Below are 142,254 nucleotides of genomic sequence, written 5' to 3' on the forward strand. Positions count from 1 at the left end.
AAGTGTGGACTAAAAATATGTTGTTCGACAACTAGACAAAAGGTATGTTGGCTTAAGAATATTCCCATCAGAAATTTATTGATAATTTGATACTATTTAATTCTTAAGAGTAGTAACGAGTTGATTGTTAAATTAGCAAATTACAACTTACATACAAATGCCTTGAACAACAATCATACATAAACAGATGAACTTATGAGTTTGATCTCTATACTATATTGACATCAAATACATGGGTTTCCAAACATTTTTGTGTCATGAATTGTTATATATACTCACTTTTTTAAGATAGAGAATGAAACTTAGAGTAACTAAGTCTATCATTCAATGTAATGCAAAATCGAAATGAATGAGTTAGTTTATTGGAATTTAATTTTGATGTACTCTAAAGTATTTTTATGCATGTTTTTAATTACGTAATGTCACGTCAGTAATAATAATTATTTTTTTACATTTACTCAGGATAAATAATCATCTAAAAAAACATATATGATTAAAAGTACATCAAAATTAAACTTTAGTTTATTGTTGGAAAAAAATGAATAAAAGAAAATTTTTTATATATAATAAAACAATGATATATACAATACATGGAAATCAGCATCATGGGGGTGCTTACATTGTCAGTATTTCTGAAAGTCAAAACTAGCTTTAGCTCCAAATGTGAATCCAGCAAGGACATGCTTTCTTTGTGTTCTTTTTTCATCAATGTCATGACTTGCATGCTCACATTTTATGGGGCTTACTACCCTTAGACCTTAGTCTCGTGAACCAACAGGGTCCCAACCGTACCCTTTTTTGATGTTCATTTTGTCCATACCAACAACAAAGGAACAAATTTCCAAATAAATCATACACAAACTAGCAGCTTCCTCTGTATCTAACCTTTTATCCACCCCTTCCAAATTACTACCTTCTTTCCAAGCTGTATTTTGGTGGGAAAAACAAACTACATTTACTGCATTTTAGTTTGCAGTTGACTTGTTTTTGCATGATAGGCATAAATAATGTCATAGTCATCATAATTGCCTTTATTGTAGACAGCAAAGAATGAACAAAGAATAGAGATAAAGTAACAAAAGAAAGAGATAGATAAGAGCATACTTTAGTTGTTTATATATAGACTCTAACTACTTATAATTTGGAAGGCATCACAATATTCACCAGTTAGACTATACTCATAGATAAGAGTCTTTTTCTTGAGAGAACAAACATTAGAATTATGTCTTGGTTTCTTGTGATATTGTTACTTAGTCAAATATGTGGTTGTTGTCTTTCTGAGGCTGGCCATGACAAGAAACCTTCCTCAGCTGTTGTGGTTGGCACTGTTTATTGTGACACATGTTTTCAACAGGATTTCTCCATGGGTAGCCATTTCATTTCAGGTCCATCTCCAACTTCTTTATTATTATTTGGGTTAGGGGTGGAGGACTTCAAAATTGATAATTGATTTTAATTATGATTTGTTTTTCAATAAACACCCAAATTGGCTGGAATTTCAGATTGGACACTTTAGTTTGTAATCTGTTGGATAGATTGGTGGTCCCTTCATCATTTTAAAGTGGAGTAATTTGTCTTAAAGTGATATTTTCTGAAACCTAATTGGCTTAAAAATTGCTAGGGATTTTTTATCCGACACGCATATTAAAAATTTGATTGAAAGCGACGAAAGAACTAATTTGTTCGACAAGAGTAATTCGAGAATTTTTAGAGAATAAAAATTTGTTGGAGACCGAAATGTCTGATCTGAAATTTCTTGGAGACTAATTCTGATATTTACTCTTGGTTTTTACTTACTAGAGGTAATTCTTGCCTTTAGACATTAGAATTTTGGGAAAAGCAAAATTTAAATCATTATACACCAAAATCAGTTCTAACTAAAGGTTGTATTATTTTCAAATCTTCTCTATTATAAAGCTAATGTTATATAATGTCTTATATTCTTGTGTGCAGGTGCATCAGTTGCTGTAGAATGCAAAGATGGGATCACAGAACCAAAATTCAGGAAAGAAGTGAAGACAAATGATGCTGGAGAATTCAGAGTTGAACTACCTTTCTCAGTGAGCAAACATGTGAGAAGGATCAAAGGGTGCAGTGTGAAACTTGTAAGTAGCAGTGAGCCTTATTGTGCTGTGGCCTCAGCAGCAACTTCATCTTCGATACGTCTCAAATCAAGGAAGCAAGGATTACACATATTCTCTGCTGGTTTCTTCTCATTCAAGCCTCTTAAACTACCAAACCTATGCAACCAAAAACCAAGTCTTCAAAACACAAACAAAAACGTTCTTGGTTCTGTCAAAGAATTCTTTCTTCCTCCAAATATTGACCCTTCATTTCCATCTCCATCTCAAGATCCAAACACACCTGGTTCTTTTCTTCCTATTCTTCCTCCCCTCCCTACACTACCTAAGCTTCCTCCATTGCCACCCTTGCCGCCTCTTCCGGGAATATCAACACCAAGGCCAGATAAGACTAAAACTTCTAGAAATGTTGAGTCTTTAGATCAGAAATTGGCTGCACCAGAAGACTTTATTTTACCTCCTAACCCACTTCTACCACCTCCTACTGATTCCAACCCATTTCAACCACCACCATTGATCCCCAACCCGTTTCCTAACCCGTTGCAGCCACCGGCTGCCCCACGTTTCCCCACCCCATTTCAACCTCCACAGTCACCATTCTTTTCACCGCCACCAGTGCCAGGGTTTACTACTCCATCACCCTTTCCTTTCTTTCCATTGCCCCCTTCACCTAGCATCCCTGGCGCACCACCTGCTTCATCTACAAAGGATGCATCTCCTTAATTGGACATATATATAGCAGCTCAGCTACTCATGCAATCATGCAAAATTTCTTTATAAATAACTCCTTCCACATGATCTCTCCTCATTTTAATTTCGATATGGACAATGGTTATATGAATAATATATATATTGATAAGTATTATTGGAAAAGATTAATGGACAGATCAATAAATTTATGAATATGGTAATGTCAGAGGTATAATATTGTAAATTATTATGATGTGTACAATATTGCACATTAACAGATATGCACGTTGCAGTGTTTGAGCTGCTTCTTTGGACTGAGTGTCTTATTTGAAGCAAGGTTAATAAGAAGAAATCTCTGAAGTATGAGACAAATTAACTTCTATTCCAGTTTAGAAGCTCAAAGTCTCAAACAGATATGGTTTTCAACATAAAATTTTGTGATATCTTCACAGAAAAATTGAACCAACTTGTGTCAAAATCAAAACAAACACAACTCCACTTCCGTTCTTTTCCTACCCCAAAACACTGTCCTTAAATTATTACTAATAAAGCAAGTTAACCATGCTCCAATCTAAAGTCTTGCAACCAAGTAACATGTAACAAGTATTTTGTACTTGTATCTAAATTCATTCTTGCCTCACTTTATTTATACAAAAAATGTCCAACCTGTAAAAAAATAATTTAAATTAAACCGATTCATATAATCAAATTAGAATCAGCAACATGGTTGTTTCCTAAAAAGAAATGGTAGAGAGCACTAGGAAAGCAGAGAGACATATATAACTGAATTTTCTGCCGAAAATTTGAGAATCTATTGCCAAAAGGAATCTAAATAAATAAAAAAATAACTATTACACTTGTTATTAAAATAAATCTGAACTTGTTGCATGCATTTTATTAAGATAAATATGACAGAAAAACAAATTACATTTTTTTCTTTGACAACCCTCTCAATATTCTTTTGTCATCCTATTTTACCAACAATTTAAATTCTTCTATTACAGCAAATTCACAGGATCCACACTAAGCAGAACTCCATAGTTACAAAACGCTCAATTTCCTTTCATGAATCAATAATGTACTTCACTGGAAAATGGTAATCTTAGCATAATTTCTTCTTAACAACTCAGATAAGGAGGCATCTTCTTTGGTATCTTCCACTTGTTCTTAGTTTTCAATGTTCATAGCCTTTGAGGTTCTAAAGGGTCTTCCTAGTGCAATTAAAATTGATTTCAAAAAATGAAAAAAAAAAAAAAAAAAAAAACTATTTGGATTCAAATAATTAAATTTTGTTGTGGTATATATTGTATCACTATTGGTCTTTAAATTTTGAATCAAATTCAATCTCATTATAATTTTGATTGAACTATTTAAAATTTTGAGTGTCATAAAGTTTTAAAATAAAAATGTTATCAATGTTTCTCCTTTTTGAATTCTGATATATTATAGAGAGAGAATAGATATGTATCAGTGTGGTGCTGTACTGGTTGATATATAAAGGAACATAAACTATGACCAAAACAACAATTTATTTATGCCAACAATTCATCACAAGCTTATGAGAACTCTGAAATAAAATTTATCACTAGGATATCTAGTAACCTATTTACCACACCAGATTAGCTTATTCAAGGAAATAGCACTGCAATACAACTTAAACTTTTTTTTTCCTTCAATAAAAGAAAATATATTATAATAAAAAACATAGCTACTTGGAACTTGGAAGTGACAACAAGGACTCAGTAAACATAACTAGAATTGGATCATTATCACAAGGATTTAGTACACACCTTCCCCATGCTTGGTTGTTGCTGAGTTTCATTAGCTCTCTGTTATTGCCTCTTCTGCATACAACTTCATCACCACTGTCAGCAAAACACAAAGGAATCACACCTCTATAAAGAGGAAGAACAATATTAAGTTTAGTCCATGATGATTCCACTTTATATTCTTTCATCACCCATATCTCTGGCGCTGTGTTATTCATTATCCACATTCCAAAGCATCCTCCACCTCCCATGAGGCTTAACTCACAATTCCTAGTATCTTGTGGGTACGGTAAGGGAAACATTGATAGAGTTTTCGTCGCGATATCAAAGGCAACAATTACAAAACTATGCTCATCATCACTGCCAGTATGAATCGCCAACCAATGAATAGCTTCATTGTAAACCAATCCTAATTGACGATGAAGAGGAAAACAAGGGAAAAAGCGATCACCACCCTCAATTTCTTTCCATGAATTGGTTCTAAGAGAGAAAAACTTCCACCAGGGTTTCAGCATAGCCTTAATGGATCCAATGACTATTAAATAGTCATCAGTGGAATTTTCATACCCGACACCACCACAAAAGAAAGACGAACATGGAAAATCCAAATTCCAGAAATCGAGATCTGGATATGCCACTGCTGTATAAAAATCAGTTACCGGGTTCCAAAGAATCAGCATTGTGTCATTCTTCAACAGAATGAAGCCTCTGCATGAACCGATAATCCTAGTGCTTTCATGCTTACAAATTGCATGAAGATGAACCCTATAATCATGATGAATTGATGTTCCTGCTATTTTTACACGATAAGCGTTAGAATAATCACCGGATAAATCACGGGACAAATATAAGAGCTTATTATTAATATTGTTGGTAAGATCGAAATGCGATTTTGCAAAGTGGGAATCAGATAACAGAGAGAGCCATTGCTTAGAGACGCATTTGAATCGAAAAACGGACTTCACTGGTAACCTTAACAAAATTCCTCTTAACAATTCCGTTGGGAGATCCATAGGAGAAAGCTGCTGCTTCTTTAAAGTGTCCATTTATGGTTTGTTTCTGAAATGCAAATGAATATATACAGTCATACATACATATAGATAAAGAAGACCAATGAGCCCTTAAATAGACATCAAATCTGTTGTGGATTAAATCAACAAGGAGCTGAAGTTTAATTAGATTTTGTTTAGACAATTCAAATTACCTATTTTTTTATTTAAAAAAATTAATTTTTATGTTTACAAATAATTTTACAATTTTACGCCTTTATCCAATTATGTAACGATACATCGGTAAAAATAACACAAATTCTTTTTCGTGTGAGAGAAAGACGTGTATCACAGGATGGTGTGAGAAGAGAAGTGTTTTACGTTGCTATGGATTACACAAATCGGTGCTTCTGATTTTTTTGTATTGTTTTGTTTTTTTTAAACAAACAATCACAAATCGGACAGTCCGATTTGTGGTTTAGAAAATAAAAAAAAATTAATGTTAAAATCGGACCCTCCAATTTTTATTTTCAAAAATAAAAAATTTAAAAATACAAATCAGACCTTTCGATTTATCATCACCTTTTCCATACAAAGAACTCGCATGGTTCGAGTTCTTCACACTAAAACTGAGCAAAAGTTGTCCCACACATTAGTGTAGCACCCCAGGAACTCATAATCATGCACAACACAGACAAAGTTTCCATAACAAAAAATTGAGCCAAAAAATAACTAATTGATATTGTCAATTTGTCACGAATATAATTATACGACCATATAAAATATTTTACACTGTCAATATATTAAAATTAAACTCTTTTAAAAATTGATATAATTTTATTTTATACATGGATATAGGTTATCTTTTTGGTGACAATGGATATTTGTTATTTATTAATTATCATCTATTTCTATAGATATAGATAATATGTCATAATTCAAATTACAACCATTTAAATGATTTTGTATACAAATAGAAAATCCAATTTGGATGATTGTGAAAAGGTTTAACAACAAAAATGGTATTTTATGGAATTGGTAACAACATTAATTTTCTTTTTTTATTAATTTATATGTTATTTTTAACAACATTTTATAAATATTAAATATGTTGTTTTTTCTGTTCTATTAACTTCATAGTTTATTTCGTAATAAGGTAAATTTAAATTTTATTTTTTATCTAAAAAATTAAATTAATTATTAATCTAATCTGAAACACTAAAATAAATTGAATAAAGTTGGACTAAATTGGAATCTTGCACCAAAACGGCAAAACAGGAGTTACAAGTCTAAAACCAATATATAGAAATTAAACTTATTTTTTATATATAGATTTCTTTTAATAATACAAATAATTTTAATATTTTAAGGTAATAAATTATATTAACATCATAAAAGTATGAGTAAAATATTGAGAATAATAGACAAATGTACATATAAAAAAATTATATAATAGACAAAATTATGCATAAATTATTTAATGAATTAAGTATATATATGAATTCTATATTTTATGGGTTACATCTATCATTTCGTCGATAAAAATGTGTCTCTATCAGTAGAATTGTACATATGTCACGTTTTCTTCCACTCTAACATTGTGTAACCAGTAATGTGACTATTTAGGGTGTGTTTGGCAAACGCGTTACAAGAGAAGAAGCACGTTTAGCCTTCTTGAAAGCTTCAATTTTTGGTTTGGCAAATTTTTGATTCATGAACGCATAAATGATTTTGCTTTCAAAACCATGGTTTTTAAGAAGCTACAATTTTAAGCTTCTGCGTTTCACCAACGGGCTTCTAGATATCAATACTCCATCTTTATTTACCTTTTACCAACTTTATCCTTTATGCATGTTATTATATTATTTATGGAATTCTTATTATTTTTGTTTACATTAACTCTCTTTTTTTATTATTTATTTATTTTATTTTTTATTAATTATTTATTTGATATTATATACTTTTATAATTGTAATTTTTTGTATTATTTTTATTATTTTTTTATAATATAATTTATTGATCTATTAGGTAAAATAAATTAAACAAAAAATTAATTGTAAATAATAATAATAATAATAATAATAATAATAAATTATAGCATACTAAAAAAGAGTACTAAGAGTATTAAAAATATATTATATAAAAAATATCATAAATTTTTTTTTATTTATTTCAATTACTACCAAGATAAATATTTAATTTTTTTTATTATTCTTAGTACTCTCTAAAATTTATATTTTGTTAGTTTTAATTAAAAATATATTTTGCCAATTTTTATATATTATTTTTATTTTAGTGTATAAATATTAATTTTATTATAGAATTAATTAATAAGATCTATTCAATTATCTAAATTAAAATGATAAGATAATATACAAAAATTATTTAAGTTGGTGTCTATTTTAGTAATTTTTTATCTAAAAGTGATTTTGAGTAGTATAATTCAAACAACATTTATTTTACTATAATTCATTTTGATGCAAAGATTGCCAAACATAAATCAAACACAAACTTACTTTTCATCAAAATCAAGTTTACAAAATCAATTTTATTCAAACTCCCGTTTGTAAACTATAATCCAAACACACACTTAGTGATTAAATGAATATTTGTTTGATATTTTTAAATTAAAATTGAGATTAAGATTTTTTTTTTTATTTTCATCCTCCCTCCCTCATTCCATAACAAAAAATTGGAAAAAAAAATTGTGGAACCCTAATGAAGAATAAATAGTTACAACTCAACAAAAGAAGAAACTCATATTCAGAGACGGATCTACTCTTACGGATATGGGGCAAGCACCCCACTATAATTTGAAATTTTATTGAGTAGTATATAATAATAATAATAATAATAATAATAATAATAATAATAATAATATTTATTTGCCTCCACCAAATTATTAAATTTGACTCCACAATAATTTTTTATTCAATTTTCGACACTTGATAGTCAATTTGAGTATTTCATATTAGATGTCCATTATAATAATGATCAATTTTTAAATTTAAATAAGATTTGTGTTCTTTCTTAGAAATCGACTCGAAAGCATATTATCTATCCATTTGTGTTTCTTCTTTTGAAATTAGCTTTAGTTTTTTATAACTATACTAATTGAATGAACATCAAGAGCTAATTGTATAAAAGTTGAGTTTTAAATGACTGTTCAACGACATATACAAAAAAAAAAAAGACATTTTGATTATATTGTCAAGGTTTCAAAATATGAAATATAAAAAATTAAATTTTAAATTATATATTATTATTTAAATTACTATTTTAGTATTTTAATTTGTAATTAGATATTTTAAAATCTAATCATATTTTACAATAACAAAATATAATTATAACAATAATTATACTACGTATATATAAAATAATCACTTGTACAGATTAAATCTTAAAATACAAATTTTGAAATGTAAAATACACATTAAAAATAAGTGAAATAATATATGTATTTATACACAAATCTATAGTAGATAATTTGATAGCTAATTTTTTATGTAATTTTAATATTTTTATTATAAAAATTATTATCATGTTATATATATTTTGCCCCACTATCAAAATTTTCTGGATCCGTCACTGCTCATATTCCTTAGTTGTATCAGTGTTTTTGGTGGCTCTTCTTTGTTACTTAGGAACAAAAATAATTTAAGTACAACAATAATAAGTGTTTGCATGACTTGATGCAGTGATACTAAAGTTTAGAACGGAATAAAATCCTAGAAAATTATTTCTTTCACATCTACTATGAGATGTATGTTGTGGCATTGCATTGTTGCTAAAATTTATTTTTGTTCTATGATTTGTCTTTTTCCTTTGCTCCTTCTCTAAATTGTGCAGAAGATTGAACATGTAAATCCTGCTAAAATCGGTATATAATTAGTCAATAAATCGAATTTTCAATAGGAAAATTAAATATGCAAAACTAATATCAAAATAGGATAGAGTTCGACAAAACGAGAATTTTGATATCACTTTAAAAAAATTTGGCCCAAAATTAAACCGAATGGGCCGAGCCAGTTGAACCGGGCCCAACCAGCCCAGTATATAAATGAGCTAAAGCTCATTTTCTGCCTTAGAACACAACAGAAGCAGCGTAAATGCATGGAGAAGAAGAGAATGAATTCCAAAACCTAGCTTGATCTTCTTTCTTTGGTAACTTTTGATCTGGAGCTCCGATTGACGAGCCGTTTGCGGCCACGCGTCGGGCTCGTTGAGTTCTTCAATTCTATTCAAATAAAACAGTAAGTGAATCTCTTTTTCCTAGCTCCATTTCTGCTGGTATATGAATTTCGGGTTTAAGGTTTGAGAAACTCAATTCCTTGATGATTTTCATGTTTTAGGGGTCCACTAGACTTGATTTCTTGTGGGTATTGCCCAAGGATCAGTGGGTAAAGGTAAGAGATCTTAAACCCTAATAAAATTTCTGAATTTAGGAATTTGGGTATTGAATTGTTATGTTTGGATGTGTTAATTGTGGTTTAGGTAGTGTGTATGTGAATGTTGATGCTTGTTGGAGGCTTGTTGGTGATCAAGCTTGGTTTGGGGCTGTTTGATTGAGCTTGGAGGGGCTGTAATTTTGAGTTGTGAGGCTGCCTTGGGTGAATTAAGTGATCGGCCAAGGTATGGTTTAAGTTTCGCACGTTTAATATTTACGGTGTTGTGAAAACTTAGGTTAGAGGAACCATAGAATAAGTTGGATTGTTTGTTGTATTTAATGATTAGCCTTGTAATATTGTTAGAATAGATTTGTTAGTGAATTTATATATTAGAATTATGAGGTGTGAAAGTTATTAATGGTGTGCTCTTATATTTATTTATGATGGATTAGAATTAGTGTTTGTTAATAAGGATGTAGAGTTGTGTTGTGGTGGTATTGTATATGCTGTAACTAATTATGTAATGATCGGAATTGCATGAGACCAAGTTTGGGATATAAACTTGGGAATATAAGGAACTAAACTGGAAAATTTGGGACCTTTTTGTTAAATATACAATTTATGGCAAATTTTTAAAGTTAGGTTGTTAAATCTGTCCAGCAGCAGAAAAGATCAAACAGGGCAGCAATTTGTTTGTCTTGCTGCGACTTCTACGATTTGAGTTTTGGAGCAAAACCAATTTTTTTATAAAATTTGATTAACTTGCTTTATTTCTCTAAAATTTCAGAATTTTAAGAGTTGAGGATTGGGAGCTGTGAATTTTTGAATATTGGTGGTCAAAACTGAAAAGAAACAGATTTCAGCAAGCTATGCATCAACTTCCAATGCTTGTACTCTTAGAATTAAATAGAAATTGGGTTGCAACCAAGACACACTTGTTTCTGGATGAGCTAGGAGTTTTCAAATCAAAATTTAGCTTAATTGGAGTTTTGTAATAAAAGTTATTCCAATTGAAAGGTACTAAGCTTGTTGATTTTTAAAACAGATTTTGTCTCATTTTTACTTAACTTCCAGGTAATGTAACTTTTTTATTAAAAATGGTATTGACTCAGAACCAATTGAGAAAGAAACCTGGATGAGTAAAGTTTAACTACATTAATTTTTAAAATCATTGGATTTAACTTGGATTTTATATTGAATTTTGAATATCACATGCTGCTGCTGTTTTTCTGGTTTTATGCACTGCAGAGCAGTCACAGTTTTTTCTTTATTCCTGAGGCTAGAAAAATTAGAAAATTGTGATATTTAGTTTGTTAGAAAGCTTATTTCAATATGAACGCCTGGACATAAAGTTTGTACAATTCCGAGTTCATTTGCTATATTAGAAACAGAAAAGAAAATAGTGTCGAGGATGTCTTAGTGATAGTCATGAGTTCGAGAAGTTAAAGTTCAATCCTCGTGTGATGTGATTGATTTAATGTTAGAGTTGGGTTGATTTTAAGATTATTCGATATTAAGAAGGATGAGAAGAGTTTGATAAAAAGTTTGGTCAGGACCCGGAAAGGGTAATCAAGATGAATTATAAGGGAATGACGATGAAAAATGTGAAAGGGAGGTTGTTAATAAAAGGAGTTAATATGCCATGGCTTGATGAATGATTAAATAATGATTATGACTATGAAATGGCTTATGAATAATGTTATCTGAGATACGAGTTCTCTGGGTAAGAGCCGTGGCTCGCCATCACGTGTTCCAGGTTGAATCTCGATACTCTGTTGACCCTACGTCGTAAGGGTGACCGGGCACGTATAAATTTCCGGGTATGGATAGCCCCCATTGAGTGATTTTATGAAATATGAATGTGAACTCTATGCATAGACTCTTGGGGATGCGCGACGGGGGACAGTCTAAGGTTTTCGGACTTGTCGGGTTGGCTGGATAACCGACAGATGGGCCCCATCAGCCATAGGACAGGCATGCATCATATGCATTTGTTTGTATTGATTGCTATGCATTTTCTGGGTATGCCTAATTGATATATATTACCCGCTATTTGTTATACTTGCTATTTGTACTATTTGATCATTACTTGTGCGTGAACTTGTTTGGTTGCTTGTTTCTGTTGCATTCTGAATGATGAAAGGATGGAGGAAACGGAGGAAATGGTTTGGTGTTAGGTTAAGCTTGAACTTGAGCAAGTTAGGCAGATTTAGAATACCTACCCCTGTTTATGACTTCTGCTTAGTACTTAAGTTGGATAATTGAATAACGGAGTTCTAGGATTGCCTATGGCATTCTCAGGACCGTATTTCTTATGCGCGTGGCACTTTTACCATGCTGAGAACCTCCGGTTCTCATTCCATATTGTATTGTTGTTTTTCAGATGTAGGTCGAGAGGCTCCTCGCTAGACGTCTGGATCTTGGGAAGCGAAGTAGTCCTTGGGTGTATTTTGGTTTTTGGTTGTATATATGTATATATTTGTTTAGCTTACTCTCCAAGTAACTTGTGTATGCTGCTCCTCTTAGAGGTTGAGGGAGAGATAGGAGTTTATTTTGGTATTTTGATATATTTTGGGGATACCTATGTGTGTTCATATATATATATATATATATATCCTCTGGCCAGCCTTAGCTTCGCATGCTAAGTCAGGGGCTAGTTATGCTGTTTCCTTGGCTTTCCTTTATTCTTTTGCTTAACTTTATCATGTTCCTATTAAGTTTCTTAGCACGCAAGTAATCCTTTCCTGAGCGTTGCGCTTTTTGTTTTGCGATATTTGTTTTACCCATTTTTTCAAGGCTCCTAGTTAAGTATCTTTTCTTTATTATTATACATATATTACTATTTTTAAAGGTCGTAATACCTTACTATCTCAGTCTTATGACTTAAGCATAAGATTAAGTATAGTAGGGTGTTACAGAACATAAATATAAAAGTTTTATATGTGCCATTGAAATTGGAGATAGTGAAAGAAATTTGGAAGTTTTCTAAAGGAATAAAGAAGTTTCATGAAAGGATTCATGTCCCAAAAAGTAGAATTTAAAGAAGGATGAAAATATATGCGAAGAAATTATTATCCACAATTACTCAGATTATTAAAGAACTAAAGTGTGTTAGAAAAATAATACAAAAAAATTGCGTAGAATTAGAAATTTATGTCTTGTTATTGCTTATGATAATTGTTCAAAAATAAAATTTAAAATTAGGTTACTTTTTTTGTTAGGATTTTACAATTTCTAGTCATAGAATTTCTGGTCATGGAAGGAGAGAAGAAGGATGAAGGTAAAGGAGTTTTAATATCAACTTTAATTTAAATATATTAATTAAATATCCATCTAAAGTACTAAATAGTCATGTCACTCATCATATAGTGTTAAGGTGGAAGAAAACGTAACACTTATGCAATTCTACTAACGGCAACACATTTTCATTGATAAAATGGTAGATGTGACTAAGAATTTATGTGTACACTTTACTCATTAAATAATTTGTATATAATTTTATCTATCATGTGATATTTTATATGCACATTTGTTCATTATTTTAAAGTATTGTTTTAGTTTTTAATATTTTTGTTAAATTTTATTTCATGTTTAAGGTTTTAAAAGTCTTATTTCTTTTTCTAATTGTTATATTTTGTTTTACTTTTTATTTTAGTCTTTTAGTCAAAAATTTTTTTTTTAAAATACCTTTTTTTATCATATTTTTTTAGATAATAAAAAAAAATCATAATTATAATGATCATGAAAATGATTGTAATGATTTAAGAGGAGTTAAGCCCCACTTTGATTCCTGAAATTTGCGAGTTGCACTAAATTAGTCCTCGAGATTTCAATTACACTAAATTAGTCTCTCAGATTCGAAAAAATGTACCATGTTAGTCCTTCTCCCAATTTCCGTCACCGGAGCACTGACGCCGTCAGTGACGTGGCCAGTTCTTGCCACGCTGGACCCAAAAACGGTTAAATGACATGGCAATAAATTTGATTAGTTCCAATTTAGTCCTTTTCCCCTTTTATAACCAAGATTTCTGCCCTAACTTCTTCCTATTCTTCTTCTACCCACTTTTCCTGGTTCTTCGTCTTCTTCCTCGCTGTGCAGCTTTCCGGATTTAGGATCATGAGTGCAAGTGGGAGCCAGAGTTCCATGCGGTCAAACAGAAGGATCTCCAGAGGAACCAGTAGAGCATCGAGTATTCCAGAGTGGTGTGGGTGTGGCTGCCGCCCTGTTCTCCGGTGGTCCACAACAGAGACTAACCCTAACAAGCCATTCTTTGGGTGTCCTAACTACAATGTCAGTGGAAAGAGGTTGTGTGGTTTGTTTGTCTGGGCTGACATTGGAGAAGAAGACATCGGTGGAAGGGTCACTACTACCGAGAATGTTGATGAACTGAGGGTCAATTTGGCTTGGAGAATTAGAAAGTTAGAAGCTGAAGTTAGGACCCATAAATTGTACATGTTATTGTTGGCTCTGTTTATAATGTTTGTTGCTGTTTTCATGTTGGTATTTAAGGTTTGAGGATGATTATGTTTTAATGTGATTAGGGTTATTGTAAAGTAGACAAAAGAAAAAGTGTCATTATGAATTGTTTGAACTTGGTAGTCTTGCTATAAATATAAACCAAGAACTCTGTTTTTGTCATCCAACAAAATGATGGAAATTTTTTTTTTTAAAAAGAACCTGTTGGTAGCATAATTAAAGGTAGAACAATTTGTCATTAGAATAATAAGATGCTAACATAACAATGAGTTTCTAGCATGAGTATTAACAAGCAAAACAGCTGCCATATCAGTGACACCTCCCCAACCAAATTAAAAGCTAGTTCTTAATTCAAAATACACCAATAACAAGGATAGATAGTGCCATCAACCTTACAATGTTTCCAAATATAACAATTGGTCTACTGTCATATACTGAAGCCAAAAAACAAGAGTATAATTCACAAAAATATTCCTAATTCAACTACATCTTCATTTCTTCTTTTTTGGGGGCTTGAAGCCGGGTGTTGGGACAAATTTCAAGAAGTTGGCCAGTCTGAAAGATGTGGCTGAGCTTGCTCCTTGCAGTGGATCCATGGTGACCAGTCCTGATGGTGGTGAGGACTTCCTTCTGGTCTGCAACTTGGATGGCCTTGGAGGTGGTGCCTATTCCAATAAAATAATATCCAAAATGAGGCTGATTGTGCACAATAAGTTGAAATGTAGTCTAATAGAGTAAATGATTTACCTCTTGAGACTTCTGTGCATCTGAGAAGTTGGGTTGAGAAATGTCGATCTCAACTTCTTGGACATCAACGGGCTGGGGTGCAGGATCTGGAGGAGATTGACTTGGCAGTGTGACAGTATTTGGATCAACAGTTGATCCTGATGCTGCATTTCCTTGTGGACTGGATTTAGTCTTAGCAGCAGCAGCAGCAACAACAACAACAGCTGCTCTCTTCTTTGGACAACTTCTTTTTGTGTGCCCCTTCTGTAGGCAATATCTGCAAGTAAAGGGCTTCAGTTGCCTCTTTAAGACTCCAATAGACTTAGATTTTTTGCTTCCTCCACTGCCTTCATCTGCATCCTTTCTTCTTTTCTTTGTGAGTGGTCCGGTTTTTTTCTTGGCCTTTGGTGCTTGTGGTCTGTTGGACTCAGATTTCTCCCAAAGATGTTGTCCAGGTAAGGGATTTATGTAATAGGCATACTTGTCTCTGTATGCGTCCATGTGAGCCATTTATGACAGAAATCTTTAGATTTTCTGTTCACCCTTGCAAGAGCCGCACAAGCATGCACACAAGACATTCCTGAGGAAAACAACAAACAAAGATATCATTAAAGTATTCAAATATTCCGAAGAAAACATATGTGAATCCTAGCTAATTACCTGTTAACATCCAGAACTGATATATGCATAGCCGCTTGCCTAAGTTCACCACCATGTTTGTTGGATACCCATGCACTTCAAACTTCTCATACTCTTCATCTCTCTTAATTCATCATCAGAATTCAGAGCTCTTAAACCACTGTCTAAACTCCTCTTAGGAACATGCCACCAACATTCTTCTATTTTATCATATCCTAGTTCTTTATAATAATTCCTCACCCAGAGTACATCCAAAGTATCTCGATCAATGTCACCAACACAAGCCTTCTTATCAGGGGAATAAATAGTTATCCCATTCTCATCTTTCTGAAACTTTCTCCCATGGTGGAACATAATATCTAACTGCACATCCATCTGCATGGTTCAAAAGAATTTATTTTCATCAACAGTAACTTTAAAACAATTTTCATCAATAACATTCATAAAAGCCATAGAAAATATCATAAAAAAACATGATCACTCATACGAAGGTGCTGATTCTTCCACCATTGGAACAGAGCATAAAAAGAAACCCTTAAACACAGTCCCACAAAATATCAAAACAAAATCCTAACACAAAATTATCTTTAAAACTTGTAAACTGACAATATACAAAACACTTAACCATGATCAACAGACATCACAACATTCCATTAAATTTGAAAAAAAAAATTTTGATCCTCACTAACCTCAGTGACGATACAGAAGATCCCTGTAGTGACAAACGAACTTTTCCGACAACTGCACAGCGAACGTCGTGTTCCAATAGTCTCAAGAAATCCTATTGCAGCCACCTGTTGCTATTTTGGGTCACCCATGGAAGAGAAACCTTTTTTTTCCTCTGCGTCACTCATGGAGAAGTAGAAGATGAAGAGTAGAAACAAAAAATGGTGCCTAACGTTTTATTTCCCATCACATACAAATGATGTCGTTTAAAGGGGAGTTTAGCGTCAAATTAGAAACGACGTCGTTTCATTCTGTCCATCGTGGTAAGAACTGGCCACGTCACTAACGGCGTCAGTGCTCCGGTGACGGAAATTGGGAGAAGGACTACATGGTGCATTTTTTCGAATCTGGGGACTAATTTAGTGCAATTGGGATCTTGAGGACTAAATCAGTGCAACTCGCTTATCTCAAGGACCAAAGTGGGGCTTAACTCGATTTAAGAGTGAACTAATAAAATAATAAAAAAAATAATAATAAAGAGAAAAAGTATTTTTTTAAAAGAAATTAAATGTTGACTAAAAGATTAAGAATTTTTTTGGATGTTATTAAGTTGTTAAAGTTTTTTTAATATGTTTGATAAAATTTTAATAGTAAAAATAAAAATATTTAAAAATAAAAAATTATTTTTTTAGAAACTATAATTTATATTTTCTTAAAAGATTTTTTTACTTTAAATAAGATTTTTTAATATAATAAATAAATAAATAATACTTTTATGTCATTGTATTAAATATAATTATTAGATAAATATTTTTATATAAAATAATTAATTATAAAATTATTTTATTTTTTTAAAAAAATCTTTAAAAAAACCACTTAAAAAAATCCCGTAAAAATTCTCTAAACAAAGCTTAAAATAGAATGAAATAAAATATTTAAATATAATAAAATATTAAGAACAAAATTAAAACTTAATTTTTTAAAAAATTAACGACTAAAACAGTGCTTTAGTCAAGGTACTAAGAATGTTGTTTGGACATTTTTTTATTTCTAATTTCTAATAATAAATTAATATAAACCAAGAGTTATACTTATATATAAAATAAAATTTATCGATATTTCAAAAAATATCTAAACTCTTTCTCAGTTTCAGTTTCACTCACAAACCGAAGCTGCTTTCCCTCCATCTACCGCCTTCGCCGTGCTTCGGTCGCCGCCGCCGTTGGGAGCCTCTAGCGTCTCGCTTGTGACCCTCACCTTTCCTTCATTGCTTCCTCAAACTACACACTTTCACTTGTTTGGTAACGATTTTTTTTTTTTGGCATCTTCAGTTTCACTATGTGATTTCATTTTCCAGTTTTGGAGCTTCTTCTTCACTATATAATCTTCGATTTTAGAGTTGTTTGTTTTCCTCTATTGTTCTGTGTAATTTGAGTTATGGCTAATGAACACTTTGTGTTTTTGGATTATGGTTTGTCGTTTATGGTTAGTAATTACTAATATTACTTCTCAGTTTGTTATGAAATTTGTTAATTCAGCACTTAATTTTGAGTTGGATTTTACGATAACTCGTCCTAACAAACTTGGTAATATGAACTATGAAGCGGAGAGATTAAAACCCACTCATAAGGCAGTAACCAAAGCTTCAAGCTATTAATCGTTGGAATCTGAAATCTGCAACGAGAAGCATGCAAGTGATGAAACTCAGTAGCCTCAGCTCATGTAACCCTAGTTTGTAGTTTCTTGTGTCCTTGCTCTTTAATTATAATACCTTTCTTAGGGAAAATTTATCAATTTTAGTATTAACATTTGTTGAGTAAAAGTATGAGATGAGTCGTTATGGAAATGAAAATGGATCATGCAGTAAACCCTTTTCATTTCCTCGGTTAAAAGTTTTGGTAGAGCTTACTAGGTGTTTTTAGAATTTGTGATTTTCCTTGTTGGATTTCTAGTTGATGTAAAAGCGTTTAACATTTGAGTTGTTTTTTGTTTTTCTTGTTAATTTGACTAGCAGATATCCTATAGCATTGGATGCTTGCATAACTATACAACCACAGGACTTCATCTACTTTTCCAGCAAAATTGCAGAAGCTTTGAAGAACCTGTTCTCTCAAAATATTGTCTGATGTGGGTTCTTCAGAGTTCCCAAATTGGTAGGCAAGCTACATTTCAAAGTCACCTCTGCTACCCTGCCCTTGCCTCTTCAAGGCTGCGAGTGTCTTTTGTTGCACTGAACCGTTCGGCCAACCCTGAAAAAGACATCAAGAGCAGTAACAACCAGTTGATACAATCTTTATGCAGAGGGGGAAACCTTAAGCAAGCTATTCAGGTACTGTCTAGTGAGCTCAATCCAACTCAGCAGACATATGAGCTCTTAATCTATTCTTGTGCGCAGCAGAGCTCACTCTCCAATGGTCTTGAGGTTCATCGCCATCTTGCTAATAGTGTTTTCAGCCAAGACCCATTTTTAGCCACTAAACTTATCAATATGTACAATGAGTTAGGGTATGTTGATCATGCCCGCAAGGTATTCAATGAAACCCAGGAAAAAACCATATATGTCTGGAATGCACTCTTCCGGGCACTTGCAATGGTGGGTTGTGGCGAGGAGCTGTTAGATTTATATGGTCAAATGAACTGGATGGGGATGGCCTCAGATAGGTTCACATATACGTATGTCCTTAAGGCTTGTGTTGTTTCGGATTTGACACTATGTCCTCTCCAAAAGGGTAAAGAGATTCATGCTCATATTCTGCGACATGGTTTTGACACAAATATTCATGTTATGACAACACTGTTGGATGTATATGCTAAATTTGGCTGTGTATCATATGCGAGTTTTGTGTTTGGTGCAATGCCTCTTAAGAACTTTGTCTCGTGGAGTGCAATGATTGCATGTTATGCGAAGAATGAAATGCCCATGAAAGCGTTGGAGCTGTTTCAGAAAATGATGCTTGAGGCAAGCAATTCAGTTCCCAATTCAGTTACAATGGTTAGTGTGCTTCAAGCATGTTCAGGTCTTTCTGCATTGCAATTAGGAAAGTTGATTCATGCATATATACTTAGAAGAGGCCTTGATTCTATACTCCCAGTTCTTAGTGCCCTTATAACAATGTATGGAAGATGTGGTGAGATTGAATTGGGGCAACGAGTGTTTGATAATATGAAGAAGCGCGATGTTGTTTCGTGGAACTCTTTGATTTCTATTTATGGTATTCATGGTTTTGGAAAGAAAGCAATCCAAATTTTTGAAAATATGATCCACCAAGGAGTTACACCAAGTTACATATCGTTTATTACTGTTTTGGGTGCTTGCAGTCATGCTGGCCTTGTTGAGGAAGGAAAGATGTTGTTTGAATCTATGCATAGAAAGTACAGGATACATCCAGGCATGGAGCATTATGCTTGTATGGTGGATCTTCTTGGTCGAGCTAACAGGTTAGATGAAGCCATTAAAGTAATAGAAGATATGCGATTAGAGCCTGGACCCACAGTCTGGGGTTCGCTTCTTGGAGCTTGTAGGATTCATTGTAACGTCGAACTTGCAGAGAGAGCAAGCTCTAAGCTTTTTGAGTTGGAGCCTACTAACGCTGGCAATTATGTGCTTTTAGCGGATGTCTATGCAGGAGCTCAGATGTGGAACGAAGTAAAGAATGTGAGGAAGCTATTGGAAACTCGCAGCCTGCAAAAGATTCCTGGTTGCAGTTGGACTGAAGTCAAAAGGAAAATATATTCATTTAACTCTGTTGACGAGTGTAATCCGCAAATAGAAGAGCTCCGAGCATTTCTAATTAAGTTGTCAACCGAGATGAAAGAGAGGGGTTATGTCCCACAAACAGATGTAGTTCTTTATGACCTTGATGAAGAAGAGAAGGAAAGAATTCTATTGGGACACAGTGAAAAGCTTGCTGTGGCTTTTGGGCTCATTAACACTGCAAAAGGCGAAACCATAAGGATCACGAAAAACCTGAGATTATGCGAAGACTGTCATGCTGTTACAAAGTTCATTTCCAAGTTTGCTAATAGAGAGATTCTTGTTAGAGATGTGAACCGCTTCCACCATTTTAGAGATGGAGTTTGTTCCTGTGCTGACTATTGGTAGTAGTTCATTTGAGGAACACTGATGTTAAAATTGCTCAAGTTAACTATAGTAAGAGAGGTTAAAATGATGCTATGGTTTCAAACACATGAAAGGACTCTTCTGTTTGTCCAATCAAAACTGAACACTTCTATAGATAGTGACCGGATTTCTTTTTATCTTATATCAAATTACTAATTACTAATTGCATACAAAGCTTACAAGTTTCATAGTTGTGATTGTAGAAGAAGAAAGGTACATTATTGCCTTAGGTTATAGAACTGTGTTTTAATGGATTCATTTTGGCCATTGAGATGCTTTGGTGTTTTAATGGCCTCGTCATATATAAAGGTTTTCATGTGCTTCATATTTTTTTCCTCCCAGAATATATCCACTTTTATTGGATAGTTGTCAAGAATGAAGACATGGGTTAATAATTAGTGATTAGTCTAGTAGTATAATCTTTTTGTAAAGAAACATGCTTAGAAAATGAGACATAGAACGGCAAGTTTAAATTATTTAATACAAGATATAATTCTCAAATAATATAGATATAAGATTAATAATTTAACTATGGATTTAACATAAAAACGTGCAATTTCTTTCGAGCTAAAAACAAAACAACAATGTTATTTTAGAAAAAAATAAAAATAAAACGACATTATTTGCACACGAGAAGAAGTTGATATTTGCCTTGAACATTAATCCTTTACTATCAATTCACGTTATAATTTTCGTTTATTTCTCATTACTTTCTCCGGTACTATTTCCAAAAGTTGTAGACAACAATTTTAAAACATTTTAACACAAAAATAAGAAAAAAGAAAGAAAATATTAGGTGTACATTAAAATCAATAAATATAAAATATATATTAAAAATAAGTTAAATAATACAAATATTTATATATAAATATATAATAACTGATTTCAGTAATTTTAACTTTGGATTTTTGAAAACCGAAAAGTCCTAAAACCCCAAATAGTGGAAGTCCTTACTCCATAGTCCATATATAAGCTTACAAAGTACAAACAAAACAAACAGAAAGTGGAGGGAAAAAACAGATTGAAACAAATTTATCTGGAAGGCAAAGCAAAGCGTAAATGAAATTATGAAAATATGAAAGTGATACATTTTTCACATGATCATCAAATCGCAATTCCTTTATACAAGATTATCACGCATAAGAGCATCATGCTGCTGCTGCTTCTCCGTTTGTTCCTCCCAACAACCATGCCTTGGCGCCTTCGATTCACATTCCTTCGCCAGCACCCTCCAACGAACCATCCAAGACGGCGACACCGATGCCGGCAAGCGCCTCCACTGCCACGCTCTCAAGCGAGGCCCGTGTTTGGACTTATTCGCTCAGAACATTCTACTAAACTCTTATGTGCAATCTGATTCACTGGACGATGCCTTGAAACTGTTCGATGAAATGCCGCTTAGAAACACCATCTCTTATATCACCTTGGCACAGGGCTTCTCCCGCTCCCAGCAGTTCCACCATGCTCTTCACTTGATTCGCAGGTAAAGTTTGAATCTTTCAGGGGTTCTTGCTTCTCTTGATTGTTCTCTTATCTGTATGCTTTTTTTTTTTTTTTGTTCCAGCACAGGTTGTTTAGAGAAGGACATGAGCTAAACCAGTTTGTTTTTACTACTATTCTTAAGTTGCTTGTGAGCATGGATTGGACTCCTATGTGCTGCAGTGTCCATGCGTGTGTTTATAAGCTTGGACATCACACTGATGCGTTTGTTGGGACCGCCCTTATTGATGCCTACTCTGTTTGTGGAAATGTTGAGGTTGCTCGTCAAGTTTTTGATGGCATTTGTTGTAAGGACATGGTATCGTGGACTGGGATGATCTCTTGCTATGCTGAGAATCACTTCTACGAGGATTCGTTGCAGCTTTTTTGTCAGATGAGGAGTATGGGGTACAATCCAAACAATTTCACCATTTCAGGTGCTCTCAAGTCCTGTCTTGGTCTGGAAGCTTATGATGTGGGGAAAAGTGTTCATGGAAGTGCTTTAAAAACTTGCTATGATCGGGATATTTATGTTGGTACTGCATTGCTTGAATTGTATGCTAAGTCAGGAGAGATTGTTGAAGCACAGCGATTTTTTGAAGAAATGCCAAAAAATGATCTTATTCCATGGAGTCTGATGATAGCGCGGTATGCTCAGAGCGACAAAAGTTGGGAAGCTTTGGAGTTATTTCGTCGTATGAGGCAAGCATCTGTTGTCCCTAACAATTTTACATTCGCCAGTGTGCTCCAAGCTTGTGCCTCTTTGGTCCTGCTCAATATGGGAAAGCAAATCCATTCTTATGTACTGAAAGTTGGTCTTCTCTTGAATGTGTTTGTCTCAAATTCCCTCATGGATGTTTATGCCAAGTGTGGTCAAATTGAGAACTCGATAAAGTTATTTGTGGAATCGCCAGAGCACAATGATGTTACATGGAACACCATAATTGTTGGTTATGTTCAATCCGGGGAGGCAGAGAAAGCAATGAATATATTTATACGCATGCTTGAATATGATGTGCAGCCAACTGAAGTGACATACTCAAGTGTTCTCCGTGCCTGTGCTAGTTTAGCAGCACTAGAGCCAGGGCTACAGGTTCACTCCTTAATTATCAAAACCACATATAACAAGGATACTGTAGTTGCAAATTCTTTGATAGATATGTATGCAAAATGCGGAAGAATTACTGATGCTCGAGTGATATTTGATAAGATGAATAAACAAGATGAAGTGTCATGGAATGCTATGATCTGTGGATATTCCATGCATGGCTTGGGTGTGGAGGCTCTAAATTTATTTGACATGATGCAGCAGTCCAATTCAAAACCTAATAAATTAACCTTTGTTGGTGTGCTCTCTGCATGTAGCAATGCAGGATTGTTAGAAAGGGGCCAAGCTCTCTTTAAGTCCATGTTAAAGGACTACGGCATTGAGCCGTGTATAGAACATTATACTTGCATGGTTTGGCTTCTTGGAAGATTAGGCCAATTTGATGAAGCAGCGAAGCTCATCGGAGAAATTCCGTATGATCCTAGTGTTATGGTGTGGCGTGCACTGCTTGGTGCATGTGTTATTCATAAGAATATTGATCTCGGAAGTGTCTGTGCCCAGCGCGTACTTGAGATGGAGCCCGATGATGATGCCACCCATGTGCTGCTGTCAAACATGTATGCCACTGCAAAGAGATGGGACAAAGTTGCTTCGGTTAGGAAATGTATGCAAAAGAGAAGAGTGAAGAAGGAACCAGGCTTAAGCTGGGTTGAGAACCAAGGTGTGGTACATTATTTTACTGTGGGGGATACTTCTCATCCAGAGAATAAAGTAATATATGAAATGCTTGAATGGTTAAAGAAGAAAACCAGGGAAGCAGGATATATTCCTGATTGCAATGCTGTTTTGCTTGATGTGGAGGATGCCGAAAAGGAACGTCTATTGTGGGTGCATAGCGAAAGACTAGCACTGGCGTATGGTCTGCTTCGAATTCCACCGGCGAGTTCTGTACGTATCATTAAGAATCTCCGGATATGCACAGATTGTCATACTGTCATAAAGGTCATATCAAAATTTGTGCAGAGAGAAATTGTTGTTAGAGATATAAACCGGTTTCATCATTTTCGGAATGGGATTTGCTCATGTGGTGATTACTGGTAATTGTTGAAGTAAAATAGGTAATTAGGTATTGCTTCTTTTGGTAACTGTATTATTGTGAATCATCTCCCAGAATAGTTAGGTAATTACACTTTCTCTTACATGTATTTGCCTATTTTCATCTCGATTTGAAAAGTATACACTTCAATTCTTCAAATATGATTTCTTATAATGATTGTTGTAGAAGAAAACAAGACTAATAAGTACAGATTTTGACTTTGGAACAAAAAGTTATAATAGTCTTGTAACATTTAACTAGCTCTTCAAAAGAGTAATAAATTTGAGTTTATAATTTTTTGCTCTCATTGAACATTTTTTTAACCTAAACCTTTAATTTGGCACCGTTTTTATCAGCTTCGGTGCTTGTATCATATTGAATTTTCCTACTTAAACAATAATAAGCTTGGATGTTTCACAAAAAGAAAAAAGAAAATTGTTAAGAATATGTTTAGATTTTGTTTTTTATTTTTATTTTTTAAAAATAATTTTTATTTTTCAATTTTTTATATTTAATTTTTTTAAAAGATACTTTATTTCTAAATGTTGAAAATAATAAAAATATGTTTAGATGATCTATTTTTAAAATGTATTTTTTAATATTTTAAAATATAAAATTATATTTTTACTAAATGTACGTTTTTAATTATTTAATTTTTTTATTAAGTTAACAATTTATTTTTATATAATATCAAATATAAAATATATTTGTTGAATTTATAGTCAATTTAATTCTAAAATTTATAGTTCTAAAATTTAGGATTGAACAAATATATTTATTAAATTTTTTTATTTAGTACTGAATACTACTACTTGAATTAAAAAAGTTATGATAAATAAAAGTTAACGATTTATTTTTATATTATTAAACTACTCTTTCAATTTAACTCGTGACAACAGTAAAAAAATCTCACAAACTACAAATTTAACCCAACAAAATATACAAATTCAATTTTAATTTAGTCTTTATAATTATTTTATCTTTATCTCATTTTTATTTGTTTTTATTTTTTATAGATCAATATCCTATATATATTTAATTTTACCTTTATAATTCACAATTTCAATCGATCAAGAATCAATTAAATTTCTTCGTCTTTTCTTTTCTTTCCTTATTCTTTCACAATTTTATTATTCTTTTCTTTCCTCCATTCTTTTCACCCCTATTTTCCTCCTCCTCCCGCCCTTGCTCCCCAAACCCTAAATCTCTAAACCCAATTTCTGAATCGATAGATTGATCGATTAATCGAACGGTCCTGCTTGAGCGTTTTTTGATCGGAAGACGCGAAGATGGTTCTCGCACAGCTCGGGGGGAGCATCTCGCGTGCTCTCCAGCAGATGAGCAATGCGACGGTGATCGACGAGAAGGTTCTGAAAGAGTGCCTCAACGAGATCACGCGAGCTCTTGTCCAGGCCGATGTTCAATTCAAGCTGGTGTGCGACATGCAGACCAACATCAAGAAGATTGTCAACCTCGAAGATCTCGCCGCTGGTCACGACAAGCGCAAAATCATCCAACAAGCTGTGTTTAAAGAACTATGTAAAATTCTGGATGCTGGGAAGCCTTCTTTCACTCCAAAAAAGGGGAAGCCAAGTGTCGTCATGTTTGTTGGTTTACAAGGATCTGGAAAAACCACAACTTGTACAAAGTATGCGTATTATCATCAGAAGAAGGGCTGGAAGCCAGCACTTGTATGTGCAGATACATTCAGAGCTGGTGCATTTGATCAATTGAAGCAAAATGCCACTAAAGCTAAGATCCCTTTCTATGGAAGTTACATGGAGTCAGATCCTGTGAAAATTGCTGTGGACGGTGTAGAAAGATTCAAAAAAGAAAACTGTGATCTCATAATCGTTGATACCAGTGGACGGCACAAACAAGAAGCTGCTCTTTTTGAAGAAATGCGTCAAGTTTCAGAAGCAACGAAACCAGATCTTGTCATATTTGTTATGGATAGCAGTATTGGTCAGGCTGCTTTTGATCAGGCTCAAGCGTTTAAGCAGAGTGTTGCAGTTGGAGCTGTAATTGTTACTAAAATGGATGGCCATGCAAAGGGTGGTGGTGCTCTTAGTGCTGTTGCGGCAACAAAGAGTCCTGTCATATTCATTGGAACGGGAGAACACATGGATGAGTTTGAAGTTTTTGATGTTAAACCTTTTGTAAGCCGACTGTTAGGCATGGGTGATTGGTCTGGGTTTATGGACAAAATTCATGAAGTCGTTCCTATGGATCAACAGCCAGAACTGCTTCAAAAGCTGTCTGAAGGAAACTTCACCTTGAGGATTATGTATGAGCAGTTCCAACGCATACTTAAAATGGGCCCTATCAGCCAGGTGTTTTCCATGCTTCCAGAATTTAGTGCTGAATTAATGCCAAAAGGCCGTGAGAAAGAAAGCCAGGCAAAAATTAAGCGTAACATGACAATGATGGACTCAATGACAAATGAAGAGTTGGACAGTTCAAACCCAAAGATCATGAATGAATCTCGGATAATGCGAATTGCTCGGGGCTCTGGTCGTCAAGTAAGGGAAGTAATGGAGATGTTGGAAGGATACAAGCGTCTTGCAAAAATCTGGAGCAAAATGAAAGGGCTTAAATTCCCAAAGAAGGGTGACATGAGTGCCCTATCTCGAAATATGAATGCCCAACAAATGGGCAAAGTCCTCCCTCCTCAGACGCTGCAGCAAATAGGTGGCATGGGCGGGCTACAGAGGTTGATGAAGCAGATGGGATCTGCAAAAGACATGATGGGAATGTTTGGTGGTGGCAATTAGTTTAATGAACCTGGCCTTATGCTCTGTTTAGTGGATTTCTGAATGTGGATTGAAATTAAATTGTTAGATTTTGTGTTGTTAAAACTCTTCTGCTGCTCTTTTTAATTTCTGAGGAAGTGGTGAAGTGGAGAAGAAGGAATAACAGTGGTCGTCGTCTGGTGGCCGTCCTGCTCGCCGTTGTCTACTCGCTGTCGCGCTCAACTGCTCAGATCGAAGGTCGGTGCACATTGCTAGTGCTTGTTCTTCTTTTTTTTGTGCTCTGTTCAGAAGTGAGAACGAAGGGTTTAGGATTTTACTACTGTTAATGCTATTGTTGAATGATTAACTCTGCTGCTACTGCTGGGTTGTACTCTGTTTGGTTGTTTTTTTTATGCTGTATTGGAAAAAAATTATGCTTAAACTTTAATAATTCTTTGTTAATTTATGTTAAAATTTTGATCAATCTGCTGTCTGCTGAAAATGTTACTAATCTTTGTTAAAATTATGGTGAGGTGTGAGCTTTTATTTGTTCAATGTAATCACTTTGTTAAAATGATACTAAAGCATGAGCTTTTATCTGAATGATCGAGTCTTCTCTATTGTATTGAACTGAATTTATTTATTAAATTTTTTAGTTAAATTTCACTAAGTTGTATCTTGTTTTGAACTGATTAAAATGAATGATGGAATTTTTATTGTTGAATTTTTGTTGTTAAATCTTGTTTCCATTGAAAAAAAAAACTAAAAGGAGAAGAAAGCTTCCACAAACTATAGAATATTAAGTTAATTCCCACAAAAAAACATAAGCAAATGTCATGAGTTATGCAAAATATATAGACTGTTAATAACCAGTAGCATAAACAACTTACATGAATTCCATGTATTGAAGTTTATTAATGATCATGTTTCACAGCAATAGCATAAGCAAATGTCAATGCTTCTACAAATTATAAACTGTTAATATCTATTTTTGTATAATTGTTCTCTCTGTTTTAGATGTTGAGTATTGCTAATTTCCAAAATGTCAGTGCTCAACCCCCTGCATATTTGGTCTATGTTCACTTATCTTTTCAATCATTTGGTTGCCAAAGAATCAAGGAGTTTTAATTTTTATTTGTTTTTTTAATGAGCTTCAAGTCAATAAAATTATTGAATGTCACCTCTATGATGTATTGCACATAAGATGCTTTTCCATTAAAATTTAGCCTTATATAAAGGACATATATATTTGGTAACAATTGTAATCGAGAACTTTCAACTGGTACTTTCTCATGTTTTTAGAGTTTTGCATATTTTTAATGGAGCTTTCTTCAGTGGGGAAAGAATAATCTGGACCTTGAAGGACCAGGTTATAAATTTAAATAATAAAAAATGCATGGGTTGGTTCACAAATAAAGCAGAATAACGGTTGAGAGGAATTTGAAAAAAGTTTAGAATTTCTTATTACAAGAAAGCACCAACGGCGCGTCATGGTGGAGGAGATCTGCACGGTGTCATCGCTGCGTCGTCTTCTCCGGCAAGTTCTGCCGCTTGTTCTGCTTTTGCTCCGGCGGATGTGAAGCACTCGGAGCACAGTTTGGGCGTGGACTCAGTGCCGCTGGCTGAGGAGATCTGAGAGAAGAGCAAAACAGAGAGATTCAGAGAGGAGAGAGAGCTCGCCTCGCCGTCGTCGTTGCCGTCGCCACCGCAGTTCATCGCCTCTCCAGATCTGGTCGCAACGCCCAAGCCTCTGAGGATGTTCCATTACGACCTCCTCGACGAGACGCAGAACAAGCTCGATTACATCCTCTCTCTCTCACTGTCGAGAACTTCCTCGAGTGCCGTCTCCATATTCTCGTCTTCAAGTCCGGCATGGCCAAGTCCATCTATCAGTGCATATTAGGTCTTTTTACATCTTTTCACATTTTTCCTCAATTTAGGGTTTTTAAATTCTTAATTTTTTATCACTCATGTTTCTTTGTTTTTTTGTGCTTACTTTAAAGTTTAGAATCTAATTTCTTAAATATTCAAGTAGCTCAAAATTATAGTCTGATCTCTTTGTTGGTTTCTAGGCTTTTGATAAATTATTTAATTATGTATCTAGCTTGGTTCAAATGATTGTAGATGAAGGATGATTTCAAGAAGTGACACAAATTTTACTCTGAGCAGCATTTTCACAGGCCACAGAGGAGGTTCATTGAACTGGAGGCTCTGGAGAAAATCATACGGGAAAGAATAGGTTTGTTATTTGCTTTGGACATCTAAATTAAAGCAATATAGTTTTACTAAAGATACTGAATTAGACATGCTTTGGACATCTCACATGTTTATTCAGATTGAGAATTGCTAGTGAAAATGAAATCAGTAAACCTTGTCCCCAACCTGATTTATTCAGATTAGAGCATTCATTCAAGTCTTGTGTGTTGTGTTTTGATTCTTCCATATTCAATAACCTCTCTGATTTGAACCTGGTAATTGTGAAAAAGGGTGACAATGATTTATCAGGCCTGATAAACATTGAAAAGGGTTACGATTCTCGAGCAGTGTGTTCAGGATGGCAGAACTCTTAGCTACGAACTCTTGATCTAGCTGTAAAATGCGATTCAAATGTTATAAGATAGTAAGACACTATGTTTTTTCTGGGTTGAGTTTTGGGATCTTTGTGAAAATGAACCGTGTTTGCAGGTATCATTTTGGATGTCTGAGAAAGGATACTCTACCCATTATGCAACTTGAAGAGGTATTGCTTCTGTTGGTAGTGAAGTTTCGTTGTTGATTATCTGTGTTTTATTTGGATTACACTGAGTTCTTGGACTTTCTTTCCTTATTAGATTAAAGCTGTTGTTTCTGCGCTATAGAACACACAAGGCTTGAACTGGCCTAGTTCTTTCGAGCAACAAAGACAGAGAACAGGAGACCTAGACTTGCTTGATTGGCTTAAAGCCATGTTTGGTTTCCAGGCATGTATTTTGACCAACACGCAATGCTAGAGGAGAATGATTTATTATTCATTACATTTTTTTTTTTTTTTGTATAATCTGCTTAAATTTTTATTGCATATGGTAAATTTGTGTGCAGAGGGACAACGTCAGGAATCAGAGAGAGCATTTGATTCTGCTTCTTGCTAATTCTCATATAAGGCTACACCCTAAACCTGAGCCTCTAAACATGGCACGTACCTGTCTTGCATTTGGCTTTGGCCTATAGTTTTTATTCTGCTGTTTCTTTCTATTAATTTATTTTTATTTTTATTTGTATTTTATTTTATTTGAATGAATTGCAGCTTGATGATCGTGCTGTTGATGAAGTGATGAAAAAGCTTTTTAAGAATTATAAAAAATGGTGCAAATTCTTGGGACGAAAACATAGTTTACGGTGAGGCATAACAGTATATGCATCAGTGAACACTTGTGCTTCTTTTATTAGCTCATAAAATTTAATGGTCACTTTTATAATGTTCTCTTATATAGACTTCCTCAAGGTCAGCAAGAGGTGCAACAGAGGAAGTTGCTTTATATGGGCTTGTACCTTCTCATCTGGGGTGAGGCGTCTAATGTTTGCTTCATGCCTGAGTGCCTATGCTACATATTTCACAACGTGAGTGTACAAATTAATCTGCGCATGGTTCATTTTGTTTGTGCTTGAATCTCATGTAAATGTGCTATATTCTTGCTTGGATATATTCCACAAAAAAAAATTTTCGATGGCTGTTCGATGTATGAAAGAGGCAGTTTCTATCTGTGAAGTGGGGTGTAAGTGGAGGCTACTACTGAAATCCTTAGCTGCCATTTTTCAGTACTTGAAATTTAATGGAGATATGGAGGAGACAGAGGATTCGATAAGGTTACTCAGCAGCAAGATTATTGTCTCCCTGAATCAAATGTGCCTGCAATTGATGTGCTGGGAGGCGATTCACATAAACAAATTGGTGAAATTTCAGAGCCAGAGGAAGATGGGAACACAAACAACCCTGACTTCAAGCCCGAAGGTGTTGGGGTGTTCGAGGTCATCTTAATTGAGCTAGTCACAATACTGCAGGTCCGATGTCACGACGAAGCTTGAAGCTGATCAATCTTGCTATTTTTTTTTAATTAATCAGACTAGTATTTTGTGGATTATGTTGGTATATAAATTTTTAGGAATTCCGTTATCTGATGTACTCATTCTATTCAAACAAGACACTATGATTTTTGAAGCACTATTACTATTAAGGGTGAGTTTGGCAAACACGTTGAGATGTTTGGCAACTTTACTTTTTTTTTTTCTCTGAACTGTAGATATAATTTTGTATCCTAAAAGCGCGTTCACTTGACGCAAGAAATTGTAGCTTTTGCACACTTGACGTGTGTTTAGGTTTGTTGTTGATCATTATTGGTTTTAATAATTTTCTCCCTAATTTTTTTTTATCATTTTTAATACTTTCTTTTATATTTTGATTTTTTATTAAATTTTTTATTATAATTTTGTTATAATATGAATTATTGATTTTATTAAAAATGACAAAATAAATAAAAATTTGATCATACATAATAATAGAGTCATAAGTAATAAAATGTTATCGTCCAAAATAATACTAAATAAAAAAATACTGAAAATATTAAAACAATTATAGAATATTTTTTGTTTGATATTGTAAAATTTATCATTGTAATTTTTGTGTATTGTTTATTATTCTAATTTTTTTTTATAATATGTATTGTTGTTCCTATTAAAAATGATAAATTAAATCACTTGGGATTTATTATAAACTCTTTTTCATTTGCTTCGTCAAGTTTTTTCAGAAAAAAAAAATCATATTTCAATATGAAAGAAGAAATTGTATAGGAAAATATGTGTTTGATTAAAATATGTAGTGTTTGATCATTAAAATATGGGTAGTAATTAATATGGATTTGTATTACATTGTTTTAAGGCCATGTTAAAAGAAAAAATAGCTGATCCAAAAAAATAATCAATTTTTTCAAAAACGGTTTTTAAATAATTGGTCTAACCAAACCATATTGAACCAGGTTGCAAATTCATTAAATTTTGACCCTTAAATGGAGCTCAGTACCGCGACGGATTAGTCCTTGACCTGCCGCGGATACCGTGGGAAACCAAACATAGAATTTTTAACACTTGTTGTACGGATGCAATCCTAACCATTGAATTAGCATCTTTTTACTTGGTCTATCAAGGTCTGGAAAATACTTTTCCCACCAAAGACAAAGCCATTTTTAATAAGCTTACTTGTATAAAGTACCTTATAATTTATTTATTATTTTATTTTAAAACGATTTTTTTAATTAAACTACGATTAAACCGGTTGAACCAATAAATTAATAAATCAGTGATTAGAACGGTTTGATAACTGGTTCAGTTCTCAGAACTTTGGTTTATATTGTAAAAAAATACGAAACTCCATTAAATGATTTTCTAAGTGTTATGTTAGAAAGTTTATTTTTGTCAAACATTTATTACTTTTTGTCTCCAATAGCCTACTGTTGATATTATTAGGAATAGCAGGTGATTAACCTAAATTATTTTCAAACATCTATTTTCTTTCCAATGGCTGACTCTTGATACTATTAGGAATTTCAATGGGATGCAATAATAATGCAACTACCATGATTAAATTAAAATAAAATTAGAAAAATTACTTTAGCGCGACTATAAATTAAATTATCCGTATTTCCTTAATTTGCTCGAGAAATAGATAAATGCAATGTGAAAAAGAAAGTACTTACTCTAAATTTTGGATTTAATTAACATTTGATAGATGTTAAAGTTACTGTATAATTTTTTTTTATAGGAAAAATATAATTAAATAAAAAATATTAAGTAAACAAATTATTTTTATAATTAAGTTTAATTAGAGTATTTCTTTTTCTTTTTATGCATTTTTTCTTCAATTAATTTTTATTATTTTAATAGCTATTAGATCAATTTGGTTAAATTTGTTTACTAAAATAATTTGTCATGTAACATCATCGCAATTAAATTTTGGTGGAAACTCAGATGCAGTCGACTTCACGTGAAGTTGATACTTGAGAGTCATAGTCAAATTATTTAACGACTTTCAGTATGAACTTCACGTGAAGTCAACTTCACTTGAGTTTTTACCTTAAATTTTTAATGTATTTATTATGTATTTAGTTGTAAAAAATAGCACTATGCATAAATATTTCATATTTTTTGGGGAATAATGTAAAAGAGAGGGGAAAAAAAAAATAAGGAAGAGAATCACCCATTTCTGAGAATGTAATGCTCCCTTGGGGGCAAAGCAATCCCCAGTAAATTTTCCTGAACACACTCGACGACTCCATCACTCACTTCACTTTCTCCTTCACCGCCTACACCTCGCTATATATAAAGGCCTTAAACCCTCTCTCTCCTTCTTTCGACCCTTGAAACACTCTACACACTCTTAGTCTCTATTACAAATAATCAATCAATCATTTCACACACTACAATTCTTCATTTTCTCTCTGGATTGAAGTGCTGACGTGGCTATGGCGGAGAGCCTCAAACACCTTGCCAAGGCTCTCTTCTCCGATCAATCGCAGCAGCTGCCGTCGATTTCCGGCGAGTCGCTCCTCCAGAAGCTCCGGTCCGATGACACGATCAGGTCAGGGCTCACCGCTTTCTACTCCGTCCTCCGCCGTGGCGTCGAGCCTACAGGCGGCGCCTCCTCCTCCTTGCGCTTTCAATCGTGGAACGCCTCGCAGATTCAGGCGATTTGTTCGTTCGCATGCACGATCGCTTCCGCCTCTCGATCTTTGTCAGGTACACTCTTTAGTTACTTCGATCTCTTTATTCCTTTTCGCTGTAGTAACATCGGTAGTTGCCTCTTTCGGTTTTAGAGTTTGTTGCCAGTTTCGCTTTTATAGTAGTTAGCTGAGCTTGTAGTGGAGCTTGCGTTTGTTTTTGTGTGTGTGTGTGTGTGAGAGAGAGAGAGAGAGAGAGAGAGAGAGAGATTCTCTTTGCTGTAGCTTCAATATGCTGCTTTCGAATTCGCAAAATAGTGAAAGTTGTTCGAGATGATTCATTCTTCTATCTATTTTCTTTTTGTTGCTATCTTATGTGGTATAGTGGAGGAAGCGGAAGGGATACTGGTTGCGATTGTGCAGCAGTCAGTGGAGTTCGCCGTGTGCTATTTAGAGAAATCTGGATTGGATGACGATGATAACGAGTTAGGACTTGTTCAGGTACGTATGGCTTTACTTTGCAAATGTAGCTTTCAGCTGATGTTCCGGGGTCTGCAAGTTTTGATGAAATTAGTGTTTATTAGATTTCAAGTTAATTGCCAGCAAGAATGGCTGAACTAATTTAAGCGTTTTTACGTCAGCCTCCCCACCCCCTCCTTTTTCTCGCTGTTGTAGAATTCTGTTTCATTAATTCTCCTTTATTGGTTATTTGACGATTTATTACATAATTATCTAATGACTTAGCAAAATTGTGATTTTGGAGATGCACTCTCAATATATTATGAAAGCTTTTGCATTTTAAAAACCTAATAGATTCAACTAAGTGTTTCCAATACAAATTAGAAAATAAAATATAGACAGAAGAGATTGGATGCTGCAACACAAGGGAGAGCCTACCCCTCAAAACTGATTGCATGTGCATTTTAGAATTGGATTGCATAGATGGGGCACCCAATGCTTTACCATTTGTTTTGTTTTGTTTTTCCTTTTTTCGGGGGATACTAATGAAGGGGATTCCTCTGTTTTTGGTTAGAGTTTTGCCGCCATCTTGTCATTGGTATTCGCTTTATATTTACAATTTACTGTTCAACCCCCCCCCCCCCCCCCAAAAAAAAAAAAAAAAAAAACTTGGCAGTCAGTTTAAAAGGAAACAGGTAAGATAAGTTAACAATTATGAAATTCATAGGTAAATAATTTTAAAAATGGAAAAAATAAATTTCCACCAAAAAGCATTGATTTAATAATTTGAACTGCTTACTTACAGGCAACATGATCGATTTTGGACATATTCCATCTGTATATTTAATATTTCTGACATTTCCTATACCAATGCACAATCTCTAGTTTCCATTTAGAACAACGAACGCTATGCTGTAGCTTAAATTGATGGGACTTAGTGTCTTAACATGTGCTCTATTTTACTAGACTGATGGTTTCTTTTTGTGCTTCTCATTTTGTGTAACATTTGCAGAACATAATGCATCTTTTAGAGATAGCTTTGGTTGATGAGATGAATATCTTAGCGGACGCATCACAACCAGCAAGTGCCTTGGTAGATCTGTTGCCAATTGTTGATGATTGTAGTGGATATGTCATGGATGATCACAGAAAATACCATTTAGAAGGTATCATGTTAATGCCCAAGGATCACTCTGTTGTTTTCACATGGTATTTCTGCTCATAGTTGTTCCAATAAACTAACCACATGCTTATATTTTCACGTTTTTGAATATGCAAAAGGCTTCAGATGCTCAAAGGAAGAAAAATCGATGGAGTGGCTTCTAAAGACTTTAGCTTCTGAACCTGTGTTCCACGATAGGAATGAATCAGGATCCAGTGAACTGACTGATTATCAACATCTCAGTAGTTTTGTTTTTCTATGCCAGCACTCGGCAGTTGTCCATGGAAAATGCACTCCACGCTTGATCTTGCTGTGCAGTAAACTAGCTAAAATCAATGATGTTTCTGATGATAAGGAAGTAGGCCAGAATTTGAGGAAGAGACTGTCTCTCATTTTGAGGATATTAAAGATCCTTGGAAGTCTCATAAAGGATGTTTTGTATGTAGAATATGATGCATCATTGGTGAGGGCTATTGCCTCATTTGCTGATACTTTGTCTAATTTGTTTAGAGTTAAACATGAGTTTGTGAATACATATGCTATCATTGAGGGAAGTCTTGAGAGCATTATTTTAATGGTCGTGGAAGAGTTTCTTCACAATGTGCAGGTTATTTTTGGTAGTAGCAGTATTGTGCAGAATATTGAAGCTTGTATTATAGCATCTATGTTGGAGAGTTTGGATTCTTCTTTTTGGACATATGATAAGTCTGCAACAAATTTGAAACCCCCTTTATCATACTTCCCCCGGTTTGTTCTTTACATGTTAAAACTCATCAATGATTTGAAGAGACAAAGGCAGCAGGTTTCTTTTGATTGGAAAGACTTCAATGTAGAACTCTTTAGCAGTTCCACTGACTCACAAAATAGCTCCCCTTCATGCCTTGTTTATCAAGAGTCAGTTCCTCTGCTGAAGCAATACACATTTGAAGAGCTTTTGAAGCTTATATTTCCTGCATCAAGCCTATGGATTGGCAACTTGATGCAACTTGCTTTGTTCCTTCACTCTGAAGGGTTGAAGTTAAAGCCAAAAATTGAAAGGTCATGTTCTAGTTTTTCAAAAGTTGCTGGAGCATCTGAACAAGAAAATGCAGTATGCCATGAAGATGAGGCCCTTTTTGGAGATCTTTTCTCTGAGACTGCACGTTCTGTTGGGTCTACAGATGGATGTGAACAACCTGGTACTGCTTCAGTTTCTAGCACCAACTATCAGAATTTCCCAATTCAAGCTGCCATAGAACTTTTGAACTTTCTTAAAACGTGCATCTTTTCTCCTGAATGGAGTCCTTCTCTTTATGAGGATGCCTGCAAAAAGCTCAGTACTGCGGACATGGATATTTTGCTTTCCTTACTCAATTGTCAGGGTTGTTGTTCTGAAGAAAATGTGCCTGATACTTCTACTCCCTCTCACGAAGGCAGAAGGATCGGGCATGTCCATGAGCTTTGCTTTGATATTTTGCACAATGTTCTCACAAACCATGCTTTGAATGATTTCCTTGAAGACTATCTTTTGGAGAAGATGCTTACTGTTGAAAATGGTGCCTTCAGTTATAATGATCGGACGCTGACCTTGCTCACTCACACTTTGTTTTGTAGTGTTGGTTCTGCTGGTAGTAAGCTGAGAAACAAGATTTGTGAAGGATATGCTTCCTTTGTTTGTGAGAAAGTGAAGTCTGTTTCTAGGAAATGCCCAAGTATTGATGACCTTGTTGGAACTCTTCCCTCGTTGTTTCACATTGAGGTAGTTCTCATGGCATTTCACTTGTCTTCTGAACTAGAAAAGGCATCAATGGCGAACTTAATCTTTTCAAACCTCCAAGAAGTTGCTAAGCAGGTACTGGATTTGAACAGTTCGCTGTTAACATGTTGGGCTTTGGTGGTGTCAAGACTGATCCTAGTTCTACGTCATATGATATTTCATCAACAGAAATGTCCGTCATCATTGCTTGTTGATGTGCGGTCTAAGTTAAGGGAAGCAACGCTATCTGCATCATCTATTCCGAATAAGATGAATGATCACCTCTCATCTTGGTCATTAACTGCACTAAGAAATGTTGCTGGTGGATTTCTTGGACAGGACATGAATGTTAGTAGCTTGATTGGTCAACTAATTGATGTTTCTAGATCTTCTGGTTCACTTGGTAGAGATGACTTGGCAATCGACATCTTAAATTTTAATTGGAAGGACATACATGTTACTTTTTCACAGATTTTGGGATTTTGGGGACAGAAAATGGCTGCTACTGTCGAGGATTTAATTGTTGAACGATATATTTTCAGCCTTTGTTGGGATATTCCTTATGTAGTTTCTGAAGCAGACCATTCAGTTCCATCTTGGAGTAGCGACAACTCTGTGGATCTGTCCAATATGTTGCATTTTTTCCACTTCAGCCATTCACTTTTGGGTGATCCAGAGGCCATTGGATTCCCTCAAAATCTTATATTGACCTTGGTTCAGCAGTTAAATGTTCTTCCCCAGACAGAAGGTATCGAAGAATTAGGTTGGGATTTCCTCAGAACTGGAATGTGGTTATCTCTAGTGCTCTCCTTCACTCATATTGGCATCTTGAGATATTGCATGGACAAAGCGATTTCAGTACAGGGCCTTAGCTGGACTGAGAATGCTTTTGGGGAAGAGAAATATGTTGAACTGGCTGGGAGCATGATTTCCTCCCTGGTGGAGTCTGGTAAATTTGCATGTCTAATAAGTGCGCTCTCATCTTTGTTGGACAAGTACTTGCAAGCCCATCAGAAAGCTTTTCTTGGTAGCCTTAGTTACCAACAAAAGCCGGCTTCTGATTTTTCACCATTCTTGCTCATGAAACATACTGGAATTGACAAAAGCCTGCAGGATGAGCTGCTTGAGAGGAGTGGCTGTAATGAAGGTGAGCTTCAGTCTGTCCTTGGCCTCATATCACAGTTGGATGCTGCTGTTGATAAAAAAGCTTCAGGAGTTCTTCCTAAGGCCTACTGGGAGTGCATGTTGCATGGCTTTCCTTGTCATCTTTCTACTCCTAGTGCTACTTTGCTTTCTTGTGCTCTTAGCATAAGAGGAATTATCTGTGTCCTAGATGGGTTGTTTAGAATAACAGCAGGGAGAAAGGTTGATTTGGACATCGAAGTTCTTGGGCAAATTCTTGATGCTGTAATGATTATCAAGTATGATAGGATATTTGAAAGTGTTCATGGGAAATGTGATGCTGTTTATCAAAGCATAGGTGCAGAACTGGAATGGTCAAGTTATGCTGACTTAATTCTAATGAAGCAAATGGAAGGGTTTCTGAAAGACATTAATTCTAGGGGAGAAGGTCATGACAGTGTCCAAGAATGGATAATCTGCAGAATTATTGAGATATTGAGTGGCACGAGGAAAGACCCTTCAAAGTCTGCTGTTTTTCACTTTTATCTTGGTATTGAAAATGTGCCTGGACAGATCAGTAGGCATTTGCAATTGCATAATGGTGACTGTTTAGTGCTAATTGATTCGCTGGATACCTGTTACTCTGAATCTGTGAATGTGAAGGTTCTTGATTTCTTTGTGGATCATTTATCTGGAGAGCAATTTCCTGATCTCAGGCTGAGAATACAAAGGAAATTCCTTGGAAGAGATGTACATATGGTGTCTAAGTGGTTGGAGAAGAGGCTCTTAGGAAGCATAATAAAATTAGATACTGGCATCTGTGCAAAGGGGACCTCCATTTCTCTACGGGAATCAACAATGAATTTTATTCTGTGCCTTCTATCACCAACCTCGGAACAATCCAAAGAGTTGCAACATCATATTTTTAATTCTTTGCTGCTGTCACTTGATGCTGCTTTTTTGCAATTTGATATACTTGCAGCAAAATCATATTTTAGTTTCATTGTTCAGATTTCAAGAGGAGAGTCATTAATGAAACAGCTTTTGAAGAGGACTGTTGTGTTGATGGATAAACTGGTAGGCAATGAAAATTTGCTTCCAGGATTGAAGTTTCTATTTGGCTTTATTGAAATTGTCTTAAGTGACTGTAAATCTGGTAAAATTTCACTTCAAAGAACAACTAAAAAGTGTTCATCTAGCAGTAGTCTTGGGATAGGGCATGTGTCTGCCCGACCAGTTGGATCCAGAAAGAACTCGGACACATTTATTCTTTCTGCCAATCAAGAAGGGGGATCAACATCGCTTGAATGTGATGCAACTTCTGTTGACGAGGACGAGGATGATGCAACTTCTGATGGGGAGGTTCTGAGCATAGATAAGGAAGATGAAGAGGATGCTAGTAGTGAAAGGGCCCTTGCCTCTAAAGTTTGCACCTTCACTTCTAGTGGCAGCAATTTCATGGAGCAGCATTGGTACTTCTGCTATACATGTGACCTAACCGTATCAAAAGGCTGCTGTTCAGTCTGTGCAAAGGTGTGTCATCGGGGTCATCGTGTTGTCTATTCACGCTCAAGCCGGTTCTTTTGTGATTGCGGAGCTGGGGGTGTTAGAGGTAGCAGTTGTCAGTGCCTGAAACCTCGGAAATTCACTGGAGACAGCGGTGCACCTGTTCGTGGCTCCAACGCTTTTCAGTCATTTCTACCCTTTTCCGAGGATGGAGATCAGCTGCCAGATAGTGATTCGGAATTTGAAGACGACAACAGTTCAGATATTGATAACTCGCTTAGGTTATCTATACCAAAAGAGCTTCAAGAAGATATTCCGTCATTAATGGAGGAACTTGATGTTGAAAGTCATGTGCTCAATCTTTGCTCCTCTTTGATGCAACTTATAATTAGCAGACGAGAGTCTCACCATTCTAAGGATAAGAAAATCAGTTTGGGTGAAGACAAGGTGATTTCTCATGGTGTAGATCTCCTGCAATTGAAGAAAGCATATAAAGGTGGATCTCTTGATCTTAAGATAAAGGTTGATTATTCAAATGCCAAGGAGCTTAAATCCCATCTGGCGAGTGGTTCTCTCGTGAAGTCTTTGCTGAGTGTTAGTGTACGAGGTCGACTTGCTGTTGGCGAAGGTGATAAAGTTGCTATATATGATGTTGGACAGTTAATTGGTCAAGCCACCATTTCACCTGTGACTGCTGACAAGACTAATCTGAAACCTCTTTCCAAAAACATTATTCGCTTTGAAATCGTACAACTGGTGTTCAATCCTGTTGTTGAGAATTACCTGGTTGTAGCTGGTTATGAGGATTGCCAGGTTCTTACGTTGAATCATCGTGGAGAAGTGATTGACCGGCTGGCCATTGAACTTGCTTTACAAGGGGCATATATTAGACGGGTGGATTGGGTTCCTGGCTCACAGGTTCAATTGATGGTTGTGACCAACAGATTTGTCAAGATATATGATCTGTCCCTAGACAATATCAGTCCAATGCACTACTTTACTTTGTCAAATGACACGATTGTGGATGCCATTCTTTATCCAGCTTCTCAAGGAAGAATGTTTCTTATAGTTCTTTCAGAAAATGGATACATTTTCAGGTTAGAGTTGCCAGTCAAAGGAAATGTTGGGTCTATGCCACTGAAAGAACATGTGCAACTTCTGGGAAAGGAAATTCATTCAAAGGGATCATCATTGTATTTCTCTTCAACTTATAAGCTACTCTTCATATCTTTTCAAGATGGTACCACATTGATAGGTCGGCCCAGCTCTGATGCATCCTCCATTGTTGAGTTGTCTTCTGTGTATGAAGAGTTAGAAAGTAAGCTGCGGCCTGCTGGGGTACATCATTGGAAAGAACTTCTGGCTGGCAGTGGATTGTTTGTATGCTTGTCAACTGTGAAATCCAATACTGCACTTGCCGTGTCAATGGGGGAATGTGAAATACTTGCACAGAGTATGCGGCACTCTATGGGTTCCACCTCACCTATAGTCGGTATGACTGCATACAAGCCGCTGTCGAAAGATAAAATACACTGCTTTGTCTTACATGATGATGGTAGCCTTCAAATATATTCACATGCTCCAGCAGGTGCTGATGCTGGCGCGATTGCAGCATCTGAAAAAGTTAAGAAACTGGGTTCTGGTATCCTCAATAAAGCCTATGCGGGTACAAATCCTGAATTTCCTCTTGATTTCTTTGAGAAGACTGTGTGCATTACACCGGATGTGAAACTGGGTGGTGATGCCATTAGAAATGGAGATTTTGAAGGAGCTAAACAGAGCTTGGTGAATGAGGATGGTTTTCTTGAAAGTCCGAGCCCTGCAGGTTTTAAGGTAATAACTACTTATTTTGAATTACTGTTTTTTCAGTGAGAATCTTTTATTGGCCGGGCTTGGCTGCTACTCTAAGTAGCTTTGTTTTAGTGTTTGTTTTGTGGCATGCTTTGTTTTATATTTTTAAAATTATTTTTTATTTAGTTATTTTAGAATAGACATAACAATGCTGTGGACTAGACTATGTATACTCTTGTAAATGATCTAAGATTTTGCATGATATTTTGGTGTTATTCTTTGTAACTAAATCTTCCTGAAGTTGACGTGTTTCTCATGTCCCAAGTTTTAATGATATTCTTGAAAATGTGTGTATTCTTGTAGTGTAGAGTGTGTTGTCTCTGACATGCAATTATAGATGTGTATTTTTGTGTCTGAAATCTTAGATCTTGATGCCGTCTTTTCATTTTAAGTTGTCTTCTTTAGCTTTAAGGTATAAGATTATGAGGTGCTTTTTCTAGGTCTCAAGTTTATTCCAAGTTATGAATACTTATTGGAATTTGTTTTCCGTAATTGCATGGCTTCTCTTACTTTTGTGCATGATAAGGGAAATGGGAAAATGTATGGCATGGTAAAAAATGATTCAAGCTAGTAGGTTCTTTTATTATATTTTGTGCTTATAAATTTTTTATTTCTCTCTGTTTCAAACTATTACATGGTGGCAATCGGTTATTTGCAATCATATTAATTGCTTTTGATGTTCTGCGTCTTTCAATCGTGATTGTTCCTAAATTTTCTCTTTTATATGCATTTTCACAGATATCTGTCTTCAATTCAAACCCTGATATAGTCATGGTTGGTCTTCGAGTTCATGTTGGTAACACATCAGCAAGTCACATACCTTCTAGTATTTCTATCTTCCAGAGGGTTATTAAATTAGATGAAGGAATGAGGTCCTGGTATGATATTCCATTTACTGTTGCCGAGTCGCTGCTTGCTGATGAAGAATTTACAATCTCAGTTGGTTCAACCTTTAATGGCTCTACACTTCCCAGAATAGACTCGCTTGAAGTTTATGGCCGAGCTAAGGATGAATTTGGTTGGAAGGAGAAAATGGATGCAGTTTTGGATATGGAAGCAAGAGTACTTGGGTCACATTCAGCAGTTGCTGGATCTGGGAAGAAGCGCCGTTCAATGCAGTCTGCTCCCATTCAGGAGCAGGTACTAGGAGATGGGCTTAAGCTAATTGCCAAGTTTTATTCATCATGTAGGCAACAGAGTTGCTCAAGGCTGGAAGAAGCAAAGGCAGAGCTAGGCAAACTCAAGTGTAGGCAATTACTTGAAACAATATTTGAGAGTGATCGGGAGCCAATACTGCAGGCTTCAGCTTCTTGTGTATTACAGGCCATTTTCCCCAAGAAAGAGTTATACCACCAAGTAATATCTACTTTCTCTTGCTTCTATATAATGAATGAGTTTGTTCATTCATGTTGATGTATCTAGACTCTTCTTTGATTAGGTTAAAGATACAATGAGGCTTCTTGGAGTAGTGAAATCATCTTCATTACTATCATCAAAGCTTGGGATTGGTGGTTCTGCGGGAAGTTGGATCATTGAAGAGTTCACTACCCAGTTGCGTGCAGTTTGTAAGATTGCATTGCAACGCCGTTCTAATTTGGCAACATTTCTGGAGACAAATGGTATTGTCCTGTTCTTCTGATTTACTTCCACCTTCCCTTTTCTTGGGATCCTGCTTGAGGATCTTTCACATTGCAAGACATTAGACATTAATATCTAGCTGTTGACTTTTTACGCAATAAGTTTACTAGGACATTATATATTTTCTTTTCAAGTGGTACATTTGTATGATACTGCGGCTGCGACTGAACTGGTGGATTAACAGTAGGAGAAGAACGAGAGAATAAATTTATCCTTTGTAGTTCAGTTCTGTTGAAATTTGATGCAGTTATGTGCTCCCTCATCATTTAAGCTTATTCTTGCAATTTTTTTTACTTCGATTCTATGTGATTCACATTTTAATGTTAGAATATTCTGGATATATCTCGCTAATCTTTCCAGGATCAGAAGATATATCTAGAATCCTCCTACTGGAACGATTGAAGACACTGGTGTTGCTATAAATCAGGGAAAATAGAATGGTCTTGCCTGTTGTAAGTGTTCGTTTTCTATTTGTTATTGTTCTAATATTATGCTGCTGCTGGTGTAGGATCAGAAGTGGTGGATGCACTAATGCAAGTTCTATGGGGAATTTTGGATTTTGAGCAGCCTGACACACAAACCATGAACAACATTGTTATGTCTGCAGTTGAACTTATTTATTGCTATGCCGAATGCTTGGCTCTTCATGGAAATGATGCAGGAGTGCGCTCTGTGGCACCTGCTGTTGTATTACTCAAGAAGCTTCTCTTTTCGTCCAACGAGGCTGTCCAGACTGCTAGCAGGTATATTTGGACATTTTGGTCATTGTATTTTTGAGAAAATTGTTACAAGGGATTTCTTCTGCGGGGCCGGGGGGGAGTAAAAGAAGAAATTCACATCATTGTTAAGGATCTGATACATTTCTTTTTCAGTTTGGCCATATCTTCAAGATTGCTTCAGGTCCCTTTTCCTAAGCAGACGATGTTAGCTACAGATGATGTCAATGAGAGTGTAGCATCGGTTCCTGGCCCTGTTGATACAAGTAGTGGAAATAACCCAGTCATGATAGAAGAAGACACTATTACCTCATCTGTTCAATACTGTTGTGATGGCTGCTCTACTGTGCCTATACTCAGGCGAAGATGGCATTGTACTGTCTGTCCTGATTTTGACTTGTGTGAGGCTTGCTATGAAGTACTAGATGCAGACAGACTTCCTCCACCACATTCTAGAGATCACCCGATGACAGCAATTCCAATTGAGGTGGATTCAGTTGGGGATGGCAATGAATTTCACTTTGCATCAGATGACGTTACTGACCCAAATCTGTTAGCCGTATCTGCTGAGAGAACTATGCAGAATTCTCCATCAATTCATGTCTTGGAACCCAATGATTCTGGAGAATTTGCTGCTTCTTTGACCGATCCTGTCTCAATTTCTGCTTCAAAACGGGAGATAAATTCTTTACTTCTCTCTGAGCTTCTGGAACAACTGAAAGGGTGGATGGATACAACATCAGGAATCCAAGCAATACCTGTTATGCAGCTTTTCTACAGGTTGTCATCTGCTGTGGGTGGACCTTTTATAGGCAGCTCAAAGCCAGATAGCCTAGATTTAGAGAAACTAATCAAGTGGTTTTTGGATGAGATAAATCTTGATAGGCCATTTGCAGCGAGAACTCGATCATCATTTGGTGAAGTGGCAATATTGGTCTTCATGTTTTTCACATTGATGCTTCGTAACTGGCATCAACCTGGTAGTGATGGTTCCATGCCAAGACAGAGTGGAGCTGTGGATATGCATGATAAGAATGTAATTGATTTTCCACCAACTGCTTCAACTACAGCTAAGACTTCAGCAGATGAGCAAGAGAAGAATGATTTTGCAACACAGCTTCTTCGAGCCTGTGATTCTCTTAGGCAGCAAGCTTTTGTAAATTATCTGATGGATATATTGCAGCAGCTTGTACATGTTTTCAAATCTCCTGTTAATAATGATGTGCATAATAATCTTGGGCCTGGTTGTGGGGCTCTGCTCACAGTACGTAGAGATTTACCAGCTGGTAACTTCTCACCATTCTTTTCTGATTCATATGCCAAGGCACATCGAGCGGATATTTTTATGGATTACCATAGGCTCTTGTTAGAGAATGCTTTCCGACTGGTGTATACCCTTGTTCGGCCCGAAAAGCATGACAAAACCGGGGAAAAAGAAAAGGTACACAAGCTGTCATATGGTAAGGATTTAAAGCTAGATGGGTATCAGGATGTTCTCTGCAGTTACATTAATAATCCTCATACAAATTTTGTGAGAAGATATGCCAGGAGGCTTTTCCTGCACCTCTGTGGGAGCAAGTCTCACTATTATAGCGTGCGGGACTCGTGGCAGTTCTCCAGTGAAGTGAAGAGACTCTATAAACATGTAAACAAGTCTGGTGGCTTCCAAAATAACCCTATCCCTTATGAAAGAAGTGTCAAGATTGTGAAGTGTCTTTCCACTATGGCAGAAGTAGCAGCTGCACGTCCTCGGAACTGGCAGAAATACTGTTTAAGGCATGGAGATATTCTATCATTCCTGATGAATGGAATATTTTATTTCAGTGAAGAGTCTGTTATTCAGACTCTTAAACTTCTCAATTTTGCCTTCTACACAGGAAAGGATGTTGGTCATACTTCACAAAAGACAGAGTATGGAGACATAAGTTCAAATAAATCAGGCATCACATCTCAAGAATCAAAGAAGAAGAAGAAAGGTGAAGATGGAGCTGAATCTGGTTCAGAGAAGTCGTATTTGGATATGGAAGCTGCAGTGGAGGTCTTTACTGACAAGAGTGGCAATATCTTAAAGCAGTTCATAGATTGTTTCCTTTTGGAATGGAATTCAAGCACTGTTCGGGCAGAGGCAAAATCCGTATTATATGGTGCTTGGCATCATGCCAAATCAATGTTCAAAGAAACTTTGCTAACAGCCCTCTTGCAGAAAGTTAAGTTCCTCCCAATGTATGGCCAGAACATTGTAGAGTTCACAGAACTTGTGACTTGGTTGCTTGGAAGATCCCCTGATACTAGTTCAAAACACCAGATTTCTGAAATTGTGGACCGATCGTTGACTCCTGATGTAATTAAGTGCATCTTTGAGACACTCCATTCACAGAATGAGCTGTTAGCTAACCATCCAAATTCTCGCATTTACAATACTTTGAGTGGCTTGGTTGAGTTTGATGGATACTATCTTGAGAGTGAACCTTGTGTTGCCTGCAGCTCTCCTGAAGTTCCTTACAGCAGGATGAAGCTGGAATCTCTAAAATCTGAAACAAAGTTCACTGATAACCGTATCATAGTGAAATGCACTGGTAGCTACACAATTCAGACTGTGATAATGAATGTTCATGATGCCAGAAAGTCAAAATCGGTGAAGGTTTTGAATCTATACTATAATAACAGGCCAGTTGCTGACTTGTCAGAGTTGAAAAATAACTGGTCTTTGTGGAAGCGTGCAAAAAGCTGTCATCTTGCTTTCAATCAGACTGAACTTAAAGTGGAATTTCCCATTCCCATTACAGCTTGCAACTTTATGATTGAACTAGATTCCTTCTATGAAAATCTTCAGGCATTGTCTCTTGAGCCATTGCAGTGCCCACGTTGTAGTCGTCCTGTCACTGATAAGCATGGTATATGTGGCAATTGTCATGAAAATGCTTATCAATGCAGGCAATGTCGCAATATCAATTATGAGAATTTGGATTCCTTTTTATGCAATGAGTGTGGATACAGCAAATATGGGCGGTTTGAGTTTAATTTCATGGCAAAACCCAGTTTTACATTTGATAACATGGAGAATGATGAAGATATGAAGAAGGGGCTAGCAGCAATAGAGTCCGAGTCAGAGAATGCTCATAGGCGATACCAGCAACTTTTGGGATTCAAAAAGCCCTTGCTTAAAATTGTATCAAGCATTGGTGACAGTGAAATAGACTCGCAACAAAAGGATTCTGTGCAGCAAATGATGGTGTCTTTACCCGGACCATCTTGTAAAATCAATAGGAAAGTTGCTCTTCTTGGGGTGCTCTATGGTGAGAAGTGCAAAGCAGCTTTTGATTCTGTCAGCAAAAGTGTCCAGACACTGCAAGGGCTACGCAAGGTGCTGATGAATTATCTGCACCAAAAGCATTCTGATAATAGTGTGGCTTCAAGATTTGTGGTTTCTAGAACTCCAAATAATTGTTATGGCTGCGCAACAACATTTGTGACACAATGCCTAGAATTATTACAGGTGTTGGCAAAGCATCCAAATTCTAAGAAACAACTTGTTTCAGCCGGTATTTTGTCCGAGTTATTTGAGAATAACATTCATCAAGGTCCTAAAGCTGCTCGTGTACAAGCAAGGGCTGTACTTTGTTCTTTATCTGAAGGTGACGTGAATGCAGTAAGTGAATTGAACAATCTGATACAAAAGAAAGTATTGTACTGCCTTGAGCATCATCGCTCGATGGACATTGCTGTGACTACACGTGAGGAGTTGCTATTACTTTCTGAGGTGTGTTCTTCAGCTGATGAGTTCTGGGAATCCAGGCTACGTGTTGTTTTTCAGTTACTGTTTTCTTCCATCAAGTTAGGTGCCAAGCATCCTGCCATCTCTGAGCATGTCATTCTTCCATGTCTGAGAATCATATCTCAGGCATGTACCCCCCCAAAGCCTGAGACACTAGACAAAGAGCAAGGCCTTGCAAAGTCTACTGTAAAGGTAAAGGATGAGAGTAATCAAAATGTATCAGGATCCTTGACTGGTGCTGTCTCTGTCAGTGGGACCAAAACATTGCCAGACTCCTCTGAAAGAAATTGGGACGTGACACCTAAGGCTCAAGATATCCAGTTGTTGAGCTATTCTGAGTGGGAGAGGGGAGCTTCTTATCTTGATTTTGTTAGAAGGCAATATAAAGTATCACAGGCAGTCAAAGGTATTGGCCAGAGGTCACGACCCCAAAGGCATGACTATCTGGCACTTAAATATGCTCTACGGTGGAAGCGTCGCACTGGTAAAGTAGCTAAAAGTGACTTATCAGTGTTTGAGTTGGGATCATGGGTCAAAGAGCTTGTTCTGAGTGCCTGTTCTCAATCCATTAGATCAGAGATGTGTATGCTGATAAGCTTGCTTTGCTCTCAAAGTTCATCCAGACAATATCGGTTGCTGAACCTAGTGGTTTCTTTGTTACCTGCAACACTTTTTGCTGGAGAAAGTGCTGCAGAATATTTTGAGTTACTATTCAAGATGATAGAGTCAGAGGATGCTCGTTTGTTTTTTACTGTTCAGGGTTGTTTGCGTACAATCTGTACTCTAATTACCCAAGAAGTGAGTAATGTTGAGTCTTTGGAAAGGAGTCTACATATTGATATATCTCAGGGTTTTATCCTTCATAAACTCATCGAGCTTCTTGGAAAATTTTTTGAGGTTCCAAACGTCAGATCCAGGTATGATTGCTATTTGAATATTTTTAGTTAAAATATAACTGTCATGAATCACTTACCTCAAAAGTTAAGATATTAAGTGGAGGATATATATATATGTGTGTGTGTGTGTGTGTATATATGAAGACACCTTTCATACAAGAGCTTATTGTGAATATAAGTGCACTCTGCCTTTTTGAAATTCAGCTTCTTATAAGAATAAGGTGGCAATGATCAAACTCTCAACCATTTGGTTATGGAGGGCTTTGAACCATGTTAAACTGTCTCTCCCCTAATGCTTATGCTGTCATATAAAGGAATATGAGTATATTTTCTAATTAATAATTAATTATCCTTAGTAAAGAAAGGATTGAATTATTTTCATTGAACGCTTTCTTTCTTAAAGTGTGAAGAGGATGTGGCAATTTACCTGTAACATTTTGGTTTTGAATCTTCTCATTAATCTAGATCTTTATTACAGATTCATGCGAGACAACTTACTTTCTGAAATTCTTGAAGCCCTTATTGTTATTCGAGGTTTGATAGTTCAAAAGACAAAGTTGATTAGTGATTGCAATCGGCTCTTGAAAGATCTTTTGGATAGCCTCCTGCTAGAAAGCAGTGACAACAAGCGACAATTCATTAGGGCCTGCATCAATGGTTTGCAAATACACGGGGAAGAGAGAAAGGGGCGTACCTGTTTGGTATGGATGGATTTTATTTTTCATTTCTCTAACCATTATAGCTTGTTTCCTCTAATCACTTGGGGCAATTTTCTGTACAAGTTTACAACGAAGTTTCAATTTGGTTACAAATAAAGTTATTTCAAACTTATTCTGATCTATTCCTTCATTTGCAGTTTATATTGGAGCAGCTTTGCAACCTGATCTGCCCCTCCAAACCTGAGCCTGTATATTTGTTGGTCCTAAACAAGGCGCATACCCAAGAAGAGTTTATCAGGGGATCAATGACTAAGAATCCGTATTCCAGTTCTGAAATTGGGCCATTAATGCGTGATGTTAAGAACAAGATTTGCCATCAGTTGGATTTGTTAGGCCTTCTTGAGGATGACTATGGAATGGAGTTGCTAGTTGCTGGGAATATCATCTCTCTTGATTTGAGCATAGCCCAAGTCTATGAGCAAGTCTGGAAGAAATCAAGTCAGTCTTCTAATGTGGCCAATTCCAACTTGTTGTCCCCAAATGCTGCCACCTCATCTAGAGAATGCCCACCTATGACAGTGACTTATCGACTCCAGGTTTGTTGCATTTGTTGAATATCTGATTCCCTCATTTATCACACTTTTTGGTTGAATTTATTATAATTTTTATGATAACGATTTTCAGGGATTGGATGGTGAAGCAACTGAGCCTATGATTAAAGAGTTGGAGGAGGATAGAGAGGAGTCTCTGGATCCAGAGGTCGAATTTGCCATAGCAGGTGCTGTTCGGGAATGTGGTGGACTGGAGATATTATTGGGCATGATTCAGGTTGAGAGGATTATGTTCTTTTGTATTACTTCAAAGAAAACTGATGTGGTTTGCCTAGCTTATTCATTTGTTTTTGGTTGAACTCCTATTTGGCAGCAAGATTGATAATATAACTAACTCTCTTTTCCATTAATGTACAGCGTCTGCGAGATGATTTCAAGGCCAATCAGGAGCAATTGGTAGCAGTTCTTAATCTTCTTATGTACTGCTGCAAAATTAGAGAAAACAGACGAGCCTTGTTAAAGCTAGGTGCTTTAGGTTTACTTCTTGAGACGGCAAGGCGAGCTTTCTCAGTTGATGCCATGGAGCCAGCTGAAGGCATACTTTTAATTGTTGAAAGCCTGACATTAGAAGCAAATGAAAGTGACAATATTAGCATCACACAGGGTGGACTAACTGTCACTAATGAAGAATCTGGTACAGGTGAACAAGCCAAAAAGATAGTTCTTATGTTCTTGGAGAGATTATCGCATCCATCAGGCCTCAAGAAATCAAACAAACAACAGAGGAACACAGAGATGGTTGCTCGAATATTGCCTTACTTGACTTATGGGGAACCTGCTGCAATGGAAGCTCTTATCCAGCATTTTAGTCCTTATTTACAGGATTGGGGTGCATTTGACCATGTGCAGAAACAATATTTGAACAATCCAAAGGATGATAATGTTGCTCAGAAAGCCGCAAAGCAGAGGTTTACGCTGGAAAATTTTGTTAGGGTTTCAGAGTCACTAAAGACAAGCTCCTGTGGAGAGAGATTAAAGGGCATGATCCTAGAGAAGGGTATAACTAAAGCTGCAATGAGACATTTGAAAGACAGTTTTCCTGATGTGGGGCAAGCTGGATTTAAGAATAAGGATGAATGGGCACAGGGTTTAACACTACCATCTGTCCCCCTTATATTGTCTATGTTGAGAGGTTTGTCAATGGGGCATCTACTTACCCAAATATGTATCGATGAAGAAGGTATCCTACCCTTGTTGCATGCCTTGGAAGGGGTTTCAGGAGAAAATGAAATCGGGGCAAGGGCTGAAAATTTGTTGGACACTTTATCTAACAAGGAGGGTAAAGGAGATGGATTCTTAGAGGAGAAGGTTAGTAAGTTGCGACATGCGACTAGGGATGAAATGAGGCGCCGGGCTTTGCGCAAGAGAGAGGAGTTGCTTCAGGTATTTTACATTCTAAGAGTTCAATTTACTAAAGGTTGATTATACTACTACAGCAGTGTTAATGCTATTGATAGAGTTAAAATTTCCATATTTGTCCCGTGCTGAATCGTATTACTTTCTCATCCGATAACAGGGCCTTGGAATGCGTCAAGAGCTGTCTGCAGATGGAGGTGAGCGCATTCTTGTTTCCCGGCCTCTTCTTGAAGGTTTAGAAGATGTCCAGGAGGAGGAGGATGGATTGGCATGCATGGTATGCCGGGAAGGATATACTTTAAGACCCACTGATTTGCTGGGCGCTTACTCATATAGTAAGCGTGTGAATCTAGGCGTAGGTGCTTCTGGCAGTGCTCGTGGTGAATGTGTTTACACTACTGTAAGTTACTTCAATATTATTCATTTCCAGTGCCATCAAGAGGCCAAAAGAGCAGATGCTGGCTTGAGGAATCCTAAGAAAGAGTGGGATGGGGCAATGCTCAGAAACAACGAATCTCTCTGTAATTCTTTATTCCCTGTCCGAGGTCCATCTGTTCCACTCTCACAGTATGTGCGATATGTCGACCAGTACTGGGACAATCTTAATGCTCTTGGGCGTGCTGATGGAAGTAGACTTCGCCTGTTAACGTACGACATTGTTCTGGTATGTTATTCGGCTTCATCATTGTCTTCCTTTTTGTTATCAAACGATAAAGTCTGACGGACAAAGATTTAAAGGGAAAAACCTCTTAAAGAATGTTGTTTACGATAGATGTGAATGATTGATTCATTTAGATAACCTGTTTAACGGGGTCAAATATTTCTTACAAGGATGTAAACTTATTTTTACGCTAATTTCATTCTAATATAACTTTTACGTATGTTCATGTTATTTTCTCCTTTTTGTAGATGTTAGCTCGATTTGCAACAGGGGCATCATTCAGTGCGGATAGCCGCGGTGGCGGACAGGAAAGCAATTCTCGGTTCCTTCCGTTCATGATTCAAATGGCACGACATCTCCTTGATCAAGGAAGCTCCTCACAACGACGGACCATGGCCAGGGCTGTATCAGCATATCTAACCTCTTCCACGTCAGAGACAAGACCCTCTTCTCCACCTGGCACTCAATCTGCATTGGGGACAGAAGAAACTGTCCAATTCATGATGGTGAACTCGCTCCTCTCGGAGTCTTACGAGTCTTGGAGGCAGCACCGCCGTGCTTTCCTGCAGCGAGGAATCTACCATGCATATCTGCAGCACACACATGGTCGGTCAACAACTCGTCCAGCATCATCTGTATCAGCTTCTGCGGAGACTGGAAGCATGGACCAAAGCACCACAGCGGAATCCGAACAGAAACAGAATGATGATCTTTTGTCGATCATTCGTCCAATGCTTGTTTACACAGGCTTGATTGAGCAGCTGCAGCATTTCTTCAAGGTCAAGAAGTTGGCGAGCACGGCACCCATGAAGACTGAAGGCCCGTCATCGGCAGAAGGGGAGGATGAAAGTAACAACTTGGAAGGCTGGGAAGTGTTGATGAAAGAACGGTTATTGAATGTGAAAGAGCTTCTCGGGTTCCCCAAGGAGATGCTGTCCTGGCTTGAAGAGATGAATTCTGCCGATGATCTGCAAGAGGCTTTTGACATAGTCGGCGTTCTAGCGGACGTGTTGTCCGGCGGGTTCACTCGGTGTGAAGACTTTGTGATGGCTGCAATTAATGCAGGCAAAAGCTGAAGAAATTTTCATTTCCCTTTTGAGGTTGAAGATATAAACCCTCGTTAATGTAGAACGCTTGTGTACTATTAATATTCTTGTTACAACGCTGAAGCTGATGGAAATTGAAAGAGAGTGTTGAATGGTGTCACTTAAAGATACCCGTCTTAATTTGATGAGAGAAAAAAAAATAATTTCAAGACAAACATGGGAAGCAATTTAATAATCTGTTAGAATACATAAATGTCAAGTTTACCCGCAAAATAAAATCCCTTGCTCAAATACCAAGATTAAGTAAAAAACTAAAAGCCTTATCTTCATGTCAAGTTGATAATTAATAATTTTTAATTAGTTTGACATAAAAGATCATTGTACGGAGTTTTTACCAAAATTAAAACGCATTATTCTTGATTCTTCTGCATGAGTTGAAGTTCCAATCCAACAATGCAGTCGTAAGCAGATTATTCTGACATTGCACTTTAGACACAAAAATTCATGCCTTGTGACTCGTGCATTTAGGTAATATTACATAAGATTATCAATTACTCGTGAACTAAAAACAATTAAATATTGTATAGTTCATGCAGATCAGCAGTGTCATCTCCATTATTATTCTTGCGTGTACACGCTACTAATGGAAGTATACTAATGGAAGTATGGAACTCCCTTAAGATGAAATGAAATCATAATTACTCCCGTGATATCATGTCATATTACAAATTATTTCTATTTTTTTTCTATAATATTTTCTAATCCAACAAGTTAAGATCTAGTTTGTCGTAAAATTAAGTTTCAATTAAAAGTTTATCGTTAACTAATAGATTTACACGTACAAAATAAAATTTAAACCTCAAACACTTATTTAAACGAAATAATGAATTAACTACTAAATCATAATGACTAATATCCATGCCTTGCACTAGAGAGTTACAATATTTAATTTCCTTTAATTGCAAATTCAATAACACCCTCCTATTTCTTCCTAGCTTGGTAAGACTAACTGCCTCAAACCACATAATGCAAGCTTCGCCATTCACCAAGCCAATTATGCCCTTGCATGAATCACTTCACTTGATTCTCATCAACACTAATGATTTAAAGTAACCCAAAATCAATAAAATAAAATTGATGGCATCATATCATGCACTTTGAACCAATTGGGAGCATGGCAGTCTCCTACTGTCAAGGTTGCGTTAAATTGTCAATGAAGGAAGAAGCACTTGAATGAGTACCAAGACACAATCTATCTAAGCCTTATCTAAAATACTACTCTTTTGACATTAATTAAAACTAGAGGGAGAGTCGTGCAATGCACTACTGTTAAATTTGAAATGTTTTATATTAAAAGTATTTTACAAAATATTTATGTAATAATTTATATTTAATTTTATATAATTATTTAACTAAAATATAATGCAAATTAAAATTTAGTTTATTGTTTTAAAAATTTTAATTTATTTATTTTTAAAAAAAGTATAAATTTTTTTATATTAGAGTTATATAAAGTTACATTTTTATTTGTTGTTTTTATTTTACATTTGTTTTGTTATTATACTTTGTTTTTCTGATATGGTGTTCTTTGAATTGTAAAATAATTAAAGAAAAATGAATAAATGAGAATGAAAAATACCAAAAATATAATAAAAAATTATGAATTAACTTTATAGTCATAATATATTTGAATGTTCTTGATAAAAAGATGTGTCAAATTTATATTTGGAGAAGTTTTTGACAATTAGTATAAGAGATTAAAAGATTGAAGAGTAGTAAGAGTCTTATGTAGCATTTATAAATAAATCAAATAATATAATAGTAAGAATCTTAATATGTATAAGTTGTAAAATTTGAATATTTATAATTACAAATTTTTATAATTATTCTGGTATTTTTAATATATGTTGATTGTATTTAATTAGTATGTTATGATTCAATTGAATATAATAAATAAGAATTTTTCTTTTAATTTATAAAAAAATTTAACTAAAAAATGATTAATTAATTTTGCCAAATCATTAGAATTGCTAACGTAGTATCATTAGCAAGAAAAAAATGAGTTAAACTCGTTGCAAAAAACGTTGATATCAATTTTTATAGGATTTGGATCCTCTAAATTTTGAAATTTACTTCAGAGTGTAAAGTGTAATTTCTTACCATTTATTTCATAAGAGGACCAAGAGAAAATTTGAGAGAAAAATTATTCAAAGGTGAGAGATCACACTTCACCTTCTACCTTCTAAAGTGAAATTCAAAATTTAGAAGATGCAAATTCATTTTTATAGGTTATAAATAAATTTAAAAGCAATGTTTTTGTTTTAAATAAAGTGCTTCAGCAAGCCTATGACTTAAAATAACTACTATATGTTCACATGATGTTTTATTTAGATGGAAAAATAATCACTTTTTTATAGAATCACTTGTGTCAAAAGTTTAAATATTAGAGAGAAATACATAAACAACTATATATCTTACACTTAGTCGTAAGTTTCATTTTTTGATTTGTATAAATTTTACAATTTTTTTTTCTTCGTTTCGTACTTTTTTTAAAATTAACAAAAATTGAATTCTAAATCTTTAGATTATAGGATTATTTATTCTAAATATTTAATCTAGGTAAAAAACTAGAAATACATAAATGATTATATATCTTACATGTTTTAATCACAATCAAGTGAGTATTTCACTTATATAAATTACAAGAAAAAGAATAAAATAAAATAAAATAAACAGCATCTCTGTGTTAGTATTGAACCAACTTTCAGAAACATTAAAGAGGAAAATTGTGACAAAAACATGCTGCAACTTGGTTGAATCCGCACCTTTTGTTCACAATTTTCCCACCACATCCTTATCTCCATATGTTTCAGCTAAGTCACTTGTCACATAAAATTGAGCTGCAACTATTTCATTCCTTTGATTGGTATTTATTTCATTGAATAAATTACTATTTGTATCCATAAAAGATACAAACGCTGATAAATGTATTTATATAAGAATAAAATAACAATTGTATTCATGGAAGATAGCTCCCGTGTGCCAAGAATACCTAACGGACCAATTGTGTAACCCACGTTCGGGTACTTTTGGCACACAGAAACCATCTTCTGTGGTTATAATTGTCGTTTTATTCTTATATGGGTACATTTGTTAGCATCTATATCTTTTATAGATACAAATGGTAATGTATTCTTATTTCATTACTTTGGTGTTGGCCATGAATATCTTTTCATTATTATTTTCAAAAGAAGACAACTATTCTCATCCACATTTCATCAATTCGTTTCATGCAATTTAGTAACAAAAATACAAGAGGTGGTCCTTTGGTCCTTCTTTATTATTATTTGGTTTTTCATATTCCAAATATTTATATCCTGATTATTATCTAAGTCAACAAATTCTCATAACTTCGTGTCATCTAGCTTTGACAAATTGACAAAGGAAATATGATGGAACTGTCAACAAATTCTAATCTGACCCTATTATCGGATTAGATAGACATTTTTTAGTACTATATCAAAAAAAGAGAGATTAACAATCACATTTTCTAAGTGACCAACCTAAACATAGATTTACTTTAAAAAAAAATGTTCATTATTTATGACTTTATGTTCACTCTTATCCCGTGAAGAGTAATGTTAGGTGAGTCTATAAAAATAGATTTGACATTAAAAGAAAAAGAGTAAAAACAGAAAAAAATAAATAAATAAGAAAAAGAGAAAAATAAGAATAAAAGTGGTGTCAAAATGATTTCCTAATATTATTATTTTATAAACACATTATTTTTTTCACCATTAAGGATGATATGTAATCCATCCTTCTTAAAATAAATATTTTTTAAGACTTATTAAAAAATTAATATATTTAGATAATCATTTCTTTTATCTAAATACATTAAATTTTTAATGAATAAAAAAATTAAAAGAGACAATTATTTTAAAAACAAACGATATAAAAAATAATATGAGTAAAAAGTATATATTTTTTAAAGAATATTGAAAATTACTAATAAAAATATAATAATAAAATTCAAAATGCAAATTGATGTTGGTTATAGTTAACACTTAACAGGGGGTCCCAATGTCTGTTAAAGTGTAAATGCATTACCTTTCCATTTTTGGCGCCTTATTTAGAGGCATTGTCTTTGCTTCTTTCCCTCACTTTACTATATCAAACTACCCTCTTCTATTCTTCCAAAGAATGAGTTAACTAATTGTCAAGTTACAAACTTTTCAGTACCATTGTTATTTGTACCTTGGAAAAGTCATTTCTTTTTATTATTATTGATAGTTTATGTTCATCAATACCCTCAAAAACTAATCAACATTAGACCCATTTTAGGGAATTTCAATTGGATTTTTCCATTTGTTTTTTTCTTCACTGTCTAAATGAAAAGCTACATTGCTAATGTTCTAGTTGCTAACATGCTGAAAATCAAGGAGTTTTTAGAATTTCAAGGTGTATAAGATAACTATTGATGTGATTCAGAAGCAAGAACATCAGCATGTCTGGTGGATGGATCACATTTTTGGCTTTGGAATAATCATGGAATTTGGTCAAAATGTGGTTGCTTTGAAGATCCAAAGGTAAAGGTGTCACTCTTTGGATTACCCTTGAACCTTGAGGGACAATTTATTAAGCATCACTAACTCTAAGTTCAAGGAATTTAGTAAGGCTTTTGAAGAGTTAAAGTCAAAGTGAAAGTTGAAACAAGAATCATTGGTATTAAGATGGGTTGAAGTGGTGATGGAGATGAAGCTCAAAATGTTGGCTTCTGAAAAAGTTGAGAATTCAAAGAGGTTGACTATAAGGCCTGGAATCAAGGTGTGGCTTGCTAGAGCCATTACAACTGCAATAATTTGGAGTATTTTTGCTCAAATGATTGCTCTGAGGGAATTGTTGGGGCCAATTCTGTTAATGGGCATGCCTTATTGTTTCAGTTCCCCTGTTGTGTTTCAAATTGGTGAAAAGTCTTTGGTTCCAACCAAGGTTGTTCTGCCACCAAAAAGTAAGTCTGTCTCTGACACGCAGAAAATTGCTTGTAAGGGTGTTCATGTTTTTTTCTTCTATGAATGCTTATTTGAGCTGTTCTATTGATCATTCCCCCTACCTACTTTCAATTTGCTTTGTGTTTTGGGTTCAAATTGTAAGAACCTTGATGCTTGTCCCTACTGAATTTGATGGTTCTTGTCATCAGGGATTTACAAGAACAATGGTTATCTTATGGTCTCATGCAATGGTGGACTCAACCAAATGAGAGCAGCAGTAAGTTATTTGCATTGTTTACCATTTCTTCAATCAACATCATCATTGGCATTCAAAGTTCAAAGACTTAGTTTCCTACCTTTCTTTTTTCTTTTTTTTCCCACCCTCAATGCAGATATGTGATATGGTTGCTATTGCAAGACAATTAAATGTCACTCTCATAGTTCCTGAGCTGGATAAAACCTCTTTCTGGGCTGATCCAAGGTTATGCACATAATTCTTGCTACTTGCTATCATACTTTGAGTTTGGAAAGTGTCCATTTTTACAACTACCCTAATTTCTTAGTTGGAAAAACAAAATCCTCACCTTGTTTACATTGTTGTGGCAGTGACTTCCAAGACATATTTGATGTGAATCATTTCATTACATCCTTGCAAGACGAGGTTCGGATATTAAAGCAACTACCATCAAGGGTGAAGACGAGAGTTGAACAAGGACTGTCCTTCTCAATGTCTCCTATTAGCTGGTCTAACATCACATACTATGAAAATCAGGTCTTTTCTCAGTTTACATGATTTTGTTTTTCAATTATCAGATAGTCTTTGGTGCATCAGCACAGCTAATTGTCCTAAATGTTGTGACAGATCCTTCCTCTCTTGCTGAAACACAAGGTTGTGCACCTAAATAGAACTGATGCTCGGCTTGCGAATAATGGACTGCATACCGACATTCAGAAGCTGCGCTGCCATGTTAATTTCAATGCTTTGAGGTTTACTTCCCAGATAGAAGAGCTTGGTAGAAGGATAGTGAGGATTTTGAGAGAAAGAGGACCCTTCATTGTACTTCACCTTAGATATGAGATGGACATGTTAGCCTTTTCTGGCTGTGCTCATGGTTGTGACATCAAGGAGGAGGAGGAACTTACAAGAATGAGGTAATCTAAGGGTGAAAATATTATTTCCCCTAGTTGTCATTTGAATGTAACTCTTTGCAAATCAAATTTCAGATATTCTTATCCTATGTGGAAGGAAAAGGTCATTAATTCTGAGCTTAAGAGGAAGGAAGGTTTATGCCCTTTAACACCTGAGGAAATTGCTCTAACATTAACAGCACTAGGCATAGATCATAATGTTCAAATTTATATTGCTGCTGGTGAAATATATGGTGGAGAGAAAAGGATGGCAAGTTTACTCAGAGAGTTTCCTAATCTGGTAAGTAAAAAGAAGCAGAACCATGCATATACACTAACTATACTTGTGTGCAAATTGTTCAATTACTATTATTATTATCATTTTGTCTAAACTGAAACAGGTAAGGAAGGAAACTCTGCTGCACCCTTCAGATTTGATGAATTTCCAGAATCACTCATCACAAATGGCTGCATTGGATTATCTTGTGTCCCTGGAAAGTGATATATTCATTCCAACATATGATGGCAACATGGCCAAGGTTGTGGAAGGCCACCGCAGGTGTTTGTCACTATGCTCCTTTCTGAAATCTACCTTAACCTTTGATGTGGTGAAGAAATACCTTTATTTTATTTTTCTGAGAGTCTATTTTTTCTTTGTTGCAATTTTTCTAGTATATAAGAGTCTTAAATGTATGAATGAAAATCATTTGCATCTTTGATCATAATTGAAAAGCTTTACAAGCCATTATCTCTTTGCTATACACATTTCATTTCAATTCAACTATTCAAGTGATATCATCTGCTATGAATTTAGTTGATGGTTTAATTATTTGAGATCATAATTTTTTTTTTCAGATTTCTAGGATTCAAAAAGACTATACTACTGGATAGAAGGCTTCTGGTAAACTTAATAGATCAGTACACTAATGGTTCATTGAGCTGGGATGAGTTCTCCATTGCTATTAAGGAAGCTCATGTCTATAGGATGGGAAGCCCTAAAAGAAGAATTGCCATTCCAGAAAGACCAAAAGAAGAAGACTACTTTTATTCCAATCCTCATGAATGTTTGCAATTGATAGATGAAAGTCATGAAACATTGGAAAGCACATTATCTTAATTAACAACATAATCATAAGGCAAAGGCAATTGTTATTGAAGGAGCTATGTCCCTCCCTACCTTTGCTTAATTGATTTTAGTTCAACACAAGAATCATTAACATGAATTACATGTTTTGCTGCAAATAACATTGTATGTATGAAGACTCAAAATGTGTACTATTTTTAGCACACTAAAAACTTCTAACAAAAGAAAAAAGAATAGTACATCTTCAAGATTCACCAAACCAAAGTGAAAACAGAACCACATTACAACCATGCCTCTTGCTGTGCTTTCTGGCTGCGGCAATGTGCCCTTTCACGATCAGGGCGACCGCCGTGGCATCCATCATGTTGAAAGAAAGGAAACTTTCATTTATTTTATGTACTCAATTACGTAATGTCACGTTAGCAAAAATTATTACTTTTTACCTTGACCGCATAAATAATTATCCAAAAGAACAGATGTAATTAGATGACTATAAAACGTTCTACACTATCAATAAATCTAAACTCTATCTAACATTTTTGGATATGAGAGAGAACTTTTATATGTTTGATAAAGGTTAAAGAGAACAATATGGTATATATTTATTAAAGAGAACTTTCATCTGTATTATTTAATATATTGTTCCCCGATCCCAAAATTTAAACAACTAATCAAATTTGGAGGATAGTGTTTTGAGTGATCCAAAAAAGCCTTGATGATGCCAACTACACCTCTCTTTCCTCAAAGAACAATACGTTCCAGCAAACATTTTTGTCAACTTCTGCTTGTCCCATGCATTGTAGGGTAGTTTTGCAAGCTAATCAACACAAATCGAAAATCCAAGAGGCTCCTCAATCTTGGACAAGAGAATTTCCATCTAGGAGCTCTTATGGTGTTTCCATGTCTTTTACTTTGATAATTTTTTCATAAAAAATCATAAGTAACATAACTGTTTCACTTTTAATGTACATACTCAAGTGTTCTTATCTATTTCATAATTTTCAAGAGTTTCATAAGTATTACAAATGATTCATTTAGAAGTTTTACAAATGACATGATACCAAAATTAAATCATATTATTCACCTAAACATAACTTATTCAGTATGGCCAGGAAGAAGAGCATAAGCAATAAAATCAAGTAAATAGCTAATAAAAACTTTTTCTGCCAGGAACCACTGAAACTTTAAATAGTGATAAAGAAGAGAGATCAAGAATATATAATCCCAAGTCAAACAACCCATGTTATTCCAAGCAAATTATATCAGGATACCACCATATGGCTAATATCCATCAGAAACAGAATTCTTGTCTGCATGCAAGAAGACATTGCAAGGAAAACCTACTTCAAAAAAGTGTTTCTGTACCCTCAGCTGCAGCAATTAAGGTGGCTTTTGCTTCTAAAAGTTGTTAATATAAAGTAATAAATAATAGACTTTGTGATATTTTCATGAATAATATTGATGCAAAAAGTTACACATAGCTCATCCATGAAAACATTCACCACATTTTTACCCCCTCAATTAAAACATACCCTTAGAGGGATTTTTGTGAATTAAAGTTTGGGAGAAGGGACAAAAGTGAATGGTTTGAAGGGTTACTATGATTCTATTTTACTTGTCGAACTTTTCACTTCAATATCTTCCCTTCTCCTCCAAAATCTAAACACACAAACACATCTTAAGTTTTCTTTCTTAGCAAAAAAAAATTACCTTGATGTACTGCTCTATTTAGTGAAAATCTCTAATCCAATCAAAACAAAACCACTCATAGTCATAGGATAGTAATATTGAACTCTTATAAGTTATAAAGAAATAAATTTCTTCTCAATTTACCAGATAAAAAAACACTAATTGCCTTCACAAAAATGAACACTAGTTACATTATAAAGGACAACCAAATAACCTCCAAAACATACAACAATTAAGCCTTCTTCTTTTTTGATTTGAGCATGACCAATCCAATAAATATGCACAAGAAGCAAAGAATTGCAACACCAGCTGAAACCGGTATTAGTATGGCATACTCTTGAGGCAAGAAATACTTGTGCACAAAGTGATCACCATCTACAAATGGCTGAAAATCAAACACCAAAAGAAAACATCAACACACAAGCTACTCCTACTAGAAGTTGAAATTTTGAAGGCAATAATAGCAAGCTAACTTGATTTTAACTATATAATTGGGGAGTTAGTTAATAGCACTAACCAGGATTATAACCCAGAATGTATAATACGTGAATATTGATAAGCTAAGAAAAGTTAGTAGAAATCCAACTGCTCTATCAGCTAATTCCATTTGAAAAGATTTGCCCCCTTTTTGCTCTTCTCACTCTCCTGTTCACAACAAATTTGCATTCATCACAATATTGGACACTTGAAACAAATATCATTAGCTATAATCACGGTTTTGATTGAACTAAAGATTCTGTTTTTAATATAAATTAGAACAATGAAAAGAGTAAAGTAAGGGAGAACAAATATCACAGATAAATAGTTAAATACTTGCAGCAATTGGCACAGATCCACGTAAAGTTTTAAAATTTAAACAAACTGTGAAATGCTTTTGTCTTCTAAGTTCTAATCCGAATAGATTGGGAACAGAGAAAAAAAAGTGGTGCAAAGTTTAAATAGAATATGCAATTGGAACAATACAGAGAGAATAGAGAAGAAGATAATCACCAATGATGGGGGAGAAGGCTACAGAAGAGAATCTTGATCGATGAAACGAGATCGTTCACGAAACACAAGAATCAGAAAAAGAAGATTCAAAAAAATTAGAGATTTTCATGGAGCTCTCATAAGTTGCTAACGGAGGAAGAGGGTCTGCGTTGGGTGGGTGGGAACCGGGTTGGGGTATGGGTAGAATTCTTTGGGTCGGGTCTACTTTTGTTTACCTTGAGTCCTTGACCCAAGTCCAAAAAAACAAAGGATTTAATTTTATACATATTATTATAATAAGAACTCAATTTTGATATTGTATCGTTTCCAGAGTTATCTAATTATATTGATTTTTTAATAATTATTTATAGAATCAATATAAAAAATAATTATTTTTATTGATGTTAAATTATATAATTAGATATATATAAAAATATTATTATAATTTATTAATAAAACTTTTTATATTTTATATTAATTATATTATGTGTATACAAAATAATTATCAAATTATATTATATTATATTATATTATATTATCAAATTAGTTTTTTGTATAGAATGTAAGTTAAAATATAAAATATATATTAAAAATAAATTAAATAATACATATATTTATATATAAATATATGATGATTAATTTATTAGCTAAATTTTAGTATATATTTAACATTTTTATTTTATATGTTGTGGAGTTTTTAAAAATTATAAAGTAACGTACTAGTGTATCTCAGGTCTATTTTTATAGATAAAAATAAAAATAAAACAACAATTTAGTCCCAAAAATATTTCACCTCAAACAAATTCATTCTTGAAGAATGAAAAATACCAAAGAGAAAAAAGGTTTTTGACATTAACTTATGGAAAAGTTTTTAAATATAACTAAAATATCGGTGTTTTAATATTTTTAACTGTTGATTTTAATTAATATATATTATATATATTTTTTATAAGGTTTAATTACTTTGTTGGTTTCTATAGTTTCGTAAAATTTTCAATTAGGTCTTTATATTTTTTTTTTTAATTGAGTTCTTTCACCAAAATTTTTTTTTTAATTGGGTCTCTATACTTTTTTTCTTTTTATTTAGTTCTTTATACCAATTCTTTTTTATTAGTTAGGTCCCTATAAAACTAAGCCAATTACTACTTAGAGGGATTTAATTGAAAAAAAATTAGTGCAGGGACCCAATTAAAAAATATATATAAGGACCTAATTGAAAATTTCACAAAACTATAGAAACCAATAGAATAATTAAACCTTTTTATAATTGAGATTAAACGGTTAAAATTATTTAAACACTGGTGTACCTGATACATTTAAAATTCTTCCTAACTTATGTTGGACACATCAAGTCTTGTCAAAAAGTACTTGATGTCGTTAATAGACATGGATTAATTTGTCTAATTTTAGAATTTTAAAAGACAAATATATCTAATTTTAAAATTTAAAGAAACTAATATTTATATAAATTAAATTATCTGATATTTAGAACCACTCAACTAATAATAATCTAACTATCAATCTTAATGTATTGACTAATTTTGTAGTTGTTCATAAGGAATATAGATTTTGGATCAAAAGCTAGTGTTATGAATTCTACCTAAGGTGTTTAACTTTATCTATTTAAATTGGTTCTTGCCACTAAAAGCATCAAGTATTTTTTAACAGAAAAACTTGACACGTCAAACGAAAACAAACTTCATAGACTTATTTGATATTTTTTATTATTTAAAGATAAATTTATCTAATGCAAAAGTTCTCAAGGATTAAATGGTCACTTTCATCCAAAAATAAAAGCTATATTAATATATGAGTTGAACCTATTTTGGCCCTTGAAATTTTCGATCTGCCTCAATTTCGACCCCTAAATTTAGAATTACTCAATTAAAATCTTCAAATATTGAATCGTGACCCATGTTTGCCCCTGTCGCTATCTCTGTTAACGGAGATCTGATGTGGCACGTTAAGTCGCCAGAGTATGTATCCATGTGTCACGCAGCTTGCCAGAGTGAAAGTGTGATGAGTAAATGATGTGGCAGAATTTGAATGAACTCAATTTAACTCCTCTATAGATGATAAAACCCTAATTTGCAGCCCTCTTTTTCGAATATATTCAAGACTATGCTAGAGAAATGATGAGTTCAGGAAGCCAAGCTACAGTGAGTTCTGCACGATCACGTTTTCATGGGGCTTTCCAATGTCGTCTTCTTCTTCTTCTTCTTCTTCAATGTGTTGCTACTGGTATTTGTGGGTGACGAGTAATCTTAACATTTTTTTTTGTTGGTTGTTGCGAAATTGGCAGAGTTTTGGGAGAATATGGTGTGGCTTCTTTATGTGGACAGACATTGAAGAAGAAAAGAGTTTAGTGGGAAAAATACAGCCTACAAACAGTGATGATAGTTGGAAGATGAATTTATCATGGAGAATTACTTCAATGAAAGTTGAAATTAGGTGTTTGAAAATATAGATTAGTATTTTAAGTTTGGTTATTTTTTTAGTTGTGTTTCTGATTGTTATGTATGGTGTAAGTATGATTAAATTTTGAATTAAGGAAAAGTATAGGGTACCAACATATTATCTACCAACTTCTGTCAATTTTTATTTATAATTGTATTTCATGGAAGTGTGTTCGTGGATGTGTCTAATAATTAATATATTTTAAATATATATATAAAGAGTCACATCCAGAAAATATATCTATAAAGACACTTCTATTAAACACAGCTATAAAAAGATATTTTTATTAGACACATCCACGAACACACTTCCATGAAACACAATTATAAATAAGAGTTGGCAGAAGTTGGCAGATATGCTGTTGGTAACGTAGCGGAACCGTTTGATTAAAAGTGTGGACTTGAAGGTATGTACTCTAAGGATGAATGAAAGCATTGTATTCAGATTTTCATGAAATAAAAGTATGGTGCTAGCTCCTCTAGTACAATAGTAAGGAAGTAAAGCAAAGTATTAAACACATTAGTACCATTCATAAAGCTAAAATAAAGTGTCTACATTTAGTGAATATCCAAAAGCATTGTTCGCCAATAGCTGAACAAATATCCAAAAAGTCATGAATAAAATACATCCAGAAATTCTTTAACAAAATAGCCAAGTATTTAGACACATATAACCATGTTCCAGTGACACAAGAACATGGCTTGGAAAGAAGCATTGGTTTAGGCTGGGCTGGATTTGTGGAGGTGGGCTGGGCTGCTGGCTTTGACTTGGGCTGGGTTGCAGATTCAGAGGTGGGTTGGGCTAGATAAATTGAGGTGGGTTGGGTTTGAGATTTAGAGTGGGGCTGAGTTGGAGGAGTAGAGTTCAGCTGGCCTGGGAGTGCAGAGTTTGCTTCAGAAATGTGATTGTATTTTGTTCAAGGAGTATGTTTGAAATACATGAAGATGGATTTGAGGTGGTGTCAGATACCATGATTTTTGGATTGGGGATCATAGGGACCAGTTGTGGAACCTCATCAAGTTCATGTTCAGAATTTCCATGCTCAAGGTACACATGCACTAGACCTTCATTATTTTTTGCGTGAAAGCACATCTCTAAGAGCTCCTTGTCATGTGAAAATGCTCTCAACCCAGTCTTCAAGGACCTCCCAGGAGCTAGCCACCAGCACTCCTTCAAATTGTTATATCCTAAAACCTTGTAGTAATTTCTTATTGAGAACACGTCCAATGTATCTTCCTCTAGTCCAAATAACTGTTCAATTTAGTCTCCGACATACACGACTTTTCCATCTTCTTTTGTCTCAAAACTTTCTCCATGGTGGATGACAATTGTTATATCATTATTCATCTACATTGCAAAATAACAGAAATCTCAACAATAATTTTAAAAAATAAAGCATACTGACTTAACTGACTTCAAACTCCAAACAGGACAATAGGTCATCATTCATTTTTAAACAACAAATTCTTTATACACAAGCAATAACACACACATAATAACATTTATCCACATCCACCAAAAGATAAAATCAACATTCTCTTCTTCATCAAGAAAAAAAAACCCCTAGCATCGTTCACATGCAAAAATTTACAATGCCCTAAATATAGTCAGCACCTTCTTCGACAATAACAATCCAATACAAGAACCAAAACAAAAGCCAAAAACAGAGTACTAAGAAATTTGTGAAAAAAAATATATAAATAACACTTCCTAACCTGATCTTCGTCGTCTCTTTCCGCGCCAATGTTAGTTCGTCAGCAATCTCACCAAGCAGTTCAATACACCACCAATGTAGGCTCTGATTCTCCTTTCTCACAGTCAAGCATGCGAGAAGGTTAAAAACGTGGAGAAGAAGAATAGAAGAAAAAGAGAATGAAGAAGAAGGGTCAAGTTACGTTTGTCTCTTCATCTATATGTTGACCCAACGTTTTTAACCCAACGAAGCCCTTAAATGACGTCACATTGAGTTAAAATTGGGAGGGAACCTAAAACGACGTCGTTTTAGAGTTTCCTATGTGTCAACTTAGCGTGCCACATCAAATCTCCATTAATAGAGATAGCTACATGGGCAAACGTGGATCACAATTCAATATTTGAGAGTTTTAATTGGGTAACTATAAATTTAGGGGTCGAAATTGAGGCAGGTCAAAAATTTCAGGGGCCAAATTGAGTTCCAACTCTTAATATATAGTATAGTAAACAAAAATTATGAAAATTAAAGATTTGTATTTATGTGAGTTAATTATTAAATTAGTATAAAAAAATACGAAAAAAACACACACAAAAAAAGGTACGAAATTTATAAGGTTATTATGTGAATTGTTTTTGTTAGGTTTAGCCCCATTATTTGACAAAAATACTTGAGCGCGTAGCTGAGAGGAAATAAATAAAGCTTTAAAAGGCTTCATCATCGTCTGTCTCGTTGTAAGTTCCAACTAACTAGGGTCAGGTTTTTGCCCATTCCTAACAGCTTCACTACACTTCCTTCCCTTGCCATTTTCTCGGGATAATTTCCCCTTTTTATCGAGAATTTTGAGCATGGCTAGGTCTGCCAAAGGCCACCAAGAAGAATTGGACGACGACGACGAAGAACACTTCACTGCCGACACCTCTTCTCCTCACAAAGGTTCTCAATCTTTCTCTCTCTCACACGCACACTGTAATTTGGGGTTTTTGTGGTTCCATCTATGTCTTTTGATGAGTCTCTCAAAGTTATTATCTTTTTCAACTTAGATTTTGAAATTCAGCGATAACATTGTCAATTTGTCACTATTCATTGTTGTTCTTGTTGTTCTTGTTGTTATGTTGTAACTTGGCAGTGAAGTTGGATGAATCAAATAGTGGGAAGAGGGTGAACCCTCATCGTTCGAAGCATTCAGAGACCGAGCAGCGTAGAAGGAGTAAGATTAATGAAAGGCAAGCTCTGTTTTTGTTTCCCTTACTGTTTCTTTAGTCATGATTGTTGTAGACGAGTTAAATGCTTTTGTTTAGGATTTTGGTAAACCTTTTGTGTGAATGTTTATAGTAATGGTTGAAAATGGTTGGTTGAAATGAGTTGTGTTTGTGTGTCAGGTTTCAGGTTCTGAGAGATCTTATTCCTCAAAATGATCAAAAAAGAGATAAGGCTTCCTTTTTGTTGGAGGTGATTTATTCAATCATGTTTTTTGTGAGCTTGTTTTATGTGATGTTATGTCCTTTTGAACTTAACTAAAGGATCTTTTACCCTTCTTTTTATTTGCAGGTTATTGAGTATATTCAGTTTCTGCAGGAAAAACTGCAAATTTATGAACAGACTTGTGAAGGATGGAATCAGGAACCAACGAAATTAATCCCATGGGTAAGGTTACATGGAATTACGCTGTGTGCGAATTTTTCCTGAGTGTTGGTTCATTTCTGCCTTGCTTTATGAAATGTTGTGTAAATGCATTTCTTTGTAACTCGGAATTGGTAGTAATGATATGACCTTTGTGTTTGTCTAGTTTGATCAGGGTTTACTTTTACACTGCAAAACAGAAACAACCCAACTGCCAAGCCTTATTCCAACTAAGTTTCATTACTTACATTACATGATGCTAACTGATTTAAGTTCCGTTCATTCCTAGGTTTGTTTAACCATATTCTGCAGTTTCTTCAAATTCATGTCTGTTGTAGTACTCCGCTATGCGCAGTTAAATGAGTTCTGAAATGGCATAGTGGCAGCAATAATATATAACTGTCATAGTGGCTGGTTGTGCCTGATTATATCCAAATTTTATTGTTCACCTCTAATTTTATCAGAGAGGTCATCATGGACCTGCAGAAAATAAGGCAGATACTTCTCAAGCTATGCAAAATGGATCTGCTCACGAAAAAAATGATGTCTCTCCATTATTGCCAAAAAATGTACAGAACCCAATAGAGTCTGACTTGTCAACAACAACTATCCAAAAGGGCCACACCATTGGTTCAGCTGTAGAAGCAGTTCCAATGGGCATGCAAATGAGACTGGATGCATTTGACCCAGTTGTAAGCAGCAGTATGCCAAACCAACGTCTGCATCAACCTATATCTAATGCTGATATGTCCTTCCAAATCCAGCCCCAAGTTTTGTTTAGTAAACCAAGCAGCGGCAACTATATGGTTTCGGATAATGTGTTGATGGAACATGAAGAGCTGACGAATGAAAGTGAATCACAAAGCATTTCAAATGCGTACTCGCAAGGGTGAGTTTCTTTGATAAGTCTATCACAGTTTCTTCACTTATTTGTTGTTTGTAAATTTTAGTGAAATAAATTAGTTTATTTAGCAAGTGATGAACAAAACGGAGATAGGGGTGTCTGTGTGTAAGGAAACCTGTTGTCCTATTTTTGATCCACCCTTCATCACTGTTTACCATCTGTTGGAACTTCCTCCTTAATTCAATCAGTGTTCTATCTTGTAACTTGTTTATCTATTCATCATCCTCCTTGAATAGATAGAGAATTTACAAGATAACTTTGATAAGTGGCCAAAAGCCACTGAACCCCATTTTGGACAATCATCAAGCTGTTATCCCATTCTTCCCTCTCGTTGAGGACCAAAGCTTTTAGGAAATAGTGGATTTTATCCATTCAGATTTCAGACTATTACATGACTTCAAGTATCTTGTAATTGGAAGGGGATATCATTCACGCCATTGCTGATTAGGTTTCTGTGTCCAACAGAGTATTAGATACTCTTACACAAGCTCTGCAGTCTTCAGGAGTGGATCTGTCTCAGACTAGTGTCTCAGTGCAAATTGATGTTGGTAGAAGATCAAATCCGGGCTTTATCCCTTCTGCATCTAGCTCAAAGGTTTGTTTTATACTTCATTTCTTGGTCAACAAACTGTGTTCGAGAACGGACAATTTTTAAGGATTTTTCACAACATTGTTTCTGCCAAATATTTGTTCAGGTGTATGGAAACCAGTTTGTGACCAATAGAGTTAATTACTGCAGTGAAGACTCTGATCAAAGTCTAAAGAGGCTGAGAAGAGATGCCACCTAAGGGTGCCCACCCCCCACGTTTATTGTCTTGTTTCTTGTCTTTAGCTTAGGCGAAATGGGAAGAAGGATTAGATTGGATCGCATCAATTTTTGCTATGCTGGTTAATTCTGGAGATGTATATTTTAATATGGTTCTGGTTTTGAAACAAAGGTATATTAGTTAAATAAAGTGTTAAATACATATGTGTGTGTGCACTTCCACTTGATTTTGCGATTGAATGGAAAATATTTTATATTTTGCTTTCAGCAGAATGTATTATGAGTTCAATTTGTACGTTCTATCAGTACAGACAAATGTTACAAATGTTAATAATTAAACAATAGAAATAAGTTGCTCCAACATAATTGCAATAGTTTGAGTCTTCTCAGTTAAAAAACAAAATGTGGAAACTACTTTCAACAGTTGCAAAAGTGGATTTACATTAGTTGAATGCAGTCTGTAAAACTATGCATGAGAGAAAACCAGAAGTTCCCTAACAAAAAATTCAAACTACTGACCTAAACCTAATAATAACTACACCTTTCTTGCTAGGTCACATCAAAACTTAAAAATCTGGGTCAATAATTTAGCCTTTCATGCTTATATTTGAGGAATTGAGCTGTGAAAAGGCACAGGTATGGATGATTCTTGCTACTGAATTTCCTGAATCAGAGTTACAAAGCCACATCTCAATGACTTCACGCCACTTCTTGCACCCAGATTGAATCCAATATGGCAACAGTTGGAAGCAAAATTGATTTATGAACAATATATCTTGAGAATGTGAATCCATTAACATATTATATTGATGTCATCTTTCCCCACCCTCAAGTTCATCTTGATCCTCAAATTGATTTTCTTCTTTAGTGCTTACTTCTGCTTCACCACCACCTTGATTTACACCACTTGGTGCAAAGAATAATCCAGATATTGAATCATCGTCGGCTAGATCGTCTTCATTTTCCTTATCTTTTGTTTGAGAAACTGGACCAGCGTCCATCCATGCAGGACATTGATGAGAAACACCAAGCGCTGTCCAAATTTGGGAAGCTGAGGGAACAGAAGAATTATTTGATACTTCGTTGGCGTTGTGCCTTGAGCAAGAACATTCAGGGACTGGATGCGATAGAAAGGATAATGGTTTAGAATTATTTGATGCTTCTATAATTCCATCAAGTAATGTTTTTCTCAAATGCCTTCGAACTGATGTTAGCCAGGTATGATTTGCTTGATATGTGTGGTTCCGGATCTCATCTACAAGTTTAACAGCTTCTTTTCTGCATCAACAGAAGAATGATTACCAAGTGTTAAGTTACAAATTTGAAACTTACCATTTGATATCTAACTTGATATGGTAAGAAAAAATGTCTAAGTTTTGATCTTAACTGAATAATAAAAATATATTGTACAGTGTTCCAAGCTTATGATTTATAGCGATAACTACTTGTTGAAAGCATACATAGATACATGCAAATAAAGGTAATTTACCTGTCAGGTCTAAATGTCTTTGATGCAGCTGACTGATATAGCCTGTGACCCATCACCAAGCTAGCAAAGTTCGGATGCCCCTTGCCGTCACGGTCAAATCCAGGGATAAATACATCAGCTTCAACACAAACCGCATAGTCAATAGCCTCCCATAGTAATTTATGGGCATTGGTCCTCAATTCCATGACAGTGCTATCCGGCTCATTGTCGCTTTCTGCTACCCAACCCCACCAACCCTCTATATTATATGATTTTGGCCTTGCGGGAGGTGGAGGAAGTGGCCGAGGGCGGGGACCTGCATTCTTCCAAGCTGCACGCTTTTTAACTTCTTCGGTGAAAGGATGTGCAGGAGGAGCATTAACTAGGTTAACCTCTTGCCCGTAGAGCCTACTCAGCTCCCAAGGGGTGCTAAGAGAAGTTCTATCAACTACATTTTCAAACATTGCATGAAGAGCAATCAATGTTCTTTGACCACCAAAGACTTCTCCTCCGGATACATATATAATTGCATCCTTTGTGTATCCATAAGCACGCAGAAGAATACCAATCTGAAAGCAATCAAAATTTCTGATCAATACACATGGGAGCAGTATAGACATAGTAGTACTTTTATTTTTCAACCATAAGCCCTTTACTCGAGTAAAGGATCTATGGAAAAATTGCAATAACTATTACAAACTTTGGAAGAGAATATCTGATCAATTAATTGACATTGAACAAGTCAAGTTGCTCAAAGTTTGAACATATCTTTTTACCTCCTCTGGCATTAGAGGACAAGAACCTTTCAACCTTGCTGCAGCTGAGTTCACAGAAAGCCTCCCCTTGACAAATCCACGCTTTATCATCCAAGATCTTTTATGTTGAATCAGTTCGGTGTGCACGTCCTTGAAAGGAATATAAAGCCACAGCTTAGATATGAATAAAAAGGAGCTTGTGTGAGAGAATTGGCATCCATCTTATTTGAAACATGTACCTGGAAAAGCTCAGCGCAACCGTGATATGCTAAAGCTTCTCTAGTCATGCCAGGGTCAAAGGCAATAAATGGTCGACCTGGGGCTCTTAACCTATGATTGTATTAGGAACTACATGTGTTAACTAAAAGAAGCAAGAAATAATAACCAGGCAAAGAACAAACAAATAAGAGACATGACAATGAAGATTGTCTTGCCTCTGTAAAATCCTAGCAGAAAGATCCTGGACTTCTTGTCGGAACCGAAGAGCATGAAAAGCAACTCGACATCTTAGCCTCTGGTACTCTTCAAAATGTGGTGGAAGAATGGGCTATAAAAAGAGAATAAACTACAAAAATGACAAAACTTGGGGGCGAGAAGCCAAAATTAAGATAAAAAACTTGAATGGGAAGCAGAAATTATCTTAGCTAGTTTACCTGCAAACATCCACCTTCAGAGATAACTATTTCAACTACTGAATGCTTCTTTAATACGGGAAGAACACGAAGCAAATAATAAGTTGGTGATGCTGAATATGGCACTCTAAAAACAGGAATCTCCTTCTTCCTCCTTGCTCCCTTGAGATCTTTTGGAAGAGTTCTCACAACTTTGACATCTTTTGCTAATGACAGTACAAACTGATCCTCGTTATATAGGTATGCAAAACTCTTGAACTGAGAGCTGAAAAAAATAAGTTGGAAAGAAATACTTTAGATCACAGAAGGCAAGTTCAACATTAGATTCTGTAATTCGTTGGAAGAACATGAACCTTATTCCCTTGCTGCTGGTTGTTGATAGGATCTCAGGCATTACTAATGTAGCATTAAGAAGTCGAGCAACCACAACCACATCGCATATCTGAAAACCATCGGATAGGAATACCCTTTTAGTTCAACATGATTTAAGTACACTAGGATAGAGACCCCGAAACACCATACACTCACCGAATTCCTGATGTCATGAAAGCCACCTTGTATCCGGACAAAAATAAACGCATTTGTTTGTGAACTGGGATCTATCAAGAAAGGAAGATCCATAAAATATGTATTCACATATGAATGTATACATATATTTAGAACAAAATGAAGTGCAGAATCCACAGAACCCTTCAAACAATTTGAAATTCCATATCCTCAATGAACTAGTTTATTTCTGGTTGTGTATTTGATCTATCTAGCCAAAATCAGAATTATGCAGTTAATCTACATATATGAATGTATACACATTCACATATCAACTATGATGATTTGTTTCCTCAGACATCGGTTAGGTTAAAGATAACATAGCAATTTATTTACAATAAGGAGCAGCACTAAGCAGAATAGAATTGAAGTGCCAGTCACATACCATCACATGCTTACACATACAATTGACTTCATATAGAAACCCCCATAATCTGATAATTCTAAGTTTATATCAGACCTTAAAGTAGTATAAAGGAAGCTAGAAAAAGAAAATTGATTGCTCTAACTAAGAAAACTTAACAATCAAGAGACAACCAATCCGAAAATAGAGTACCTCGCAAGTTTGATTATGCAGCAAACTAATATAACAGCACAAAATTCTTTGCAATTTAGCAAAATTGTAGAATGGAAACAAGATGAAAAGTTGAACTAACCAGCATAGTATCCTCTGGGATTTGAGTCAGGATACAAGGACTCAAGACGCTTTACAGGACCCCATAGTCTTCTATATGAGGCACTCTGCATCACAAAAAATAGAAAACAAGATTAAAAATGAAAAACATAACCGAAAAAAAAGGGGGAAAATGCAGGAAAAGTAATGCTTAAAAGTAATTGCAGCTTAATATTACTCCAAGTACTTGGTAGACTCAAATGTAATCCAAATTCAGTCAAATGAACAAACTAACAAAGATCCAAAGCCAAGGAACACAAACAAGGCATCACTTATTTCGGAGAAACAAAGTTAATAAAGCAAAGTTAATGTATGACTATGACCCCAACACCTTTGTCATCTTGTTAAGTGCAAAGCCAAAAATTCGTGAACTATGAAACACTCCCAAGGACATAAAAGGGTCTCAGCAATGCAAATAAATCTGGGGTTGAACAGAAATTAAATTAAAAAGGAAAAAGCCAAAAAAGGTGGGTGCCCCAAATAAAGTAACTAAGAAAAGAAGTTGAGATCTTTATTGTGAGATATGATTGCTTGATGATTGATTACATTTGAAGGGGAATGTTGTAAGTCAAAGATGGGTCTCCAAGAGAAGATTGTGACTGAGGATTGGTATTCTGCAATGCCCATTTCAGTGAATCTGGCAAGTAGGAAGTGTGTGAAGATTGAGAAAGCTGAGAGAACAAGCCCAACAAGACCAACCCATTTCATCTTTGACTTCATCTTCACTTCCCCTTTCATTGAATACTAAAAAAATTGTATCTTTTTTTCCCCCTCACACTCTCTCTGTTGAGCTTCAGAAGCAGAAGCAGAAGCAGAAGCAGCAGCCACAAGAGAAGTTAGAAACAAACTAAACATGGAGATAAAGAGAGAGATTGAAAGAGTCTTTGAGATTGAGATGGGCACGTGTTAAAGGGTGTCTTTTGTTTAAGATAATAACACAGTCCAGAGTCCACACACACACACACAGATAGAGAGAGAGAGAGAGAGAGAGAGAGAGAGAGAGAGAGAGAGAGAGGTGTGATGTTTCCAACAAGTGTTGGATTTGGTTGGATCAAGACCAACTTTGTATTCGGACTATGTTTTTTTTTTCTATTTTACTTTTTTTTTTCTTTTCCTTTTTCTTAAAGAAGAAAATTTTCACCATATCTTTTTTAAAATGGGGAAAATAAGGAACATTAGTGATTAGTCTATTATTTTTAAGGCATGGGATTTTGTTCTCAAATTATTTAACAAAATCCACACACAATAAGCTCGTAAATATTCCAACATTTATGTTGAAGAGTGAATATTGTTATTGCCATTTTAATAATATCGTTTTTATTTTTAATATATTCATACAAAATTATAATAAAAAAAATTAATGTATGAAAGCGGTAAAATTCCTTTCATGCACCCTATGTCGAATGATCTTTGTTGGTTAATTACGAATCAATGTGCAAAAATACGGGAAATAAAATATTATTATTACTATTATTAGTAAATATTTTTTGACACTTAATTTTTTATTCACTAGACATTATACACCTCAATCACCTTCAGACTTTAACATGGTCTCCACTCATTAATAAAAATATACAAATTTACTTTTACAATCGAATGACAAATAATTGCTAACATGAAATTTGAGGTTTTTTCAGATATTGAATAAGAATTGGTATAATCTTTTAATATTAAAAGTTACGATATTTTGTAAAATTTTAAGAGCGATAGAATTTGCAGAAATAAATTTATATCAGATTTTTTTTAATTTATAAAGACAATATACAAATTACGTATTATATTATTTTAATATTAAATTATAATACACGGACTATGTATTGTAAATACACAGATTACATATTATCAATGTAATACATATTTTGTGTATTGTACTTATATAGAATAGCACTCCTAAAACACTATAAAATTTTATTTTTTTGTAATACTAACGTAAAATATTATTCACTCTTTAATATTAAAATGAAAAATCCAAAATTTAATGTGTCATCTATTGGTATCACATATGAGACTTAAATTATTGAGGGACTAAAAATTTTCTTCCTACAGTTCAAATATGTCATTCCTTTTTTTTTTCTTCGTTTAGGATCATATTTTTCTTTGACTCTTTTTTTTAAATAATTCTATCCTCCATTCTTTCCCAAATCTTTATCATTTCTTAAATTAATTGCTTCTCTTTTTTCATTTTTTTTTTGTGTATATGTGAAAAAATTGTTATTTTTTTTCGGTAGTAGATGTTTAATCTCGGTAAACAATCAAAAAAGATGTTGCCGTCGAACGGGTTGTAGAATAGTGACGGCGACGGCAAAAATGAATTGAATTATATTGAGCATCAAGCATGACACATTCTCTCTCCTCAAAATTTGAAATATGGGACAATTATAATTTTATGTTGAGAGCTTGTTTAAGATTTTTTTTTTGTATTGTGTGGTTAAAAGGTTCTTATTTTTTTTTTATGATGATGCTTGATTTAAATGTAGAATTGTGTTGTTAGGGATGACAATAAAACTATAATGGTTGGGTATTGCATTAAAAATGGCTTTAACTATGTCTTTTGATAAATTTTTTAGGAATAAAATTTTGTGTTTTTAATTTATCGATATAATAAAACTTCTAACTGAATAAAAAAATTAAAAATTTATAATTTAGTGTGAGAAATTGTTTCTAAATTTATTTTAATGTATTATAGAATAGAACTAAATTAAAATTTACTAAAGTAATCTATTGAGTATATACATAATTATATAAACAAAAATTATATTAAATAAGTTAAATATGTACATACACTAGCTAGTTATGTATATTAAATATATGTAAAAGTAAATATATAAATAGATAAAAAGATAAAAAAAAATTAACTTGAGGTGTTGAGGAAAAATTTTTTTTTTAAATATTAATCTATTAGGTGAGTTTAATCTAAAAGTGAGTCCACTATTGTATTTAATGTCATTGTGGGAGCGTCATCTCATACGCAGAAAAACAGCACCGCCGTTACATACAAAATATCGGCGAGGTTTTGATCAAAATGCCAGTGACGTTTTGCTCTGCATATTTGACATCTAGTTTGCTTCTCTTTTTCTTGCATTGACTCAGCCAACAGAAATAATTTCGTGTTTCCATCCTCTTTTTTTTTTTCGGTTGCTTTCAATTCTTCAGCAACAACAACGAAGAGAAGCTTTCTATTCTACCTTTATATTTGGGGTATGTCTAAAACGAGCACAACCATTATGTGCTTATTGAATGCGCCACATTTATATTGACCATTAGATTTGATTAGATGAAAATCAAAGGCTAATATGAAAGAAGAGCATTGATGGACTCTAATAAATACAGAATATCTTAGTACATAAATAAATACTTTAAATGACAATACTTTAATATACAATACTTTAAATGGTAATAGAATCTTTTATTTTTAAATAATTAAATATAAAACATAAATACAAAAATATGAGTATTATTTATTCAATAAGATTAATTATTATGCAAAAATTTTTTATGATATTAAAAAATTATATTAAAATAAAATTTTAAACTGTAACATAAAAATATAAAATAATTAAAATTTTATTTTATATTACTTCACAAATAATTAGATTATTATATTCAAAATTTATTAATTAACTAATTTTGTTAAAGATATTATTATATAAAATAATTTTTTATCAAAATATTTTGAAAATATAATTTATTTAAAATATTATATATAATACATGAAAATATTAACCTTTTTTATTTTTTTCAATTTTTTTAGGAAAACGGAATGAAAATAATATAATTCTAAATACATGCCTATTACATTATATATTTATTTATATTAGTAAGGCCTAAACTAATCAAATTTACATAATTAAAAATATAAAATATATAAATATAAAAAATAAATATATTTTATTTATTGAAATTAACATTTAAAGTTTCATATATATAATATTTAAAATTATATATTTATAATAAGATCATTTTTTATTGTTTTAGTTAAATTTTTTATTTTCTAATTCGACCAAATTTATATATATAGGTAAATTCTACCCAACACTCTCTAAAACAACATGTAAATTAGCCTCTATGATGTGACACATTTTAATTAGATGTTTAATTTTAATTTGAGTTAATTTTACTCAATGAGAGTTCACATCTTAACTAAAGTAGGACTATTTTATAATTAAATATTTTTTTAAGATGGATAATTATATAATTTTTGTAAATATTAAAAAGTAAATTTATATTCTTTTACCAAATCATTATTACTTAAATTTGTTCCACTCTTCTATTGAAAAACATATTCTCTGTTGACTGAAGTATATTTCCTCCCTTCCACTGTTCCTTCATCACTCAAAGCGCGTTGAAGGAACATACACTGTAACTCGAAGCAGGACGAAGAGTAAAGATGCAAGTATCCTTTGAATATCTAATGCAACGGATCTTGTGTACGATCCAATGATCCATAGCCATTTCCAAAGAACGGCTTTGATCTAATTGATAGAGTCCAATTTGAATTCTAATAGACGGATGGATCAAATACATATCTAATTCAAGCATCACTTTAATATATGCAATAATTATCTATCACAACCCTAAATCATAGATTAATGTATCCTGATAATCAAGAATTTATATGTTACACAAAATTATGTGAACTACAAAATAGCAGCACGACCAAATACACTATCTTCAACTAATCACAGATCCACTACAAATTGAAATCAACACAGAAGAGTAATCAAAGAGAGAAATAATGAGGTTGCAGAGAGTAAAGATTCAGTTTTTAGTATTTTATCAAATTATGCATTTATTCTTTTAAATAATTTTTTAATTACAAAATAGCTTAATCATAGTTAACATAACAACCAATTAGAAAGTGACATGTCATATAGGATAATTTACATGTTAAAATATAAAGAATAGAGTAGAATTTACCATATATATATATATATATATATATATATATATATATATATATATATATATATATATATATATATATATATATATATATAGTGTACAAATGTCATAATATTTCCAAAATACTTTTATTTTTTTGTATTTATATGTTTTATATTTTTAATTACGTAAGTTTGATTAGTTTAGGTCTTACTAATATAAGTAAATATGTAATATGATAGACATATTTTTACAATTATATTATTTATTCCTTTTTTAAAAAAATTAAAAAAAATAAAAAAGTTAATATTTTCATGTATTATATATAATATTTTAAATAAATTATATTTTTAAAATATTTTGATGAAAAATTATATTATATAATAATATCTTTAATAAAATTAGTTAGTTAATAAATTTTAAATATAATAATCTAATTATTTATCAAGTAATATGAAATAAAATTTTAATTATTTTATATTTTTATGTTACAGTTTAAAATTTTATTTTAATATGATTTTTTAATATCATAAAATTTCTTTCATAATAATTAATCTTATTGAATAAAGAAGACTCATATTTTTGTATTTATATGTTTTATATTTAATTATTTAAAATAAAAAATTCTGTTAGTATTTAAAGTATTGAGTTACTATTTCTAATTATTTAAAAATAAAAGATTCTATTAGTATTTAAAGTATTGAGTTACTATTTTTAATTATTTAAAAATAAAAGATTTTCTATTTAAATCATATTTTAATATGATTTTTTAATATCATAAAAATATTTAATTATAAAATGGTCCTACTTTTGTTAAGACGTTAGCTTTCATTAAGTTAAATTAACTCAAATTAAAATTAAACATCTAATTAAAATGTGTCACGTCATAGAGACTAATTTAATATTGTTTTAGAGAGGGTTGGATAGAATTTACCTATATATATAAATTTGGTCGAGTTAGAGAATAAAAAATTTAACTAAAATAATAAAAAAATACTTAAAAATAATAAAAATAAAAATGATCTTATTATAAATATATAATTTTAAATATTATATATATGAAACTTTAAATGTTAATTTTAATAAATAAAAAATATTTATTTTTTATATTTATATATTTTATATTTTTAATTATGTAAGTTTGATTAGTTTAGGTCTTACTAATATAAGTAAATATATAATGTAATAGGCATGTATTTAGAATTATATTATTTTATTTTATTTTCTTAAAAAAAATAAAAAAGGTTAATATTTTCATGTATTATATATAATATTTGAAATAAATTATATTTTCGAAATATTTTGATGAAAAATTATTTTATATAATAATATCTTTAACAAAATTAGTTAATTAATAAATTTTAAATATAATAATTTAATTATTTGTCAAGTAATATAAAATAAAATTTTAATTATTTTATATTTTTATGTTATAGTTTAAAATTTTATTTTAATATGATTTTTTAATATCATAAAAAAATTTTGCATAATAATTAATCTTATTGAATAAAGAATACTCATATTTTTGTATTTATGTTTTATATTTAATTATTTAAAAATAAAAGATTCTGTTACCATTTAAAGTATTGTATATTAAAGTATTGTCATTTAAAGTATTTATTTATGTACTAATATATTCTATATTTATTAGAGTCCATCAATGCTCTTCTTTCATATTAGCCTTTGATTTTCGTCTAATCAAATCTAATGGTCGATATAAATGTGGCGCATTCAATAAGCACATAATGGTTGTGCTCGTTTTAGACATACCCTTATATTTGACCAAGATAAGTTGTGATTACTTTATTTCTTAGGGTGTTAGTTATTATTATTATTAGAGTTCTGCTAGGGAACCAACTAAGGTCCAGCTAACTTCTGTCAACTTTTTAATGGATCCGATTTCGAAATCCATCTTAACAAAGGTAAGTTGATATACATAGATGTTTCTTCTGCTAAACATTATGATGTTTCTTTTTCATACTAAATAGATGTTTTTTAATGTATTTTTTAATTTTTTGTTTTACTGATGTGGATATTTCTATTTTTTTAAGAATTATATGATTTTTTTAAAATCCTATAGTTGGACATTTCTTTTGTTAAGTATTAGGATATTTTTTTTATATTAAATGGATTTTTTATATATATATTTTTGCGATTGTTCAAAAACAGCCCGTGCTCCACCACTCCTTCTTCCTTAAACAACTCCTGAAACTGAACCAGATTGTACTTTTCGCAAAACTGCACCACTTCCATCGGCATCGCAAAATTATTGGCGAATCCAAAACCAGCAGCACCACCAGGACCAGTCAAGTAACCGTAACTGTTGGCGAGCAACGACGGCACAAACTCTTCAGCCATGGGTTCAATTTTGACAAAAGCTCCTCCAAATCCCTCATCTCCCTCTTATAACTCTCACCACAGTTCTCCCCATTCCTTACCGCATTAATCCCAATATACCCATCATTATTGACCACCATCTGTTGACCCTGGACACCGTTTCCATCAAACCCATTTCGAATTTGACCCACCTGAGCCTTGTAATTGCTATTAGGGACTGACACAACAGTGTTTGCACCTCTATTTTGGTTGAATACATCGTTCAAATTCTAATCACCACCCACCACCGTTGACAGCACCTCCACCTCCACCGCCGCCGCCGCCAGACCTTGCCTTTGATTTCTCCATCTCAGTGGTGTCCGATGAGACAACACTGTTGTCCAAATTTTGACTGGAAGAACCGATTTATAAAAAAGCTTCCTCCTTTTTCTAAGCTTTCAGGTTTATCAGCTTTCAGGTTTTGTTTCTTCGGCGGTGAACTTTTTGAAAGAGAGAATCTATGTGTATTTTTTTTTGGGTGTGCAGGTTACTATAAAAGAGAAGGAGAAAGTTTTTATAGTTTTTAATTAGATTTAATTAATTAGTTTCTAATTATTTAAATTTTAAATTAAAAAATTTAAAATTAATTATTAATAATTATAATTAATTGAGTTGTTCAATTTTTGATTGATTACATACTTGGTTCCTATATTTTTTCTATAAAAAAACATAGTTAATAATTTTTTAATACTATTATGTTGTTGTTTCAATACTAAATAAATAAAATACTTGTTAGTTAATTAAAAATAATAAAAAAATATATATTTTTGTTATTGTAGTTGTAATAGTAGTATTAGTGTTAGTCTTAGTTAATTGTTGTTAGGATATATTATTAATTAATTATTAGTATATATTTTAATAATTTTAGTTTTATTTGAAATATTTTTTTAACAACAGATTTATTTGTTTAATAAAGATTTGTTAGTATATGTTTTTTAGTAGTTTAGGTTTGAAAATTTTATTAAAATATATTAGCTTTGATTATTATTAAAGATTAGTTTAGTTATTTTAGTTTTGTTTGAAATGTGTAATAATAAAACTGAATATTTTTTAATATTTTAATTATTTATTTAAAAAACAGAATTGATATTATTAATTCTTAGCATATATTTTTACTAATTTTAATTTTGTTTGAAAGGTTTTAAAAAAAGGAAAAATAGAATTGTTAGTATTTAATAATTAAACTGGATTTTTTTAGTATTTTAATTATTTATTAAAAAACAGAATTAATGTTATTAATTGTTAGCATATATCGTTACTAATTTTAGTTTTATCAAGAATGTGTTTAAAAAAATAATTATTACTATTAATGTTTACGGTGTATTTTTAATAAATTATCGTTTATGTTAAATATTTAATAATAAATTAAAACTGATTTTGTCGTAGTATTCTAATTATTTTAAACGAATAGAATTAATGATATTAATTGTTAGCATATGTTTCTAGTAATTTTATTTTTATCTCTAAAAATAGAAAATTATAATTATTAATATTAATGTTTAGGAATTTTTTTAATAGATTATTGTTTATTTAAAATATTTATTAATACAACATATTTTTTAGTATTTTAATTGTTTATTATTAATTTATACTATATGTTTTTAAATAATGATTGTAAAAGATTAACCACCAGACAATAGTGATAATTATCATTAATGGTTCGTATATTTTTTAGAGTAAAAGATAAATTTGTCCCTGACCTTTTTTACCGCAGACATTTTCGTCCCCGAGGATTAAGAAATACTTAAATGTCCTTGACCCCGTTAAAAACTGGACATTTTTACCCCTCCATTTGAGTGTCTCCATTTACCTTGACGGAAAATGGTGATGTGGCTCCCGTGGCGCTGAGCTGGCCTTAACGGGCTGCCACATCAGACGGGCTTTTAAAAAGAGGACAAATTAGTCCCCAAACTCAAAAACGCTGCTGTTTCTCTCCAACCTTTCGAAACTTACCTTAACTCACATACGCAACACCCATAACACCAAAACGATCAAAGTTCCCCCTGTTTCTCCCTCCAAAAACTGCACTACGTGGAAGAGCAATCGGCGTGCAGTGGAGTTGCTGTCGGTGGTAGGAAAGAAGGTTACTGGCAAGGTCAGCACTGCCGTCTTCCTGTCAAGGTAAGATCGCCTTCCTTACCCCTGAAGTTTTTGTAGTTCATGTTTGTACTAAAGGTGAAGTTATCATGGGTGCATGTTGAGACTGTGTAACAGTGGTGTAATGAGGGAAGAAAATGTTTTTTAGAGCATAGTGTGTAGAAATAGTAGTAGGAAGCATTGTGTCAAGGTTTAGGGGATTCTGAAATAAATTTTCAATGTACCCCAGTACTGACACAAAGTTGTTTCTTGGTAAATTTCAGATGGTGGATGTTTTTGTAGTGCCAGTTTTTTACCACCGAGACAGCTTTGTGAGAGATAGTGATGGTGTCCTTGTATATCAAAATGGTAAGGAGGAGAGGTTCCCGGAGATGGACCCAGATTTTGTGAACTTCGGGGACCTTGTAACCTTATTTAAGGGTTTGGGATACCATTCATACAAGGCAGTATACTGGTATGATCGAAGAAGTGGCAATCTTGAGTCTGGTCTGAACGAGTTAACCGGGGACGCAGGGATCAATGCAATGCGAGAAAACTTACTGAAGGACCAACATTATCTTGAGTTTCACATTTAATTTGACCAGCCCGTTGATGCTCCGGAGGTAGTAGATGATGCTGGTAGGAATGGTGATGATGAAGTGGATGTGAATGTGGATGAAATTCTAGAAGAATTGAAGACATCCTCTTCATCGGATGATGGGTACGAGAGCACCGAGGATGTATTATATAAACCTCCACCAGCTGGGTTTGAGAGTGATAGAAGTGATTCTAAGAGCAATAGCGGGGCTGCTGGTGGCAAGAGAAAAAGAGAGCCCAAGAAGAAGGTGATAACCCCCAAAAAGAAAGTCATAAAGAGACAACGGATAAAGGATAATCATAAGAAGGGTAAGAAGAAGGTGCAGTATGGTGCGAGGGAGAATGCAAGTGGAGAACGGAGTGGTCAGGCTAACACAAGGGCAGCTGGTGATGGTGGAATGGACCCAGCTTCTGGGCCGAATGATGGAGGAGGTGGTGGCAATAGGCCTGAAGTGGTTTCTGATAATGTAGGCAGATGGTATGTAAGTGAAGTTCCGATAGAGTCTGAGAAAATCATGTTTGAGTATGAGTCGGAGGAATTGTACACACCTATGGAGTCAGAGGATGAAGATGAAGGCCACAAGTTTCCACAAGGGAGAAAATTGAAGAAGTCATTCTCGGTGGCTTGCAGTAAGTGTGGTGAAAAGGGCCACAACTACAAAACCTGCAAGGGAGCTCCATCAAACCCCGGTTGGAAGCCGAAAACAAAGAAGCCTAAGAAAAAAGAAGGAAGCAGCTCTCAACAACTGGTTGTGCTTCCTTTGTCACAGTCAGCTCCAACTCTAGGGGTAAGTTTGCATTCTCTATTTCTGGTTTGAATAACACACTCATGTAGAATTGCTGATTTAGAAATAACTGTGTTAGGGACTAATCTGTCTTACTGGCTTATAGGTTAGGGGTTAATGAGTATTAGTATGGATTTCCTCAAAGATCAATATGTCTTAGTATAGAAAACTTAGGGGACTAATCTGTCTTATTATCATGCTGATTGATCATGTTCATTAACTCTCCAGGATTCTTCAAGTAGCCAACCAAGCAACACAACACCCCTGCAACAACCAACTACTGTAACTATTTAATTTCTTGTCTTTGTGATCAATTTGATATATGACTTGTTTGAACCCAGTTGATGTGCTTTATTTTTTCCCCATGTTTTGGTCTGCTCCTGCGTGTAGGTTATGAGTGCAGCTGCACCAAATCCTGCAAATGTTGCACCAGCTCTATCCAGGTTTACTAGATCCACACTTGTGATACCAACTCTGGGAGCAAGAGTCACTCCATTCAGGCCACCAGCCCCAACTACAACCCCTCCAAGTAAAGATCCAGGCAAGGTTCCATCGATGGTTAACAACACTTCTCGTCCGAAAGCATCAAAATTCAGACCAAAGCAGAAGATCTTTAGGCCACCGGCACCATTGATTCAAGGACAATCTAGCACACCGCAAGTAGCACCAACTCAGGAAGTCTCCAAAACAACAACACTAACTGACCCAACATCTAAGGAATCAACATGACTGACGGCTGACGATATTATGCTTTTTTTTTTGTTTAGCTGTGACCCAATGTAACTGATAACTAGAAATTCTAGATACTATTTCCTTTTTTTGGTTTGGGTCTTTATTTTGGTTCAAACTTTATTTGTGAAGTAAGATGATGTTAATGGTAGAAAGACATACTACTTTCCTTTTATTTTGATGTTAATGGTTGAAAGTTTGATTTTCTGAAACTTTGCCAATTTTATGTTGATGTTAATGGTTGAAAGTTTGATTTTCTGTAACTTTGTCAACTTTCTTTTCATACATACATAATCACAAACATGACCCAAACTTATGTCAGATACACAAATGATTAATACATTTCATTTTTAACATTTCGCATGTCTTACATCATTTCTTATAACTAAATAATGCAAATATCAGGACAACAAACATCACACATATGCTCCACCCAATTGGATTTTTTTAAACCTCTAACGCTTCTATCCTCTTCTCCAGCAACATTATCCTCTTTGTTCCAGTGATGCTCTTCACCATGCAAAATTTGCTCATGCCCTAGGTACCTTGTAACACCAACACCAAGACTAGCTATGTGCTCGTCCAGCCACAGAAAATACTTGCAACATGGTTGTCTAACCTACACAAAATCAATCCTCAAAGCTCAGAAAATCAGAAATTGAGGATAAACCCTACCACAAACGGAGTTACACAGATTTCCTTTGCATACCTTATAAAAGGGACATCCCAGAAACAATCTCTTTGGATTTCTGGTCGTCCTCGACATGAATAGGATTGCGTTTTCTCCACAGAAGCACTTTGGTGACACGCACTCTTTTCCATCATTGCCGGTCGGAACTGGGCCTCTTCTCGAGCTTGAGGACACACCTTCGGATGCCATGGTCGGAATGCTCCCTTTCTTCCTTCTCCCGCTTCACCCTCAGAATGCATTCGAAGGATTAGGGCTCCAGGATTTCATACATTGGGGATGACTAAGAAACGGCAGCGTTTTTGAGTTTGGGGACTAATTTGTCCTCTTTTTAAAAGCCCATCCGACGTGGCAGCCCGTTAAAGCCAGCTCAGCGCCACGGGAGCCACGTCACCGTTTTCCATCAAGGCAAACGGAAACACTCAAACGGAGGGGTAAAAATGTCCAGTTTTTAACGGGGTCAGTGACATTTAAGTATTTCCTAATTTTCGGGGACGAAAATGTCCGCAGTAAAAAAGATCAGGGACGAATTTATCTTTTATTCTATTTTTTATTGTAGAATTAAAAATAAAGATAAAAATATATGATATCACATATACAAATAAACATAAATCAGAATATCTTCAAGAAGAGGAATAACAATAACACATAAATTTTTACATAAATAAATCACACTTTTATATATATCATACAAATTTTAAGCATTATAATATATTTTTATACTAACGTAACCCTTCATTTAATACACTCAATAATCAATATACCCACAAAAAATTTCATTCAGCATATGTAACTCAAACTACTAGAGAGTTGAGAACTCTCTCAACATCTAAAAATAAAGAACCACTTCATGTTGTTCCCGTCTATTTTTTTAGAAGTGTTTTTCACGATAACACTAATATTTTTTTATAGTTAGTTTTATATATATTTTTTTATTTATGTCAGTATAAAACGTCAATAACGTTTTCATTTTTCTAGCAAAATATCACTGCAGTTTTGACCAATTTCAACTTTAAAATTTGTGTAATACGCAAAACGGCACTGCCGTTTTTAGTTTTTTAATTTTAAAAAACAAAAAAATTCCTTTAACTCAAAACAGGTTTGCCGTTTTTCTTTTAGATTATTAAAAAATTAAGATGCACAAAACGATGGTGACCTTTTATGTGTGTTCTGACCATCAAAAAATTTTCTTATAATATTAAACTCAACTATACAAAAATAACTTTGAAAAACACCTATCTCCCTACAATATTGAAAAAATTCAGCCTGTTGAGGAGTTGAAATTTGATAGAGAAGTATTTCATTTTCAAAGTAAGTAACCTGCATAATCTATGTAGGAAGGGTGTGGGGCCTCCCATATCTGAATCAAAGAGATTATGCTGGTTGGTAAGGGCTAGTAAATTAAAGGATCTTCTTTATTGCTCAACACTCAACAGGTTCAAGTTCAACACCGTAACACAGTTCTCTGCAGTGTTTATTTTCCATTAAAATCAAATCAAATCAATGGCGAATATATGGTTTGAGATATGAAAGCACGCAACATTTTTTTGTTTGATTTGAGGGTACTTTTCTTAATGGGATGAAATGAAAAAGACCTTTTATTCCTTGCATTTTTGTCTATATAATTATCAATTATTTGAGCGAAAGAGAAAATTACTAAAATGTTAAACTTTATCAAAATCGAAAATTTTATAATTACAAAAATAAAAATACTAATTATATATTAAAATTAGTTATAATATATTTTTATATTATTTAATTTATTTTATATTTTAATATTTATTTTATATTAATAATTAATTTTAATATACGCATAACATCGTTATTAACAAATTTATTGGAATTAGCCTACGCATAGCAGCTGCATTCGAATAATCAATCCTATGTCCCTATGCATATATAACTTGATTAAATATAAATTGGACGTACATATATATGGATAAGTAGATATTGACAAGTTAGTGTCACGAGATTATGGAAGAAGAAGAGGGGGGAGGGATTAAGTATGTTTTGTATTATTTAAGATGTTTTATGCTTTCATTTTCTTTAAAACTATGGAATCAAATTATAATTGATTGTGGGTGCTAAGAAATAATTAATTAAAACATCAACCAAAAACCGCAACCTCATATCTATTATATAATGCACCAATATAATTTATTTGGATTGATCGAGTGATTAACTTACTCGTTCCCTTAAATAAGTATTGAGAATTTAAATTTAATTTTATACATGCAGTAATTTATTAAATAACAATAGACCCTTAAATATAATTTAAATCCACAATAAATTAATTTTTAATCTATCAAATTAAAAAATATTGTAAATAATATATATATATATATATATATATATATATATATATATATATATATATATATATATATATATATCACCAGCAGAGTTTATATAATAAACTATGTTGGTGCATTATATATTACTAGTTTAGATTTTCTGATAGTTCTGATAATCGTTTTAGTATATTTATATATATTACAGTTATATTTTTACATTCTTGGTAAGACTCTGAAGATAACTGATATCAGAGCTAAGTAAAAACTTGATTCTAAAAGCCAGAAAAGAGAATATTCATATCATATCTTATTATTAATCTGTTATTTGAACCTGCTTTTAAATAATATTGGATCTTTATTATCCATCCAAGCATCCTTTTTAAAGTTCGTGTAGTGGTAAGAATCATTCATACGTTGATCAACTCAAATTAGGGTTGATAATAGGTAGGATAGAGTAGGGTTTGAATTCTACTCTAACTCTATCTGTGACTTTGAAAATTTTATTAAAATTTTACTCTATCTTACTTGCGGTTTGAGAATCTCTCAACCCTAATTCTATCCGCAACCTAAAATTTTAAACCCTACCCTACTCTATCCTACTTGTAGAAATATCAAATTTTTTCAAAGTAAATATAAAATTCAATCATTTCGAATTTTATACATATTAATAACATAAAAAATAAAAAACTAATGCTCTAAATTACTAAATTAACTAACTAATTTTAGTGGTTGTTCACTTATTGTAAGTCATTACATAAGGAAAGTTGTGGGTTCAATTCTCACTTCTTTCACTATATACCTAATTTTTATAAAATATGTGTTATATACGAGGTGCGAGTAGGGTAGAGTAGGGTATACCCTAAAACCATACTCTACCCTACCCGCAGGCATATCCGGACCATACCCACCTTTAAAAAATTAGCTTTTATGTATATATATAAAATTTTATAGATTATAAAAATAATAAAAATAGTATAACTACCTAATACAAAAAATTGACAATTTAACTAGCGTTTATAAACTAAAATAGCAAATTAGAGAAAATAATAAAAATTATAAAAAGACTAGAATAGTAAAACAAGAATAATAAATTAAGAATTACAATTAAATAAACTAAGACCTAAAAACAAGGGATAAATTTAAAAGATATCCCTAAATTTTAGAAAAAAGTTAGAGCTCATCTTTTTAGAATTTAAAGTCTTAAATTCTAAAAAAAATGAGTGTACATGTTATAGTGTCTTCTTTCTCTATTTATCTTGACTTCTAAATACCATTAGATACAACTCTTGGGTCTTAGAGAGCTGAAAATATAGATGGATGTGCTTCGTTAATCAAGGTATGTGAATTGATTTCGTGCACGCAAGAAAAGCTTGTGCACACGAGATTTTCATTCGTGTGAAAAAATTCTGTTTGTACGAGATTTTTGAGTTAGAGCTCCTCTTTCTAAAATTTAAGGTCTTAAACTCTAAGAAAAAGAAAAATGAGTGTGTATATTATAGTGTCTTTTTTTTCCTTCATATTGGTTTCTAAATACCATTAGATATCGTTGTTGGGCCCTTAGAGAGCCTAAAACATAGATAGATGTGCTTCATTACCTAAGGCACGCAGATATCGACAAAAAAAAAGGCACGCAGATTGACCTCGTGCACGCAAGAAAAGCTTGAGCACACGAGATTTTTGTTCCTGCGAGAAAATTCCGTTTGCACGAAATTATCTCCTACACACACATACACATTTTTATCTTTTCGTAATTCCGTTAATAATTTTTATCAACAATTAATGATGTAGAATATTAATTTACAGCATATATGACACCTAATATATCTAATTGGCACTGAAAAAATATACATAAATTTTTTTATTTAATCGCTATGTTATATTGAGATTATAGTTTATATAAGAAAGTAATTAAATTAATAAATTTTCATAAACATATTTGACCACTATTCAATTAAATATACTAAATGTCATATATGTTGATATTCTGTATCATCAATTATTGATAAAAATTATTAATGGAGAGATAAAAAACAAAAGTAATTAATTTGTAACTCTCTTAGGGCCAATTTCATTCATAAAATTTTTGAAAGAATCATCCTCTTGCAAGGGTTAATTTAACCAATAACATATATATAGGCAGAGCTAGAAATTTGTTTAGAATGAACCAACATAAAAAATATAAATTAAAACTAAAATGTACAAATTATTAGTTTGGAGGGAAGAGGGAATTGGCCCCCTTTCCATCAGCTCGTGTGTATGTATTTGTTTATATTGTTGGTGGAACAAAATAGCTTTGACAACGTGACTTTCGATCAAAAAAGTTCGATGGAGGGTCTGTTCGATCGAGGTTGAGATTAATTTTAAAAGTTGATGAATGTGGTATATAATACGATTATCAAGTATGTATTTGGTAGAAATAATTATCTTTGAGACTGCATTGAGATCGACACATGACAGCATGAGATTTGTTAAAAGTGCTTATAAATAAAAGAAGTGTGTTAGGGATATAGTAATTTTTGTGATTTATAGTCATCAAATAATTATTAATAATAATTTTAATGGTGTAAAATTATTATAAAATTTTATCTAATAGTTCATTTTTCTTTGCTAGTTACATACATATCTCATTGTTAAATAATCTGCTTAACACACACATATATATCGAAAGTGATTTACTAAAAATTTGATTTTTAAATTTTTAAACCATTACACCAAATTTAAATGAACAGGCCTTGGATTATTTGTAGGGATTGAGTGAGTAATTGAATTACTACATAACGGGAAACCTCATTGATTTTTTTTTTTTTTTTAAAAGAAAAATGACACATCCATTTCAACTTCTTCCACGTGCCTTAGGTACGGCGCATTGATCCCCACGTGTCCTGTATCTGACGAGTGATGACGACATCACGCCCCTGTCTCGAACGAAAAAAAAATTATATATGTACAAACTTTTATATATGAAAATTTATAACGAAGGAAACTCGATTAAATGTGTTGTAATTAAGAAATATTTAATGTAATAAAAATTAAAAAATAATTAAACTATAAAAAAATTCTAATAATTCCAAAAAGGATAATTAGTTTTCAACGAAGTAATGCAATTATAATTTTTCTCATTATTTTTTTCTTAAAAAATTAATTTATTTACCTACGTATTAGTACTTAGTAGTGTATAAATATACGAGAATTAGTTAAACCCCAAAGGCCGTACTATCCCGCTTCGCTCGTCACTGAGAAAAAGAGAGAAACAAAAAAATAACAGAACAAATCCGAAAAGCGGGACAGTACCGAACTCTCCTCCACCGTCCACGGCGGTGCCTCCGCCTTACGCGCCGCCGCTCCTTCCCGGATCTCATCCTCTCCGGTCAGTTCCACTTTTTCCTTACTAACTCTTCCGCACCTTTTTGCTCTCTCATATTCATCGATTAAATTTTGGAACCGAGATCGTTTTTATTTATTTATTTTTTTAATTTTCTGAGGAATCGAACGGTTTTGGAATTTTTGCAGTCTGATTCCTCTTTTTCTAAATTTCCGAAACTGTGATTTAGTGTTTAACTTTTTGGTTTTCTTTTGATAGTGATTAAAGCTGTCGAATTCAACGATGGCCTGTGAGATTTGTGGTGCGTTGGCTCTTTCACGAGGTTGAAGGAGGCAAGTATCTTATCCATTTTCATTTTTTTTTCTCGTTTTGAATTTCATAGTAATGATAGTATTGTGTTAATTCATATTCGATTAAATTTTACATTAATGTTTATTAATCATTTTTTATTCTCCTGATCTGTGATGTTTGTCTTGCTTTCTAGAGCTTTATGTGATATCTATACTATGATATAATAATAATAATATAATATATCCGATCAATATGTGTTATCTAATTAGTTTGTTATTATTGTTGGATTAGTGAGTACACGAAAGTGCGTTGTATTGTGCAATTACGTTTTTGTGGTATGGTGGATCCATGCACGAAGATGACGACTGACACTATCATTTTTCTAGAGAAAAGGATCATCCAAATCCAAGTTGCATGTTGCAGTCAAAGTTTTCAGTTTCACATGAATTATAGGTTGTGGACTTCGGTTAGGATATAAAAGTGTGAATGTATTTGCCTAGGTGCTAGGATCAAGGACAGTTTGCCTTTTTTTTCATTTATATTATGATGGTTGGTTTGTCTTTAGTGATTGGTTAGGGTAGTTAGAACCTATAGTTTCCCAATTAATTAAGGTGTTGAATAATGCCTGTGAAGTTCCGTTCTTTTGGGTCAATTTATATAAGAAAAAGTAAGGAAGAATAAATTATTTTTTATGGTGTGGTTGAGATTAGGTCGAGCAAGGCAAGTGAGAGAAAATTAAACCTGTTGCAAGTAAAAATTAAATCTTTCCAGGTTAAATGCCTTAATTGAGTTATATCACTTGTGGCTTGTTATATCACCATAGATTACATGCTTTTTTGACTTTTCATATTACATGCTTTTTTGACTTTTCATATACAACATTAGTGCTTACAGTCACTTTTATATGTTTGTTTGTTAATCTCTGTGGTAATATTTCTATGTAGTGATTTGTTTTTCTTTTTCAATTAGCTTGTTTATCAGGTGTCATCTTGAATGTAACTCTGGTTGAGTGGAATCTGTTTTACCAAGTAAGCTTTTCAAGATTATGTGATAAACTTTTGAGGCTTTTTGGGTTTTACAGAGCTGACTATGTTATTTTATGGTAAAATATCTTCTTTGCAACATCAAGTGCCAGCATTTGAGTTTGGCGTTTGCTTGAGAGAGAAACTCTCTGCCACTGCCGCCTCTGCTGCTGGCGTTGAAGTCTTCCCCTTCTCCTTTTCTTTACACGTGTCCTGATTTGGACACCCGTTTATGTGCCGACATGGCTGTTGCAACCTTCACAGGACCTCCTAAGGGTGAATGTTGTGGGAATAAGAACATGGAAAAAAAGCCCTCCTGGCGGAGACGAGTATTTGTACAGACTGAAACTGGTTGTGTTTTGGGGATGGAGTTAGATAGAAGTGACAATGCCCATACTGTGAAGAGGAAGTTGCAGATTGCACTCAATGTCCCAACCGAGGAAAGCTCACTTATATGTGGGGACATGATCTTGAAAAATGATTTAAGTGTTGTTAGAAATGATTCTCCGCTTCTTCTCACCAGGAACTTCTTACACCGGAGTTCATCTAGCCCTTGCCTTTCACCAACTGGTAGGGATCTTCAGCAAAAAGATCGGAGTAGAGAAATTGAGATTATAGGCTGTGCAGAAATATCTTCTGAAACAAAACAGCTGGTCAAGGATATTATAAGTGCAATAAAAATGGGCATTGAACCAATTCCCATTCAAAGTGGATTGGGAGGTGCATACTATTTTAGGAACTGCGATGGGGAAAATGCTGCTATTGTCAAACCAACAGATGAGGAGCCTTATGCACCAAACAATCCAAAAGGTTTTGTTGGCAACGCCCTTGGGCAACCAGGACTGAAACGTTCAGTGAGGGTTGGGGAGACAGGCTTAAGAGAAGTTGCAGCTTACCTTCTGGACCATGATCATTTTGCTAATGTTCCTTCTACTGCCCTTGTGAAGGTGACACATCCTATTTTTAACATTAATGACCGGGTCAATGGTAATATGCATCCTAACAAGAAGCAAATAAGCAAGATTGCATCACTGCAGCAGTACATTCCTCATGATTTTGATGCAAGTGATCATGGAACTTCTAGTTTCCCTGTTGCTGCTGTTCATAGGATTGGGATTTTAGATATTCGGATTTTAAATACGGACAGACATGCAGGAAACCTTCTTGTCAGGAAGCTTGAAGGTCTTGGAAGATTTGATCAGGTGGAGCTCGTTCCTATTGATCATGGTCTTTGCCTCCCTGAAAATCTGGAAGATCCGTATTTTGAGTGGATCCATTGGCCTCAGGCTTCAATTCCCTTCTCAGATGATGAGCTCAACTACATACATAATTTAGACCCATTTCGTGATTCAGACATGCTGAGAATGGAGCTGCCCATGATCCGAGAAGCTTGTTTGCGGGTTTTGGTTCTCTGCACTATATTCCTTAAGGAAGCAGCCGACTTTGGTCTTTGTCTTGCTGAGATTGGTGACATGATGAGTCGGGAATTTCAAGGTCATGATGAAGAGCCCAGTGAGCTTGAGCTTATATGTATTGAAGCAAAGAAACTATTAGAGCAGGAAGAGTTTACTTCTTTCGAGGCAGAAGTAGGAGATAAAGAGGCGACTCAGTTCCAATTAGATTGTGAGGATCAGAGTTTTGACTTCAACGCGAATGAAGAGAAACTGACTGGCATGCCATCTTTCCCATTTGGATCAAAAAGTAGAAATGGCAGAAACCCACTCTCTAAGCTAGAGGAAAATGTGATGGAGGATGAGGCCGTGAATGAAGAGGAGACAACCTTAGGTGCAGATGAATGTACAGGCCCTGCAGGAAATTTGGTACCTAACATTTCTATGATGTCAATGTCCATGAAAAGCACGGGAATGGATGAGAAAAGTTGGCAGCACTCGGGTACAAAGCAAAAAGGTGGTTTTTTGGCTGGTACATCATCTGGGAACACGAGTTTGAATGAGTTGCCTGCGACCTCTAGCTTCGTGAAGGTGACAGATATGGATGAAGAGGAGTGGAACCAGTTTCTTGAGAATTTTCAGAGGTTGTTGATCCCAGCTTTTGATAATTGCAAACGAGGGAACGGGAGTAAGAAGCAGAGACAGAGGCTAGGAACGTCATGCCAGTTTTAGCCTTATCTTTATCCTCATCAATCAAACATGGAGTGAAACCAATGAAACTATGGAGTCTTTGCATAATGCAGAGGCTTAGCACAAAGCAGGATTTTCGAGGTGTGTGATAGTTATATGAAGACTGTCAGGTATATAAGCTCTTCGATCAGCAAATAGAAGCGAGACCTTACTTTCCCAATGTGTGTGAAGAACATGTCCTTTTTATAGTGTTTTTTTCCAGTTTATGTTCACTGGTTAGCATGTTAAATAAATCTGTTCATGTTATGTTCCTAATAAAACTATCTTGTGTGCTTTGTCTGCTTTTTTTATTTTGATGAATTTTTCATTCCATCCTTGTGGCATACGAATCTTGTCAAATACCAATCTGTTATTTAACAAGAGGAATGTTGGACTTCGAATCTTCGTTGCTTTAAAAGTGTTTCCTGAGCTTTGTTGTGATCTGGTTTCGATGGGTTAACTGATGTTGAACGCATGTAACATCATAACTAATAAGGTTATATACATATAAAGTATCCAATATGTAACTCTTCATTTCAAAATCTATATCATGAAAATGCCAAAAACGATTTACAAGACCCTTTTTTTTTCCACATAACCTGAAACAAGAGCAAGGTAATGCTTGGTTTGAAGGTAAAAAATAAAAATGGGGGTAATCTACTCCTTATATTAAAATTGTCAACAAAATACTGCACATATTAAAAATTGAAAATTCTTTTCCATGTATTCAAGTTAGTAGTAGTTGATTCATTAATCCCATACCACCCCATCAACTTTGGTTATGACAGGGCTACAGAAGTCCTAAAAACTATTACTGAACCTAAGTGCTACCTCAATTATGGTTTCATCTACCTTCTCTTTGGTTCATGGTGGTGGCTATCCTACTTAACTCAACTTGTTGATCCTCTATCCTACTCAAAGTTCTTGAGTAGTTACTGCTTGCAAATGACATAGTGTCTTCCTTCACAAGGCGCCTTTGCTTAATCATCATTATACCTTGTGATATTTCACCAATAGAGGGTCTTTTTCTAGGTGATTTATGCAAACATTTGTGAGCAATTTTGGCTAGCTTCCTTACTTCTTCAAGGTTGCATTTCCCCACAAGTTGTGTCTCTATAATCCCATCTATGCCATCATAGTCCATTGCAGCCTTCCATTAAAAAGAGAAATGAAGGTTAAGTTGCATCAATTTTTTCTATGATTTTACTTCTCTCAATTTGTGGATATTAAGAGGTATGGTGTGATAATATTCCTTAACCTTATTATGGGAGGTCAGTGTAATATATCAGAAAAATCATTATTAGGACTACACAGATTCATAACAATTCTAGCATTGAGGATTTCAAGATGATGATGCTTCTGCTATCTAAAGCAAGAACAACTTACAAGGTTGATGTATTCCATCAAATTTTGATGGGGGTGGATGGCAGTAATGAGCTCAAAGATTATTATACCAAAACTGTAAATGTCACTCTTCATTGTGAACTTGCTTGTGGAGATGTATGCTGGATCCATATAGCCATATGTGCCTTTAAGGCCAGATTTGTGGTCATCAAATACCTCTTCCTTTGATAGCCCAAAATCAGCCACCTACATAATTTCACAACCTATTACTTATATGTCAATGCATATGATCATACACTATTAGGGATTTGGGTATTATCGGGTGCCCAGAGTTCCACATCAGATAGTATGAGATGCTTGATGTTGTATTTAAAAAGAGCGATTTTTCTCTCAATAGCTAGTTTTTAAGATATGGTTTCTCAGTTTCCTTAGATACTTAATTCACATATCTATTATGAACCATATATTACCAGGAATTGATGACCATGCTTGATTTGACATTGTATGAAGGTGTTAAGACAATGAATTTTCAAACATTCTTGCAAGAACATGAATCTAACATTATATTTAAGCACACTCACAGGGAGATACAATTGGCTTACCTTAGCTCTCACGGAGTGATCTAGAAGTATGTTGGCCGATTTCAAATCGCGATGTATCACTGGTGGGACTGCCTGTTCCATGCAAGTTCATATTAACCAAATGCAGTTCTTAGAGGGAAATATAATAATAAAATAAAATATTTGAACATACTCCTTCATGAAGGTATTGTATTCCATGTGAAATATCAACAGCAATCTGCAGCCTGTCATCCCAACTTAGATCCTTGTCTTCATCTAAATGCATGTATAGCATCAATTAGTCTCAACAAAGATTCAAGAAAACTTCATTTGCAAGATGAAATTGGTTAAAAGTTAGAAAGAAAAACTTGTATTAATGATTGTGGACTGCTAAATATACATGTAAAAGGAAAAAAAAGTTCTTTTCTGTCTGTTTGAAGCAACTATCATCTAACATTTTTCCACTTACCATATAAAAGGTTTGATAAACTTCCATTACTCATGAATTCATAAACCAACATACGCTGTCCTTTATCTACACAGTATCCTAACAAGTTCACAAGATTCCGATGATGCAGCCTTCCTAGCAGAAGTACCTGCACGAAATCAAACACGTCTGCGTAAACCACGGACGGCATATACAAATTAAATCATATTTGATTGAAGTATAACTATGGATTTTGAAGGTTATTAGCATATTCACCTCTGTCTGGAACTCTTTCTCTCCTTGTTTGGAGTTGGGAGCAAGCATCTTCACAGCTACCACCTCTCCTGTAGCCATTGTGGCTTTATAAACTGTGCCAAATGATCCTTCTCCTAATATATTTGTGAAATTCTTTGTGGCCTTTTGAATTTCTCTGCAACAATTACATGTGCAATTCGAAGTCCATTTCCTTACAAACATGCAATGTGGTTGTTTCTACATATACCAAAGCTTCACCATAAAGGTGCCTTAGAAACTAGATTTTATTTGTATGCACTGATAGTACAAAAAGTTTTATACAGACATCCAATGTTGTATTGTCACATTAACAGACACCATATAAATATAGAAAAGTAACATGGTTTATTACAGAAAAATTTGGAAGCAATCCAAAAGAGAAAAGAATCATGTTGCTTACTTGTAAGAGTACTTCAGAATTCCAGAAGCAGGGGAAACTGGATCCTTAGTTTGATGATTCCACCAACCGAAATAATGTGTCTTCCTTTGTAGATTATCTGATCCTGAAACGGCTATGGAACTTGTGAGAGAAGCACTAATTTCAGTGCTTGCTTCCAATCCATTTGTTCTTATTGGAAGAGTTGTTGAACCAGGATCATTTGAAGATCTTATGAGTCGAATGCGCTTCTTGTACCACCTCGCGGCGAAGAATGTGGCGCAAGCTATGAGAACTCCAAGGGCCACACCAACAGTGACACATATGATGACTAAATCAGCTTGCTTAACCATTCTATGATCTCTATGAAAATTTCATCTTGCAGAAAACTAGCACAAGATCAAAGGTTCACTGTCACAAAGTTAACATAACACATTTTTTATGTAAAAAAGTTGATTCAATTCTTCATCTAGCAAGAACTCATACTAAATTGAATTAGATGATTCATAAATTCAAAGGAAATCATCATAATTGCATAATATTAATATATTATCCACAAACCCTTTATGTATACTTACTATTCATAAATTATAACATCAATTATCAGATTGCCAAATTTCCAAACTATAAACATAACCTTCCAATTAGAAATACAGGAAACAAAAATTGTCCCTCTTATCCTTAAAACTCAGAAACCAAGTCAAATCAAGATTGATTCAACAACAGTGATATGTTTTTTTCCAAACCAAGACATATTATGACATATGGCCATACCTTAATCAGAAGAGGACAGAGACCCCATCATAGAAAAGAGAGATTTTTTTTTGTTATTTTTGTTGCTTGTTCAGATCCTGAGATGAACTTGAACCTTGTGTTGATTAATTCTTTGTAGTTGTAATTGGTCTTGGCGAGTTTAAGGTGCAAAGTCAATGATGTCATGCATCATAGACCAATCCAACTGAGTTGAAGAGAATAGTAGAAAATTATGTAACATTAAAAACTGAAAACACAACATGATGTTGAGGAAGGTGTCTAAGTTGGAGGCTTATGTATGTTGTTAGGAGCGTACAAGAAAGAAACAATAGTAAGTGAGGAAACGCGGATTTGGTAAGTGCAAATGAAACTGTTCAATTATAGTGTGCATGATACCATAGACATTGTTGAATGTTGATCAGGTTCAACTGTTCCAAGTTGGTGCGTGTGCTTTGATTTTTTTGTTGGTTTCAACTTTTGAAAAAAGACATGGCTATAATTGATTATGTGCAACCAAATTCGGTTGGTTTAGTAGTTAGTTCACTAGTTCACTTAATTAAGTGTGGAAATTTGAATCTCATCTTATGCACGTAGTAATTATTGGATAACGACAAACTTTTAAACAAAGTTCCAGTCAAGGACGGATTAGTCCTCGACTTATTGAGTCGAAGGATACTGAAGAACTAAAATAATAAAAATATTATAATTGATTATTTAATTACAGAGTTGTCTAATTTTTAAGGTATTTTATTATTATTGTTATTATTATTAAATTTGGTTGTATATGAAAAGAAAAATTGAAAATTAACATTCAATAACTATATATCCAGAAAAAAAAGTACCAAATCAGATCAATGATACATGAAGAATATCAGATTGATTCTTATTATACATTCATAATAATAATAATAATAATAATAATTTATTATATGCTATGTTATTATTATAATTATTAGAATTGTTATTGTAATACTAATATCAAAATTAATTATTGAAAACATTTTTTGTCATAGAATTTCTATTTAGATAAATGAGGCAGCCAGTGATTGGGGCCCATTTCCCTGTAGAATCAGTCCTTGACTTATTTAATTTTGGTATTTTTGTCGTATGTTATTGTATTGCATATGCATGTTGCTTTTTTACTCGCATTACACTGTTAATATATGATAACGACTTCGTCTACTTTAATTTTTAGCTGCGCTTGAGGATGTGGATGTCTATGTTTTATACTAATGTATTATAATCTATAACTCTCACTACTTAGAAAAAAGGATTAAGAAAAGATCTAAACAAGAGCAGAACATCGAAGAATGAAGATACTACATGTCCTTTAAATTTAAATATTTTAGTATATTTTGATAATATTAATTTTTTTTAAATATTCAGTTTTTGTTCAATCTTTAAATTTAATTAATTAATTTAATATTTTTTAAAATTTAAGCTTTATTTTAATAAAAAATAATTCTTTTTAGATATATTTTTAGTTTATATATAAATATTATCGTATTTAATTTAATTTATTTACATAATAATATAATTGATTGAAGCTTCTATATAATGAATAAGGTATTAACCTACCAATAAAATTAAATATAAAAATGGAGATGATCAAATACCAATGAAAAGCACTTTTTTTATGGTGGTTCAATTCAATCAAATATGTGATGCTGAAGACAGTAATTGAGGTACAATGGAAACTCCACAAATTTTCCGATGATGAAAAAATTCTCTCTAGAACTCGATACTATTCTATCCGTGGTTTAAAAATTTTTTAACTCTAATTTTATCGGCTGTATTCTAAAGTTCCATTCCTGACCCGATTTTAAACAAATTAATATTTTTCAATCAAATATAATATTTAATTATTTTATAGCTCATAAACATATTAATGAATCAAAAAATATAAAATTAAGTCCGTATTAAAATTAAAAACAATAAAATTATAATAAAATTTATGTTAAAATTACAAAAAAAAATTATATCTCCATCAAATTTATTATATATGTATAATAAATTTTAATTATATACTATAATATATTACGAGTACGATTAAACTGAATAGGATTAGGTCTAAACCTACATCCAACTCTATCTGTGGTTCAACCCTCTTCACTCTTTGTAACAATCGTCCTTCATTTTTTGAGTTAAATTTCAGAGTGGTCCTGAACTTGTACTCGAGTCTCAAAGTGGTCCTTAAACTTGCATTGGCCCCAATGTTATCTCCGAATTTAACACAGGTGGCTCACAGTCGTCCCTGAAGCATTTTCCGGGGAATATTCCCAAACAGCGCGCTGACGTGGATGGAGAGGCGCCACGTTGGAGAGGTAACGGCTATCTGGCGTGGCTGTTAACTTTATCTAACTCAATTTAGTCCCTGAAATCATTTATAACCCTAATCCCCAATTTATCATTCGAAACCACTCTATTTCTTCTTCTTTGCTCTCCTTCGTCTTCTCTGCCATTGTTGAGCTTGATTTCAGTGGGTCATGATGGGTGGAGGCAGCAACCATGTTAGTAGCTCTAGTAACCGACGATCCGAGATAAGCTGTTGGAGGAGAACCGTCAGAAGTAGTGACGAACGCCTTCTAGATAGGTGTGGGTGTGGTAGCCGACCCGTCCTCAAGTGGTCAGGAACAGAGGCGAATCCAGGGAGGCCATTTTATGGTTGTCTTAACTACAATGTAAGTGATTTTTATTAATGTATATACCTAGCTTTGTTGCTCATTCAATTTGTAACATTTCTTCTCCATGGGCATGAAATGCAGAGTATTGGCAAGAGGTGGTGTGGTCTTTTTATGTGGGTTGACAAAGTTTGGGATGAAGAAGAAGTAAATGACAGAGATAATCGAGGCTTCGAACTAGAGGAGTGGAGGATGAAATTAGCTTGAAAGATTGGAAGCTTGGAGTCTAAAATTAAGGCTCTAAAACTAGCATTTTGTGTGTTGTTAGTTATAGTTCTGGTGGTTATTGTGATTGTTGTTTGTGTAGTATGGAAGCAGTGATTTCTATTTGGTATTGTGTAAAATAAAATTTGTAATCGTTGTACCCTATGATGAACAGATGAATAGATTTGTATAATTCTATTTTATCATTGTTGTTGCTGATTGTAATTTATGAATTAAGAAATATGAAGCTAAGGAAGTGTAATAAATTTTGAAACATTCAACAATAACATTCACACATTGTTAATTGTTCTTCAAAGTTGTTTGTGTCAAACTAGACACAGTCAAAAGACAACATAGAGTATCTAACTACCATAACCCAAAACACATACACCCTGACACATGGAACTCAGAAACCATAAAGTTCAATGTTTAAAAGCAAAATATCTTAACAAAAAAATAGCAAAATGGTCATTTCTTGAATTTTTTTGGTGGTTTGAAGCCCGGAGTTGGAACAAAACGCATGGCATTACGCAACCTTGAAGCTGTAGCTGCTGATGCACCAACCAGTAGATCGATATGAGCAGTTGTTGGAGGTGGAGTATTTGAAATTGGAACAGTGGCTGCTGGAGGAGCATTTGAAAAACTTGGTGGAGGAGCACTGGTTGCTGCTGGAGGGATCGAAGTTGGTGCAGCTAGTGGAGGTTGTCTTCTTTTTTGTGGGAGCTTTGGTGGCCTTGCCTGGGGTTGAAGTACCTGGTGGGAGTCTTCATTTTCATTTTCTTACACAAGTGGTTGACTCATGCCTACCTCAATCTCAGTAACATTGCCCTCATCTTGTACTTCAGGTGCAGCAGGGGGAGGTTGTTGCTGATTTCCTGTATTAGCTTCACTAGCAGTAGCTGCAACAGCTGCAGCCTCGTCGTCAGCCTTCTTCTTAGCACAGTTTCTCTTGTCGTGACCCTTGCCACCACAATGACGGCATGAACCCTCTTTATATACCCTCTTCATCTTGGTAATCTTCTGCTTCTTGCCTCCAACCGGGCCTTCATCAGCCTCCTTTCTTCGTTTCTTCTTGGGTGCCCCTGGCATCTTCTTAAACTTAGGTGGTTGTGGTCTATTGTAAAGTGACTTCTCCCATAGTTTCTGGCCAGGAATAGGATTGATATGGAATGCATATGTATCGTTGTATGCATCCATTGTCAAGCATCTATGACAGAAGTTTTCAGGCTGCTTGCCTGCCCTAGCCATTGCAGCACAAGCATGGACACAGGGCATCCCTGTTTCAATTCAATAAAATGCACCCAAGTTACTAAGTAACCAATTCCAGAACCAGCATGCAACCCAGAATAAATTAAGGAAACACAATTACAATATCAGAGTAAGTTTTAGAACAACTAAAGTGTAACAGTAATGACATTTGCTATAAGAACAGTAATGACAATTAAATTAATACCACTCAGCTGCCAAAATCCACAGGTGCATATTCCCTTTCCCAGGTCCACTACCATGTTGATTGGCCATCCATGGACCTCAAATTGTTCATAGTCTGCATCTCCAGACCACATTGGCACCCAACTCTTTGAAGCATTCCCGATCTTCTCCAAGCGGCTATGCTGAACAGGGGGTAGTAAGCCTACATGGTTCCTGAATTTCATTTTGTTTCGGGCTATCGTCCTCATGATATACATTCTAAACTCCTCGAGTAGTGTGATAATTGGTTTACCCCTTTCTTTCTTGATTCTTGCATTGAATACTTTGCAAGCATTGTTACAGATGTTGTCACATTTTGGTTGAGTAGGGAAGAAGGCCCGACTCCATGCATCTCTTCGCCACTTGAAAAGGTACTCCCATGCTTGCTTGTTAGCTCTCTGAATTTTCATCATCCCCTCAATAAATTCCTCTTGAGTGGTAGACCTTGCACACTCCCACAGTAATCCTCTGAGTTCGTTGTCTTTCCACTGCTTATTGAAGTTTCTCCACAAGTGCCACACACAAAATCTGTGGTGGACATCAAGAAAGACCTCCTGCACAGCTGTGATTAGTCCCTGCAGGAAACCACAGAAATTAGTAACTTACAATATCGGGACCCAAAATAGTCCCTCACGTTACATAAGTGACATAAAATTAGTCCCTACACATACATAAGTGAGTGCAAAGATGTCCCTACACATGTATAAGTGACAGCAAACTCATCCCCACGATTTATTACGTTCTATTCCTATTCCATTCTATCAACACAGGCAACAACAACAACAATGTGTGAAACAAACCAGTAGATATTGAAACAGAATCATGAAAGCAGTAAATAACGAATTTGTCATTACCTTTTGCATGTCCGAAATGAAACACTACCTATTTTGTGTGTAGCTCCCTAGATCCTCATGCAGCAGCTCAAGGAACCACCTCCAATTATCAGTGTTCTCAACTGGTACAATGGCATATGCAATAACGTAAATGTGATTATTGGCGTCTTGTCCAATGGCTGCCAATATTTGTCCACCAAATCTGGTTTTCAGGAATGCTCCATCAAGTCCTATTAGAGGTCTACATCCCGCCTTAAACCCCTTCTTGCATCCATCGAGACAAATATACATCTTGTCAAAAGTGGGCTTTTCTGCGGGGTTGGGATGAGGAATTGTTGTGATGCGCACAGTAGAACCAGGGTTGCACTTCAAGAGAGTCTCACCATAGTCTCTCACTATCCCATATTGTGCAGCAGTATCACCATACACAATGTGTCTTGCATCTCCAAGTGCTCTTGTCAGGAAAGACTTGTTCAAGTCCAAGTCACATTTACTTTTGAAGTATGTTAAAGCTTCAGAGTGCTTCAGATTTGGAAATTTCCTAAGCTTCTTCAGCAACTTGCTAGCTAACCACCCTCTATTAGCTAGTCTATTTTTTGTCTCCCTTGGGCAGGTATGATCATCATTGAAGGTTTTAACTTGCCAGCAAACACTCTCTCTATCCTTAGATGCATAGATAACCCATGGACAGTCCTCACCCTTACATAAAGCCCTGCATCGTACCTTATCATTTTTCTTGAATCTAACTCTCCTATCTTCATGGATGCAATACTCCCTCACAGTCTCCTTAAAATCCATATTCGTGTTGAATTTCATACCTACCTCTAACCGTAGTTCCCCGAACCTTGTTCCTTCTCTGAAAACAGAAAATGCGTCGTCATCCTCAACTTCAGCAAATTCATCCTCTGAGTTAGGAGGTGTCTTCATTTCTTCGGAATGCCAAGAATCTGCCCCATCTGACTCATCATGATATTCATCATGAGCATTATAACCTCCAATATTAGGATTGTGGTTTGCCGGTTGTCCAAAAAATAACTCATCATCTTCTCCCGAATCATCCTCAGGTACTAATCCATCATCAGGTTCTAGTATCTCCTTCCACAATTTACTGACTTTAACTTTTTTACGATGCTTCCTGCTTACCTCTTTCCTTTTAGCTTTCAGTATGGTATTGGTGACCTCTTTCTCACTGGAACTCTCCTCAGCTCCAGGCTTGTAAGCACTATCCTCTGCACTTTCATAAATGTCCGAAGAGTCTGATTCTGATAAGACAACCGTATCAGCTTGCTTTCCTTTACCCTTAGTTGTTTCCCTTGCCACATGACCTTTAGCTAAACCCCTGGTTATATATCTCCTATTTAGTGTTGTTCTTGGTTCGCCTTTCTTCACAGTTTTTTTCAAAGCAGCACCTTTCTTCTCTGTCCCTTTCTTTTGGGACACTTTCGGTTGAAAAATCTTACCCTGTTTTGGCTTAGGCACTGGTGTTGGAGTACTTTTGGGAATTGGGATTGATTTGGTGGTTGTAGTTGGTGCTTGAGTATGATCCATGTCTTGGTTGGGTGGGGTAGGGGTAGCAGCCATAGAAATTGGAGTCGGAATGGTAGATTTGAAAATTGGGGTTGATTTGGTGGTTGTAACTGGTACTTCACTATGGTCCATGTCTTGGTTGGGTGGGGCAGGGGTAGTTTTTGTAGAGGTTGCCTCCTGGGTGGGTTCGGTAGTTTTCAGGTGGTTGATACATGGGTTTGGAACTGGGTGTGGAGGAATGGCCGTGGAGCTTGGTCCTATTCTCAGCAAAACTGGTTGGGTAGGGACTTCAACCACCACCTCCTTGCCCTTTTTGAATGGTGGTTCTTCCAAGTATGTTGGAATAGATACCCCGTGTTCATAGTACACATGCACCTCTCCGTGGTTACTTTCAGCAAGGAAGCACATCTCCAGGAGCTCAGCATCAGAATTAAGTTTTCTTAGGCCAGTCTCTAAGGGTCTGTTTGGAACCAGCCACCAACAGTGTTCCGCCTTATCATACCCAAGCTCTTTGTAGTAATTCCTGATGAAAAAGACATCTAGTCGATCAGGGTCAAGCTTCGGAATCTCTGAAATATGATCCCTGGTGTATGATAGGACACCGTCTTCACTCCTCACAAAGGATCCCCCATGGTGACACACAATAGTAATGAGACCCATCTGCAAATAACAAATGATCATCAAAATTGTCATCAACCAGGAAAGCACAATAACCCCAGTCCCTAACCCTCCATGAACACACATAAACTGCATACATAAATAACCTACATACTTCTATTTTCAGCACATTACAACCAGGGATTCCATCATTATAGCAAAAAATAATCAATAAAAACGCAACAACAATATACGGAGAAAACCCTAATAAAAATTTCCAGAAAAATCACATAAGAAAACGATGAATGAATGAATATATAACCACTTAACAATGTACAAAAAGCCATGATCAACAAAAATAAAGGAGTGAACAGTAGCTATTTTGTTTCTCCTTTCTATTTTGGTTACCTCTAACAATCAAGATGCTTTCCGTCAGACTACTACGTGTGTGATAGAGACGATGTAATCACAATATGCTTGCTTTCCTTGAGAGAGAAGGCCAGCGAAAATCCCTCTCAAAGTGGCGCCATTGAAGAAAATAAGGAGAAGAGGAAGAGACTGTGTTGGATCGAGAGAGAAGTAGTCACTGCATGTTAAATCCCTTCTGTAAACACTAACCGACGACGTTTCAATGCAATTTGGGCGCCAAATTAAAAACGACGTCGTTTTGGAAGTCCAGCGTGGCATCTGTCAATCCACCTCATTTTTCCGTCACCGAAAAATGCTCCAGGGACGACCGTGAGCCACCTGTGTTAAATTCGGGGATAACATTGGGGCCAATGTAAGTTTAAGGACCACTTTGAGGCTCAAGTGCAAATTTAGGGACCACTCTGAGATTTAACTCTCATTTTTTATCTCTCATTTTTTAAATTTTAAAAATGAGAGATAAAAAAAGAAGTCAGTTGTTAGTTGTTACACTCTTAACTCTATTCAAATGGGTTGGTAAAATTAGATACTCACGGACAGAATTAGTATTTTCAGTCCATCTTAAAAATTATTATATTTTCTTGAGAATAATATTCTACAAATTAAATTGTTAATTCTATCCAAATAAATTAGGTCAAATTAAATTCCTGCAGATATAGTTAATATTTTCAACCATATTAAAAAATCATTATATTCCCTTGAGAATAATGTCCATTTGTGAAAAACCAATTTTCTCTCAAAAAGGTATGCATTGGACATTATGGTGTGTCGATATGTATTAGACCAAACAAGAATCTTTTGGGTTTTTTTTTTTTTTTTAATTAGGGTATAAATAAATGACGTAAAACTATAGTTGTCTTTTTTTTTTTATTAATCATGGTACCTTGAATAGATACTATTATAATGTAAACTTGTACTATTTAACTTTCGCAACTATTCCACTAGTACCTATTTAATTTACAAGAGTAGTATAACAAAGAATTAACTATTAGAATGGAAATGATCAACAATAATTAAACAGGGACTTTGAACGGGTCAGCATTCGAGAAAGGAGGACGACCTCCAATTAACAATGATCCACGAGTAAAATAACAGTAATATTTATAAGGAATTCTAACCTTTAAGTTATTTTTTTCCCAAAAGATATAATAATTAGAAAAATATATATATAAAATATATTTTGGGCCGGATATTTCACTTTGTATTTATAGCGTATTAGAAACTAGAAAAAAAAATCAACCAGATTTATGCCAAATTTAACGAAATTTCTTTATATAATCTGGATTGAATATCTTGTTGTTTAATTATTCCCAAAAAATTGAATATATTTAAATCGAAAAATACTTTAAACATAGTTAGAATATTGAACTGTAACAAAATACAAAGAAATTATAAAGTTGTCAAAAAAAATTAAAACAAAATGAATTTGTCAAATATTGTCCTATAATAGTTATTACTTTTTCTTGAGAATTTTTTTTTGGTGTGTTTAGCACGTCTTATAATTTAAATAAAAATTCGTCGTACATCCTAAAAAGTATTACTAACCTTTGATCGCTTTGCTAATCACTTTTTTTAATAATCTAATCTTAATCGAGGGACAGTTTGGGATTGTGAATCAACAAAGGCACCAGAAAATGATGGGTATAATATGCATTTTATAAAGAAGTGTTGGGAAGACTTAGGTGGAGAGTTCACTGAAACAGTGAAAGGGTTCTTTCAGTCAGCAAAGCTCCCTAGTGAGTCGAACGTCACTTGGGTAACGCTGGCGCCGAAGTTTACTGGAGCTAGGGAAATCAAGGATTTTCGGCCGATTAGTATGGTGGGTTGTGTCTATAAGGTCATTTCTAAGGTGTTGGTCCGGAGGATGCGGCGAGTGATGCCGGGGCTGGTAGGGGAGACTCAGAGCGCTTTCGTGAAGGGTAGGAAAATACACGATGGGGTGTTGATCGCCTGTGAAACAGTGCATTGGCTGAAGGCACGGAAAAAGAGCTCTGCGATAATCAAGCTAGACTTCCAAAAGGCGTATGATAGAGTCAAGTGGGGATTTGTGGATATTGTTTTACAGAAGATGGGTTTTGGGCAGAGATGGAGAGGCTGGATTCAGGAGTGTGTCTGTTCTGCGTCTATGTCGGTACTTGTTAATGGATCACCTTCGAAGCCGTTCAAGATGGAAAGGGGCCTGAGACAAGGAGACCCGCTATCTCCGTTCCTGTTTGTGCTAGTCGTTGATGTGTTACATAGGATGATTGGGGAGGCAGTTAGGAATGGTCGTATCTCTCCACTGCTGGTTGGGAAGGATAATATTGAGCTGTCTCATTTGCAGTTTGCAGATGATACTATCCTCTTTTGCCCACCTGAAGAGGAGACAATCAGGAATTATCAGCGAATGCTCAGGTGCTTTGAACTGATGTCTGGATTGAGCATCAATTTTCAGAAATCCAACATCATTCCGATCAATTGTGATAATCGGTGGACCCGTAGAATGTGTATGTTATTGGGCTGTACAGAGGCATCATTACCAATTAGATATCTGGGCATACCATTGGGAGCAAATCCGAGACTAGTCAGGACATGGAAACCAGTGATTGATAAGGTGGAAGAAAAGCTGAGCTTGTGGAAAGCGAAGACCCTAAACAAAGCGGGCAAGCTGGTACTCATTAAATCGGTCCTAAATAGTCTGCCTATTTATTACCTCAGCCTATACAGGATGCCGAAGATGGTGGCAGAAAAATTGATTACATTACAACGCCAGTTCTTATAGAGTACGGAGGAGGGGAGGCAAGGACTACCACTTGTGAAGTGGGAAGTAGTAATGGCTCCAAAGAAGGCAGGTGGATTGGGAGTTGGTGATGCAGTTATTCGAAATACAGCGATGTTGTTTAAGTGGTGGTGGAGGTTCTCAAAGGAAGACTGTCCCTTATGGAAGGAAGTGGTTTGCTCATGCACCCACATGGATCCTACTATCATGTTGAGAGGCCAGCCTGTCCCTAAAAGAGGGGGGCCTTGGAAGGATATTTGTCAACTCCCCATTCGCGAACCGCGGGTGAGAGAAAAGATAATCAGCGGGTTGTTGATGGACCTCGGGAACGGCAGAACAATCCGATTTTGGGAGGATAGCTGGCTACCTAATGGGGTGTTGAAAGATTTGTTTCCTAGACTATACTCGGTATCAACCCTCACCGGGGCAGTGGTAGGCGAGTGTGGGTTTTGGGATGGTTTGGAATGGATTTGGAGTTTCCAGTGGAGGAGGGAGTTGTTCCAATGGGAGTTGGATTTAGTTAACCAACTCCATGAGACTTTACGCACAGTGAAGCCCATAGATGCGAGAGAGGATAGCGTGGTGTGGAAACTCGATAGAACAGGTGTGTTTTCAACTAAGTCCTGTGCCCAGGCGCTGCATGCGGAAGTTCTACCGGAGAAAATCACAAGCTATAGCTTCACAAGTGCGGTTTGGAAAGGTTTCGTCCCCCCGAGGATTGAGTTGTTGTCCTGGTTTGTGTTGATCGAGAGGGTGAAAACTAAAGACCGACTGGGTAAATTACATGTCATTGATCAGAATGATACTTTGTGTGTGCTATGTTGTAAGTATGAGGAAACTGCCTTTCATCTGTTTCTTGGTTGTGAGATTACATGGCAGGTGTGGTGTGCTTGGTTACTTGCCTTGGGAAGGAGTTGGTGCTTGTCAGGTACTCTAAAGGACCACTTTGAAAGTTGGACGACTGTAGCAGAAAGGAAAGTGGATAGAAAGAGGTGATTCATGGAGTTCTTTGCTGTTGTCTGAACAATCTGGTTAGAAAGAAATAGCAGGCTGTTCCGAAATCAAGCCTCAGGTGTGCCGACAATTATAAACAAGTCGTTTGAGTTTGTGGAGGAATGGATTGGTGGGGAGTTCTTTGGTTGTTGATAGCCTTGATGAAAATGATTAGGGGTTGACTGGTATTTAATTTACTCTTTCTCTTTGTATTACATTTTCAATGCTCCACCCTACTGTGTTAAGCTCCCTTTAATTCAAAAAAAAAAAAAATCGAGAAATTGTATTGAATACTGGGTTATTGGATGAGAATTCAATAGTTTGTTCGGCTATGGCGGCTACATATACATCATGACAAAATGGTAATTTGGTAAGAACACGAGGTCCGATTCCATATGCGTGGAATTCTTTAATTTATGGAAAATATTTCACATATCTTCTTACAGAAGAACTTTACCCAGGTTTATAGTAACTAGATTAAGAACTGGACATGGAATTAAATTAATTATATTATATAATATAAATTTAAAATTATTATATTATTCAAAAATAAATTATTTATTTATTTGCTAATATTTTAAAAAGAATGTTTTATATCGTAAATTTTAAAATTTTCTTTAGAGTTGTGTGTTTGGAGACGATCAAAGAAAAAAAAATGATTGCGAATGAAAATCTAAAAAATATAACAAAATTATAAATAAATTTCATTAATGATGAGATATTGAAATATTTATATAACAAGTAAATATTTTATGCTAAATTAAAGTTGAATGTAATCGAAAATATTTTGGATAATTTATTTGAGAGAATATATAAAATAAAATAATAATAGCAAGAGTACTTTTAAATATGTTTAAATATATCAAATAATATACACTTTAAGTATTTATAACATAAAATTATTATTATTATAATTTTAATATAGACGTTAATTGTATTTAGTTATTATTTTTTTATTTAATAATTAAATAATAATAATAGATATTAAATTTTATTGATTAATATGATTCAAGTTTTGTATATTTTTTGTAAAATTTTATTATTTTTTATATTGCAAATTTGCCATTTATATAAAATTATTGACATGGCACAGTTACAAAAAATAATATAGAATAATTTTTTATAATATAAATGAATAGATAAATTAATTAGTTTTTATAGTAATAATTTCTAACGCATTTAATTCTCCTCAGAAAACTTTTTATGTTCTTCTCATAATTATTTTCGTGAATCTCCTAAATATATATATATACTTCATTAATAAGGAAGCTCATTATGGGACTCACGAAATTTCAATGATAAAATATACAATAATCATAATGCATGAGAAAATATTTAAACTACAGAACTTCACTTTTTTTTTTTATCAAAAATAGAAAGACTCGAATCTGCGATTTCTAAGTGAGTATGAAAAAATTATGTCATTTGAGCTATAGTTTATTGGCTACAGAAACTTTACCTATATCCAAGCTTGATTAGTACTATATGATGAAAAGAAAATTGAAACCACTTAAGTCCTATGTTTGATACACATAAAATAAAATATAAAACTATAGATATAATAGGAAACCAAACCTATATTAGTTATATCTAGCTGCAAGGCCATACCAAAGTAGTTAATTAATTGTTATCTAGCTACATGGCACAGAACTTTCCTAATAAATACATATACTATAGTATAATATATGGATCTATCTATGGCATTATCATCATTATTAATTATTATTATTATTACACTCTTCTTATCTTTGGATCTATCTCAATTTCCAGGCTCATTATTATTGATGGGTGGCTTGTGGCTTGGTTTTCCTTTATAATCTTTATAGATGAGATTGGCTACCTCTTTTTCTGCCTCAACAAGACTTTGGTGATGATGGCTTTCATCTTTCTTATGAGAAGTACCTTCAGATATCTTTAAGCTCTTCCTTCTTCTTTCATTAATTGATACATCATTGCAATCTTGTGAACATTTTCTGTTTGTTTTGGTTGGACCACTTCTCCTTGGAATCACAAATTTGGTGAATAATCTTGATGCCTTTGACTCCATTATCACATGCTTATTCTGTGTAAAATAAATGTACAATAATATTATTTTTAGATCACTGTTTGATTAAAAAAAAATGGGATTATGTTTCTTGAATTTAATTTTGATTGATGTACTAACCAGTGTAAAACAGTTTTACACGTACATTTAATTATGTAATGCCACATCACTAAAATAACTATTATTTTTATTAACTACGTAAATAATTATTTAAAAAGATGAATATGATTGCACGATTATATAAAATATTTTACATTGTCAATGTATTAAAATTAAACTTTGTTTCTTTCGAAAAGAAAAAAATGACAAGGTTTGACTCTCAGTATGAGAGAAGCTTTAAAAGAATAAGAACAAGTCATCATTATATTGAGATAACATACTAAAATAAAGTATTGCACATTTGAAATTGAACTGTGTTGATTCTTCTTTCCAATGAATGAGGTGAGGATCTAATTAAGAATCAACTTTAGTTTAAGAATTAATCTCCTAATAACACTTATATGGAGACTATATGTATTGATTTTAATATATAGTCTTGTATGTCAAACCTGAGTATTATTTTAAACTATATATCATAACTCTAAAACTTTAAACACATGCATATTCAATAATGTTGGGAACAAAAATGATGTAATAAAAATAATGTATAAGGATATAAAAAATTAGAACCTGATCTTTCTTTTGCTCTCCTAGGCTTCCGAAAGAGGACTTCAAACCATATAGCACATTTCCTGAGCAATGAAATTAAAGCATAAGGGGAAAAAAATCTTTGATAAATTATGAATATACTTTTTATATTACCATCTTCATTAGCACACACAACAAAAAGAGGTGATTCAAATCCATCCCTATCTAAAGATTTCTTAAAAAAAAAAACAAGTATATATATTATGTTTCAAATTAAATAAAAGTTTTAGGAAAGTAAAAGGTGCACATGAAATGAAAGTTTAGTTTAATTAATTTTAAGCTAGCAAATACACATATGTATATAATTATACACTCACAAGGGTTTTGAAAGCTTTTTACTCAGTTATGTTTTGGAAGGTGGTGGGTTGGCCCATGATAATCATCAGTGAATGCTACAAAACCATGATCCATTAAGAGTAGCTTTCTTGGTTGTTTACAACATTTTACAATTTTATGATCTCCCTCATCAAATATTCCATCAAAATATGTTGTTGCACCTGAAATATTCTCTTCATGAGTATTCTTGGAATCCATGTCTTCTTCATGTTTTGTAAGTTTCTTCTTTGCTCCAAGCCATAGTTTCCTAATTCCACTCCTTTCAATTATTGGTTCCTGCTCATATATATCACACCTTATACATTTTATATATATATATATATATATATACTAATAAAATAGAACATTTATTTGAAAATCTATTATATATAGATTTCCGGAATAATACTCTTAACATAAGTCTTTTTCTTTTTCTTTTTTTTTTAAATCTATATATATACCTATTTATATGAGTTTTATCTAGTTTAATTTCTATAAATATATCTAATAATTTAACTAAATATTGGACATACCTTTTGATGCATGGTTGTAATTCCAGTCATCACCTCAAGCTTGTTTTGGTTACTATTCTGACCTAAAATTTCATCAAGAATTTGTGGGAACTGGTTAGATCATGGGAACTTAATTGATTAGATTTTAATAAATAATTAAAGAAGATTAAATATGGTATTTTATTACCTGAAACATTTGAAACTGATGATGAGTTCCCTTGGGCAGTGATGACTAGCATAAACCCTAATAGAAGGCTTGAAATCATTCTGATTATTTTGAGCTTCATTTGATGAGTGTTTCTTCTTATATGGTTTTGTATATTTTCTTTTTGGTTCAACAACTATATCAAATAAAGAGAGAAAACTTAACAAGGAGAACATGGTTTTATAGAGAGTTAAAATCAAAGTAGTTCAAACATAGGTCAAAACTAGGGTTCCGACATCTGTTTCTTAAATTATTATATTATTCATTGGTATGTGAAAAGCTCAGAAAAGCTCAAAATCAGATGAATTAATTAATTATTTAAAATTTCAAGGTTTTTTTTAAAGGAAGGAGTGTATATGTAATTTTTAAAGCAAGTTCGATTATTTATTTATTTATTATAGATTTAGTTATTTTATCATGGTAGATTTGATTATTTTAGTAGTTAATTATTTAATTAAAAAAAATATAACATATGATTATTGATTTAGTTATTATTTTTTTTTTTTTTGTAGTATTTTTTGAATGTATAATAGTATAGTTAGAATTGATTTGAGACGTAAAAAACTGAACTAAATAACCATAAAAGTCATAACTTGGCTTTCACATAATCATCATGTGTGCCTACTAATTAAACATCATAGTATATACCCATAAAATAAATAAAAAAATGATAAGGGTGAAAAATAAAACTTAAGATCAGTTAGATCTTTTGTATTTTTTATAATATATATATTATTATATATTATTAACACCACATATCAAGAGAGTAAAATTGAGAAATTCAGTAGATAAAAGGTACTCCTTAATACTCTTATTAGTAGGTGTTATATAAAGAATGTCTTTTATTGCTAAGTCATTTTTCCATTATAATAGAAAACAAAGTACCCAGTGAAAGCAACAGAAAAAAAATAGAAAAATTTGTATGCTAAATGAAGTGCACTCTTTAAAAAAAAAAACTTAATTGGTTTAATAACAAAAAAAAAGCCCAAAAATAATTTAATAATAAAAAACATTCTTTATATAACACCTACTAGGCTACTAATCATAACTGCTTAAAATTATTTTACAGTTAAATAGAGTATCAAAAAATACTCTTTACTTATGAAATTCTTCAATCTTGCTCTCTTGATATATATATATATATATATATATATATATATCACTTGCCAGTAGCTATGAACTGAAACATAGCAAATCAAGGGAATATCTATCTAGTATTATAGACAAAATATATATATTTAATTCTATCTTTAAAAAAATTATTTTATATATGTATAAATTTAAGAATATTACTGACTTAGGAATGTAAAATAAATTCATAATACAAGTAATAGATAAGATTAGAGGTAAATGGTAATAGAAGAACGAATATAAAGTAATTTTTATTAAAAATATAATTATTTATATATCTTTTTATTAATTTAAATTTTTTAAATAAATAATTTTATAATATAATAATAAAATTTTTATGATTTAAAATTTGAATTTATTATTCTAATTTTTAAAAAAAGTTTAATTCCAAAAAAAATTGTTTAAAAGAGATATATTAAAAATATAATAATTAATATATATTTTTTTATTTAATTAAATTCTGGGTTAAGTATGTGACAGTCTTCTTTAAAAAAAATGGAATAATCAACTAATTTTTAATACATTGCATTGACTAAAACCTTACTGTAGTGATGGTATATGATTCGTAGCTTATGACCATGCATGTAAATCTCAAAATATATATATATATTCTGACACATTGAATAATGGAGTGGAACAGGACCACTACTACCGTCATCTATGTATCTTTGGAAAGATGATTGAGTTGAGACAAAATAGTGTTTTCTTTGGTGTATGAGACAAAATGGATTAATTAGACCGTTGTCAGATATTAACTAAACACATTTTCGTACACTACAAATGACTTGAAGAATAATAAACATTAGATAAGACAAAATGAGTGTTCTTCAAAATCTCATTTGTTTGTTATTGATGTGCCACCATTTTAATTATTAAGATTATTTTATGTTTAATAAAACATCATGAGACCATATAATATTATTGGACCTTTTTAAGGGCGATTCATTTCGGAGAGGGGTCCTCAAATAACATCATTCTTAGTTCAGGAAATTATGTACTTCATAAAAAAGAGAACTATAACTTTTAAGATTAACTTAAAAACACGTATAATAGAATACATAGACGAGGTGACTTTGTCTTGCAAAATCAGTCCTCGCTTCTATTACAATGAAAACCAATCATTCATCTGTGCTTTGAAAATCTATTATTGCCAAAGTTGTAGGTATTTATAGGGATGGTTACAAATGGAATATTGGTCATCTGACTAATAGTTTTTGGTTTTATCCGTAGATGAAAACGGGTACTGTGTGTGAGACGATGAACGTTATTAAGATTGATGAAACTGATTTCTGCATTGGGAATTTTTTGTGGACAACAACTGACAGCTTAACCGTATTTACTCACATATTTCACAAGAGCTTGCCATAAATATTATGGGTTACACAGCGGACCAAGTTACGAACTCCATATTGGGTTGGTTGTGGAACGACAAGGATTATTCTGCAAAATCAGGGTACCACGAGCTTCTAGAGCGAACCATGACATGGGATAGTGGTTCAAATTGGATGTGGCTTTGGAAGCTTCACATTTTAGAGAAAGTAAAGATCTTGATTTGGTTCATGTTGGAATAAATTATTTCATTAATTTACATCATTCATATTGAATCACCAAAAATATATCATAATCTTCTGTATTCTTAATAGGGCTATACTGTGACTCTTCTGATGGGGAAAGAGCGACAAAAGACGGTTTTGATATACTAGAGACCAAAATTCTGAAGGTACTATTTATATTTGAGCATGACACACATTAAATCCTAAAGCCCAAATAAAAATAGTATCTAAAGTCCAAAAGATAATATATCTAAAATCCAAAAGATTATTATCTAAAGTCCAAAAGATAATATCTGATTTTATTCTCATTTAATTCTAAATCAAAAGTAATTATGACTTATTGAATTTAACATTTATAACAATAAATGAGATCACCATTATATAAGTCATTTAATTTGAAATAGCATAATTTATGATTATAATTAATATATGTATTGTGCACAAACAAATTAAAAAATTAAAATAATTTCCTAACAGTTCACACTTCTAAGGACGTAGTGAATTTGTATGAGCAGGTCCATAGAGCCCATAGGATTAAGGTCAGTAGATTCATTTGGCTGAGCAGAAATATAAGGAACTGCTTGAACGCATGGCGACAAAAAATGCTTAGAATATGAAGACAGAGTCCCTGAGTCAGGAACTCAGCTAAGAGCTAGAGCACATACAGGACATGCGGCGACAGATGGACATCTACTAAGACCAGATGCATACAAAGGTAGCAATGCTAGAAGCGGCTCCTCCTTATCTGCACTTGCACTAATTCAGACACCAGTACATCCACGGCTCCGCCGCATCAAGATTTTAGTATTTTATTTTATATAGTCACACATCACTATCTATTATTGTATTGATAAGATTATTTTAATGAAACATTTAGTTTTCATTAATTTTTATCTAGTTTTAATTAGGTTATAATTATAATAATCACAGTTAAATAAATTAAACATATTTTTTTAGATTTTAAAAATTCTAATATTAGATCGTATAATTATTTTAAAAAAAATTAAATTATTAAAATATATATATAAATAAAAATTCAATTACAACTAACTTCACGTAAAATTAATAACTGAGAGTCATTAAATAAAAATTTAATTCAATTAATTAAATTATCTAATAATCTTAATTATCAATTTCACGTGAAGGAATTACGAGAAGACAAACAAAAGTCCCAAAGCGGCATGAGAGTATCAAACTAAGAGCCTTTTGAAAGACGTGGTGGGCAATTGATTACTCCAACATGCATGGAATTGCGGAATAATATATATGTAGCCTTTTAATTAATTTTAGCAAATAAAAAATAATATAATTAAGCACATTAAACAACATACCAAAACTTGTGTTGGATGGACTTGCTTGCTTAATTAAGAACACGAGGGCGTGATCTCCAAGTTGGTGCTAGTGCCCTCTTTTTGAGAATAGTGTAATGCCACTCCTAATAATAACCAAAACCATTGGGTCGGTTTGCTTTTGCATTAAGAAAAAAGGCTCTACATGCAAAATATACATATTTCACCGACACTATGCATTATAAGCAATATGGCTAATTATACAAACTTTTTTATTTGGTTATTCACTTATTCGTCAATTGGCAAAAATATCAATTCTTCATAGTATTGTAGGATTTACTAAATGGACAAAAATTAAGAGTGATTTTTTCTATTAACTACTATAAAAATTATATTTTAAGCTAGTCATATATAAAAGATTGATTAATCTCTTCTAGAATGAATAAGTTAGTAAAATAAAAAAAAATAAGAGTTTAAATACTTTTAAATTAAAATTTAATAATAATTAATCTTTCATTTTATCATTTTAAAATTTTTCCCATTTAGAGAATTTTTTTCATAAATATATAATTCTCACTAATCCATCTACTTCTATGTGCCCTTCGAATTAAAATTCTACATATTATTCAAGCATGAATAAATGAATAAGTATAGGGAATTCATTTTAAATTAATCAACATTGGTCATTAATTCTTTTATTTTTGTAACCTTTTGTTAATTTAAAATTTAGAGTTCAGAATAGAGTTTATAATTTAGAATTTAAGATTAAAGATAAAAATTGAAAATTAAAAAAATATTAATATTGACTACAAAGGTTATTTCCCTAATTAATCCCTTTAAACATATATAGAAGGATTTTATTATGAATGTATTAACTTAAAAAATTACTATAAATGGAAGTATATAGTATATAATTGGGACATTCTATTGTACAGATTGAAGTGGTATAGAGAGAGTATAAATTTTTTTTATAGTTATTTTTTATTATTTTATTATTATTCAAAATATAGAATTATAGATCCTACCTTTATCAATCTTTCTTTCATCCTATTAAAGAAAAAATCTGTAAACTTACATCTTTACTATATAATTCACTTATATAATTAGGTGATTTTTGTTGTGGAGAAAAGCATGGTCAAATAAAATCTGTAACGCATGTACGTACGGAAGTGGTGCTTTTGAGGAGTGGTGGCAATAGGCATGTAGAAATTTACAAGTGTGAAATGTGAACCAGCTACAATGTAAAAACTAAATACTAAAAAGTATATATAGAGTCCAATTTTCAAAGAAATGAAAATCTGTTTGGCTTTTAAGAACATACGCACATGCTTTGCTAAATTGCCGCCAAAACTTGTAGTAATAATTAATAACCCAAGAAAAGATTCCCCTTATTATAGACAACAATTTATTATTATTTTTCTTTATTTTTAATATTATTTTGTTATAGTTGCATAATTTTAAAATTGTGATTATTGTAAATATAATATCTCTTGAAAGGTTCCAAAGGCAAGATCGAATGAAAATCTCTTGTTGACTAATCTGTTGACTCAAATCCTGATAGAAGTGTAGTGTAGTTCTTCCAAGAATTAAAAATGGTAGAAACTGTAGTTAACTTTATGTGAAGTTGATAACTAAGAATTATTAAATAATTTGATAGTTTGACTAAATTATCATCTAACTATTTTCAGTTATTAATTTCACACGAAGTTAACTGCATCTGAGCTTCTACCGTTAAAAATAGTGGTTTTCATAAATATTTTTTGACCATGTTTGCATTGCATTTTTATTTTTAGATTTTTGTCAAAAAAAGAAAAAAAAAGTAAAAGTAGAAAATAGAATTTTATTAATTTTTCTTTTTTCTTTGAAAAATCATATTGAAGTAAAAATATAAACTAAACACATCCTTAAATTTTCCATCATTTAAATCATTCTACTATGCTATCAATATTCAATATATCTCACAATATTATATTGGCCTCAATTCAGAATTATTAAAAACATGTTGAAAAGTGAATTGTTATGCAATTTAAAGAAAAAAAAAAGGTACAATATTACAAGAAAAAAGGTACATGATCAATTAGATCTAAGAAAGTCATCAAAAGAAAAATACAAATGAAGGAAAAAGATTGAGTGTTTCACCTTATTCTTATTGTGATAACTTTTATATTACGGCTAAAAGTACATTTAAACATTAGGGTATGTAAGTCTGTGTTTATTTATAAAAATAAGACATTAAAATAAAGATACAGAAATATAAACTTGTGTTTAGCAAATGAGATATAAACAAAAATATTGTGTCCAAATACATTGAATTAATATATTTTGTATATAGAATTTATTTTTTATATTTTTTAAATTATTTTTATTAATTTTTTATTATTATATATTTTTTTAATTTTTTTAAATAAAAAAAATAAAAATAAATTATATTTTTATAATTTATTTTATTTTATTATTAAACAAAATATAAAAATACTAAATTTTATATTTTTATTTTTTATATATTATTCTATCATAAAAAAACAACAAACGCAGCCTAAAAACGTTTCAGAGGTGAACAAAACTCAAACAAGTACATTGATGTTGGTACAAATGGTTAGGTTCTGGAACTTTCTTTTTTTTTTTTTTTTTTTTCTGGACTTGATTAGGTTCTGGAACTTGATTCGTACTTTTCTAAGTAATATGAAAAATTCTTTGGTACTCTTGGTATAAATTATCTCTTGCAGGTACTTATCCATTAGTTGAATGATATCATTAATAAGTATTTATAATCAAACCATTTTAGTATATATGACAAATCTATTAGAGAGAATAAATCCTTGTATTTACTCTTAAAATATTTAAGAATGGCTCAAGTAATATATAGCAGTCAATCTCAATTCCACGTATATGAAAAGAGAGTTTTTGAGATGATAGATTGGCCAAGGAGATATATAATTTTCCTTTTGCATAATGTGGAAACCACAGAATGCCTCAAACATAAGCAGGGAAGTTAAAACCAATGTATGATTAATGTCTACAATGCATAATCACTGAAACCTCAACTTCCTGAAATCACATCATGCAGTGTGTTTCTCCAAATGCAATGAACACTAGGCCAGAGAACCAGCCATGACCCCCTTTTCCCTTCCTCTTCAAGTTGTCAAATGTCAAAGGTTAATCTCAAATGTAGAAATGACAGTGAGATCTAACCATTTCCAACTTATGATCTATATGATTGGAATGCAAACATAGGAAATAAAACATGGTGCTGACCAAACCACCACCAACAATAATTAATAGTAACAAATTAGGAAAGAGCAAAAGTGTGTGAAAAATGTATCTGCTTTCACAAAGCTCTTATCAAACTTGGGAAACTAGATCACATATTCTTCCCTATGAATCAACAATTTCACAAATGGTGGAGTGATAATTCCATACCTTTCTCCTTGAACACTACTGAGTACTGAGAAGAGATTGCAAAAGAATGGAAGCAAGAAACAGTAGCTCCCACATTCCATTTGAATATCTTCTCTATACTTTTGAACATTTTTTTGTTTACAGCAGATACTATATAACTAGTATACAAAATAACAACTCAGTTAAACCAATTTCTATAATTTGGTCAGGATCAATTTCCCAGAATTACAAAGTAAATCATGTTCTGAATCAGGGGAAAGGAAAAATCAGCAGGACGAAGAAAAGAACAAGTTGAGGATAATTCATTTACATGAGAAAGTTACATAATGTTACCGTTCAAGAGAAGCTTCGAAACAGTTATATTACACCGGTAAGCCAGCATGCATGGAAGCAGTTAACAGTTTAAGAGGCGTGATTTCGATATCCACACATTCAAGCAGTAATCATCATCACGGAAGAGAATACCTTCATAAAATTGTGTCCCAAAAGTCATCGCGGTACATGTATCAATACCCTTGTCTGGAAATTTATAAACATTCCTCCAGCTGTGTGCATCAACACCAGATCTTAGTCACATTGTGTCAGTATCTCCATAAAGGTGTTTCACTTTTGATTCCATTCAAAAAGCTTATAACGAGCTGCACATATGGACACAGGCATGCTTTTAGATGTAAGATATGTAACTGACAAACAAATCAATCCGTTGTGGTGAATATCGCTATCAACAGTTAGAGAGAATGTCATGACAAAAAATGCATCGACAAAATGATCTCTGGTAAACCTCTGCCACAAGACTTTAGTTTAGTATATCGACGCATCAAACCTTGGCTTGTAGAAACATACTTGATTGTTATATGACTGAAGAGCACACCCACCGATCCAAGACCAGATCTTTTTATCGACATCAAAGAGAAGACCCTTCCCTTGGTTCCAAGATGTGAAGCAGATTAAATTGTCCTGGCCAAAACATTCGAATCTCTCAGCTGATAGTCTCAACAAAGCACGAAAATACTTGGGGGGCATCCTGTTGATCTCCACCCATGTAATTTTGGCATGATCCAATTCCCAAATTCTCATACTCTGTAGAGTACTATAAAGACCGATCCTTCCGACAAGAAAAAGACGCTTCTGGGTACCGGCAACCAAATATCCATCTAATAACGATCGTGGAAATTTAGCTGGAATATGTTCCCAGCCTCCCGTATCTAGTCTATACATCATCAAACCAAGTGGCGAAAGGGTTTCCAAGTACAATCTGGAGTCGCAATAGGCCATCTTTGACGAGCAGAGATTAACTGCAGGCATTATCTGATGAACTGACCAACTGTCTGCCTTCGAATCATAAACTTCAGTTGGCAGTGACTTGTCACCATATATATCACTTGTGGCTATAACTTTAAATGATCGATCCATCCGATCAACAACCATTATCAGTTGCCTTTGCTGATTGTAATGCATGCTCGGCAACACTCTCCAAGCTTGTGTGAGGGGATTGCAAACCAGAGTTTTAAATGTCAGCCCATCATGCCCTGAAAAGCACACGAGACCACCGGAAGAACCAACCAACCAGAACGCCCACTGCGGCAAAAATGTAAAAGGTATTCGGTACCAAGTTTTCAAGGGCAAGCTAAAGACTGAACATTGAGGGATCTGTGAGTTCTTCCAAAATGTGAGAAGACAAGGCCCGTGGGATGGAACACTTGAATGGAATTTCAGAAAACTACTGTCTTGAAGCAGTGAATTCCACCGTTTACACACTGAACGAAGCCGGAAAATCAGAAATGGGGGAACCCTAGCTAAGATCTCGTGCAATAAGTCCTCAGGCAGCATTGCCCAAATACTATCCTCCATCAGAACATCAGCATGCACTGCTTTACCAAATGTAGCAAGTGTTTCTTCATCTAAACCCCTTGGTTTCGTCTTAACAACCTTCTGCCGCGAAGGGCTAGTGTTCCTTGAGCCGGCACGACCAATAGGACTAGTATTCCTTGACCCACCACCACACCTTGGAGGGGAAGCTTGCTTATAGCATCTCCCATCTCCATAAAAACCTCCATTTTCTACTAATTGACCACTACACTCACCAGAACCTGCTTCAGAAGAATGCTCAATACAATCCATATTACTCCAATTCCTTGAAATCCCTAAAAACCCCAATACCCCCAAATCAAACAAGATTCCAGATTCAGATTACTGTTCCAGCATCACAACGACCAAAATATATACAGACACGGTTTCAATTTCAAATCACTGCTAACCCCAGAGTTCAAAATTCCGAAGCAATCCCAGAAATGTTATCCCAGATCAAGATCCAAAACCTTCATCAATAGTCAAACGATGAATATTACATGCCCCAGAGACCCAGATGAAAATATACATAAATTCAACAAAAATAAATTTTTTATTCTTTATTTTGAATGAATCAGCAGAGAATAGCAAGGTGTATTTACCTCAGATTCGGGAATGATGCAGTTCCTGTTGATGATGAAGAAAACAGTTGCAAGAGAACATAGATTCTGAATTTCTGACATGAACATGTGTAAGGAACAATCAAACGAGGTTCATGTTAGACTCTCTCTCTATCTGTTTCTCTCTCTAGTTGTGTTTGATTTACTTTGTCACTATTTGACAAAGGGAACAACAAAATTCAAGAGATTACTGTGTGGTACAGTTATACAGTTCGAACAACCACACCGTGCTCAGCCAATGAATTCTTGCCACGTCGACATTGTTAATCATATTGCTATTTCATTTACGCTATGTTTGTTACGGTGGAAAATAGGAGGGATTTGATATGGGGGGAAAGAAATAGAAAGGAAATAAATATTTTCACTTGTTTGGTTTTGAAAGAATATGGGAAGGAAAAATATAACAGTAGCAAAAAGTGATGTGGGGCCCAGTAAAAATTTTTCTTCCCAACTAAGGGGAGAAAACGGAAGGAAAACTCATTTGTTCATTCCATTTTATCATTCCAAACATATCTATGGAAATTAAATTTCATTTTTATTTCTTTTCTTTTTATTTCTTTTCACTCAATTTCTCTCCTTCCTATTTCTTTCCACTCCCAAACAAAGCATTAAGAATTATAAAGGAGTAACACTAGAGATAGAGACCAAATTGTTTCGGCTTTAATTTTTAAAAATTATTTTATTTATTTTAAATTTTTTATAAAATAAACCTTTTTTAAAATTAAAAAATTAATATTATGTTATTAAAAGTTAATTTTTTATATTTTTCTTAGAAAAAATATCTCTTAACGATTGTGGATAATAATTTAACTTTTATATATTCAGATTTCTACATATCAGAGTTCAATAGAAATATAGAATCACATAAGGAACTTCTCACAAGAGTTTACATAATAAGCTGTTGAGTTTAAATTTATTTTTGAAAATTTTCCACCACTTTTTTCATATTTGTGATGTTGATTTATTTTTTTATTGGTGAGGGTTGCTTTAATTTTATTTAATCTTGTGTTGAAAAAATAAAAACCATATAATAGGAAATAAAAATGAATAACTATTATATGTATATATGATGAGTGTATGATTATTATGAATTATGAATTATTAATAATTATTAAAATCATAACTAAATATGTGGTAGGGGTGCAATAAGCTGGTTTATGAGATGGCGGATAATGATGGCTAGTTGTGAATTGTGGAAGCAGAGAGTGTAATGAAAAACATCACAAAAAAGAAGAATACATATGAAGTTTTTGTTGTTATTGGGTCCACTGTTGGTGGTGTTCATTTTGATATTCACCTAACTTCTCGTGGTTGCTCAAACTTTAAACTTAGCTACATTAAAGAAGTAAAGAAAAATAAATACATAAATTTAGAGAGAAGACTAAAGTTCATCGAGAACTTTGGAAGTTTCTTTTAGTAATTATATTATTTTATAACTGGATTGTATTCTCACCTTAAGTAATTTTTTTTTATAATTAAAACTCACGAAGCTTCTCTAAGCAGGGATGTGAGGTGAGACAAACCAAAGTATTTAAATACAAGACTACTAACAATAATATAAATACAAAGTTAAGCCAACCTTTCCTAATCTTTCTCTAGTATTTAGTTTTTCCAACCAATTCTAACACTAAATATGCTGACGTAATACATTCTGGTATCAATTTGTATATTTTTTTTTCAGTCATCTTTTAAGAAAAATCTTATATAATTAATCATACATAATTAATAGTTATAATTATTTATATTGAGATTTCTCAATAATTCTAATATTCTACCTTATATCTTTTAAGTAATTATTATTATGATTACTTTTTGTATTTCAGTGAGTCAAAAATTTTAATACTAGGTGATTTGCTATTACGACCATGTATTTTGCTTGCACTGGTATACAATTGGGTTTAAGCATGATTGAAGCAATCCCAAAATATCAACCCTCATAGTCCAATTTTATTTGTTTCTTATTTGTTCATACTCTAGCCTAAAGATTAAAACTATGACCCAAAATGAATAGATCATCTTGGTCAAGCCCAAAAAAAAGCCTTCTTCCACTACTTATTACTTATCATCCACATGAGAATATCTATACAAAGTAGGTTAACTTCTCATGCAATAAGGAGAGAAATTACTTATTAATTATTATCTACAGATGAAGATTCAGTCATCACTCTATTAAATTTAGGTATTTTTCAATCTATTTTATACATAATTAATTTAAACTCTTATTGACTTAGATATTAAAATTTTTAACAAGTATCTTTTATCTTTCATTTTAAAACTTATGTAAAATCATATAAAATACTTTTATATTTATCCATCCTTTTTTAAGTGATGATAAATTTTATTGAAAGAGAAATTTCATTTTTAAAATTTTTTTTTATCCTCTCAAAAGTGTTTAAAATATTCGTTTAATTTTAATAAATAACATAGGATATTAGAATGAATTATATTATGTAAAATAAGTGAATATTCTAAAAGTATTTTGTTAATTACTTATTTAAATACACTTACATATTTCCTCTTTTAATAATTACTCGTTTAAATACCAAATTCCATTTATTAATTTCAGAAAAAGTATATAACTGTTTCTTGCATAAATTAATTTATGAATGGAAGTAATAATAGAAATGTACAACTATATTGTGGTTTAGCGTGTATTCTACAAATGTGGACCTGTTGAAGTTAGTAACCTGCAAAACGCAAGTTATATTTTGTCTAACCGAAAATCAAAAAGCTGAGACACCTGCAAAACGCAAGATACATTTTGCATGAATCAAAAATAAGAAAGCTGCAATAAGCTGCAAAATGCAGCTTCCAATTGGCAGCTGACCAGATCAAAACGCAAGTTGCGTTATTCTCAATTGTATGCACGCCATACATGTTGGAGAAGAGTGTTGAGGTGGTGTTTAAAACACAAAACGCAACGAGAAGGGGGTGTTACTGAAGAGTGAAGAGTGTTGTGTGAGGATTGTGCAGAGAGGGATTTGGAAGGGTTTGAGGAAGCTTGTGGGAGGAAGAAGAGTAGAAAGCTTAGGCCAATTTATTGCCAACAATAATTAATTATTATATTTTTAAATACATATATGAAGAGACACATCCAGAAAATATATCTAGAAATACATTTTTATTAAACACAGCAGTAAAAAAGATATTTTAATTAGACACATTTACAAAGACACTTCAATTAAACACAGTTATAAATAAGAGTTGGTAGAAGTTGGTAGAAATACTGTTGGTAACGTAGCAGGATTGAATAAAAAATTGTTAGCCATTACAGAATACTGTATAATAATAATTATTATTTTCTAAAAATAAATAATAAATAAATATTTATTATTTTTTAATAATTTATTATTATTTTTAATAATTTATTATTATTTTATAAGATAATAATAATGCTATTTATTTATTGTTGCTTTTTTTTGAATAAATTATAACGGATATTATTTAGAATCTAATAATTATCATTTTTTTTTCAGGCTATCAGGAATTTGTTGCTCAAAAAACTCAATCTGCTAGACACTTTTAACGAGGTAGCTGCAGTGGCACTAGCATTGATTGAGTTTCAACACGTTTCGCTAGTAGATGAAATGAGAGGCCATTCTGCGCTACTGAGTGCCTTGGTGGAACGCTTGAGGTCGGAGACTCACACATTTCATCTTCCGGTCAATGAAGTGACGGTGACGCTGGAAGATGTGAGCTATATTCTTGGTCTCCCGATTAATGGGGAGGTCGTTACGGGTAGATCAGACAGCAATCACCAGTTTTTGGTGGAGAACTGCGTTGCGTGTTTTGGTCGGGAGCCCAGTCCGCAAGATCACGTATTGAGGAAGGTTAATCTTGCATGGGTCCGACGGTGTAGAGACATTGAGCTGTGTGACACTCAGGAGTCTGTTGAGCGGTACATCCGGGCGCACATTTTCTGCGTACTCGGAACAGTTGTATTTTCGGATAAGTTGACCACTTCATTAAACTCGAAGTTTATACCGCTACTTCGGGATTTCCACCGGATTTCAGCATACAGTTGGGGGCAACCAGTCTGGCACACTTATACAGATCATTGTGTTGTGCATCACGATACAACTGTAAAGAGATAGATGACCCACTGATACTGCTTTTTGTTTGGGCGTGTGAGCGTATGCCGCTCCTGGCACCTATACCCCGCGATCAGCTTGGCGATGTTGGTATTCCACTTGCGCAACGGTATTGTTTATTATTATTATTATTGCGCATAAAAGACGGAACACCAAACAGGTGTTGGCTTACAATCGCATTCGCTTCATTTTGCACCGCCGGATTGTCTGCCAAGTTTCCGTCATTGTATTCGTCATCGACTTCATAGTTAGCTTCGAACTCCTCTTCACCGTCATTATTATCTTCTTCCCAATCTATATCCCTTAGCTCGTCAACATTGACCTCCTCGCCGACCACGCCCAACCCTGACTGCTGTTCAAACTCAACGTACAGCTCTATCATCGGCACGTGAAATTGGGTTTGTTGATAAATACGCAACATCTGCTGCATACTGGTATCGTCAGTGATGGGCATTATTTAAAACTGTATTAGCCTACCAAATACTTGCACAGGATTTTTGTATAAAAGGTTGGTCACTCTTTTCAAAATGTGGCTTTGAATGTTATTACAAAGCTCATTTTACAACTCGATAAAACTCATGGTACATGGAATAGCAAATGACAACAGACATTCACAAACAAAAATAACTCCTTCAGTTGTCTGGGTGGTGTAGTTGGTTATTACGCTAGTCTCACACACTAGAGATCCCCGATTCGAACCCGGGCTCAGACATGTTTTTTTCCTCATTTCCTTCAACGTTACGGTTTTTTTTTGGGCCGGGTAAGGTGGGATGTGTAACACCCTAATTCTTTTAAACTGAGTTAAGCTTTATTTGGGTTATACTTAGTAGCTGATATTCAAAACCTTGCGAAATTTTTCTTTTAAAACAAATGTGAAATATTTATATAAAATAATTTATAGATAAAAATATTGAATAACTAGTTTTTATTAGAATATTTACTAGTTGAAAAATATAAGTGGATCTGAAAATACTAACATGAAAAACAACGTGCTAAATTATGAAGGCACAACAATGACAAGCTTTACTCATACCAAACAAAAAAGAAAACATAATAGTTACAATTGCAATCAGTCAATAAGGATAAAACAAGACACATAGGAAATCCTAATTCTCTTAATTTGTTTAACTATGGCTAACACAATCACATATTCTTCTTTTTTAAGGTAAACGTTTAATGTTTTGTATCTACGTCTTCGATAGCTTGCTCCCACTAGTGCACCTGTCTTTTCACCTCAACTGTATTGCTTCGTACTGCATCGTTCCTGAAGATGGTACGGAGAGGGGGGGTGAGAAACGAAAGTTTCTCAGTAGTTTATCTATATGGTGTCATCGTATCTATCCCCAGCCACTCCGAGTTTTAAAATAAAAACAGTGATAATGCAATGTTGTTCAATTATTATTTTCAAAAGTCCTTGTTAGTCGGAGTGGTGTGACTTTTAAATGCTTCTTATTTACTTATGTTATGACATGTGTAATGCATACAAAATGCCTATAGCGTTAAAACATATAAAGGTAACTCATAAACCTTGGTATGATGTTCTCACAGGCCATAAAGCAAGACAAAATAAATAATAAATAAGAAAAAAATAGTAACATTGTCATAGATAAGTCAAACAGAATAGATCTGAATAAAATAAAGATCTTAAACAATATCATACATCATACAAAAAGGAACTTTGGAAAAAGAAGGATCTTTGAATGCAATAATAAACATAATCATAAATAAAAAAAAAAGATAAAAGAAGAACAATCATGATCACTCTTTTCATTGCACTTTTCATTACTTTTTCTCGTGGCTTTTGTGGAAGGTATTGAGCTCAAACCGGTATAAAAAGTGGGAGTCCCCTTCCCTTACCGAAGGTTCTTATCCCAAACGTTTTGGCGATCACCTTCCCTTACCGAAGGATCATCTCGATCGATCACCTTCCCTTACCGAAGGATCATATCGATATCTTGTCTTTGGGGGTCACCTTCCCTTACCGAAGGATCATTCCCTCAGTTCAATTTACAATATAGGTTATTTAGACATACACAAGAAGGGAGTTATATCAACAAAGATATATTATTAATATAAAATTGATGGGATAGTCCCCTTCCCTTACCGAAGGTTCTTATCCCAAAGGTTTGTCGATCACCTTCCCTTACCGAAGGATCATCTCGATTATCTTGTCTTTGGGGGTCACCTTCCCTTACCGAAGGATCATTCCCTCAGTTCTTTAATGCACATAAGATTGTTATTATAATACATAATGCGTATGAAGGAAAGAGACATTCTACCATGACATGCAAATAAAGCTAATATCTATGTTCGAAAACATTTAAAACATGACATATAAAAATTAGCACAAAAACCCCCTACCTCGAGTGAAGTTCCGCTAGGTATTCTGATGTAAATAGATGCAGTTTGTTAGTGAAGAGAGACTTGTTTCATGGCTAGACTTTGTGTATACTAGAATATTTTTTATAGAAAAAGAGAATAGAATGAGAAGGAAAGGATCAAATAGCTCTCAGGTATGTGCAGATTATGTTAGGAGGCATTTAGGTGAAATCTTCAATCTGGATCGTCACTTTGTGAGCCCTATAACTTTTTCTACGTTTGGAATTTGGAATCAGCTATTAGAGACAAATTTATAGAGAATTGAATTAGCTTTAAAACGAATCTTAAACGAAGTCAATCGGATAACCACAGCTTGAGATATTCTTGAAATACTGTTAGTATGTCAGGCTGGCTGATAAGAGCGCGATTTTCTACTCTAAACTTGTAACCGATTTATCTACCTAATTTAATTTAAATTTGATTTTATACTGAACTTAAGGGATAGAGCTAGTATTCTTATCTTTTCATATAACTAAATATCATTCAAATATAATAAATATATAGAATTAATTATGGCTATATTTTAAAAGGTTGTTTATTGTCGGTTAGAGATTTACTACCACTAGTGCTTTCATGTGTTTAAATTTTAAATTCAAATCTTAAATCATTACCATTTTAATTAATTAATTAGTTATTAAATAAATGACTTGATTCAAAAAGTTGGGATGTTACATTCTCACCCCCTTAAAAAAAGAATTTTGTCCTCAAAATTCGCATATTCTAAGAACATACTAATCAACCTCATCTTATCCTAGTAGGTTTTATCTATCTTTTATCTACCTCTTTTCTTTTTATAGAAATATATGATAGTTCCTAACATACATAAGTTCTATCAATCCATACATTCAATCAAATCAAGTAAAGTTACAAAATAGTTCTATTATCTATTCTCATCATGAACTAACTAAATGCACTAAATGTGAATTAAACGTTTAAGTTTAATATGATTATATAAAATAGATTCACATGATAGATAATTTCATTTATTCTCTTTTTTTTTTATTATTCAAATACCAAAGGGAAAGAAAAGAAAAAACTAATCAAGAAAGCTAATGTCAAATCAAGCTAAGAAAAAACATGATAAACAAGGTCCGAAAAAGTAAAGATAATTAGTCTCATGCAAGTTAATTGCTTCACATTCTCTTCTTTCCTCGGATCAAAGAGGTAATAATAGTAACATAAAGAGCATATAAAAAAAAAAATCGTGAAGGGTTACATGTATAAGAGAATTTCATAATAATAGGACATACTAAATAATCACATAGAGTTCATAAAAATGCATGTACTCTTAGCTTAAATGGCTTGCGAGATAGTAGTAATAATTATAAAAATATAATTTATAAAAAAAACATAAGGATATGCATGTACTCTCGATTACAAAGACTTAAAGATGATAGATTTTGCACATAAAAGAATTTGAATGATTAAAATGTATGAGTATAAAATAAGAAAAAAAAAAAAAGAATAAAGTATAAAACAATAATCATGATAACAAAGGTATCATACAACAACATGAAAATGAGAGGATAAATAAAACACATGCTAAGCATATAAAGGGACAAAAACATAATTTTCTAACCCCTTTTTTTTTTTTTTAACGTCTTACGTGTATTTGGATATATCTTTAATTATGAGTGGGGTGTTCCTAGATGATTAACACATGCACATTTTGATCATAAAATTACGGCAATAAGCCTCAAACAAAACATTCAAGAGCACAATAACTTTTATGATTAGATGATCAAATATTTCTAATCTAAATTCATCACATAGAAAAGATTTCACGATATGATGCTATTTATAACTAAATGATAACAAATTAATCTTGCAAGTGTCCTATGGGATCAAATTGCTCTGATACCAAAATTGTAACACCCTAATGCTTTTAAACTGAGTTAAGCTTTATTTGGGTTATACTTAGTAGCTGATATTCAAAACCTTGCGAAATTTTTCTTTTAAAACAAATGTGAAATATTTATATAAAATAATTTATAGATAAAAATATTGAATAACTAGTTTTTATTAGAATATTTACTAGTTGAAAAATATAAGTGGATCTGAAAATACTAACATGAAAAACAACGTGCTAAATTATGAAGGCACAACAATGACAAGCTTTACTCATACCAAACAAAAAAGAAAACATAATAGTTACAATTGCAATCAGTCAATAAGGATAAAACAAGACACATAGGAAATCCTAATTCTCTTAATTTGTTTAACTATGGCTAACACAATCACATATTCTTCTTTTTTAAGGTAAACGTTTAATGTTTTGTATCTACGTCTTCGATAGCTTGCTCCCACTAGTGCACCTGTCTTTTCACCTCAACTGTATTGTTTCGTACTGCATCGTTCCTGAAGATGGTACGGAGAGGGGGGTGAGAAACGAAAGTTTCTCAGTAGTTATCTATATGGTGTCATCGTATCCATCCCCAGCCACTCCGAGTTTTAAAATAAAAACAGTGATAATGCAATGTTGTTCAATTATTATTTTCAAAAGTCCTTGTTAGTCGGAGTGGTGTGACTTTTAAATGCTTCTTATTTACTTATGTTATGACATGTGTAATGCATACAAAATGCCTATAGCGTTAAAACATATAAAGGTAACTCATAAACCTTGGTATGATGTTCTCACAGGCCATAAAGCAAAACAAAATAAATAATAAATAAGAAAAAAATAGTAACATTGTCATAGATAAGTCAAACAGAATAGATCTGAATAAAATAAAGATCTTAAACAATATCATACATCATACAAAAAGGAACTTTGGAAAAAGAAGGATCTTTGAATGCAATAATAAACATAATCATAAATAAAAAAAAAAGATAAAAGAAGAACAATCATGATCACTCTTTTCATTGCACTTTTCATTACTTTTTCTCGTGGCTTTTGTGGAAGGTATTGAGCTCAAACCGGTATAAAAAGTGGGAGTCCCCTTCCCTTACCGAAGGTTCTTATCCCAAACGTTTTGGCGATCACCTTCCCTTACCGAAGGATCATCTCGATCGATCACCTTCCCTTACCGAAGGATCATATCGATATCTTGTCTTTGGGGGTCACCTTCCCTTACCGAAGGATCATTCCCTCAGTTCAATTTACAATATAGGTTATTTAGACATACACAAGAAGGGAGTTATATCAACAAAGATATATTATTAATATAAAATTGATGGGATAGTCCCCTTCCCTTACCGAAGGTTCTTATCCCAAAGGTTTGTCGATCACCTTCCCTTACCGAAGGATCATCTCGATTATCTTGTCTTTGGGGTCACCTTCCCTTACCGAATGATCATTCCCTCAGTTCTTTAATGCACATAAGATTGTTATTATAATACATAATGCGTATGAAGGAAAGAGACATTCTACCATGACATGCAAATAAAGCTAATATCTATGTTCGAAAACATTTAAAACATGACATATAAAAATTAGCACAAAAACCCCCTACCTCGAGTGAAGTTCCGCTAGGTATTCTGATGTAAATAGATGCAGTTTGTTAGTGAAGAGAGACTTGTTTCATGGCTAGACTTTGTGTATACTAGAATATTTTTTATAGAAAAAGAGAATAGAATGAGAAGGAAAGGATCAAATAGCTCTCAGGTATGTGCAGATTATGTTAGGAGGCATTTAGGTGAAATCTTCAATCTGGATCGTCACTTTGTGAGCCCTATCACTTTTTCTACGTTTGGAATTTGGAATCAGCTATTAGAGACAAATTTATAGAGAATTGAATTAGCTTTAAAACGAATCTTAAACGAAGTCAATCGGATAACCACAGCTTGAGATATTCTTGAAATACTGTTAGTATATCAGGCTGGCTGATAAGAGCGCGATTTTCTACTCTAAACTTGTAACCGATTTATCTACCTAATTTAATTTAAATTTGATTTTATACTGAACTTAAGGGATAGAGCTAGTATTCTTATCTTTTCATATAACTAAATATCATTCAAATATAATAAATATATAGAATTAATTATGGCTATATTTTAAAAGGTTGTTTATTGTCGGTTAGAGATTTACTACCACTAGTGCTTTCATGTGTTTAAATTTTAAATTCAAATCTTAAATCATTACCATTTTAATTAATTAATTAATTATTAAATAAATGACTTGATTCAAAAAGTTGGGATGTTACAGGATGGGCTTCAAGTAAGATTTTTGTGTGAATCTTAAAAGGGCTACAGCGATGAGGCCATTATCACAAACAACTATCTGGGCCTCAGTGAGTGAAGAAATGTTTCACCAACACCAAAACGCGTAATTTTGTTCCCCTTTCGTTTTGGGCCCTTATATAAAATATTTAAGTTTAGCTGTTTAGGATCACATATAGATATTTGGTCCAATGCCATGTCCAAAAGAAAAATATTTGGTCCAATTCAAATATAAAAAACAATTAGGAGTCAATATTTGTCAATATTTTTTATTAATATTAACAAATTTTTTTAGCCACCAGCAACAACAAATATTTTATATTAACATTTATTTTTTTAGAAGCGGAGTGAGGCCATTTGATCGAGTCTTACTTTGTATTTATAGATAGGCCTCTTGATTAAAATATTTTTTTGCACAAAACGCAATTTGCATTTTTTGTTTTCCAAAAAAACAATCTGACACCACAAAAAATGCAGCCTGCGTTTTACATTTCTCCAAAAAAACAACTGACATACACTACAAAACGCAAGCTGCATTTTATTATTCCGAAAAAAAAAATACTGTCCATTACAAAATGCAGGCTGCGTTTGGGCTAAAAGAAAAAAAAATTGAAAAGCTTCCAAAAATCCAAAACGCAAATTACGTTTCTCTATTTTTCTAAAATACAAAAACAAAAAAAACAAACAAAAAGAGAACAAGAGCAAAATGTAACCTACGTTTTGGGCTGACACTATAACAGTGAAAATGTTGTTCATATATCTATTTTATTGCACAACTCCAACGTGTTTTTCATAACGAAAAAAATCAGCTTGTTTCTTGACTTAAAATTTTGTTGAGTAGTTAAAACTTGAAAGTTGGAGGTTGTTGTCCAATCCATCGACAAAAAAAAAAACTTAAAATTAACCATAAAATTATAGGTTGTTGTCCAATACAGAGAGTTGACAATGATTTTGGTATCCAATTTTTTTAGACTATATTAACCCTACAATAAACTATTTCATAAAGCAAATTATAAGGACAAAATAGACATAATTTTTTTTTTGAAAAATCCAATAACTTCCCACAAAAATGAAAACGATTTTGTTACTTCTATAACTATAATAGCACATCTTCCATTGCCTCCATCCACTGCAGTTTGGTTTTTACTTTTCTATGTTTTTCTTGCTGTTCTGCTATTCTCCTTTCTTCAACACTCTCACCTCCATCCTCTTCCTTTGCCTTCCTCCACTACAGTTGCAAATTTCCTTCAGTTTCAGCCGTTACTATTTTTATGTGTAACATTCACTTATATCTCTTCTTCTCTTTAGTTTACTTATCTAATCTATATTTTCAGTCATTTCTCTGCCATTTTTATTTATTCCCAACTTTTGACATATATGAAAATAGTACTATATCACCTTTTGTTTTTATCAATTTAATGTAAAAAAAATAATTTTTTTAGTCTTATCAATTTAATGCAGAAAGAAAACCATTTCTTTTTATTTGATATCTGTTTTTATTTTTTTATATGTCTTTGAGTATCAATGATTGAATGAAAATTTTATAAATATTTTATTATTTTTTTTAATTGCTTTGCAATATTTTTTTAATTTTTTAAAATATTAATTATGTAGAGTATTATATTCGAAATTTGAATACATAAATATTTACTTTGAAACTAAATTAAATTATTAATTTTGTCTACCACAATATTATTTATTTTGTATATTGGCTAAATTATTTGATTGACATATACATAGGACGCAAGAAAGTTCGCACCTATCAAGGATTCGTTAAAAACATTAATATGTTAATTTCCTAAACTATCTAAGTACTGGATTTGATATTTAATTATATAGAGGAGTAGGTTTGACATTTATTAATTTCTTAAATTGTATTGCAAAAAAATTAATTAATTTAATATTATTCATTTGTCACATAATTAACCTATAAAAGATAAAAAAACCTACACCTACCAATGGTAGAATGAAAAATTCTCACACATATTTTGTTAATTTCTTTTTTTATTTGTAATCTATTTTACATTGGATAATATTATTTTTTATTGATTATTAGTTCGACAGATAACACAATAAATGTAGCAATATAAGAATTTTGTTAATTGATTTTTAAAATAATCTGGCGACCTAAGATAAGAATTTTGTTAATTGATTTTATTAATATCTTTTTTATTTTTAATCTATTTTACATTTGATAATATTAATACTTGGTGATAATTAATTACGGTCGGGTTAAGAGAAGGTGGAAGGAGAAGAAAAAAAGAGAAAGGAGAACAAGATAATATAATAATGGCGATGAGATAATAACAAGTATGTGTGTAGAGAATAATAGTAGGAGAAAGAATATTGTTTGATATAGTAAGGGGATATAATAAAAATATAAATTAATAATTTTAAAAATAACAAAATTAAAGATAATTTAAAAGATTAAATATAAAATAAAAAAATTAAAATATTTTTTATCAATTAGAATTTTGCACGAAGATAAATAGTGTTTTAAATATAAATTTTTATCTCAGCTTCAAATTAAATACTATTAAAAATAAATAACTAAACTTAATAACGTTTATAAATAGTTAATTTGTAAAAAAATATTTTTAAATTTTAATTTTGATTTTGTTACACATAATAACAACATAATTTGTAATGTGAGTGTTCTTGGAATGGAATGTAAGAGTTTCCTGATATGGAAAGTGAAATATATAGTGTTCGTTTGAGTGGCTTCATAAAAAGAAAGAAAATCTGGCTGAACGGTTTTATTTAAATTTAATTGATATGATATGATCTTATTTTGTTTTAATTTTAAATCAAATTATTTATCTTTGATTTATCATACGGTTAAAACAGGTCAATAGAAGTATCATTTAATTTTTAAATTCTAGAAACCTAATTAAAAATTTAATATGATTATAGCAACTCAATAATTAAACCGTAGATAAAAGTATAAACAATTTTATGTTTATGATACTATATTAAAATTAAGTCGACTTGAATGTTGGTGCTACTAATAAGAATAAGTGTATGTATGCGTTTATCTTCATTGTTTAAAGTTTAATTTATTTATCAAACTAATTAATCAGTTTACTTTTGAAAAACAAAAACCAAAAAAATCTTCTAAAGATTTGGCCAAAAATAAATATCACAACAGAAGAAAAAATAATAATTTGAGTTAATTTAAGTTATTTTCATAGAGCATTTTTGTTTTGCATTCTTTACTTGATCCGAATAGAAATTATAAAATTACTCCTCTTTATCTATTTTTGTTTTAATTTTAAATCAAATTTATCTTTGATTTATCATACGCTTAAAACAGCTGTGTATGTGTTCATCTTCATTGTTTAAAGTTAAAAAAAAAACTAACTAAATATGGCCAATAATATCTTTTTCTTTTGGCACAAGCAATGCCTTTTTCATTTTACTTTGTTTAAATTTTATTTGATAAGAAGTAATCTTAATAACAAACCACAACAGTTAAACAAAGTTTGCCAAATTATTATTATTATTATTATTATTATTATTATTATTATTATCTAAAAAGATAAAATTTTATTTGTATCATTATGTTATCAAATTAAATATACAATACGGACCCTTTATATCCCTTTCACTTTGATAGCTGTCCTCTAATAGTAATTTTAGCAATTAGGATCTTACAGATTTATCAAATTTTGAATTCGTTTAAATTTATAATGATATTTAAATTAGAAAAAGATGGATGCTAGGGGCCAGCAATTTTGGTGTTTTGTAACCATCAATAGTTTTTTTAATGGTGTGAGATTACATCTAATGGTGGGAGATCACTCACTTTTATTTTGATGGTTAAGTGCTGGCCAGAAAATACAAAAGTTGCTGGTCCCCTAAACTTTTTCTTAGAAAAAATATTCTTAGAATATTTATTTTTATGTTTAATGTAGAATGAATTGTGAAATATTAAATAGAGACCTAATTATAAAATTTTAAATAATTAATCTAATTAAAATTTTAATATAATTATAATGACTCAATAATTAAACTGTAGATAAAAGTATAAACAATTTTATGTTCATAATACTATATTAAAATGAACTCGACTTGAATGTTGGTGCTACTAATAAGAATCAGTGTGTGTTCATCTATATTGTTTAAAGCTTAATTTATTTATCAAACTAATAGTTTACTTTTGCAACAAAAAAAAGATCTCTTAGACTGCGTTTGTTTTTAGAGACAGGACAGAACATGACACTGAAATGGAGACAATAAGACGGAGACACTAAAAATTATTTTTTATGTATTGTGTTTGGATACGATGGACAAGACACTAATGTAATGTCTAGTATTATGTTTGGATACACATGTACAAGACTAAAATATTATATGAATTGACTAAAATAGCCCTGTGATTCCAAATTTTCTACATCAATACAAATTAATTTAATAAAAAATGAGAATACGTAAGAGTACAGGAACTTGAAAAAAATATTTGAAGAGACAAAAAATTTTAATAAAAAAATATATTAGTATTTATATTAAAATAAAATTTATAAATATAATTATTTTATTTTAAAATTTATTATTAATATGTAGGAATACATATGGTTAAGATTAACAAAAAAAATAAATTTGAGTTTGATTAATAAAAAATTTTTTTTAAGTTAATAAGCCAAATTAATTTTAAATAAAAAATTAATTTTAAAAAAAATCCATTTTTACATGAAAAAACAATTAGTTTTTGCATATAAAAATTTATTTTTATTTAAAAAAAACGAATTTTTTTTATCTAAAAACTAATTTTTTTTTAAATTATATAAAATTAATTACAATTTATAAATTATTTTTTAACATTTTAAAAGATTAATTTTACTTTTGCTAATATTTATCTTTCAAAAATTTTAAGATTAATTATTTTTGTTATTATTTTTATTACAAATCAAATAATATAATATAAGGTTAAAATGGTATTGAAGTAAAACGATAAAAAGAAAAGAATTATCTACCCCCAATAAAAAATTCTACAGAAAGGAGAGAGTACCTGGAAAAGAAAGAGATAGAGGAAGAACAGGAAGAAAAAAGTATCTCTGAACAACGCAATAGGAAAAATAAGAAGGGGTAATAGTGGAAAAAAAGAAAAACAAAATTTATAAAATTGTCCGTGTCCACTCTTCCAAATCCCGTGTCCATCATTGTCCTTCGTGAAAGAGTGGACACAAAGGTATAAAAAACTGTCTCGAAGACAATATGTCCACTGTCCATGTCTCTGCTTCCAAACACTTTTTAAATAAGTGTTGTCCATATCTCCGTGTCCTGCCCCCGAAAATAAACGCTACCTTAAAGATTTGGCCAAAAATAAATATCACAACGGGAAATTTTTTTTGAGTTAATTTAAGTTATTTTCATAGAGCATTTTTGTTTTGTATTTCTTATTTTTTTTAATTAGGAGTAAGACTCAAATTTAAAACATTTGAGTGAGAATGGAGAGAATATATCATTTGAACTGTCCTAAAAGAAAATATAAAATTACTCCTCTACAAATTCTAGTAGAATGAATAATACAAACAAAAAAAAAAAGAAAAAAAAACACTACATGAAGACACAGTTCCTCAATTCTAATTAAATATGATTAAATTAACTAAAATAAAAACTTAACACTTAATTTTATGTGGAGTTCATAGGCAAGAGTAATTAAATAATAATTTAATTAAATCTATTAAATCATTTAATTATTTTTAGTTATCAACTCTACATAAAATTATGTATTTAAGTATTTCACCGTTAACTAACATCCTTTCTTTAACACTAACAAGTAACAACTATATAACCCAAAAAAAAAACCTAAGATTTAGGATTTATGAAGATTCTGTGTGGCAAAAAATGATGATGTAATTTGCTCCAAAATATGTACAAGTGCTTATAGCATCATCATAAGCATAACTTTAAGCTCTTGGACATGCATTCTTAAACATTTATGAGTAATTTGTAGGTGGGCTGTGGGCATGTTTGTGGTGTTCCGTGCTCTCCGGTGTAACAATATATAATGAAAATACAGAAAATTTGATATTCAATTATTTTTTTTATTTTATTTCTGTTTTTATAATCTAAAACTACATATTTAGTCACGTACTCACGTTCTGTAAATTCTATATTAACCCACAAAAAAATTATGTAACTGTTTTATTTTCAACCGTTAAAAAAATTTTAAAAAAATTGATCACTCTCAGTCGCAAGATTATAAAAATGACTCCATTTGCAAAATAGTTTAAACAAGATAATTTTTTTAATTAAATGTATATAAAGAATAATTTTTCTCTTTAAATTATTATCATATTATTTTAATTTAATATACTCTTGATATCTATAATTTATAACAATATATAAAGTCAATACAGAGAGTTGACCATAATTTTGGTGTCCAATTTTTTTGGACTATATTAACCCTACAAATACAGAGAGTTGACCATGACTTTGGTGTCCAATTTTTTTGGACTATATTAACCTTACAATAAACTATTTCATAAAACAAATTATAAGGACAAAATATTTTCAGTTATTTGTCTGTCTTTTTAATTTATTCCCAACTTTTGACATATGAAAATAGTACTATATCACCTTTTGTTTTTATCAATTTAATGTAAAAAAAAATAATTTTTTTAGTCTTATCAATTTGATGCAGAAAGAAAATCGTTTCTTTTTATTTGATATCTATTTTTATGTTTTTTATATGTCTTTGACTAATTTTATAAATATTTTATTATTTTTTAATTGCTTTGCAGTAATTTTTTTTAATTTCTTAAAATATTGATTATGTAGAGTATTATATTCGAAATTTGAATACATAAATATTTACTTTGAAACTAAATTAAATTATTAATTTTGTCTACCACAATATTATTTATTTTGTATATTGGCTAAGTTATTTGATTGGCATATACATAGGACGCAAGAAAGTTCGCACCTATCAAGGATTCGTTAAAAACATTAATATGTTAATTTCCTAAACTATCTAAGTACTGGATTTGATATTTAATTATATAGAGTAGTAAATTTGACATTTATTAATTTCTTACATTGTATTGCAAGAAAATTAATTAGTTTAATATTATTCATTTATCACATAATTAACATATAAAAGATAAAAAAAAATCTACACTTACCAATGGTAGAATGAAAAATTCTCACACATATTTTGTTAATTTCTTTTTTTTATTTGTAATCTATTTTATATTGGATAATATTTTTTTTATTGATTATTAGTTCGACAGATAACACAATAAATGTAGCAATATAAGAATTTTGTTAATTGATTTTTAAAATAATCTGGCGACCTAAGATAAGAATTTTGTTAATTGATTTTATTAATCTCTTTTTTATTTTTAATCTATTTTACATTTGATAATATTAATACTTGGTGAAAATTAATTACGGTCGGGTTAAGAGAAGGTGGAAGGAGAAGAAAAAAAAAGAGAAAGGAG

The 142,254-nt window shown here is 33.0% G+C and overlaps 14 protein-coding genes, 1 non-coding gene and 1 pseudogene across 30 annotated transcripts; 10 read left to right on the forward strand and 6 right to left on the reverse strand.

Annotated features, from left to right (window-relative positions):
- The first annotated feature begins 1,038 nt into the window (after positions 1 to 1,038).
- On the forward strand, positions 1,039 to 2,984 carry LOC112744640 (uncharacterized). The gene is made up of 2 exons (XM_025794317.3): positions 1,039 to 1,385; positions 1,954 to 2,984. The coding sequence occupies exons 1-2, from the start codon at positions 1,223 to 1,225 to the stop codon at positions 2,802 to 2,804; spliced, it is 1,014 nt and encodes a 337-aa protein (XP_025650102.1). The 5' UTR covers positions 1,039 to 1,222; the 3' UTR covers positions 2,805 to 2,984.
- A 1,297-nt stretch (positions 2,985 to 4,281) lies between these two features.
- On the reverse strand, positions 4,282 to 5,638 carry LOC112744641 (F-box/kelch-repeat protein At3g23880). The gene has a single exon (XM_025794318.2). It carries the CDS (start codon positions 5,584 to 5,586, stop codon positions 4,480 to 4,482), a length of 1,107 nt encoding a protein of 368 aa, XP_025650103.1. The 5' UTR covers positions 5,587 to 5,638; the 3' UTR covers positions 4,282 to 4,479.
- A 3,977-nt stretch (positions 5,639 to 9,615) lies between these two features.
- LOC112744642 (pentatricopeptide repeat-containing protein CRR2, chloroplastic) lies at positions 9,616 to 20,719 on the forward strand. 8 transcript variants are annotated; one of them, XM_025794322.3, is made up of 7 exons: positions 9,616 to 9,782; positions 9,882 to 9,935; positions 10,024 to 10,161; positions 13,139 to 13,197; positions 17,573 to 17,726; positions 18,030 to 18,147; positions 18,440 to 20,719. In XM_025794322.3, the coding sequence occupies exon 7, from the start codon at positions 18,551 to 18,553 to the stop codon at positions 20,525 to 20,527; it is 1,977 nt and encodes a 658-aa protein (XP_025650107.1). In that variant the 5' UTR covers positions 9,616 to 9,782; positions 9,882 to 9,935; positions 10,024 to 10,161; positions 13,139 to 13,197; positions 17,573 to 17,726; positions 18,030 to 18,147; positions 18,440 to 18,550; the 3' UTR covers positions 20,528 to 20,719. The 8 variants fall into 8 exon arrangements, 5 of the variants coding, with proteins under 5 accessions (XP_025650107.1, XP_025650105.1, XP_025650106.1 ...); XM_025794320.3 differs by lacking the exon at positions 18,030 to 18,147; XR_011871509.1 differs by lacking the exons at positions 17,573 to 17,726; positions 18,030 to 18,147; positions 18,440 to 20,719 and adding an exon at positions 14,017 to 16,730.
- A 376-nt stretch (positions 20,720 to 21,095) lies between these two features.
- LOC112744644 (putative pentatricopeptide repeat-containing protein At5g13230, mitochondrial) lies at positions 21,096 to 27,384 on the forward strand. Of its 2 annotated transcripts, none has more exons than XM_025794324.3 (2): positions 21,096 to 22,028; positions 22,110 to 27,384. In XM_025794324.3, exon 2 carries the CDS (start codon positions 22,182 to 22,184, stop codon positions 24,171 to 24,173), a length of 1,992 nt encoding a protein of 663 aa, XP_025650109.1. In that variant the 5' UTR covers positions 21,096 to 22,028; positions 22,110 to 22,181; the 3' UTR covers positions 24,174 to 27,384. The 2 variants fall into 2 exon arrangements, with proteins under 2 accessions (XP_025650109.1, XP_025650108.1); XM_025794323.3 differs by having other exon boundaries at positions 21,470 to 22,028; positions 22,115 to 27,384.
- On the forward strand, positions 24,112 to 27,384 carry LOC112744645 (signal recognition particle subunit SRP54 2 pseudogene; annotated as a pseudogene).
- Positions 27,385 to 28,663: 1,279 nt separating this feature from the next.
- On the forward strand, positions 28,664 to 31,268 carry LOC112744646 (callose synthase 5). 3 transcript variants are annotated; one of them, XM_072215222.1, is made up of 8 exons: positions 28,664 to 28,803; positions 29,070 to 29,139; positions 29,586 to 29,640; positions 29,759 to 29,860; positions 29,979 to 30,071; positions 30,184 to 30,275; positions 30,371 to 30,497; positions 30,697 to 31,268. In XM_072215222.1, the coding sequence occupies exons 3-8, from the start codon at positions 29,626 to 29,628 to the stop codon at positions 30,913 to 30,915; spliced, it is 648 nt and encodes a 215-aa protein (XP_072071323.1). In that variant the 5' UTR covers positions 28,664 to 28,803; positions 29,070 to 29,139; positions 29,586 to 29,625; the 3' UTR covers positions 30,916 to 31,268. The 3 variants fall into 3 exon arrangements, with proteins under 3 accessions (XP_072071323.1, XP_072071322.1, XP_025650113.1); XM_072215221.1 differs by having other exon boundaries at positions 28,797 to 29,139; positions 29,387 to 29,640; XM_025794328.3 differs by having other exon boundaries at positions 28,797 to 29,640; positions 30,632 to 31,268.
- Positions 31,269 to 33,151: 1,883 nt separating this feature from the next.
- On the forward strand, positions 33,152 to 52,945 carry LOC112744647 (auxin transport protein BIG). Its single transcript, XM_025794329.3, has 14 exons — positions 33,152 to 33,665; positions 33,972 to 34,087; positions 35,058 to 35,211; positions 35,327 to 41,403; positions 42,160 to 42,777; positions 42,860 to 43,040; positions 43,568 to 43,802; positions 43,932 to 48,467; positions 48,925 to 49,147; positions 49,303 to 49,701; positions 49,790 to 49,933; positions 50,074 to 51,099; positions 51,233 to 51,736; positions 51,982 to 52,945. The coding sequence occupies exons 1-14, from the start codon at positions 33,392 to 33,394 to the stop codon at positions 52,807 to 52,809; spliced, it is 15,315 nt and encodes a 5,104-aa protein (XP_025650114.1). The 5' UTR covers positions 33,152 to 33,391; the 3' UTR covers positions 52,810 to 52,945.
- A 3,996-nt stretch (positions 52,946 to 56,941) lies between these two features.
- On the forward strand, positions 56,942 to 60,194 carry LOC112744648 (rhamnogalacturonan I rhamnosyltransferase 1). The gene is made up of 8 exons (XM_025794331.3): positions 56,942 to 57,790; positions 57,980 to 58,047; positions 58,163 to 58,251; positions 58,377 to 58,542; positions 58,633 to 58,922; positions 58,995 to 59,199; positions 59,300 to 59,457; positions 59,754 to 60,194. The coding sequence occupies exons 1-8, from the start codon at positions 57,529 to 57,531 to the stop codon at positions 60,013 to 60,015; spliced, it is 1,500 nt and encodes a 499-aa protein (XP_025650116.1). The 5' UTR covers positions 56,942 to 57,528; the 3' UTR covers positions 60,016 to 60,194.
- Positions 60,195 to 61,724: 1,530 nt separating this feature from the next.
- LOC112744649 (dolichol-phosphate mannose synthase subunit 2) lies at positions 61,725 to 62,806 on the reverse strand. The gene is made up of 3 exons (XM_025794332.3): positions 62,662 to 62,806; positions 62,189 to 62,316; positions 61,725 to 62,056 (listed from the first exon to the last, which is right to left on the reverse strand). The coding sequence occupies exons 2-3, from the start codon at positions 62,276 to 62,278 to the stop codon at positions 61,904 to 61,906; spliced, it is 243 nt and encodes an 80-aa protein (XP_025650117.1). The 5' UTR covers positions 62,279 to 62,316; positions 62,662 to 62,806; the 3' UTR covers positions 61,725 to 61,903.
- Positions 62,807 to 67,411: 4,605 nt separating this feature from the next.
- Positions 67,412 to 70,347, forward strand: LOC112744652 (transcription factor BIM3). 3 transcript variants are annotated; one of them, XR_011871503.1, is made up of 7 exons: positions 67,412 to 67,723; positions 67,917 to 68,013; positions 68,170 to 68,239; positions 68,339 to 68,434; positions 68,875 to 69,299; positions 69,734 to 69,909; positions 70,010 to 70,347. XR_011871503.1 is itself a non-coding variant. In XM_025794334.3 (7 exons), the coding sequence occupies exons 1-7, from the start codon at positions 67,636 to 67,638 to the stop codon at positions 70,100 to 70,102; spliced, it is 999 nt and encodes a 332-aa protein (XP_025650119.1). In that variant the 5' UTR covers positions 67,412 to 67,635; the 3' UTR covers positions 70,103 to 70,347. The 3 variants fall into 3 exon arrangements, 1 of the variants encoding a protein (XP_025650119.1); XR_011871504.1 differs by having other exon boundaries at positions 69,763 to 69,909; XM_025794334.3 differs by having other exon boundaries at positions 69,780 to 69,909.
- Positions 70,348 to 70,470: 123 nt separating this feature from the next.
- LOC112744651 (O-fucosyltransferase 27) lies at positions 70,471 to 75,192 on the reverse strand. The gene is made up of 10 exons (XM_025794333.3): positions 74,701 to 75,192; positions 74,138 to 74,222; positions 73,464 to 73,534; positions 73,289 to 73,377; positions 72,957 to 73,200; positions 72,738 to 72,850; positions 72,543 to 72,633; positions 72,325 to 72,453; positions 71,570 to 72,117; positions 70,471 to 71,358 (listed from the first exon to the last, which is right to left on the reverse strand). Exons 1-10 carry the CDS (start codon positions 74,890 to 74,892, stop codon positions 70,893 to 70,895), a joined length of 2,028 nt encoding a protein of 675 aa, XP_025650118.1. The 5' UTR covers positions 74,893 to 75,192; the 3' UTR covers positions 70,471 to 70,892.
- A 16,589-nt stretch (positions 75,193 to 91,781) lies between these two features.
- LOC112744653 (phosphatidylinositol 4-kinase gamma 7) lies at positions 91,782 to 95,631 on the forward strand. Of its 2 annotated transcripts, none has more exons than XM_072215223.1 (4): positions 91,782 to 91,947; positions 92,161 to 92,234; positions 93,163 to 93,221; positions 93,323 to 95,631. In XM_072215223.1, exon 4 carries the CDS (start codon positions 93,458 to 93,460, stop codon positions 95,336 to 95,338), a length of 1,881 nt encoding a protein of 626 aa, XP_072071324.1. In that variant the 5' UTR covers positions 91,782 to 91,947; positions 92,161 to 92,234; positions 93,163 to 93,221; positions 93,323 to 93,457; the 3' UTR covers positions 95,339 to 95,631. The 2 variants fall into 2 exon arrangements, with proteins under 2 accessions (XP_072071324.1, XP_072071325.1); XM_072215224.1 differs by having other exon boundaries at positions 93,329 to 95,631.
- A 217-nt stretch (positions 95,632 to 95,848) lies between these two features.
- Positions 95,849 to 99,556, reverse strand: LOC112744654 (calcium/calmodulin-regulated receptor-like kinase 2). 2 transcript variants are annotated; one of them, XM_025794342.3, is made up of 8 exons: positions 99,111 to 99,556; positions 98,361 to 98,725; positions 97,943 to 98,096; positions 97,709 to 97,835; positions 97,433 to 97,515; positions 97,282 to 97,353; positions 96,722 to 96,925; positions 95,849 to 96,485 (listed from the first exon to the last, which is right to left on the reverse strand). In XM_025794342.3, exons 2-8 carry the CDS (start codon positions 98,687 to 98,689, stop codon positions 96,180 to 96,182), a joined length of 1,275 nt encoding a protein of 424 aa, XP_025650127.1. In that variant the 5' UTR covers positions 98,690 to 98,725; positions 99,111 to 99,556; the 3' UTR covers positions 95,849 to 96,179. The 2 variants fall into 2 exon arrangements, with proteins under 2 accessions (XP_025650127.1, XP_025650128.1); XM_025794343.3 differs by having other exon boundaries at positions 98,361 to 98,747; positions 99,111 to 99,471.
- A 12,581-nt stretch (positions 99,557 to 112,137) lies between these two features.
- On the reverse strand, positions 112,138 to 114,499 carry LOC112740701 (uncharacterized). The gene is made up of 5 exons (XM_025789297.3): positions 114,324 to 114,499; positions 114,158 to 114,219; positions 113,807 to 113,921; positions 113,292 to 113,353; positions 112,138 to 112,640 (listed from the first exon to the last, which is right to left on the reverse strand). Exons 1-5 carry the CDS (start codon positions 114,421 to 114,423, stop codon positions 112,338 to 112,340), a joined length of 642 nt encoding a protein of 213 aa, XP_025645082.1. The 5' UTR covers positions 114,424 to 114,499; the 3' UTR covers positions 112,138 to 112,337.
- A 7,204-nt stretch (positions 114,500 to 121,703) lies between these two features.
- Positions 121,704 to 124,552, reverse strand: LOC112744655 (F-box/kelch-repeat protein At5g15710). 2 transcript variants are annotated; one of them, XM_025794344.3, is made up of 3 exons: positions 124,164 to 124,355; positions 122,557 to 124,031; positions 121,892 to 122,351 (listed from the first exon to the last, which is right to left on the reverse strand). In XM_025794344.3, the coding sequence occupies exons 2-3, from the start codon at positions 123,832 to 123,834 to the stop codon at positions 122,295 to 122,297; spliced, it is 1,335 nt and encodes a 444-aa protein (XP_025650129.1). In that variant the 5' UTR covers positions 123,835 to 124,031; positions 124,164 to 124,355; the 3' UTR covers positions 121,892 to 122,294. The 2 variants fall into 2 exon arrangements, with proteins under 2 accessions (XP_025650130.1, XP_025650129.1); XM_025794345.3 differs by having other exon boundaries at positions 121,704 to 124,031; positions 124,164 to 124,552.
- Positions 124,553 to 128,910: 4,358 nt separating this feature from the next.
- Positions 128,911 to 128,984, forward strand: TRNAV-CAC (transfer RNA valine (anticodon CAC)). The gene has a single exon. It is a non-coding gene; the product is annotated as a tRNA-Val (tRNA).
- The last annotated feature ends 13,270 nt before the right edge of the window (positions 128,985 to 142,254 follow it).

This window comes from Arachis hypogaea, chromosome 14, assembly GCF_003086295.3.
Source record: "Arachis hypogaea cultivar Tifrunner chromosome 14, arahy.Tifrunner.gnm2.J5K5, whole genome shotgun sequence".
Taxonomy (NCBI): domain Eukaryota; kingdom Viridiplantae; phylum Streptophyta; class Magnoliopsida; order Fabales; family Fabaceae; genus Arachis; species Arachis hypogaea.

Coding starts and splice junctions, on each gene's coding strand:
- LOC112744641 (XM_025794318.2), bottom strand. CDS start 5,586: ATGGACACTTTAAAGAAGCAGCAGCTTTCTCCTATGGATCTCCCAACG.
- LOC112744654 (XM_025794342.3), bottom strand. CDS start 98,689: ATGGTTAAGCAAGCTGATTTAGTCATCATATGTGTCACTGTTGGTGTG. Junction 97,516..97,708: donor TTTATCAAACCTTTTATATG/GTAAGTGGAAAA, acceptor ACATGCATTTAG/ATGAAGACAAGGATCTAAGT. Junction 96,486..96,721: donor TGATGGAATACATCAACCTT/GTAAGTTGTTCT, acceptor TTTTAATGGAAG/GCTGCAATGGACTATGATGG.
- LOC112744648 (XM_025794331.3), top strand. CDS start 57,529: ATGGAGATGAAGCTCAAAATGTTGGCTTCTGAAAAAGTTGAGAATTCA. Junction 58,048..58,162: donor TCAACCAAATGAGAGCAGCA/GTAAGTTATTTG, acceptor CCCTCAATGCAG/ATATGTGATATGGTTGCTAT. Junction 58,252..58,376: donor TCTTTCTGGGCTGATCCAAG/GTTATGCACATA, acceptor TTGTTGTGGCAG/TGACTTCCAAGACATATTTG.
- LOC112744651 (XM_025794333.3), bottom strand. CDS start 74,892: ATGAAAGGGGAAGTGAAGATGAAGTCAAAGATGAAATGGGTTGGTCTT. Junction 73,201..73,288: donor ACCAGCAGCAAGGGAATAAG/GTTCATGTTCTT, acceptor TATTTTTTTCAG/CTCTCAGTTCAAGAGTTTTG. Junction 71,359..71,569: donor AAGACATTTAGACCTGACAG/GTAAATTACCTT, acceptor CTGTTGATGCAG/AAAAGAAGCTGTTAAACTTG.
- LOC112744655 (XM_025794344.3), bottom strand. CDS start 123,834: ATGGATTGTATTGAGCATTCTTCTGAAGCAGGTTCTGGTGAGTGTAGT. Junction 122,352..122,556: donor TTCAGTCATATAACAATCAA/GTATGTTTCTAC, acceptor CCATATGTGCAG/CTCGTTATAAGCTTTTTGAA.
- LOC112744649 (XM_025794332.3), bottom strand. CDS start 62,278: ATGGAATTAGCTGATAGAGCAGTTGGATTTCTACTAACTTTTCTTAGC. Junction 62,057..62,188: donor CATTCTGGGTTATAATCCTG/GTTAGTGCTATT, acceptor TTTGATTTTCAG/CCATTTGTAGATGGTGATCA.
- LOC112744642 (XM_025794322.3), top strand. CDS start 18,551: ATGTGGGTTCTTCAGAGTTCCCAAATTGGTAGGCAAGCTACATTTCAA.
- LOC112744646 (XM_072215221.1), top strand. CDS start 29,497: ATGCGATTCAAATGTTATAAGATAGTAAGACACTATGTTTTTTCTGGG. Junction 29,641..29,758: donor CCATTATGCAACTTGAAGAG/GTATTGCTTCTG, acceptor TCTGCGCTATAG/AACACACAAGGCTTGAACTG. Junction 30,498..30,696: donor TATGCTACATATTTCACAAC/GTGAGTGTACAA, acceptor GCCATTTTTCAG/TACTTGAAATTTAATGGAGA.
- LOC112744644 (XM_025794323.3), top strand. CDS start 21,643: ATGATCATCAAATCGCAATTCCTTTATACAAGATTATCACGCATAAGA. Junction 22,029..22,114: donor GCTCTTCACTTGATTCGCAG/GTAAAGTTTGAA, acceptor GTTCCAGCACAG/GTTGTTTAGAGAAGGACATG.
- LOC112744653 (XM_072215223.1), top strand. CDS start 93,458: ATGGCTGTTGCAACCTTCACAGGACCTCCTAAGGGTGAATGTTGTGGG.
- LOC112744652 (XM_025794334.3), top strand. CDS start 67,636: ATGGCTAGGTCTGCCAAAGGCCACCAAGAAGAATTGGACGACGACGAC. Junction 68,014..68,169: donor AGGAGTAAGATTAATGAAAG/GCAAGCTCTGTT, acceptor TTTGTGTGTCAG/GTTTCAGGTTCTGAGAGATC. Junction 69,300..69,779: donor TCAAATGCGTACTCGCAAGG/GTGAGTTTCTTT, acceptor TGTGTCCAACAG/AGTATTAGATACTCTTACAC.
- LOC112744640 (XM_025794317.3), top strand. CDS start 1,223: ATGTCTTGGTTTCTTGTGATATTGTTACTTAGTCAAATATGTGGTTGT. Junction 1,386..1,953: donor GGGTAGCCATTTCATTTCAG/GTCCATCTCCAA, acceptor TCTTGTGTGCAG/GTGCATCAGTTGCTGTAGAA.
- LOC112740701 (XM_025789297.3), bottom strand. CDS start 114,423: ATGAAGCTCAAAATAATCAGAATGATTTCAAGCCTTCTATTAGGGTTT. Junction 113,922..114,157: donor TTACAACCATGCATCAAAAG/GTATGTCCAATA, acceptor ATATATGAGCAG/GAACCAATAATTGAAAGGAG. Junction 112,641..113,291: donor GAGAGCAAAAGAAAGATCAG/GTTCTAATTTTT, acceptor TATTTTACACAG/AATAAGCATGTGATAATGGA.
- LOC112744647 (XM_025794329.3), top strand. CDS start 33,392: ATGGCGGAGAGCCTCAAACACCTTGCCAAGGCTCTCTTCTCCGATCAA. Junction 33,666..33,971: donor CGCCTCTCGATCTTTGTCAG/GTACACTCTTTA, acceptor TATGTGGTATAG/TGGAGGAAGCGGAAGGGATA. Junction 49,148..49,302: donor GAAAGGGGCGTACCTGTTTG/GTATGGATGGAT, acceptor CTTCATTTGCAG/TTTATATTGGAGCAGCTTTG.